The sequence below is a fragment of the Sorex fumeus genome, unplaced genomic scaffold, assembly GCF_029834395.1.
Source record: "Sorex fumeus unplaced genomic scaffold, SorFum_2.1 ptg000029l, whole genome shotgun sequence".
NCBI lineage: Eukaryota > Metazoa > Chordata > Mammalia > Eulipotyphla > Soricidae > Sorex > Sorex fumeus.
The window spans coordinates 16,487,262-16,627,591 of record NW_026606086.1 but is presented as its reverse complement, the minus strand read 5'-3'; the positions used below and the strand labels follow the sequence as shown (position 1 = coordinate 16,627,591).

At 54.5% G+C, this 140,330-nt stretch overlaps 3 protein-coding genes and 1 pseudogene across 4 annotated transcripts; 2 read left to right on the top strand and 2 right to left on the bottom strand.

The window, feature by feature from the left end:
* Positions 1 to 898: 898 nt before the first annotated feature.
* On the bottom strand, positions 899 to 10,210 carry TMC8 (transmembrane channel like 8). Its single transcript, XM_056115361.1, has 17 exons — positions 10,074 to 10,210; positions 9,530 to 9,696; positions 8,217 to 8,346; positions 7,967 to 8,115; positions 7,575 to 7,724; positions 7,336 to 7,415; positions 6,288 to 6,424; positions 5,832 to 5,979; positions 5,086 to 5,256; positions 4,864 to 5,003; positions 3,441 to 3,564; positions 2,933 to 3,030; positions 2,641 to 2,824; positions 2,390 to 2,520; positions 2,146 to 2,304; positions 1,850 to 1,928; positions 899 to 1,212 (listed from the first exon to the last, which is right to left on the bottom strand). The coding sequence occupies exons 1-17, from the start codon at positions 10,208 to 10,210 to the stop codon at positions 937 to 939; spliced, it is 2,460 nt and encodes an 819-aa protein (XP_055971336.1). The 3' UTR covers positions 899 to 936.
* On the top strand, positions 9,904 to 16,944 carry TMC6 (transmembrane channel like 6). The gene is made up of 21 exons (XM_056115751.1): positions 9,904 to 9,967; positions 10,881 to 10,967; positions 11,120 to 11,238; positions 11,875 to 11,970; positions 12,065 to 12,217; positions 12,345 to 12,450; positions 12,548 to 12,641; positions 12,731 to 12,988; positions 13,084 to 13,244; positions 13,334 to 13,478; positions 13,640 to 13,798; positions 13,960 to 14,111; positions 14,184 to 14,265; positions 14,549 to 14,646; positions 14,947 to 15,042; positions 15,112 to 15,187; positions 15,292 to 15,425; positions 15,519 to 15,695; positions 15,767 to 15,845; positions 16,436 to 16,503; positions 16,776 to 16,944. Exons 2-21 carry the CDS (start codon positions 10,918 to 10,920, stop codon positions 16,840 to 16,842), a joined length of 2,370 nt encoding a protein of 789 aa, XP_055971726.1. The 5' UTR covers positions 9,904 to 9,967; positions 10,881 to 10,917; the 3' UTR covers positions 16,843 to 16,944.
* Positions 16,945 to 18,675: 1,731 nt separating this feature from the next.
* Positions 18,676 to 117,772, bottom strand: TNRC6C (trinucleotide repeat containing adaptor 6C). 2 transcript variants are annotated; one of them, XM_056115749.1, is made up of 23 exons: positions 117,673 to 117,772; positions 83,997 to 84,096; positions 83,099 to 83,120; positions 67,206 to 67,547; positions 53,452 to 56,019; positions 45,909 to 46,124; positions 44,041 to 44,207; positions 42,528 to 42,608; positions 41,325 to 41,382; positions 39,651 to 39,793; positions 38,910 to 39,059; positions 37,516 to 37,662; positions 35,841 to 35,960; positions 31,571 to 31,654; positions 31,234 to 31,462; positions 29,424 to 29,588; positions 28,029 to 28,220; positions 27,390 to 27,533; positions 26,198 to 26,314; positions 25,601 to 25,792; positions 25,103 to 25,173; positions 24,288 to 24,427; positions 18,676 to 21,179 (listed from the first exon to the last, which is right to left on the bottom strand). In XM_056115749.1, the coding sequence occupies exons 2-23, from the start codon at positions 84,057 to 84,059 to the stop codon at positions 20,819 to 20,821; spliced, it is 5,772 nt and encodes a 1,923-aa protein (XP_055971724.1). In that variant the 5' UTR covers positions 84,060 to 84,096; positions 117,673 to 117,772; the 3' UTR covers positions 18,676 to 20,818. The 2 variants fall into 2 exon arrangements, with proteins under 2 accessions (XP_055971724.1, XP_055971725.1); XM_056115750.1 differs by lacking the exon at positions 117,673 to 117,772 and adding an exon at positions 90,657 to 90,772.
* Positions 35,459 to 35,582, top strand: LOC130024991 (uncharacterized; annotated as a pseudogene).
* Positions 117,773 to 140,330: the final 22,558 nt, after the last annotated feature.

The following is a 140,330-nucleotide window of genomic DNA, read 5'->3' as shown; positions in this document are numbered from 1 at the left end:
CTTGTGTGGCCCGACCCAAGCCCCCAATACACTGGGAGTCCTGGGTCTCTAGAGCAGTGTACCCTGCATCTTAGAGCCGTTCAGGAAGGCGGGGAAACAGCACAGTGGGCGAGGCTGACTCAGGTCGGACCCCCAGCACCAGGCATGTTCCCGAGGCTGATCGGGTGGGGGTGGGGGGAAACCCTGAGCGCAGAGCCAGGAGTGACCACTGGGTTTGGCACCAAAGCAACAACAATAAACAAAAATTTCTTCTTCTTCTTCTTCTTCTTCTTCTTCTTCTTCTTCTTCTTCTTCTTCTTCTTCTTCTTCTTCTTCTTCTTCTTCTTCTCCTTCTTCCTCTTCTTCTTCTCCTCCTCCTCCTCCTCCTCCTTCTTCTGAAACACCCTGCCTTTTTTTTATGCAAGAAGACCAGGGGCTCTAGAGATAGTATAGGGGGTAAGGTGTTTGCCTTGCATGCAGCCGATCCAGGCTTGCTCTCTGGCACCCCTGAACCCAGAGTGACCCCTGGAGAAAAAAATCCGGATTAAGACCTGAGCACTGTCAGGTGCAACCCCATTAAAGAGCAATGAAATAAAAATAAAAATAGACCTTCCCAGGGACCGGAGCCATAGTACAGCGGGGAGGGTGTTTGCCTCGCACGCGGCTGTCCCAGGTTCGAACTCCGGTATCCTATAGGGTCCTCTGAGCAAAGCCAGGAGTAATTCCTGAGTGCAGAGACAGGAGTAACCCCTGAACAACACTGGGTGTGACTTAACCAACCCCCAAAAGACCTTCCCATATTTTCTCCCTGTATGCCCTCGGTTGTACCCCCTTCTGGGTACCTGGATTGGGGGGCCACTGAGAGGGTCAATGGGGGGTCCTCAGGGGAGGGGGCAGAAGTGCAGGGCAAAGGGATGCTGGCTTTGGTCTCAAGCAGGGCGTGACCACAGGGTGGACCTAGAGCTCTGAGCCACTGGGGAATCGGAATCGACAAGCTGGACCCGGGTCATGGCGATGCAGGCCGGGGCTGCCCGACGCTGCGGGATCCATGTCGGAGGGTCCTGGCTGCGGAGGCCTGGGGCCCGGAGAGCCTGGGCATGGGAACCCCGGGCAGAAGGATCGTGGGCGCGAAGCTGTGGACAGTGGAGACTCGGGGCCCTCAGTGCCGCCGGGACACGAATCATCCATCAGGCGCGACAGGTCATCCACCAGGTGCCACTTCTCCTGCACCTGCTGTGGGGCGGGGCACGGAGGTGGAGCCATGTCGGGAGGCCCCGCCCACCACACAATCCCGTGTCCCCGTCCATGGAGGCCCCGCCCACAGGCCCGCCCCACCAGTCCCCTCCCAGCCTGATCCCAGGACTTAGACCAGGGCTGGACACACCACACCACCATGGCCGATCCTCAGGGGCCTCCCCCAGCTTGGCGCTGCAGGTTGTTCAGGGGATCTGGAATCCGACTCCCACGTGCCAAGTTTGAGCTCTCTCCAGGGCCACCCCAAACTCTCAGAGTTTAGGTCCCTGTCCCCACGTCTAACCATATTCCCTTGGCTCTGACCCAGCTTGAGGCTGTGCTCTATACGCGGCCCTTTCTTTTGCTGTCGTTATTGTCCTTGTTTGGGGCCACACCCTGTGGTGTACAGGGTTTACTCCTGGGTCGGCACCAGGAATCACTCCTGGTGGTGCTTAGGGGACCACATGGGATGCTGGGGATCGAACCTGGGTTAGCTGTGTGCAAGGCAAACGCCCTCCCGACCCGACCATGTCTCTGACCCCAGACTGTTCTCTTTCTCCATGTTCTCTGCCTGGGCACCCGGTGACAGCCTCAGTATGGGGACAGCACGGTCTCCAGCACGGCGACCCACACTCACCCACACCAGCTGCTTCCGGAGCTCCTGGATGGCCCGGGCATTGGCCTGGGACTGGGAGATGCACACGGTCAGGACCAAGCTGTGGACAGCCAGATCGCAGGTTAGTCCCTCCTGGACAGCAGAGGCCCTCCTTCTGCACCCCAATGTTCTCAGAATGTGTCAGATTCTCAGCCTGCCGGCGGCCACCACCCATGCCCACTTTACAGGGAGGCCCTTCCTGGAGGTCTGCCCAGGGCACAGGGGAACCCCTGGGACCCCCGTCTCATGCTCTGTACCCTGGGCCCCTTGACGAGCACCTGAGCAGGACAAGAAGGGGGAAACTGAAGGCGCGGGAGCCCAGGTAGTGGAGGACCAGCTGGCCAGCAGGAGGAAGCCGCAGCGCCACCAGCTCGGGGACCACCTGCCAGGGCGCTGAGTAGTTGCCGAAGAGGCCGCAGTCCCGGGAGGAGTGGACACTGGGGAGAGAGGACCCATGGGAGTGGGGGTGTCAGGGCCTTGCGGGAGCAGCCCCTGCGGCCCCGCCTCAGCTCCGTCCCTCACCTGCTGACCACGTAGCCCAGCGGCACTGCGGCCAGGAGCAGGCCCAGCAGGAGAACCAGCTGGAAGAAGAAGGTGGTGCTGGAGGCCCGGAAGCGCCGAGCAGACGCCCTGGAGTTCCGCAGCAAGGTGTACTGGGGGAAGACAACCACAAGGCGGCGCTCGTTCAGCGGGCAGCCACCGAGGGGTGGAGGTCAGGGAAGGGGGTGGGGGACGCGCAGAGCGGTCAGCCATCCCGAGGTCTTGACCCTCACCTTCTTGAGGTAGAAGGTGAGGAAGATGAAGACGCTGTTGAGCAAAGGCAGCAGCGGACAGTAGAAGAGGCCCATCCAGGTGACCGTCTGCCCTGCCACGATGTCCAGCACGTTCTTGGGTACCAGAAACTCCTCCCGGTCCAGCCAGACCCAGAAGCGGCCCGAGCAGCGCTCCACCAGCAGCCTGGGGGGAGGGTCCGGCATTCCCCATGGTGAGGCGCACGCATGGGCCCCCACAGGTGTGTATAAGCCTAGGGTGCCCCCCAGTCCCGCCACTGCACCCCAGACTCACCTCCTCGGCAGCGTGACCAGGAAGGTGAAGGCCACGGTGAGGAGGAAGTTGAAGGTGCTCAGCTTGTACAGCTCCTCGCCCACCGCGTTCTCCCAGCACTGCAGCAGAAGGACTGTCACCCCGCGCCGCCCAGGCTGGCTGCTGCGGCAGGAGGACCCCTGGACTCGCTAGGACTGTGAATTAACCAGGGCCTGGGGGGCAGGGTCGGAGCAGGGAGCCCTGCACCCCCACCCCAACCCGGGTGTCAGGTGTAAGCCGGGTCCGAGAGAGCTCAGAGGGCTGAGCACAAGTTTGATCCCCAGGCATGGCCCTGCCAGGAGCGAAACCCGAGCACAGAGTGGGGAGCAACCCCTGTGCGCCCCCAAACCGAAGCAACGAACAAGGACAAGAAGGCAGCTCCCAGGCTCGTGGGGTCCGACCCAGAGGGACATGTGAAGGGGCGCTACAGGGCTTGAGGGGGCGCTTCGCGGAGGGCAGCGGGACAGGAGCTGCGGGGGTCCCCAGCCACCTGGTAGTCACAGACGTTGTAGCCATAGGACTCGCAGCTGGTCTTGTCCCTGCCAATGCACAGCATAGTCTGGCCCAGCGACAGCAGGAACATCCCCAGGCTGGCCAGCTTGAGTACCACGCACCTGGGGGCGGGGCTGAGTCAGAGCCCCGCCCCGGATCTATCCCATTGGTCCAGTCCGCCCTTGGCCCACCCACCACCGGCCTCTCACCCCGCCCTAGCTCCGCCTATTGGTCACGTTCCGCTATGAACACGCCCCCACCCCGCCCCGCCCCCTCACCCCCAGCTTCCCGGCTGTATTCCCCAGAACCCCGCCTCCAAATGACTCCTGGGGAAGGGTGCCAGGGTTCGGCTTTTAAGTCGCGCTGGACGTGGCGGCAGAAGCGTTGCCCACAGCCAAGGGGCCTCCCCTCCGCAGCCCTGCAGGCATGGTGCGGCGGACCCCCTCGCAGACCGGTAGGAGTTTTGTTTTGTGCGCCCCCCGGGGCATTCTGACGCGCACTGCCTTGCAGACCACAGCAGCCCCGGGAATCCTGCTGGCCTGGGCCATGCTTTCGACTGCCCGCCCTGCTGGGCCGAGCCAAGAGGCCCGCAGGGGCGCGGCCGGGCTCAGGATGGTCAGGACTGGTGCTGGTGCTGGTTTGAGGCCACACCCCACGGCCAGTGGAGCTGGTGCTGGGGGCCGCTCCGGGGTTATAGGGATTGAACGTGGCTCCCCGGCCAAAGCAAGGTTTGGGCCTGTACCCAGCGGATGAGGAGCTGCTTGATATTGGCCGAGGCATTTAGCCACGCAGATCTCTTTCTCTCTCTGTTTTTTTTTTTTTGGTCACACCCTGCGGTGCTCAGGGTTACTCCTGGCTCTCCACTCAGGAATCACTCCTTGTGGGCTCAGGGGACCATTATGGGATGCCGGGGATTGAACCACAGTGGGCTTTGTACCAGGCAAACACCCTTCCCGCAGCACTATTGCTCCAGGCCCGCTTTCTTCAGCTTTCCACTGGGAATCAGGAAGACCATGTGGGGACTATCAGAGTAACCGGTGTGAATCGGGGTGCCCATGGCAGCAGTTGGCCATAGCAACAGGATAGCGGGGGGGGGACATCTGTGTAGCCCATGGCAACCGGGTGCAATCTCTAACACCCCATACCACTGAGCCCTGTCAGGAGTGACCCCTGAGCACAGAGCCAGGAGTCAACCCTGAGCACTGCTGGGTGCACCCCGACAAGAAAAGAAACAGAAAGAAAAGCCGGTTCCCAGCGCCCCTGACCCCACAGCCCCCACCTGACCCAAGTGCCCACACACGGGCGCAGGCTCCTGGCTTGCTCTGGTGGGAGCGAGGGGACCAGAGGGCCGGGATGGAGTGTTGGGGGGCTGCCTTGCTGGGGAGCCCCCATGCCCGCCATCACCCCTCCCAGCCGCTCACCAGACAAGGGTGAGGTTGACCTCGGTGTTTGGGGGGTAGTTCTCCAGCTGGACCAGGAACAGAAACAGCAGGGGACCCAGGAAGTTGGCCAGGGCTATGATGCCGGGGGACAGGTACTGGAGCAGCATGAATGAGGGGTCCTGCAGGAAAAGCCGCTGAAGGCACCCGCGTGGCTCCTGGCCACTCGCTGCCACCAGGCCCCAGGGCTCCTGGGCCCCTCACCTCCTTGTTGTCTTGCGAGTACTTGGTGGCCCAGAAGATGGCGCTGATGGCCCCGGCCACCAGAAGCAGGATGAGAAGGTTGGTCCGTAGGAAGCTGAGCAGGCGGCAGGCGCGCTGGGCCCGGGACAGCTGCTGGGCAAGCTGGAACCGTCGCCCCTCCTCCAGTGCCACCTGGGGTGAAGGCACCCTCGGGTGATGGCCATGCTGGGGCATGCTGGTGTGGGCAGAGGGGCTGTCCTTTCCTTTCTTTTTTTTTCTTTTTGGGTCACACCGGCGATGCACAGGGGTTACTCCTGGCTCTTCACTCAGGAATTACTCCTGGTGGTGCTCGGGGGACCATATAGGATGCTGGGAATCAAACCTGGGTCGGCCGGGTGCAAGGCAAACGCCCTATCCACTGTGCTATTGCTCCAGCCCCCGGGGCTGTCCTTTACATTTTGGGGGTCACACCTGGTGTGCTCAGGGCTGACTCTTGGCTCAGTACTCAGCGATCGCTCCTGGTGGGGCCTGGGAGACCCTCTGGGGTGCCGGCATTGAACCCGGGTTGGCTGCATACAAGGCAAATGCCCTCCCCGCTGTGTTATATGGCTCTACCTGTTTCCTCAGCTTATTTGGGGGCCCCCCTTCCGGGGGGCTGCCCCCCTTGTTGATGGGGGGATCATGTGATGCTTGGGGTGAAAGCTGAGTGTGCTGCGGCCCCCCCACCACACACACACACACACACACACACACACACACACACACACCTTGAACTCATTGCTGATCTCATGCTTCTTGATGGTGGCCGCCTCCCGCCCGCGGATGCAGAAGTCCCACGATGAGAAGACCTTGGCGCTGAGCGGAGACCTGTAGTCCTGGCTCAGGTAGAGCTGCTGCGGCAGGCCTGCCACCATCCTGGGCAAGAGTAGCCAGGCTCAGGGTGTACGCGTGCCGTGAGCGTGCATGCGCATGTCATGTGTGCGTGCATGTACACGTGTGTGTGTGTGCATTTGGTGGGAGCTCTGCTGTGAGTGTACGCGAGCATATCACACATGTGTGTGCACGTGTGCTCACGTGGGGCCCTGGCCCACCCACCAGCATCAACAGGGGCTTCGCGTCTGGGGTGGGAGGCCTCCCGCAGTTGTGTGCAGGCTTTGGCCACGGCCTGGGTGGTTGGGAGGGGCTGCGGGTGGGGCAGGGGAGGGGGCAGGGCTCACACCCACCGCCACAGGGTCCCCCAGAAGCAGAGCAGCAGACAGGCCAGTGGGCTGAGTAGGTAGGCCAGGCGGATGCTGTAGGCTGAGGCGTGCTCGGGCCCTGCCCGGTACGCTCCGTAGAAGAGGTAGGTGTTGTTGAAGGCCTGGGGGGCAGAGGGACAGCTGAGGGCCAGGCCCGCTGTGCCAAAGGCCCTCAGCTGTTGACCACCTGCTGACCGGCCGTGGGGACTGTCCCTCTCCCCATTGTGCTTTGGGGTTTGGTTTCGGGGCTCTGCACTCAGGGGTCACTCCTGGAGGGGCTCAGGGTGCTGGGTGAAGAGCACAGGTCAGCTACATGGAAGGCAAGCACCCTCCCCGTTGTCCTATGGCTCTGGTCCCTCGGGGTCCCGCTTATGTGCTGGACGGAGTCCTGGTTGGCCCTGTGCAAGGTAAACGCCTGCTCTGGCCCCCCATACTGTCCCTCTCTGGGAGAGCCAGAGTGCAGCCCACCACCACCACCGCCCATGGGCCTGGGCCATTTAAGGGCTGCTGGGTTTGGTCACTAGGACACACTCACAGGCCTGGAGCGATAGCACAGCGGGTAGGGCATTTGCCTTACACGCTGCCAACCCGGGTTCGATTCTCAGCGTCCCATATGGTCCCCCAGTACCGCCAGGAGTAATTCCTCAGTGCAGAGCCAGGAATAACCCCTGTGCATCGCTGGGTGTGACCCAAAAAGCAAAAAACAAAAAAACCCAAAAAACAGAAAAAACTTGGACACACGCACATGCGGACACACACACGCACACACACACACACACACACATACACAAACATGCGCATGCGTGCCAGGGCTGGAGTGTGGCCCCCAAACCAAACCACACAAAGGCAGAGCGGCTTAGCGGGCTGAGTGCAGGCTCTGTATGGGGCAGGCGCAGGGCTGGCACCACATCATCCCCTGAGCCCTGCTGTGGGCTCCCCCAAAGAGGTGAAAAAACCCAACCCCGTCCAGAAGAGCTGAACTATCCTGGAAAGGGTGAAAGGGTGGGGGCCCCGGAGAGGCGGAATCACTCACCCTGCCCGTCAGAACGTCCCAGAGTCGGTTCTGGAACCTGGGGACACTGGCCTGGGGCTGGTCTTGGGGGCACTGGAGGGCTGTGGAGGGCGGGGCTGTCAGGGGGCCCCAGACCCCACCCTGGGGCTGCCCCCTCCTCACCCTGTCAGGGAGCCTCCTGGGGAGGGGTCACATTGACCGAAACCAGACCCCAGGCTCTGCCCACCTCACGCTGTCCCCACGGGGTGCCGGTCACTCACTGGTGTTGAGGGCAGGTCCAGGGTCAGGGGAATGCAGCCAGGCCAGGGGCAGCAGGACCAAGCTGGCGGTCAGCAGCAGGGTCAGCAGGTTGAGCAGCAGCAGGAAGCGAAGGAAGGTGAAGTAAGACTGGATTCCGGTGCCAAAGAGCCCTGCGTGGACACAGCGTGCAGGCCAGGAAGGGTGACCGAGCCGGCTGGTGGGGGGGGGGGGGGGCGGGTGGCAATCCCCAGCCTTCAGGCCGCCCTGCACTACCGCCGCCTGCCACCAGGGGCGCTGCCGCCCGCGCATCCAGGGGTGAGTTGTAGGGCTGGGGCCGGGGGTCACCAGCCCAGGGACCCAGGACCCTCTCCCTATGGAAGCCGGTGGGCAGGGTCGAGAGGGGCGCGCCTACCCCCGATCTCGTAGAGCGCCCCCTCCCAGAGGCCGCAGCCCCGGGCCAGCCGCCGTCCAGCGTCCCGCAGCCGCCGTCCAGCCTCGTGCCGTCCGCGCTGCCACTGCCGCGGCCACGAGCGGCCGCGCCCCGCGGGCTCCCGCAGCTGCCTGCGACCGACCGACCGGGGTTGACGCGTCCCCGAGTGTCCCCCGGCCGGGAAGCCTGCGCCCCGCCACCCGCCCCGCCCGCTCCGCCCGTGGGCACGCACCGGATGAAGCGCCTGTCCACCAAGGCGTAGGGCAGCGCGCGCAGGGGCGTCCGGCAGGCGCGCACGCGGTCCAGCTCATCCTCCCGCAGCTCCTCGGGGCTGCCCTCCGGCTCCGCGCGCATCGCTGCGGCTGGGGGACGGACGTGGGAGCCTGGAGGCGCTCAAAGCCACTCCCGGCCTCAGTTTCCCCTAGCTGTCAAACGTGGGTGGGGCGCGGGGAGTGCCAGGACCTGGCCGGGCACCAGCTCCACCTGCGCAGTTCGCATGCACGCGGAGACCCATCTGAGCACGGAGCCAGGAGTAGACCCTGGGCACTCCCCGGGCGAGTCCCCCAAACAGACAGACAGAAGCTGAGGTAGCTCCGTCCTCCTCTGGGGTCACCGCTCTGGCCTGTGTCGTCCTCCCCCCGCCCCGGGACACAGTTCCCGCGCAGTCTTGCCTGCTGCACCCCGAGTCTGGCCTGCTGGTAGCCCCTCGCTTCTCTCCTGCCTCGCGGCCCTCGGGACTGGCTCTTCCCCCGGCCCCCCATGGGCTCCGGATGAGGAGGTGTGGCCACGCCCCCCATCCCTCCTTCCTCCCCTCCCCCACCCGCTCTGCACCCCTTCTCCCGGGTCCCCAGACCCCGCCCTGGGGCTGCCCCCTCCTCACCCTGTCGGGGAGCCTCCTGGGGAGGGGTCACATGACGGAAACCGGCACCCCAACACCCTGTCAGTTTGCTGCGCTCTCCCCACCAACCACTGCACTTCCGGTGGGGCCCAGGGGCGCAGAGGTGCAGGTGAGGGGGAGGGGAGTGGGTGCAGAGCTCGGCAGGGTGTGGGAGGGTCGCTCCTGGGGCTCCTGGGGCGGCCTGGGCGGGCAGGGCTGGGCTGGGGATGGGCCGAGGCCCCTTATCGGCCGGGCCAGCTGGTCTGGGCGGTAGTGAGGAGGGCGGACCCCAACAACGGTCCCCTCAACTTCCCGCCTCCGCCTGTGGCCCCGGGCCCGGGAGGCACCGGCCAATGGAAAGCAGCGGGGTGGGGAAGCCCCTCGGGGGTCTCCTGCGGCGGCCCCCTGCCCACCCCTCCAGGGCTCCCTGCCTCTGGGCCTTGCTCCGCCCCCCTGGCTTCCGTGACGCCCACTGGTGCCAGTCCCTTGCTGGTGCTGGGCATGACAGTTGGGGTCAGAGAGGACAATGCGCATGTCGGGGAGGAAGGACGGGTGCCCCACCAGGGCTCAATCAGGAGGGCTCCCCAGAGGAAGCGCCTTTGCTCACGCTGCTGCTCCCGGGGTCCCACGGCACAAGGAGCCTAGGGCATGGGGGCGCTGGGCGTCACTTGCGGGCCCCTCTGGTGTCTGAACTCGGGCGCCCTTGTCGCCCACCGCCTCCAGCCCCCCGGCCTGACTGCCCACCCCCAGCCCCGCCTCCAGGCTGTCATCCCCCAGCCCCGCCTCCCGCCGCCAGCCCGAGTTGGCTTTTCGGGCCGCGGTTTCCCGAAGGGCGCTTGAGGGGTCGCAGGCAGCAAGGGGGACAGCCTGACCCTCGCTACTGGGCCGCCAGGAGGTCGCGGAGCCGCGGTGAACGGAGGCCGAGGCCCGGGGCGCGGGGGCTGCGCCTGGGCCGGCACCGACGCTGGCCCGGCCGGTCACGTGACGCCGCCCGTGGGCAGCGCGGGGCGATCGGTCCCTCGGCGCCGGCCGTCGCGGCCGCGGGAGGTTCTCGGGGCGCCGCCGCCTCCTCGCTGGCTGCCGGGGTGCCCCGACCTCGGGGTCAGGTGAGCACCCCCTCCTCCTCCTCTCGAGACAGCAGCCCGGCGGGCGCCGGGCCGGGGAGGCCGGTCCACCCGCCGCGTCCACCGGGGCTGGGGGCGCGGGACTCACCGGCCCGTGGCCGCGCGGGGCGCTCGCGGGGCCCCGGGATGGGCCGGGCCGGGAAGGCGCGCCCGGAACTCCGCCGGGCGGAAGTGCCCGGAGGCCAGGCGAGGCCAGGTGAGGCCAGGTGAGGCCAGGTGGGCCATTGAGGCCCGGGGGCCGCTTGGTGTGACCGGGGCCGGGGTGCCCGGCCCGCGCCCCGGCCCTGCCTCTCGCCTCGCGCTCTGCAGGGGGCCCGGGAGGGCCTCCCCGCCCCCAACACCCTCTGCGAAGCCTCTTTGGGGGCCGCTGGGGCCCAGCTTGGGGGGAGCCGGGGGTCTGAGCCCCCAGGAGAGCCCCGGAGCAGATCTGACGTCCTGGAGGCGGCTGGTGGGGGATTTCACCCCGCCCCTCTCCCCCGAGGGTGCGCCCCAGACAGGGTCCCCGGCGCAGCGAGACAAAGGCCACTTGTCCGGCGGCTCGGTCCCGCCCCCTCGGGGCTTGGGAACGTGGGACGGAACCGGGACTGCGTGGGGGGAAGGTTCACGGGCTCCGGGGGGCCGGGCAGGGGCATTTCCTGGCAGCGCCGCCCCCAGGTCACTTGCGGGCATGGGGAGGGGCTCGCCTGGACCTTTCTCGCCGCTGGGCAGCGGCCTGGAACCCCGAGGGCCGACCCGCTCCCGCCTCCGCGTCCCGGCTAGGGACAGCAGGAAGGCGGCGCGCCCAGCCCCCACCCTTCCTTCCTCGCCGCCTCCTCCTCCTCCCGCCGCCCGGCCACCTGTGTGTGCGGGGGAGGGGCGGCCTGGTCAGACCCCGTCACAGGTCCTGTGTCTGCAGATGGGCCCCAGCCCGGAGCTGCCCTAGGACAGTGGACATGGCCCAGCAGTTTATCCTGGATGTCCCCGCGACCCCAGGGGATCAGGGGTGAGAGCTGTGGGCGTGGCGCTCCCCCCTTCTGAAGGGGGCTGTGGGGGCGGGGTCTGGGGGCTGTGGGGGCGGGGCTGTGGGAGGGACGGGGCGGGGCCTGTGTGCCTCCTTTGCCCACCTCTGCCCCCTTCTGTGCCCACTGTCCCCAGCTTGGAGCTCAGCCCGGACGATGAGGATGAGGTGCACGACTCCTTCCGGCAGCTCCTTCAGGAGCACGGCCAGTGGGGGACAGAGGAGGACCTGGAGCTGCAGCCCAGGAGGGCCTCGGGTGAGGGGTGTTGGGGGCCCCCGTCTGAGCCCCTCCACACCTGCGCAGCTGAAATGGGGCTCAGCCCCCTGCGGGCCGTGGGCAATCTTAGAAATTAATTTAAGGGGCTGAGACGTGGTGCAGGGGTTCAGATGCTTCTCCAGCAGGTGGCAACCCAGATTTGCTCTCCAGCCCTGCTAGGAGTCAGCCCTGAACACAGAGCTGGGAGTCAGCCCTAAGCACAGAACTGGGAGTCTGCCCTGAGCTCAGAGCTGGGAGTCAGCCCTGAGCAGAGCCAGGAGTGAGCCCTGAACACAGAGTCGTGAGTGAGCCCTGAGCACAGAGCCAGGAGTCAGCCCTGAGCCCAGCGCCAGGAGTCAGCCCCCAGCACAGCCAGGAGTGAGCCCTGAGTGCTAAGAGGGCCCCAAAACCTAAACCCAAATGTTTGCTGTAGGTGCCGAGAGGGCCTGGAGGGTGTCTGCAGGTGTGCAGACGGGGGCGGGGGTGGCTCCCCAAACCGAACAAAAACCGTTTCCAAAGTATTTTCTTTCCGATCTGGTGAGCATGTCATCCCGGGCTGTGGGGATCCTGATTGCTTCGGGCTGAAGGGTCGCGGGTAGGGGGCCGCCCCACTCTGAACTGACCTCTGTTTCCCAGGTAGGGACCAGGAAACCCTCCTGGGTCCGGAGGTGGGCCCCGAGTTCAGCGCGGCCACGCTCCGCATTCTGTCCTGCATGCCCAGCCGGACCATTGGTGAGCCCCCTCCCCTCCCCCGCTCCCAGGGAGAGAAACTGGGGGCCTGGGCACTGGGGCTGGGGGTGAGTGCTGACGGGCCCCCCACCCGCAGGCCGCAGCCGTGGGGCCGTGATCTCGCAGTACTACAACCGCACGGTCCGGCTGCGGGCCAGCCGACCCAGACTCCGTGCCTTGGGGCGCTCGGCCCGGCCCAGCCTCCGCACCTACGACCTGGAGCTGGACCCCGTGGCGCGTGAGGAGCAGGGTGAGTGAGGGAGGGAAGGAGGGGTGCTGCCTGCTGTGGGGGTCTCCCCTGCTGAGTGGGGAGGAGAGGCAGCTGGGGGGGCGGGGGTGGGGGTGGGAGACCCACAGATACCCCCCTCCGTCCACAGAGAAGCGTCGCCTGCTGGCCAGGGAGCTGCAGGGCCTGGCGCCGGCCCAGCGCGTGCAGATGCTGCGGTCCATGCCCCTGAGCCTGGCCGAGAAGCGGCGCCTGCGGTCAGTGCCCGGGCGGGCGGGTGGGCGAGCAGGGAGGGGGGGGCCGGGACCCATCCCCGTCCTGACCCGCCCCCTCGCTGCCTCGCCTCTGCCGCAGGAAGGAGAGCCTGTCCCCCGGGGCGAAGCAGCGGGCCCGGCAGGGTCCCCGGGGCCTGTCCTGCTGCGGCTGGCTGCTGGACGCCTGTGCCCTGGTAGGCCCCTCCCGAGCCCACCCCCGCGCCCGCCCCGCGTTCTGGGCCTGGGCCAGGACCCCTACGTCAACGCCCCGCTGTCCCCGCAGGCCTCGCACGAGCTGGCCCTGGCGCTGCCGTCTGGCTGGCGGGCGCGGGCGCCCTGGCGCTACGCGCTGAAGCGCATCGGCGCCCAGTTCGGCTCGAGCGCGCTCTGCTACTTCGTCTTCCTCAAGATGCTGCTGCGATTCAACGCGCTCCTGCTGCTGCCGCTGCTGGCCTTCGTGGTGGGCGTGCAGGCCGCCTGCCCGCCGCGCGCCCCCGGGCCCCCGCCCGCCTTCACCGGCCTGGAGCTGCTCACAGGCGGGGTGAGGCCCTGGCAGCGCGTGGGCGCGGGACTGGGGGTGGGGGCGGGGAGCGGCGCTGACCACTGACCCCTGACCCCTGGCTGTCCTCCGCGCAGGGCCGCTTCACCCAGTCCGTCATGTACTACGGCTACTACAGCAACGCCACGCTGGGCCCGTGCGCAGCGGGGGCCGGACGCCTGGCCTACAATATGCCCCTGGCCTACCTGCTCACCACGGGGGCCGCCTTCTTCCTCACCTGCATCACGCTCGTGTACAGGTGGGCCTGCGCCCCCCCACCCCCCGCGCCCCCGCGCCCCTCGCCGCCGCCCACCCGGCCGTTGGTGTGAGCCCTGCTCTGCCCTGCAGCATGGCCCGCTCCTTCGGCGAGAGCTACCGTGTGGGCAGCACGCTGGGCGCGCACGCCCTCACCGCCTTCTGCACCTGGGACCACAAGGTCACCCAGAAGTGGGCCTGCCGCCTGCAGCAGGACCACATCCGGACGCACCTGAAGGTCGGCGCCCCGCGAGCTGTGCCTCCTTCCCGCCCCACTTCCTTTCCCCATGCCCTGGGGAGGTCCCCTGGGGAGGTCCCCTGGGGCTGCTGATGGGCGGGGCTGGACGCTGAGAGAGGGAGGGCGCGTGACCGTGACCGTGGCCGTGGCCCTACCTGCAGGAGCTGCTGGCGGCTGAGCGGCGGCTGCGCCAGGGTCCCCGCGGCGTGTGCGGGAGGCTGCAGCGGGCCGCGCTGCGGGGCGTGGCGTGGCTGCTGTGTGCGGGGCTGGCGCTGGGCTGCGCCGTGGCCGTTTACTTCTTCTCTGAGCTCATGCTCAAGGTGGGTGCCCTGCCCTACCCGGGCTCCGCCCCGGCCCCCTTTCCGCCCTGCGTGCGCGGAGGTGGGGGGGCCCCGCTGCGGGAGGGGTGCTGCTTGGCGCCGCCCCTCCCCCACGGGACGCCCCACCCCCCAGAAACCCTCTGACTCCCCTCCCCTGGCAGAGCCCCGTGTCGGTGGAGCAGGAGGGGGCGCTGCTGGCCCTGCCCCTGATAGTCTGTCTTATCAACCTGGTGGTCCCCTACCTGTTCCGCGGCCTGGCCGCCCTGGAGCAGCGGGAGTCCCCAGGGCTGGAGGTATACGTGGCCATCTGCAGGTGCGTGTGGCAGGCCGGCCCCGGGGCGCCCCCCACCCGGAAGCCCCGCCTCAGGCTCCATTCCCCCCCCAGGAACCTCCTCCTGAAGATGGTCACCCTGGGCGTCCTGTGCTACCACTGGCTGGGCCGCAGAGTGGCCACCCTGAGCGACCAGGTGAGGGTGTGGGAGGGGCGGGGCCCAGCCCAGGCGGGGTCATGTGTCCACTGAGCGTCCCCTCTTGCAGGGCTGCTGGGCTAGTGCGATAGCACAGCGGGGAGGGCGTTTGCCTTGCATGTAGCCAATCGGGGGTTCGAGTCCCAGCATACCATATGGTCCCCCGAGTACCGCCAGGAGTGATTCCTGAGTGCAGAGCCAGGAGTAACCCCTGAGCATCGTGGGGTGTGACCCAAAAACCAAAAAAAAAAAAAAAAAACCTCAAAAGAGTGCCCTCTTGCAGTGCTGGGAGGACTTCGTAGGCCAGGAGCTGTACCGGCTGACGGTGCTGGACTTCATCTTTACACTGCTGGACACGCTCCTGGGGGAGCTGGTGTGGAGGTGAGGGGGGGCGGGGGGCCGCTGACCTCTCCCACGCCAGCCTCTGTGCCTGTTGGGACTGGCTGGAAGGGGGGGCCGTGGGGGGCCCTCACGCCTCCAAGGACTTCTGGGTGCATGATCACCCCGGCAGGGAGGAAGCAGGAAAGGGGAACCAGCCACGTGGGTTTCAGCCCGTAGGAAAACTCTGCCCTGGGGAGCGTCTGGGTGGGGAGCGTTGCATGGAGCCAGGGAGGGGTGGAGGAGTAGGCAGTGCGGGGGGTGGAGACCAGGGTCACCTTAGGGACCGTCTTCTGGACCCAGACTCGTGTACGAGAAGCAGCTGAAGAAGAGAGGGAAGCCGGAGTTCGACGTTGCTCGGAATGTTCTGGAACTCATTTACGGGCAGACCCTGATCTGGTGAGCGCCTCCCTCCTGTGGGTGGGGTGGGGGGCGGGTGGGCCAGTGTCTGATGACCCCCACCCGCAGGCTGGGGGTCCTCTTCTCGCCGCTGCTCCCTGCCCTGCAGGTCCTCAAGCTGCTGTTCCTCTTCTACGTCAAGAAGGTGAGACGCGTGGGCGGGGGGTCCCTGGGCCTCCGTGTCCCCTCGAAGCCAGGGCACTGCTCCAGCCGCCTGCAGCAGTGGCCGAGTGTGACCTCTGTCCCCAGGCCAGCCTTATGGCCAACTGCCAGGCGCCGCGCAGGCCCTGGCTTGCCTCGCACATGAGCACCGTGTTCGTCTCGCTGCTCTGCTTCCCCGCCTTCCTGGGCGCCGCCCTCTTCCTCTGCTTCGCAGTCTGGCAGTGAGTGTCCTCTGGGGGTAGGGGGCGGGGTCGGGGGCGGGGATCCGTGGGGGCGTGGCTCCCAGGCAGAGCGGTCCCGCCTCCTCTCCCCAGGGTGAGGCCCTCGAGCACCTGCGGCCCCTTCCGGACCCTGGACAGCATGTACGAGGCGTGCCGGACCTGGGTGCGTCACCTGGAGGCGGCGAACCCCGGTGTGTCCTGGGTGCCCTGGGTGCACCGCCACCTAGTCGAGGACCCCTTTCCCACCTTCATGGCGTCAGCCCTGCTCATGTGAGTGCGGGAGGCGGTGCCCCCCCACCCCGCCAGGCCCAGTGGCCCCCCCTCACACCACTGTCCCGCAGGGCCGTCATCTACCTCAACATCCAGGTGGTGCGGGGCCAGCGCACAGTCATTGCCCTCCTCAAGGAGCAGATCAGCAATGTGAGTCCTGCTGTTGGCAAGGCTCCGTCCAGCAGTGCCGGGCGTTGGCCTTGCCGGGGGCGAGGGGCGCCTCTGTGCCAGGGCGGGGGCGGGGGAGATGGGGGACCCAGTGGCAGGCCAGGATTCCAACTGTGCCGTGTGGTTCTGGCCGACCTGGGGCCTCCAGCCAGCAGGGGCGTCTGCCGCCTAAGAGCTGTCCCTGGCCTCAGCGTGTTTGTTATGGGGGGACATTTAGAATCAGAGGCCCTGCACCTAGTCACCAGTGAGGGCACTGTGGCTGGGAGGTGGCAGCTGCCCGCCTGGGCAGCCCAGCAGAGCCAGTGTGGGCCGTGGGGGCCTCTGCTGAGCGCATGGCTGGGGTGTTGGCACGGTCTGGCCTGATTACTGCTCCCAGTGCCCGTGTCCCTGCCATACTAGTGAGGGTCACGGAAGCAGGGGGCTTGGGCCTCTTTGCTCTCCTGCCTTTGAGAGACCCTTTCGCCTGCTCGGAGGATCCGGTCCCGCACTTCTAGCTCTGTGATGTCCGTGTCGTGGGGGCCGGGCCGGGCCGGGCGACTTGGGCCTCTGACGGTCCCTTCTGGCCCTTTCAGGAGGGCGAGGACAAAATCTTCCTGATCAACAAGATTCATTCTGTCTATGAGAAGAAGGAGAGGAGCAGGTGAGGCTTGGCCGGCCTGGGAGCGCGCGGGTTTCCCCGGGGATCTGGGGTGGGTGAGAGTGAACTGGGGCAAGGAGGAAACATAAGTGAAGGGCCGCCTGCGGGGGTCCAGCCTGGCCCATGCTCCTGGTCTCGCCACGCCTGTCCTCAGATCTCCTGCCCTCCCCCTCCCCCGTGCCCTGCACATGTCCCCGTCAGCTGCCTCTCTGGGGTCTGTGCGGGCCCTTGGGCTTCAGGCTTCTCATCTCCCGCGGTGACCCGCTGTGCTGCAGGGCTGGTAGGACGGAGGCTGCGGAGATGCCACCGGCTGTGCACGCCGAGGACCTGGATGCCTGGTAGTGGAGCCGGGCCTGGTGCTGCGTGGTCCCCCACTCCTCGTGGGCACCCGCTGGGTCCTGGGGCCACTATGCTGAGCTCACCCCTTCCCCTCTCCACGCTGTGGCCCCGCCTCAGTTACTATTTATTCTGATTAAACATTTTTCTTTTGCAAAGTGGCCTTGTTTCCTGGGAGCTGGCTGACGGGCGTCTGCAGCCTCTTCTCATGCCAGGCACAGGAAGCGACTGCAGAGTCCCTGGTGCCCACCACAGGCCTGGCCTGGGGTCTTTGTGGCTCCCCGTGCAGTCGGATGGGCCGGGTGCCACCTAGGGGCTGGTCTCTCAGAGGGCCTGGCAGTGGAGCCTGTGGGCCTGGACGCTGCTGGACTGAGGTGGTCAAGGCTCAGTATCCAAAGCCAGGACCTGTGGTAGGTCCTGGCAGGGGAAGGGGTCAGTGCTGGATGTGGGCAGCTGGGCTGCCTGTCCTTCACCCCCAAAATCAGCCCCAGATTTGCTCCTGTATTGGGCACCCCCTCTGGGTCAGAGGTCACATGGCACCAGGGGCTGAGTAGGACCCCCGGTGACACTGGCCAGCGCAGGGTGGCTGCTTGGGAAAGGCTGAGACTGACCTTGCTTTTGGCCAGATGAGTCTGGTCTCCTCAGTGGTCCAGACACCCTGACCTGGTTTCCCCCTTGGTCCCTGTCACAGGGCCCGTTCACCAGCTTCTGACATAGGGATGAGGCACCGAGGTGCAGTGACGGGCGTGGCCAGGGCCTGTCCCCCTTCAGTCACTGCCCCTGGTCTGCCTGTAGGCTGCCCTGCTGAAAGAGGCCCTCCTGGGCTTCCTGGGCCACCCTGTCTCTGCTGGATGGAAGCTGCGGCTCTGGTGGCCACATCCTCCCCAGTGCCCTCGGGGAGGATTGATGGGAGGGTGGGGCGCAGCCATGGGCCGGGTGTGCCAGGCTGGCCAGCAGCCTAAGACGCAAACGAGAGCCTCGCTTCTGCCACTCCAGCTGCTGCCAGGTCCCAGCAAAGGGCGCGGCATGCGGCCTAAGCCCCGACCCACCTACTTACCGGGGCCCCTGCCCCGGGTCCTGGGCTCTGGGATATACTTTCCATCTGTGGTGACAAGACTGAGGCAGTGCTGGTCCCTCCGGGGCATCTTCAATGTGCTGTGGCCAGTCCCGGGGCTCAGCAGTGTCTGTGCCCTGCTGGGGGATGGGCTGTCCCACCCCCCTCGGTGTGCCCATTCCCCTGGCATCTTTCCTGTTGGGACTCCAGCCCATGCCGTGGCTCCCGGGCTGCTGGTGGGAAGCGCACGCTCCCTCGAAGCACGTGGCCAGAGGACATGCCATAAGCTCAATGTTCTGGGGCCAGAGTCATAGTCCAGCGGGGAGGGCATTTGCCTTGCAAGCGGTCGACCTGGGTTCAATTCCTTCGCCCCTCTCGGAGAGCCCGGCAAGCTACTGAGAGTATCTCGCCTTCATGGCAAAGCCTGGCAAGCTCCCCGTGAGGTATTCGATATGCCAAAAACAGTTAACAAGTTAACAACGTTGTGAGACATTACTGGTGCCCACTTAAGCAAATCAGCAAATCGATGGAACAACGGGAGGACAGTGCTACAGTGCTAAGGTCCCTGGCGCCTGCCGCGGGTGATCCTTGAACTCAGCCAGATGCAAGCCCCGATGGGTGTGCCAATAGCCAAAAGCACCCCCAGGGCCCTGCACAACTCAGGCAGGAAAATGCCCAGATCTCCTGGAGGGGAAGGGCACAGACAGTGGAGAGAAAAATGAATGAGATCATTGAAAAATTAAAAAAAGAAGCAAACAAAATCCCAAAATCCAAAAACCAACCCATTTATTTGAACAGTCAAGAAAAAAATTGCAATTTATTAAGATTCAACAAAGCGTTGTACTTGTGGAAGCAACTTTCGGTGCATGTTCTTCAACAATCACATTCTATGAGGAGAAACATTAAGAGCCACAAACTTGCTTTTTTAATCTCAGAGTTACAGACATCTTTAATTCAAAATAAACGGTCAAAAAAAAAAAGCCACCCCCCAAAACTCCCTCCCCAACCCAACAAAAAAACAAAACCAGATTCTTCCACCCCCAATTTTAAAGTCTCAGGAGTTTTTCTACCACTCGGTGCTCAGTGGCAGCAGAGAGCTGCCACCTGGGCGCCCGTTGGCACAGGTGCCCGGGGGTGGTGATGAGATGCGACTCTGAGGGGTGTCTAGCTACGTACACTACTCACTCAGGAACAGAAGCCTGGAACCCAGTTTGTGCATAGTTCATGATCCTCTAGAAAACCAGCTTTTGTTGATCTGCAAAACCTTGCAGGACCTTTTTTTAAAACTTTTTATATTTTTTTCTTTTTTTTTCTTTTGATAAAACCATTAAAAAGCTAATTAAAAAAAATGTAATGCACAAATTTCCTGATCAGGCAGGCAGGGAGCACAATGTTCATATATTTTTTTTTTAAACATACTTGAGGGTATGTTACTCCATTGTCTTTCTTTCTTGCAAAACAAAACATTGATCATTTTTTTAAAACATAAAGCAATTTTTAATATATAAAGCACTCTTCAAACATCTATTTCTTTTGAGTCCATTATTTGGTAAATATGTAACTGCTACACATTAGAGATTAGGGATTTTTCTTCTTTGTGTGTTTTTTTTTTCCTCTTTTTTCGTTTTTTTTCTTTTTCTTTTTTTGTTGTTTTTTTTTTAAATAACATCTTCAGTGCTAGGAGTCGGGTTTAAAAATACATGAATGGTCGGGGCTGCCCTCGGGAACCGGCCTCCCGGGGGCAGTCGCCTGTGCAACAGCGACGCGGCATCCGGCCCGACGGGGCCACAGTTCTCGGCGGTGGGGACAACACTGCCCGTCCAGAGCTCCGGAGTAGCGCATCTGCTTTCTGAAAATAGGCTCTTTACCACGGAAGTCTTTTTTTTTTAATTTTAATTCCTTTAAAAAACATTTTTTAAATCTTAAAGTCTGAAGGAGAAAAAAAGGTCTGTAAACAGGTGGGCGCCCACGGCGCGGCCTGAGCGCCACCACCAGTCCAAGTGCTCGTTCCCGTCCCGCCGCGGGACATGCGTGTCCACCAGTATCTATGGCCACAGTCCAGCGGCCGCTTTTCCTCTGCCTCTGCTCCCCGCGGCGCCCGGAGCCGCTACCGGCGGGGCCCCTGACCGGCCGCCCAGTGTCCACGCGGGCAGGGTCCTGGAGTAAACATCGACACGGGTCTCCGCCAGCCCCAGCCTGCGTGGGTCCTGTCGCGAGTCCTGGTGAGTGCGGAGCGGCTGGAGGGCGGGCGGACACTCAGTGCAAAGGAAGACGCCGAGAGGACCAAACGTCCGAACGATGCGCCGGAGAAGCATATACTGCATCACGGGAAACCCCGTCCCGCCTGCCCACGCCACGTGTGCCCGCGCACACGCACACACGCACACACACGCGCACACACGCACACAGGCTCCGCGCCAGGCCGCCCTCGAGCTGTCTACGCCGACGCCCGGTGGGCAGACGGAAGGTGTTCACATTTCATTATTGGCCTGCTGGGTTCAAGTATTTGCATGTTTGATATGTCTTTTTCTTTAACTTTTAAAAAATATTTTTTTTTTTGGGATAAAAAATGACATGAAGAAGTAATGAAACAAGGGACATGTGCACGGGCGGCTCTGTGGGGACCCAGGGCTCGGCGCGCCCTCGGCGAGGGGCACCCGGCGCGGGGCCCTGGAAATGTGCATGACCGTCACCGGCGCCCGCCTGACCCCACAGAACCCCCTTTCCAGCCCACGATCTGAAAAGTGCCCTTCATGATAGAACTATTCTAAGCAGCTTTTATACTTAAAAAAAAAAAATCAAAAATGACACACACCAGACAAACATAAGACAACACAAAATGAAAAGCTGTGAGAGGTCCTGGCATCACGCAGTCCACGCCGTCGGGAAGCTCGCCTTCATTCCGAACAGAGGTATCGGGGTGCCGCCCTACATGGACTCCCCGCTGAGCAGGTCGCCGGGGAGCAGCGTATTCAGGGGGGTGGGGCTTCCGATCACTCTGCCATCGTCCGTGCTGGGAGGCCCCCACAGGCTGCTCGAGTACTGGGGGACGCCGCCCCACAGCAGGTCGCTACTCCCTTTGCCGGCCAGGCACGGGGCGTTCCAGTGGCCGGCGTCGCTCCGTACCAGGCCGTGGGAGCTGCCCGAGGTGCCCAGCCGCGTCTGGCCGGTGCCACTGCTGGCCTGCCAGCTGGAGGTGGGAGGCAGGGCCTGCCCCTGGGCCAGGAAACGGTTCACTTCTTCCTCACCAGCGAACTCCGCCAGGATGGTGGTGTTCCCCAGGACACACCTAGAAGAGCAGGGCACTGGTCAGACACCTGTTCTCTAGAACGCGGACGCGGGGCACCTTTGCGGGGAGTTGGGAGGGGATAAGAGAGGGACAGCTGACACCTCAGCGGCCGTGGCTAGGGCTGGCTCTGGACAGCCCGGCAGAGGGACGAAGCCCTAGACATTTACAAGCTACTAAGGTCGCAGCAATGGCCACCCCAGCAGCACGGGGGCTGGATCAGCCCTCGGAAAGCGGCCAGCACGGGGGGTGGGGGTGGCACACTCGAGGAACTGATGTCACCCTCCTCCAGAGATGGGCATGGAGGGGACGCTCCCTGACGCACTGCTGAGGCCAGCATCATGCTGCAGGCAAGCCCAATGAAGACGAGGAAAGGAAACGACAGACAGATCACAATTCACCAGCTGAGACCAGCCGCTCATTAGAAAGAAATACGCGTCATGATCCCGAGGCCAGAGGACAACACAGCGGGGAGGGAGTTTGCCTTGACCGTGACCAACCTGGGTTCGATCCCCGGCACCCCAAATCCTGAGTCCTGTCAGAAATAATAGCTGAGTGCAGAGCCAGGAGACCCATGAGCATCGCTGGGTGTGACCCCAAAAGAAAAAATATGTATACACCACAACTGAACTGACTTTTTAGGGGGGCGATTTAAGGAGGAGGCACATCCAGTTGTGCACAGGTCTTAACTCCTGTCTGCACTCAGGGGTTCAAGGGGAGCGGGGGAAGGAACCCGGGTTGGCTTTGTGCATGACAAGCGCTTGTGCTGCCCACCCCCCACCCCCCCGTCTCCAGCCCTGCAAGGAGACTTGACCACTGAACAGCACGGGTGACCTGACCCACGCACCGCACAATGCCCACGTTAAGGAGAGAAGGGATCGCATGAACGCCTCGTGCAGGGCACATCCAGCCGGCCAGATGGCCTTTCACAGGGACCGCTCCCAACAAAGAGGGGACGGCGCACACAGCAGACCGCCTAGTGACAAACCTGAGCTGAGACCCTGAGAACGGCACAGGTGTGACCGCTCTGGCGGAGAGCCCAGCAACCAGACAAGACAAATGAAAATTGGGCCGGAGGAACAGCACAGTGCAGAGGGTGTTGGCACTGCTGCAGCCATCCCCGGTTCAATCCCCAGCACCCCCCATGGTTCCCTGTGCAACAGAGGGTATGGCCCAAAAAATAAAGCCTGGGACCAGAGAGTACTGCTGGTAGGGCGCTTGTCTTGCATAACGCCCAGCCTGGTTTGATCCCCGGCATCCTAAATGGTCCTTCAAGCCCCGCCAGGAGTGATCCCTGAGCACAGAGCATCGCCCAAAAATAAAAAATACAAAAACAAAGACGAAAAACTAGGACCAGAGCGATAGCACAGCAGGCAGCGCACTTGCCTTGCTCGCAGTCGACCTGGGTTCCACACAGGATCCCCTGAGCCCCACCAGGACTGACCCCTGAGTGCAGTCAGGAGTGACCTAGGCCAGGTGTGGCCCCCAAGTCCGAACCAAAACAAACAAAAAATTGGAGTCAGGAACTCTTACCACTCAGTAACTACAATACGGAAACCCCAGAGGATCTGAAGGGCCATTTCCCCAAGACGGCCTAGGGACGGCAACAGCCACATGCACAGGCGCAACCGAGAAGCCTCCAGGCCCCTGAGCGGAACCCCGGGGGCCTCAGCCACCCCCTTGGCCCTGCGCCACGGTGGCCACCACAGGCCCGGGATGCAGATGGTGGGAGGGGACCCTGCGTTGTGCCGGGGTGGATGCCATGGCAGTGACTACGGCAAACAGGACGGAGGGGCCTCAGGAGGGCTGGGGCCTCTGTACATGCCCACCTGGGTCAGACTCCCCAGCTCCACAGTCCCCGAGCCCAGAGCCTGGAAGAAGCCCTGGTGGGCAGGAGGGGCCCGCATCAAGGGCAGCGCGGCTCACGACGGCAGGGCAGAAGCACAGAGAGGCAAACAACCAAATAGCACGCCCCCCGCGCGGCTGCGGACGCACAGCAGGAGTCATGGAGAGACCCCGTGTGGCCACACCGAGGCGTCATGGCAGCGGGACAGGGAAGGACAGTTCTGGGCTTCCGGCTCGGTGGGGGAGGCGGGAGACGAGGAGCGAGCCCTGGAGGCAGCTGCCCAGCAGGTCCAGCAGCAACAGGAGTGGCCTTGGCTGCCTCGCCCCCGGCCCAGTGAGTGGGTGCCAGCCAGGGGTGCCCTTTCTGAATGGGGAGGGCCCAAGGTCACACTGCTGGGCGCTCAGAAACTCGCCCTGGGTCTCAGGAGTGACCCCTGGTGGGGACAGTGCTCAAGGCTGCCCCCTCCCCCGCCACTGACTCTCCAGCCCCCAAAGAGCCTGAAGCTGAATCCAGAGGAGCAGGGGACACAAGGCAGGGTAGGCGCTGGCTGCGTGCTTCACCAGGGTCTGGTACCAAAGCGCCACCAGGAGTGACCCGAGTGGTCACGTGCAAACCCCCAAAACAAACTCGTCACGCGCAGAGCAGCTCCGAGCTCCCGGCCCAGCTCGCTGGGCTCCTGTGCGCAGCCCCAGCCGGGCAGCACCGAAGCCCGCTCGCTCCTCAGCCTCCACCGGAGCAGCTGTGCTGCTGCCGGGCCACGGTGTGGTGCTGTGAGCCGTGGACGGTGTGGATGCTGTGGGTGCTGTGGATGCTATGGGAGCTGCGGGTGCCGGCTACGTGTGGTGGCCCAGTGTGCAGCAGTGTAGTACTCTGACTGTGGAGAGCAGGACTGCCGGGAGGGGACGCCCAGGGTGGAGGGGCGCGGTCCCACAACCCCTGCCAGAGAGCGGCCCTCCCCTCTCGCGGGCACTGCCGGCTGTGCTGGCCCCGGCCCCACCGCCCCAGGATGTGCCCGCTCTGGGCTTTAGGAGCCCTTGAAAGAGAGGCTCAGTTGAAGCACCATGAGGCCCCGGAAGCAGCCTCCGATCCAGGCTGTCCTCAGAGGGGAGGGGCCTGGCAGAGTGTGGGGCGAAGGCCTCCCAGGAGGGGCCCCTGGGCCCAGAGCCAGGAGTCAGTTGAGGAGGAAGGGAGGCCACAGGCAGACCCCGCCGGGCAGATGCGGGTGGGGACGCTAGGCCATCTGCATGGCCGAGGCGGGCACATACATGTGCAGGGACTTCTGGGCCTTGGCGGCCTCCTCCTTGGAGCTGTAGCGGACCACGGCGTTGCCCTGCGTCAGGTTCAGGTGGAATGTGATGAGGGGCCCATGCTGCAGGCACAGCGTGCGCAGTGTGGAGCCGTCGATCTGCAGAGGAAGCAGAGTGCGGGCTTCAGGGGGGCTCCGAGCCGTGACGCTGACCCCTGCAGCCCCCGGGTCAGTCTGTCAGGGGCAGGAAGCCCGCCTGTGGTCTGCACCCCCTGCCCAGCCTCCCAGCCCCGAGAGCCATTTCCAGGCCTTTGGTGGGAACGGCCCAGCTCTGGGGAAGCGCACCACGGGCCGGAAGCGGGTCTGCAGCAAAGGCAGAACTATTTGTTTTCGTCTCCGGCTGTTGCACCTTCATCATTCAAACATGTTGGGGCCCTGTGACCTGTGATTGGGTGTCTGACAGGGGGTCATGTCCCCCATCTGACACGGGGACAGCCGCATGACGCATTTTATTTATTTTTTTTGCTTTTTGGGTCACACCCAGCAATGCACAGGGGTTACTCCTGACTCTGCACTCAGGAATGACTCCTGGCGGTGCTCGGGGGACCATATGGGATGCTGGGAATCGAACCCGGGTTGGCTGCGTGCAAGGAAACCGCCCTACCTGCTGTGCTATTGCTCCAGCCCCACATGACGCATTTTAAACCCTAGAGGGCAGGAAGTTCACAATTCACAGGACCGGGCGGGCCTGCTCGCCACTTCCCAGCTCACCTCTGCTCAGACACACATGTGTGCGAAACCCTGCACCACCCCCCCCCCCCCCACGGCGGGTACCTGGGGTGTGAGGTTGCGGAGAACGAGCCAGCTGCTTGCTCTGCCTGAGGTGTCGGTGCTCCAGGCGGAACCTGCGGTGGCCGGGAGAGGGTCACGTCATCACGACCCCTGCAGCCCGGGCTCTGGGCGTCTGTCTAGACTGAGGGGAGTCGGGTTGGGCCGCACCCCTGGTCCCGGGAAGGCCCAGAATCAGATCAGCGCCTGCTGACAGCGCCAGACCCTTGCAGGCCCTCAGCTTTTCTCCCCTTCGGGGGGAGGGGTGCGGCGATGCTACACTGGCTGTGCTTGGGGAATCACACGGGGGGTCGGGAATTGAACCCGGGTCAGCTGCACACAAGGCCGCCCCCCTGCCCGCTGTGCCCACTCTCGCTCCAGATGTCTGTTTCTTAGGCTGCAGGGACTGCTCCTGACGGTGGGGTAGGCAGGAGGGGACCCGGCGAGGGGAGCCTGGAGTGCAGGGGCGGCCTCGGGACCCGCAGCACCGGGACTGTCACGCACCCGAGGAGTAGGAGCTGGTCCAGCCGAGGGGGCTGGCTCCCCAGGTGGAGGAAGGCTTGGGGTTGGTCAGCCCGGGGGGAGGCCGCGTGGGCGCCGAGTTCCTGGGCACCTTCCACAGCTCGTGCGACAGCGAGGCTGGTGTGTGGGAGGCGGGGCTGGAGGGCCACGTGGACTTGCTGTCTGACAGTTTCCCTGGAGAGGCAGAGGGAGGGGCACGCGGTCACCATCCCTGGGCTGCCCACTAGCACCCTGAGACGAGGCTTCTGCTCAGGGAGTCTGCGGGGAGCGGGACGGAGCCTCAGGCAGAGGCAGAGGAACGCTGGAGGGCTCGGTGGTCTGGCCCCAAGTGCGTCGGGCCACTCTGGGACAAGCAGGCCCCAGCCGTGCTCCCCCATCCTCTGGGAACCCCCACTTCTCCCAGGAAGGCAGGGCCCTGGCTGGCACCAAGCGGGGCGGCGGAGAGAAGGCCTCCCACGGTCTCTCTCCTGCTCAGGTCGGGAGCCCCCGGGCTCGGCTGGGTGTGCCGCTCCCCTGGGGCCACTGCACGGGGCTCTGGGCCTAGCCGAGCAGCGAGAGCACTGGGCGTGGCGCCGGTACCTGCAGTGCTGGGTGCTGGCGCCAGGCTGCTGAACGGGCGACCGTAGGCGGGGGCGCTGAGCGGCCAGGCACTGGAGGAAGGCAGCGCGGCGCTCGGACACGACGGCGGGGACGAGCCTGCGGGGACAAGCGGGGCTTGGGCATCCACCCACAAACGCGGGTCAAGGCAGGAGAGCCGGGAGCCCAGAGCTCTGGGGCCACGGGGGGCGGGGGCGGTGCTGGGAATCCCCCGGGTGTCCCACCCACGAGGTGGGCTCCAGCCTGGTGTGTTTTGGTCCCGGCGGCCTGGCACACCGAGCACTGTTCCCTTGGCACTGTCAGCTTGACTTCTCTCTGTCCCAGCCCCCCTGGCCACCTGACTGGGCTGTGCCGGCCTCAGCAGTCCGCGTTTGTGCCTGGGAGAGTGCGGGCCCTGCTCTGTCTCTGCTGTGCACTGTAAGCCAAACTCTGCGGTGCTCGGGGCCACATGGGGTTCAGTGTCATACCTGGGGACCAGGTGGCGCTGGAAAGGTGACCCCGGCCCCACCCACCCAGCTGCCTTCCCTGCCTGGGTTTCAGGCTGTAACTAAAAAGATTTTTTTTCTTTTTGGGTCACACCCAGCGATGCTCAGGGGTCACTCCTGGCTCTGCACTCAGGAATCACTTCCAAGGGTGCTCAGGGGACCATATGAGATGCTGGGAATCAAACCTGGGTTGGCCGCGTGCAAGGCAAATGCCCTACCCGCTGTGCTATTGCTCCAGCCCCCCATTTTTTTTTTTTGGGGTCATACCCAGATGTGCTCAGGGCTCACTCCTGGCTCTGAACTCAGAGGCTGCTCCTGGTGGGCCTTTGGGAAACATGTGTGGTGTCAGGGGTCAAACCCATGTTTGGACATGTACTATGGCTCCAGCCCTGGTTTCATTTTTTTGCCAGACTGTTCGGTGGGAAGGAAAGCTAAGCTGAGATGAACGAGCACACTTCACTTCTGGGCTCGGGTAAAGAGGTTTCAAGCAGAACCCTCTTCACTGCAAAGCGTAATGGTGAGAACACAATTTCATGAGCTACTGCTTATGAGCAAGCTGCCTGGGCGAGTCCAGGGAAAGCAGTTTGCTGACCCGCCACCCCCTCGCCCCTGCCGCCGGACTCCCGGCTCCCGCTCACACCCACGACAAGGGAAGGCCCTGGAGGTGGCCCGCCCGCGCCCGGCCTCACCTCCACTCTTGAGGAGGTAGCGGTTGACATCTTGGATGGTGGTATTGATGGTGGGCCCGGTGGGGACACTTCCAGGAGTGACGTCGGGGTCATTCTCGGGATCTATATTCTGAAGTCCTTTCCACGGAACTCCAGGATGGAATTCTGAAATATTCCAAATGAAAACTAAAATGAGTTCATGGGGCTAGAAGTCAGCTCACGGGGCTGGAACACGGGCTTGCCTCGCAGAGCCCCAGGGTTTGCTCCGGGGCTTGCAGGGCATGGTGAGGGTGGTCCCTGAGCACCGCTGGGTGTGATCCCCCAGCAGAGAGAGCATGAGGCTGGTGGCGTCACTTCACAGTAATTTACAAATTTCTTCAGTCTGGGGCCTGGAATGCGGTGCCGGGGATGGACCCAGAGGCCTGTGCTCGGACCCACCACTCTCCCCAGCCTGACTGACGGAAACTCGGGCCTGCAAGTGACATGCTGGGGCCCATCTCTGCTGCAGACTCCCCTGAGCCATCTATTTCCGGGCACAGACGCACCGGCTGCAGGAGGGGACGTCGGTGGTGCAGCATCACCCCCCCGCCCCCCACTCCCCATCATCATCCACTGGAAGTGGGGTCCAATGGAAGGGCCAAGCGTGTCTGCTCCTCTCACCTGGGGGCCAGCTGACGCTGGAGCCATTGGAGATCTTGTCGCTGTCGGATTTGGCACGGGACCAGCTGTGGGGGACGGCCCCTGGAGGGCTGGCTGGTGACTCACTGCTCTGGATTAAGTCGTACCGGCTATAGGAGTCTTCCATGGAGGACTTAGATGGAGGCCCGATGCTCAGACCTCCGGGGATAGCACCTGGGGGGAAGCGGACCCCACGAGACTGAACGGCCAGCCCGGGGAGCACCCGCGAGTCTCTGAGAAGGGACTGTCGAGCTTTGGAGACTAGGATCTCTGACACCCCCTTTCGGTCCTGAGCTGCCCAGTCACCAACCGGCTTGGCTGCCTCGGTCACTCGTGCAGGTGTTTGGCTCAGGCCCTGCCCGTGGGTCCAGAGGCCCTGACGCAGACAGATGGGACCGAACGACCAGCAGCCCCTTAGCGCCTCCCTGCTGGAATGCTTTTCCTGTACAAGTGACCACTCAGCATTTTCCTGCTGGGACCCTCCGTTCCAGGAAACGCTTCATAGTTCCTCCAATATGACACTGTCTGCTGGTAATATCTCTTCAGGAGACTCCTCCCATAAACTCGGCGCTTCCCTGCCTTCTTTCCCTTCCTTTTTATTTGTGGCCCACACCCAGTGATGCTCAGGGCTTACTCCTGGCTCTGCACTCAGGAATCACTTGGGGTGCTTGGGGGACCACATGGGGTGCCAGGGATCGAACCTGGATCGGCCAGGTGTAAGAGAGACAAACATCCTACCCTCTGTTCTAGAACTCTGGTCCCTCCTTTCCCTTTCCTTTAATGGAGTTTTTTTCTGAATTCAACCGAAATAAATCAATAAACTGCTGTTGTTGGTTTAGAGTATCGGGAAGTTCACGACAGAAATCGATGCTTCAGGGCTGGCGAGATCGTTGAGTCTACCAGCAGGCAGGGCAGGGCGTTTGCCTTCCAAGTGGCCGACCTGGGTTCAATCTGCAGCAACCCAAGTGGTCTCCTGGGCACCATCAGGAAAGAATCCCTAGGTGCAGAGCCAGGAGTCGGCTCTGGAGGAAGCAAAACTAACTGCGACTGCCACGCCCAACAGTGTGATGACCGTGGCCACCAGCATCGCTCCCTTCCTTTCTGCGTGACCGTCACGCTATCAAAGACAATCTCTTTCCAGGACAACCCCCCCACCCCCACCTCACGGCGCAACAGCGGGCCATTCTCGGGGGCCATGCAGTGCTGGGGACAGGCCCGGGCAGCCAGGCTCCTGAAGTTCGCCCTCCACAGCTGGGGTCTCAGGCCCCCCATCCTGAGATCTTTCGGTTCCACTTTGGCGTCGGGAGGTCACGAAGCGCCAGGAACCAAGCCCAGGGCCCTACGCGGGGCCAGCACTCGGCCGCGGGCAGGACGTACCATGCTTGCTGGGGTTCTGGTCGAGAGGTGCAGCACCGGTTAGGTTATCCATTGGACTGGGGTGTGTCCACTGAGGGAGGCGCGACTGGGACTGAGGCGGGTCCTTCACCGACAGCCCCCCGCTCATGTCCATGCTGCTGACATTCACGTTTGGGTTGAGTCCAGCTGTGGAGAGAGACGGCTCAGGCTACTGAGGTCCCAGGGTCCACGGCCAGGATCCAGGGGAACTTCCTGTGCCGCCCCGAACACCAGAGTGTTCTGCAAGTTTGGAAGCTCCTGAGATGCGGCAGGTCTGGGACAAAGGGCCAGGGAGCCAGGGAGACCAGTGACTCCAATCTCAGAGCTCACATGGTCCTGAAGTTCCTCCGAGCCACAGAAAAACGGCCCAACAGGAGAAATCCCTCCCAACCTCAGGAAAGAAACTGAGCAGATCACGACAGTACAGCCAGTGGGGCGCTTGCCTTACATGCAGCTGGCAAGAGCCTGATCCCTGGAACCCTGAGCCCGCCAGGAGTGATCCTTGAGCACAGAGCCAGGAGTCCTGAGAACTGCAGGGTGTGGCCCAAAGCACCAAACCAAAGAATCTTACGGACCAAACCCTGTCCCAGAGTTCCACAGAGCCACGGCATGGGTTGGGGAGGGCTGTCTCCCCTGGGGGAGGGCAGAACACACACAGCTGGCCAGGCGGGGAGCTGTGTGTGGGGGCGGGAGCACCCACCCCATGTTCTCTGGAGGGAACTGCCCAATGCCCCTCCCCTCTGTTGGGGGATGTGAGGCCGGCTTTCTCAGGGGTCATGCCCAGAATGGTCCCATGCCAGGGATGGGCCCGGGCTGGCCGCACACACAGCAACTGCCTCGCGTGCTGCACTGGCCAGGTCCCGCGGCCCATTTCTGAGGGCGGCTTGCCCTGCACCCGGGTCAGCTCAAGGACGGGGCTCCCGCCAGGACCTACTGCAAACATCAGACCAGTCTTGGTGCCCTGGCCCGTTGGCGAGCTGGGGTGCTGCTGTGTGCCCCTCGCTGATCCCGGAGGGGTCTGACAAGCGCTGACTCTGAGCTCTGGCTGCGGGGGGCGGGCAGCTCTGTGGGACAGGACGAGCAGTGAGCGACGCTGGGCTCAGATCCTCTCCTCACTTTGTTTTTGTCCATTGGGCCACACCTGGCGAAGCTCAGGGGTGACTTCTGGTGGGCAGTGGCTAGGGGACCCTACGGGATGCTGGGGATCTAACCCCAGCTGGCTGCGTGCAAGGCCAACGCCTTCCCACCGCGCTCTTGCACTGATGCAATGTTCTTCCATAGACTGTGCCCACAGGGCCAGAGTGATAGCACAGTGGGTAGGGCGTTGGCCTTGCACTGGCCGACCCAGGTTCGATTCCCGGCTTCCCATGTGGTCCCCCAAGGACCGCCAGGAGTAATTCCCGAGTGCAGAGCCAGGAGTGATCTCTGAGCATCGATGGGTATGACCCAAAACAAAACAAAACAAAAACCATAGACTGCGCCCACGGTGCTTTCCTTCAGCTGGCCCAGGGGATCCGGCCTGGGGCTCAACACGGAGCCTGTGTTGCTGGGGCTTCGGGCCGGATTCCCCCCACTCACCGGGCCTTGGCCTTGCCCTGCCCTTCGGGTGAGCAGCTGATGAACCAAGAGCCCCAAGTGCTGCCTGCACCTGTCCCGTCAGTTCACGGTGGCTTCCTGCACTCAGGGTGAACACACCCTCCCGGTGACTTGGGGTTTTCCTGTCCCCAGGCTGCTCCGGCCCGGTCTGCGGCAGCAACAGAGGGCAGGGGCCACCTGAGCGGGAGCGACTCACCTAGCGGGTAAGGAGCGAAGGTGTTGGGCGGAGACGGCTGCTCTTTGGTCTGCAGGTCCGGGAGGCCGGGGGCCGAGGGGTGTGGGGGGAAGCCGTCGGTGGCCGGCTTGCCTGCAGAGGGGTGCAGAGACAGGTGCGGCGGGGGCGGCGGCTTCACGAGCAGGGCCTGGGCCAGCTGGCGCTGGTGCTGCTGGATCTGCTGCTGCAGGTTAGTGATTGTGCGCGCGACCTGGGGGAGGACACGGCTGCTGCAGCCACGACGGGGCCAGGCCCTCCCGCAGCCGGGAACCCCGGCCGCCAGACCGGGACACCGCTGCGAGCCCCCGGGGAGACCTACTTGCTGCTCCTGCTGTCTCATGGGTCCGGAAACATTCCGCTGGGCCTGTAGCATCTGCTGCTGGATTTGTAAACGTTGGTACGCCTGTGGACGGAGGGACAGGAGCATCGGAGAAGGCACCGGCTCCCCTTCGGAACAGCTGGGAGAAGAGGGCCAGCCCTGCCTCGAGGCTTCCTGTTCCTCTGTCACGTTTACCGTGAACAAGAAGTACTCGAAAGGAGAAATGTCTCACTGGAACCTCAGTGCCTGGGTCTGGCTTCTGGGAGTGAGGTCACGTGGGAGGCGGCTGCTGGGCTGGAGTGAGTCACACGTCCAGACCGGGGGGGGGGGGGGGGGGGGGGGCGGCGGGGGGGCTCAAGTTTGGTTCGGTTTTCTGGCCACACTGAAGGTGCTCTGGGCCACTCCAGGTTGTGCTCAGGAGGGTCCCCTGGTGGTGCTAGGGCCACCACAGGCAGTTCTGGGGATTCAAACTGGGGGTGGCAGCACACAAGGCAAGTGCCTGAATGAACACCCCTGGGGAAGCAGGGGCCTGTGATGATCTTGGTCATGGGGCGCAGAGTGGTACCTCCCCTCCGCCCCCCGCAGAACTGGCTAAAATGACCATGGGGTTTTCTGCACAGGGATGCAGGAACTTTGCCCACTGGACAGGTTAAAAATGTTCCTTGTGACTATGCGTTAATCCAGGCAATCATTTCTGCCCAGAGGGGAAAGGGTGTTGCTCCCTTCCGCCCTCCTCCCTCTGGAAAGAAAGATGGCGGCCACATGGGAGCCTGGTGGACAGCAGGTATGAGCCGGGGGAGTGGGGGCGACTAAAACCTCATGGGTCGGGGGGCGTTCCAGTCCGTCCTTCACGCCCTACCGAGGTCACCGGTCGCCCCCCGCGAGCGGCTCTCCAGCACAGCCATGGCCCCAGAAGCACAAGGACTTAATGCAGAACCCAGCAGCTTGGAGCAGAAAAGTGAACGGACTATGCATTGATCCAGGCCATCAAGTCTGCCGGAGGGGAAAGGGTGTTGCCCCATTCGCCCTCTCCTCTCTGGAAAGAAAGATGGCGGCCACATGGGAGCCTTGTGGACAGCAGGTATGAGCCGGGAGTGTGGGGGCGACTAAAACCTCATGGGAAGGGGGGCGTTTCGCTCCGCCCTTCACGCCCTACCGAGGCCACCAGTTGCCCCCACGAGCGGCTCTCCAGCACGGCCACAGCCCCAGAAGCACAAGGACCTAATGCAGAACCCAGCAGCTTGGAGCAGAAAAGTAAAAGGACTATGCGTTAATCCAGGCAATCATTTCTGCCCAGAGGGGAAAGGGTGTTGCTCCCTTCCGCCCTTCTCCCTCTGGAAAGAAAGATGGCGGACACATGGGAGCCTGGTGGACAGCAGGTATGAGCCGGGGGAGTGGGGGCGACTAAAACCTCATGGGTCGGGGGGCGTTCCGGTCCGTCCTTCACGCCCTACCGAGGTCACCAGTCGCCCCCCCGCGAGCGGCTCTCCAGCACAGCCACGGCCCCAGAAGCACAAGGACTTAATGCAGAACCCAGCAGCTTGGAGCAGAAAAGTGAACGGACTATGCATTGATCCAGGCCATCAAGTCTGCCGGAGGGGAAAGGGTGTTGCCCCATTCACCCTCTCCTCTCTGGAAAGAAAGATGGCGGCCACATGGGAGCCTTGTGGACAGCAGGTATGAGCCGGGAGTGTGGGGGCGACTAAAACCTCATGGGAAGGGGGGCGTTTCGCTCCGCCCTTCACGCCCTACCGAGGCCACCAGTTGCCCCCCGCGAGCGGCTCTCCAGCACGGCCACGACTCCAGAACACAGAAACCAATTTCTTAACTATCTGACTTTCAGTAGAAATACTTCCAGGGTCAATAGGTAAAATAGCAGAAATCCAAAACCAACATTTAATTCTTGAACCCAGCTGTAGAAAGCAAATCACTTCACAATGCTTTTTCAGCATGTCTGATTTTGGGGGGGGTAAACTCTAAATAATAGTGGTGAATCTTTTATTGAAACAATGAATCTAACCAAAGCAGATAGAGTGTTAACTAGAATTCATCTGCCTCACAGGGACGGGGAGGGGTGGGGGGTGGGCTTTTATTGGGGTTCTTCATGGTAAAAAATAAGTATTGGTAAAGGGAAATGTGTTTGATATTTGCATGACTGAGACATAAACCTGAAAGCTTTGTAACCTTTCCCACAGTGATTCAATAAATAAAACAAAAAAAATGTTCCTTGTACAGTGGGAATCCTTGCATGCAGCTGACCCGGGCTGGATCCCACATACTCCAGGGTCCCTGCCCAGAGTGAGCAGGAAGCCCTGCACACCGCTGGGAGGAAACCAAACCTGAGGCCGGAGACACAGTACAGCGGTAAGACACTTGCCGTGCACGAGGGTTTGACTCGGGTTTACCCCGGCATCCCATTCGGTCCCCTGAGCACTGCCAAGAGTAATTCCTGAGAGAAAAGTCAGGAGTAATCCCTGAGCACTGCCGACTGTGGCCCCAAAACAAAACAAAAACCCTAAAACCAAGGTTATGAAAATTTTAATTTGGGGAAATAGTTTTGGCAAGAGAATTTGCTAAAATAGAATCCAAATAAAGAAAAACTTCACGAATCTTTAAATTATGGAGAAATGAAATACTTAAGTGAATCCTTACTAGCCCTGAAACCTTAGCAACAAAACTTGATTTTACCAATATTTCTGAGTAAGAACAAATAGTCTGTTTCAAAAACAGAGCAAACATCATTCATTGTTTTCTCAGTCTTTACGGGGCAATAAAAGGTACAGATAAAAGAAGTTTCTAGGGGAGGGGGTATAGCGGACAGGGTGCGTGCCTTGCAAGTGACCAACCAATGGCTTTGATCACTGACACCCACAGGGTCCCCTGAGGCCTGCCAGGAGTGATCCCTGAGAGTCACGAACAAACGAAAAAAATCCCCCATCCCTGAAACACCACCGGGTGTGACTCTAAGATGAACACAACCGTAACTGGCGCTTTAAAGCCTAGTGTCTGAAACTGGACTGGGACCCCCACAGGGAGCCACCGGAGTGAATGTGAGGGCTGGTCATGTAAAACCACTCAAAAATTAACGTTCGCTGTCAGCAAATGTTGGACTGAACACCTACTTCATATACTCACAACCCCAGGGGCATGGAAAGTTTCTCAGGTAGAAGGGGTTGCGACAGGAAGTCCCACGTGGTACCGGGACAGGCTCTTTTATGGAAAGGGAGTAAGAATCTTGAAAATTTTAAGACTTGTTAAATTAAAAGAACATCAAAATTATTATTTTTAGGGGGAGGGCCATACCTGGCAATGCTCAGGGATCACTCCTCACCCTACTCATTATACTATCTCTCTGCCCCCTCCCCCAAATATTAAAAACTAATTACATTATGCTGCTCTAGAAATTCAGAGAGAAGTTTTGGGGTTTTGTTTGTTTTTAGGTCACACTTGGTGATGCTCAGGGCTTAGTCCTGGCTCTGCACTCAGGAATTACTCCTGGTGGTGCTGGGGGACCATATGGGATGCTGGGGATTGAACCCAGGTTGGCTGCGTGCAAGGTGGATGCCCTACTCGCTGTCTTATTGCTCCGACCCCCAGAGAGAGAAGTTTGAACGCTGAATGAAAGTTAACAAACTTCTCTCTCTCTCTCTCTCTCTCTCTCTCTCTCTCTCTCATGTGGAGCCCTTCAGGGGATTCTGAAAATCACCCTGGGCAACAGCTCGGAAGCCAGATGAGGAATGCAAGGAGAGCTCAAGTGAAAAGCCCAGTGATCCCCGGTGTCCCCCTATGTCCCCCAAACACGCCAGGAGAAACCCTGAGATTGCTGGGTGTGGCACCCCTGAACCCCTCCCGATTCCTCCCAATTCTTTCCGCTGAAACTGTCTTCGTCCGCAAACATCCCTGTTACCGTGACTTTGTAAGAATAAGCTCAGGCTAAACATCCACTCTAATAAGACCATGCACAAGTCCCAGACCTAGGTCTTCATCCATCTTAGAAATGCTGGTGATGAATCAAAACCAACCCCCAACAAAACAAAACAATAAAATGTCTGAAGTTCTGGAGGCACGCACATCCAGTGGCGTTCAGGGGCTATCCTGACTCAGTGCTCTGGGGCTGCTCCCAGAGATGCCTGAAGGACCACACGGTGCTGGGGACTGACCCCGGAGCTCCTGGAAAGAGGCCACGGCTGGTGGCGGGGACCACCCTGAGCCGAGTGCCCAGCTGCGCGTTCCGGGGCTGCTGGGGCGAGAGCGAGGGCGCGTGACTCACCAGCTGCAGCTGATAGAGCTGGTTCAACATCGTCATATGCTGAGGGTTAATTGGCGAGGTTAATAGTGCAGGGTTCAGACCAATGTTTTTTGCTGCAAACTGCAAAAGCTGTGCTTGAACCTGTCGGACACAAAGGGAACCGTCAGGGTCTCTTGGGAAGATTAAACGGCATACACAGCCTCATGGGGTCCAGAATCACTGCACGCTCCCAGACCTCTGAGCATGAGGGAGGGAGGGGAAAGGAAGACGCAAAACTGGTTTCCTCCCGGATCATGGCGACAAATGGCCACTTTTCTAAGCTCCTGGTGAGTGAGTAAGAGGGCCCCGTAGGGCCCAGGGGGCAGGTCCCCCACTCTGGCCTTATCCCTGCTTCGGGCCTCCCAGCTGCAGGGGGCATCCCGGACCCAATTCCGGGGCCGCAATAACCCCAAGTCTAGTTTCCAAGCTGGTGGGAACAGCCACGGCTGTTGGAGCAAGCACAGCTGCAGCTCTGGGCAAATTCAGACCTTCCCTGCCAGGGCTTTCAGTCTGGGTACTCTTCCAGAATATTCTGTCTATGCTTCTCGTAGTGCTTATCCAACATAGTTTTATTCATTGTGGGTCCTGGGCCACACCTGGCAGTGCTCAGGGCTTACTGCTGGCTCTATGCTCAGGGGTCACTCCCAACAGGTCTGGGGGACGATATGGGGTGCCAGGGATCAAACTTGGGTTGGCCGTGTGCAAGGCCAGCACCCTCCGACTGTACTACTGCTACAGTCCCAAGATAGTTTGCTTTATCTTTTTTTTTTTTTTGCCACACATGGAGGTATTCAGGGACCATATATGGTGCTGGGGATTCTTTTTTTTGGGTGGGGGGCACACCTGGCAATGCTTAGGGCTTATTTCTGGCTCTGTACTCAGGATTCCTCCTGGAGGTGCTTAGGTGACCCTATGGGATGCTGGGGATAAACTCAGGTAGGCCGCATGCAAGGCAAAAGTCTTCCCAGCTGCACTATCACTCCGGCCCTGAGTATCAGTATTTCTACACAAGGGTAAGAACTGAAACACTAATTTAAAAACCTCGGACAAGAGTCTACAATCATGGGCTGTTCAAACATCAACATAAACAAACTGACATGCTTTAGAGGCACAAAAACAACATCCTGATCTCTGTCCTAAGCCCAATCTGGGACAGAGGGCAGCAGCAGATCTTGTCTTGCATGTGTGAGGCCCCTGGTTCAATCCTGGCAGCACATACGAAACACCAAGTATCTGGAAGGGGTTGGGACCCGGGGGCTTCTCCCCGTTTGGGAGTCTGGGCTCGGTCGCCCACAATGTGGTATAGAGAAGGTCCTTACTCTGCTGGGCAATGCCCACCCCCCCATCTCTACAGCAAAAGTGAGCTGTGACAAATGTTTCGGGGGTCACTCAAGAAGAGCTCAAGGATCCATGGCTGCTCCTGGAACTGTTTGCCACAGGGGGACTGGCGTCAGCAGCTCGGAGGCCAGGGCATGCACCAGCGCCAAGTCTCTCCCGGGATCTGGTGGAACAATTCCAAGACCAGGACCGAGACCACCATAAGGTGTGAGTTGCGGTGTCCTTTGAGCTTGCCCCCGGGCACCACCACAGACTGTTCCTGGAGCGGGTTGTCCCCTCTAGGCGGTGGCCCTCTGTGGAAGGGGAACCCAGGGCTGACCTGAGGGGTTAGAAACGGAGGCACTTGAGCGCGGAGGCTGGGCTGGGAGGAGTTCAGAGGCGGCGCGGGGGGCTGCGGAGGCTGCTGCATGGTCCTGGCTGCTGGCGCTCCGCTGCTGCCAAACACGCCCAGATTGCCACTCGGGAGCTGCGGGACGGAGTGCTGGCTGCAGAGTGCGCAGGGAAGGTGCACCCCTCCACCCTGAACGGGGGCGCCCGCTCTCCTGAGCCCGCCCCTCCACCCCTGCACGGGGGCGCCCACTCTCCTGAGCCTGCCTCTCCACCCCTGCATGGACAGATGGTGGGCACGGGGTGCGAGGAATGGGCACCGGCTCTACCGAGCCTGTCCCTTCACCCCTGCTGGCACTGCACTGTCTGTATATGACGCTCACTCTGGTCGGGGTGGGGAGGGACCTGAATAGAGCTCAGGGGACAGGGCCACCCCCGGTGAGTCCTGGAATTCAAACCCAGGGCCTCCCACGTACCAGGTGCGTGCTACCACCAGAGCCACACACCGGCGCCAGACACAATCTGGCCATCACGGTCAGAATAATGGTGCCAGCGTCTGCACAAATGTAACGGGCAGGCTAGTTGGCTCCAAGCCCATTTCCGCGAGGCCTCTAAGAGGAGCAAGGCGCAGGCCTGAGGGAACGGCAATTCTCGGCAGGAACCCCAGGAAGTTCCAGCAAGCGGGGACCGAGGGGCGTGGCAAACCCAAGCAGCCAGTCGAGTGCTGCCAAGAATGCAGAGTCTCGATGAGCTCTGACAGGCCCTGGCTTCCTGGAGCGGCCTCCAGCGGGCCCCGAGCCTCTCCGTCTCTCAGGGGTGGCAGTGTGAGGTGCCAGAGAGCTAGCTGGGATGCCGCTGGGGCAGGGGCACCCCCAAAATCAGCATCCATGGAGAGATGCCTCCCCCGAGACCAGGGGGAAAAGCAGGGCCCAGTACCCAACCCCTCGGGCCCTCTTTCCTCTGCAGAGCATGTTCCGAGAGGAAAGGCCTGGCAGGGCTGTTGAGCTCACAGACGCTTCTTGGCTTTGGCTTGAAATGAAAATAATACTCGTTGGGACCTCTCGAGCAGTGCTCGGGGGCACTGCGGGGTGCTCTGGGCCAGGCTGCACAGCTTGAAGCTGGGGCCTGAGGACGAGACGCTGCCCCTGAGGTGCAGGAACCAGAGGGCTCGGGGCAGTGCCTCAGATGGGCTCTCGCCTGACATTCTGGGGCTTCTCCTCTGAACAACTGAGTTCGACTGGATGGTGGGGAGACCCCGAGGGTCCCGGCCCAGCCCCTCTCCAGCTGCCCTTAGGAACCCAGACTCATCCACCGGAGGCCAGCTCCTGTCCCAACTGCTCCGTGATGGGCACGGGGGACACAGGCCGCACTCCCCTGAAACCTTACCTGTCGAGAAGAATTCAAGTTTTGCATGCCCAGCCCTGAGGCAACCCCACCCAGGGCCTGATTAGGGAGTGCACTGTTTGAAAGGGGGAGCTTCAGGCTTGGCGAAGGCAAAAACGGTGAAGTCGCGGGCTCTTCCACTAGGCCGCCGTCCTGACGGGAGAAAGCAAGGGTGAGCTGCGCGGGGGTTGCCAGCAGGCAGGGGAAGTAGAGGGGATAGCTGAATAAGGAACCAAAAGACCGAAAACGGTGAGGAATGGGAATAGAGGACAGGGGCAAAGGGAAGAGAGGAAAGGGGAAAAGGGAAACAGGATGAAGATGCTGTTTGCACTCAAGAAATGATGGGCTGGAGCGATAGCACAGCAGGCAGGGTGTTTGCCTTGCACGCGGCTGACCCAGGTTCTATTCTCAGCATCCCATATGGTCCCCTGAGCACCACCAGATGTAATCCTTGAGTGCAAAGCCAGGAGTAACCCCTGAGCATTGTCGGGTGTGACTCCCCCCCCCCAAAAGAAATGACTTAACAGATATCAGTTAGCCTGACAGTCCCAGTCACCCCCAGCCAGGAAGACAGCAGAGCCGAAGGCGCCTTGAGCCCCTGCCATGCCTGGTTCAGGAGCTCCCCAACCAGAGGAGGAAAGCGGGGCGACAGAGCCACAAGGCTCTAAGCTGGCCAGCATGGAGGACGCACGTGGGATGGCTGCGGCCTCTGGCGAGAACCAGCGACCCGCCCGCGACGCCTACCTTGTCAAGAAAGGTGGGGCGGTCCACGGGAGACTCTTTGGAGATTGGGGGGCGGCAGCCGAGAGGTTTGGTGACCATCCCATTGTAGTCGGTCACTCCCAGGCCACGCTTGTCCATGTCCACCTTCTTTTCCAGCAGAGCACCTGGAGCAGAGTAAACAGGACCCGCTGAGGGCAGGTGCGCGGCGTGGGGGCCCGGGTCAGCTTCCCGGGCCTCCCTGACCCCTCAGGGACCCTTTTCCCGACGTCCTGCTTCACACCCTTAACTCTCCATTTGGCCGCCGTCAGGTGAGCTGGGCTCGCCCGCGTCCTGCCATTCTCAGCCCGGACAGCTGCCACTGGCGGCTGCATGTCTGCGCGTGGGTGGCTCACAGCCGCGTTGGTCCTTGTGTGTCTGGGAACCCCACGCAATCCTGTGGCCGACAGCCTCGGGAGACACCTCCCGAGCTGAGCATGAAAAGCCTCCTGTGGCCTATCCTGGCATTTGGTGCCCCCGTGAGATGCCCCCATGCCCAGGCTGCTGAGTGCTCGGCAGCGCTGGTGGCGGGAGGCTGGGAGGTGCTTTGCAGAGGAAACTTGTCTGACAAGCAGGCACCATGAGCCCGGGTGCTGTCCAGGGCTCAGAGCCGGCAAAGCAGCACAGCGCTTCTACCAGAGGGCAGAGTCCTGGACGTGCAAGAGGCCGCCCTGGCCTTGACTGTCTTCACACTCAGCGACTCTCAGTGTGATCTCAGGGTTCATGGGAAGGTGGTATAACCAGCGAGCTAGCGCAAACACAGAAACACGCACACACGTGTGCACATGCACGTACACAGAGCGAGTGCCATTTGCCAGGCGGTGATCCAGATTTCACAGGACATGAGCCTGGGACAGCCGGACGTGGGGCGCACACACCAAGCCTGGCTCTTACTCTTCTGTTTTGGGGCCACACCTGGCTGTCTCCAGAGATCACTTCTGGCCCGGGGCTCAGGGGATCTGACGGCAGGCTGGGAATACACTTCACCTTGTGCACACCTTGTGCAAGCAAGTGCCCTGCTCACTCTGCAATCTCTCCAGTCCGTCCCATCTTATGGTCAGTTTTTCTTTTGTTTCGTTTCTGGGCCAGCGATGCCCAGGGCTTACTCCTGGCGGGATGTTGTTCTTTAAAGCACCTCCAGCAAGGCCTCGGGCTCCTTGGCAGGAAGCCTCACATCTGGCCAGAATAAGCCCCAGGGAGCCGGAGAGAGCAGAGTAGGGAGGGCGTTTGCCTTGCATGCAGCTCACCTGGGTTCAATCCACGGCATCCCATATGGGCTCCCCGTCACCCCAAGAACCACTAGGAGTGAGTCCTGAGAGCAGAGCCAGGAGAGCACTGGCAGGTGTGACCCCAAGCCCCCAAAGAAACAACAGAAGCAGCCGGTCCCAGCTCAGGGAGTGAGCCGCACCATGCGGTCCCAGTGTCTTTTCCGCAGGGCTGTCCCTGCCCCCGACGAGATGGGAGTCCCGCACTGACTGGCTGAAGTGCCGGGAAAGGTGACCAAAGCAAACCCACGTCCACGTGGTGCTGGCATGTGTCCCCAGCGACCAGGTGGCCAAGGCGTGCAGCGTGGCCTGTTCACCTGCTCCTCATCCCTGCAGCAGGCAGCCCCCCCACCCTGTGTGACCAGACCCCCCGGAAACATGTCCCATGACTCACTCATGGCCTGATCCAGATTCATGCCATTGCTCTTCAAGGCCTCTTCAGCTGGCTCTCTCTAGGGGGAGGAATCCTTGTTAGCATCGGGGGAGCAACAGGAAACATGTGGGGGTCCTATGGCTGCCGGGTCAGGTGGGGCGCAGGCTTTGCAGGGAGGGGGCCTGGGTTCCATTCCCAGCACGGAGCTGGGGTGGCCGGAGAACACTGCTGCATATGGTCCAAGGACCAATGAGCAAACAAACCCCCCAAACAGGAGTTCTGTCACTGTCTCCACTTGGAGAAATGCTTATCGTAATATTGTGAAGGTTCTTTTTTGGGGGGCTTTTTGGGTCATACCTGGCGATCCACAGGGGTTACTCCTGGCTCTGCACTCAGGAATTACTCCTGGAGGTCCTCGGGGGACCATATGGGATGCTGGGAATTGAGCCCGGGCTGGCCGCGTGCAAGGCAAACGCCCTCCCCACTGTACTATTGCTCTAGTCCCTATTGTTAGGTTTTGAAACAGGGAAGTTTTCCCCTTGTTTAGAATGAGATGTTTTCTAAACTAATAAAAATACTTGCAGTTAGAAAACGTTGTGAGTTGTTTTAGGAGTAAAGAACTTACACTGACACTCAAATATAAAATGGAGGTACCACAGAGACCTTACTGTTTCGGTACACATGGCCGTGGGCTGCTGGTGTAGCAAGGTTCCACACACTGCCAGCTACAGATGGACCCTCACAAGCTGTGACCCGGAAGAGGTGGGGGGACGTTCTCAGGGGAGCACTCTGGGCTAAGGCCTGGGAACACTTACTATTTGTTCAGGGATCACTCCTGGCAGTGATGGGGGGGCTTTATGGGGGCTGGGGATCCGACCCATGTCAGCCACACACAAGGCGGGATCTGAACCCTGTACGGTCTGTCTGGCCCCAAGCAGGGCTGTTTTACTGAACACGAAGCTTGACTGTCTACACCCCGTATTCTCCTGTCCCCTCTGTCAACCTTTGCTTCAGTGAAGGAAGCCAATCTGCCCAGCTCAGCCCGGAGAGCCAGGAAAAGGCCCTCATGCCTTCCTGGTGGAGACAGGCGTCTCCACGGGGAGCCCCCAGGGCTGTCAGGTCAAAGCGGGGGATCTGTGGGGTAGGTACAGTGGCAGCCGTCTGCTCCTGCAAGTGTCCCCTCCTTGTCCCCCCACCCGGGCAGGCCAGGCAGGCGGCAGTCACCGGGAAGCCCATGTCCGTGAGCTGTTTGCTGAGCCGGCTCAGGATCCAGGCCTCGTCCTGCTTGCCGGGCGCTTTCATGCCCTGGAAGGGAGAGGCGGGGGGAGAGAGCGAGTCACGCACGGGCTGGAGAGTGTGGCGCCCGGGAACGCTGACGGGGTGTGTATTAGGGGGGCTTCAGACCAAGACCCCTCCTGCCAGGCTCCCCCATGTGCCCCCTCCGCTCCCTTGAGTTTCTGCCAGCACAGAGGCCAGAAGCCATGGAGCGGCCGGAAGCCATGAACTTCATTCTGACAGGCGCCAGGATCCAACGGGATGGAAAGCTGGGAACGTGGCAAACGGCTCACTGCTCGCAGCCCCGAGGGGAGAGGGGCGGGGGCAGGGTCCCTAGTGCCGCACCCCAAACCCCTGCGATCACAAATCACATTGAGAGCCCTGCACATTGAGTCTCTGCACTGCGTGCTGTGAGCAGAACGCTGCCAACGGCCCTCTCCATTTTTGGGGTCTCTGGGCCAAAACCATGCCTGGTGGTGCTCAGGGTTTACTCCTGGCTCCCTCCTACATTTTGTTTTAGCAGACAATACAGTTAATGATGTGACAACAGGGGAAAGGGACACCTACAGGAAGGCCAGCACCCTCGCCCGTCGCTTAGTACGGCTCTCTGCACCACAGCCCCCCCCAGGTCAGAGATGTGGCTTCATTCACTGCTGAGGTCTGTGCAGGAAACTGCCCGCACCATCGGCTCCCCGACAAGCAGTGGCAGCCAAACTGCCGGTGCATACCAGCTTCCCTGCCTGTGTGCTGCCGGCGCCTCTCCTGCTCCTGTGCCATCTGGTTATGGTTCTTCCGTGTACCCCACCAAGCTGATTCCAACCCCCAGCACCGCGCAGTCCTGAGCAGAGTGCCAGGAAGAGCTCTTACTGTCACCAGAGCACAACACCCCCCCAAAGCACACTCAAAAACCCAAACCCACCAGTAATGAAAAACACCCTCTAAAGCAAAATACTCCGAGTTTGGTTGGGCATGCTTGTAGCTCGTTCAACTCAGCTGTCGGCCTCTGCCCGCACTGTGCCACTGTGCCACAGCACCAAGCCGCCAAAGCAGGCATGGGGCGTGGGGAGACAAGCCTGAGTGAGCACCAGAAGAAGAGCGTGACCTCCTGGACCCCTGAAAGGACCTCGGGGGCCTGGTAACTTCTCAAAGCACTGGCAGAGCTGTGAGGCCCTTTGCCATTCATCAGAAACACTCCCCCACCCCCCAGGAACCGAGCACAGTTTGGGGAACACCTCCAGGGTCAGCATCTGCGGGATGGGAAACACCCCCAGGGTCAGGGTCACGTCTTTGGGATGGAGAACACCCCCAGCGTAAGTGTCTGAGGGATGGGAAACACCCCCAGGGTCAGGGTCAGTGTCTGCAGGATGAAGAATACCCCCAGGGTCAGCATCTGTGGGATGGGAAACACCCCCAGGGTCAGCGTCTGCAGGGATGAGAAACGTGACTGGAGTGTCACACGCACCTTTTGGAGTCCTTTCTTGGGGGCGTTCCCCCAGGAGCTGCAGGAGGAGGTGCTTTCCTGGGAGGCCGCGCTGTTCCACATGCCGCTATCTTCATCCTCCCACTGGCCGGTCCCGAGGGCCATGTCGTCCCCACCACTGCCCCAGCCCTCTTGCATAGATTTGGAAGCTGGAGAGAGGGGAGAGCGAGGGGACAGGGATGGGTCAAGTTCCTTTTCCATTTGTGCTGTAACCTCATTTTTGGGTGCCAGTCAGGGGATATCCTGCAATCCAACCTTTCACTACTTCTCCTAAAAATGCAGTTCTTGGGGTAGGAGGGGGGGCACAGAGTGATAGTACAGCAGGAAGGGTGCTAGCTTGCACGTGGCTGACCTGAGTTTGATTTGCGGCACCTCATATGGTCCTCTGAGCACTACCAGGACTGACTCCTTAGTGCAGAACCAGAAATAACTCTTGAGCAACTCTGGGTGTGGCCCCCAAACCAGAAACAAAAAAGGAACAATTCTTAAGATCTAAGAACTGACTTTTCCCCTTGATAGGCCAGATAATGTGGAGATGTGGATCTACTTTTCCTGCAGACTCCAGGGGGTAGAGAGAGAGTACAGTGAATAGGATGCTTGCCTTGCATGCAGTGACCCAGGTTAGATCCCTGTCATCCTTAGTCCTGAGCACTGCCAGGAGTGTTCTGAGTGCAGAGCCAGGAGTGAGCCCTGAGTATTCTGGGTGTGGCCTCCAAACACAATGAAACAAAAAATGCACACTAGAGTAAGCCCTGAGTCAGAGCAAGCCCTGAGCTGCTCATACTGCCAGATATGGTCCAAGCCCCTTCCCTGCCCTCAATAAAACAATGGGGGAAAAAAAAAGCCAGGGCTGGAGTGATAGTACATGTTTTGCATGCAGCTGACTCGGGTCTGATCCCCAGCATTCCATATAGACCCCCGAGCACTGGCAGGAGTAATTCCTGAGTGCAGAGCCAGGAGAAAACCCTGTACATCACTGGGTGTGACCCAAAGAGAAAAAAAAAAGGGCCCACTGACTTGCAGGTCACATCAAAACACGGCTGCGTTCTGGGAAGTACCGCAGGGCCCCGGAAGAAAATGGAGAAAGCTTACTCTCTAATGATGGTCAGTGACACTGAGTCAGATTTAAACCTCAGAAGGGCTCCCCCTGCACGGGCTACCTGTGGGGGTCACCAAAGAGGTGCTAGGCTGTAGTGGGCCCTGCCAGCTCCCACAGAGACGCCGGACCTTGGGCGGGCGAAAGCTGAACACCGACAGTTCATCTCTCTTTTCTTTTCTTTTTTTTTTTTTTTAAAAAAAAGCATTTTGGGGGTGGGAGGGACAATACAATGGGGAGGGTGTCTGCCCTTGCATGCGGCTGACCCAGGTTCAATCCCAGGCATCCCTTATGGTCCCATGAAATGAGCCAGGAGTAACCCCTGGTCACTGACCTGGGAGTAGACCCACTCCCAAAATAAAAAAATAAACATTTAAGTGTACGTGGTGTTATATAATTTCATAGCATTAAAGTATAAGTAAGTGTCCTAGAGTTCATCCTTGGGCCAGGGAGGCAGTTCGAAGTGCCGGAGCACTGGCTGTGCATGCGGGGATCTGGGTTCACTCCTGTGCATTGCACAGACCAGAGCAGTAAGCTGGGAACAGGCCCCTCACCATCACTGAATGTGGCCCCCAAACAAACAATCCTTGATCTTTAAGATCCATTAAGAATGAATGAATTTTCTGGGGGCTGGAGAGAGTACAGCGGGGAGGGTGCTTGCCTTGCATGTGGCTGACCTGGGTTCAATCCCCAACATCCCACGGAGTCCCCCAGCTCCGCCACGGTCCCCAAACAGGAGAATCTACACGCTCACCTGGTTTGCACAGGGCTGGGGCAGCAGCTGGGCCACCAGCTCGTCCGAAGGTCACCACTGGCTCGGGGGGCTGGTCCCCCCATCCGCTGCCACTGCCGGGTGGCTTGCCCCATGCTGCAGTGCCGTTATCCACCAGGGCCGAAGGCGAGGATGGGTCCCCCCAGGAGTTTTCGGCCTTTGAGTGCACATTAGGCATTTCTCCCCAGCCTGAGGAAACTGCAGAGGCACCGGGGGTGGGGGGGTGGGGGGGGTGAGAGAGAAACGTCCAAGGTCATTCTCTGAGAGTCCAGGACAGCTGGGTGAGAAGATAACCGTGTCACTTCATCACATCTGTTTTGCTTTAAAGTTGCCATTTTCCCCACCTAGGACAAGCCGAAATTTACTCTGCACTAATGCTGACTGAGTTCACAGTACTTACAATTAGTAAGGTTTAAAAGAACAGATTGAAACCTGTACTTAAGCAGTAGCATTTTTGGGACTGGAGCGACAGCACAGCGGGTAGGGTGTTTGCCTTGCACGTGGCCGAGCCGGGTTCAATTCCCAGCATCCTATATGGTCTCCTGAGCACTGCCAGGAGTAACTCCTGAGTGCAGAGCCAGGAGTAACCCGTGTATTGCCGTGTGTAACCCAAAAAGCAAAAAAAAAAAAAAAGTAGCATTTTTGCTTCTGGGATATTTTTGCTTTTGTAGTGATCAAAAAGTCATCTCAGGCTACCTCCAACTCGCAAGGAAATGCGGGAAAAACCCTTCTTCCTTATCTCTGACCATCAGAAACAAAGACGGGCAGAGAAATGAAAGGCGGGCAGGGGTGGCAGGCATGTAGGGCAGGAGGTGGCGGCAGCTGCACAGGCCGTGGGCAGCCTCCCGGGCAGTGTCCTGACTGCAATCAGAATGTTCCAGCATTCCTACCAACAGGAACACCAAGGGGGGGCACAGGGGCCCACCACTCTTTACACTTACTTCAGTGAGGAAAACATTTCAAGCTGAAGAGATGGACCAGGAGGCAGGTAAGGCCTTGCCTTGCATGCCGGTTCGCACCTCCGGTGCTGCATATGGTACCCGGGGAGTGACCCCGAGCACAGAGCCAGGAGTGAGCTCTGAGCACCAGCCAGTGTGGCTCTAAAAACCTAAGCAACTTAAGATTCTTGGACAAAAAATTCACTTCTCAAAATCCTGCTCCAGAGATCTGCACAAATGTAGTGGGAGCTTTCTCCTTATTTCCCTTCCATTTACCCTCTGAAAATGCAAACCGTTGGCCACAAAGTTTAAAATCCTTGGCCTCAACATCTCATTTAAGAAATATTCTGATTTTGAGGGCCTGAGCGATAGCACAGTGGGGAGGGCATTTTTCCTTGCACGTGGCTGACCTGGGTTTGATCCCTGGCATCCCATATGGTTCCCTGCGTACCGCCAGGAGTGATTCCTGAGTACAAAGCCAGGAGGAACCCCTGAGCATCACCGGGTGTGGCCCCAAAACAAAAACAAATAGAAATATTTTAATTTTTGACTAAAACATCAGGAAATCTGCTCCCGTGATGTTCTTCATTCTAATAAAATGCAATAATACTGATGAATGAGAAAAGGACATAGAAACTAACAACCATTCCGAATTTTAAGTTCTGCGCTGAGTAATATGTTATGTAAATTACTGCCAATAATTTGCGGGACCCGGGCCGTAGATCTCCAAGCCTGCTCGGATTGGGACTGGGGCCTCCTCCTCTACCCAGATCCCCCATCTTCCAGTATGTAAGCGTTACACCCACCAACTGCCCCCCGTGCCATGTAATCCCACCAACGGCCAAGACCCAGAGACTATAAAACCCAGCTCCCGGAAGAGAACAGTGCAGAGTCTCCTGCCTCTGCGCCTGGCTGTCCTCACTGGGGCCCCTTGGAGGAGGGTGGGTTGAGTTTCCCTCCCCACCCCGAGCAGAGCCCCGGCATCTGAAGACCTCCGGTTCCAGCCATAGCCATGCTAAAAACCACTCTCCACACGTTCGGACAAGCCGCACGCATGAAGGAATCGGCAGAGGAACCCAGGTGTGCAGGACCCGGGGCATAGAGGATTGGGACTGGGGCTTCCTCCACCCAGATCCCCCATCTTCCAGTATGTAGGCGTTACACCCACCAACTCCCCCCCCCCCCCCCCCCCGTGCCATGTAATCCCATCAACGGCCAAGACCCAGAGACTATAAAACCCTGCTCCTGGAAGAGACATCTTATTATCTAGTTCTTACTCTGGAGAACCTGGCAGGCTTCCAAAAGTATCCTGCCCACACGGCAGAGTCTGGCAAACTCCCGGTGGCGTATTCAATATGCCAAAACCCAGTAACAATGATGGGTGTCATTCTCCTGACCTTGAAAGAGCCTCGAATGTGGCACTTTGTAAAATCTCAGGGCTAGGACGAAGGAGATATTACTGGCGCCTGCTCGAGGCAATTGATGAACAACAGGATGACAGTGATACAATGATACTGCCAATAACAGCGTAGTAGCAAACCAGCAAACCACTGAAAATACTGAAATTACACAGAAATACTGTATATTTGAACACCTTTACAAATAGAGGGGACAAAATTAAATCAGGAAAATGGAACTGATAAAAATCACGGATGTATTGGGACAAAAATAATTTCAGTGTGACTAAAGACTCTGAGGCCCCAAGTTTCCGTTTCAGGTGCTGAAGCGACAAGTCCTCCAGGTTTGCGACCCTTCAACTTTCAACTCTTCGGAAGACAACACTAGCAGAAATGACTGAAGTCCAAGCTTTTAAGACCACGGTAATAACATTTAATTGATTTTTCCAAGTTTCTGGGCCACACCTGGCGCTCTATAGGGGCTACTCCCACTGCTGCTTCCTAGGCACTGAGTGGCAGATTCACGGAGTCGGGTGAGGGTGACAGGTAGGGCCCTGGGCTGAACAGCAGCCCCTACTTGGGGGAGGGGCAGGGGGTGGCTGCCTGGGCATGAGGGCAGAGACCCTTACTGCAGCATGCATCTTCAGACAGATGTCACGCTTCGGGTGTGGGGTCACCCGTTTACCCTGGGACTTGCACTGAGCATGGGCACTGAGCCCCTTTTAGGCATTTCCAAGTCCCAGTTTCTCCTCCATCTTCAGCGCCTCAAACCCAGGCCTAAGGAAAGCCCCAGTTTCACCAAAAGGCTGGCTGGCTGGGGCATCTCTACTTTTGCAACTACGCGCGGGGCTTAAAATAGCGCAGGGGAGGTCAGGGAGATCTATTTCTGCCACCTCGTGGGAACAAAGGCGCTCCAGGGGTTTGCTGACTCACTCCCTCCGCAGGTGACCACTGTCCGCTCAGCTGGACCGCAGGACAGGCTTCCCAGACTCACTTTCTTCCAAGTCGGAGTTTAGCCCGTGGCGATCTGCCCCTCCCAGGGCCTCTGCCTCTCCATAGGCGCTAAGTTATGGGGCAAACAGATACCCCGTCAGGTCCCCACGTGCAGAAAAAGCCATTAGCCCTTTCCCCGCCTGCTCCTGTTAGCCTCATGTCCAGGGCCACGCTGGCCTCCCCCAGCTGGGGCACACTCTGCTTTCTGGATGGCCACAGGAAAGTCACTGGGCCAGCAGGGATGGGATCTGGGCCAGCCTCAGCATCAGACTCCAAACCAACTGCGCTGTCTACCCTTGTCCCCAAACCCTCCCAATGATCCAAAGTTCCGGTGAAAGCAATGAGTTCAGAGACAAAAGGAGCCCTCGGTGTCGCTGTGAAGGCGCCATCACCTGCCCCAGTCCTGGGGAATGGGCCCAAGGGCTCATGGGGGTGGGGTGGGGGGCCACATACATGCACTCTACACCGACACAGCCCTGGCCCCTCTGAATAAGAGTTTCTAAGTGGACTGCATGGTCAGGCAAACCCCCTTCTGGCACCTCTCCTAGGGTAAGCGTCCCTGGGGGCTGCACTGGGCCAGCTCAGACAGTTGGACACTTGGGTTAAGCCTGCAGTGTCCAGCCCAGGGAGCTGATCAGCCCAACCAAAGATGGACATGGGGCATTTTCGAAGTTATTTCTGGGTCCCTTCACCAGAAAGGTCTGGATCATACCCAAATAATCCAGTTTATAAGCCTTGCAGCATTTCTCAAAGACTCTCCTCAGCCTCGTGGGAAAGTCATCTCTGCCTCACAAGAACAGGGTAAAAACGAGCCTCTGCAACATTTACCTGGAAAACTGAAGGCACACACACACAAAAAAACCCCCCCAAAACGTCATTTTGTAAGACAGAGCAACACAGCTGGGGGACAACAACGCACCGGTCAAAACTGATGGTGCAAGTTGGCAGAACTGGCACCGGGCAGGGGCAAAGTTGCAGAACACGTGCAAAATACCAAATGGATAAACATTGCAACGTGGCAGCCACTTGGTGCGTGACAGTGCTGTGGGGGGGACTTGCTCCTTCCATGGGCAGTGCTCTGAGCACTGACGCACGCCCGAGTGACCAAGCCTGCTCACACCACAGTCCTCTGCTGGGGGTCCCAAGCTGGTGCTCCCGATGACCAACGGTCAGGATCACAGGACACCCATGCCTTGTCACTGCCAGGCAGGAAACAGAAGGGAGGATGCTGAGGTGACACTTCAGGCCACCCCTGACAGTGACCAGGCCTGTTCTCACCGAGATGGATGCCGGCTCTCCACTGGGCCCTGGACACCTGGGGAAGGAAGGGCGGAAAGCCCGGGAGAGGCAGGGACTCGAGTACAGGGAACAGAAGCCAAACTGTCCCTGTGAGTTCTGCCCCGGGGCCGCCTGCCTGGGAAGAGCTTGTGAGCTCTGGACCCGTCCACTCACGGTCAAGTCCACGCTGTGACCCAGCAGGGGCACAGGAGGACAGGAAGGCCTGGATCATGCTTTCCTTCTTTTGCATTTAGGAAAACAATGCAAGTTGTTAAAAAATACCACACCAGGCTAATTTTCACGCCAGAGAATGATTTTGACCCCAGCAAGAATGAATGTCTCGGGCAAAGCTCACATTCCAGGTCCACTAAGTCAGCCAGGGCCATGACCCTGTCATCAGTGTGAGAACACACTTCCCGGGAAGCAGCAGAGGCAGCCAAAGAAACGGACCAGCCGCAGCGGCCAAGTGAGCCTGAGGCCACAGGCACGGAGAAGGGGCCGCGACAGGACAGTGGGGAGGCGTTTGCCTTGCACGTGGCCAACCCAGGTTCGATCCCTGAGCACAGAGCCATGAATCAGTCCTGAGAGCACTGCCGGGCATGACCTAAAAATCGAATTCAACATTCCCCACGCCCTTAGAAAGAGGCTGTGAGGGTCCCCAGGGCCCGCTCCCCTAGACCGTGCACATTCCCAGGGTACAGCCCTTCATTTCTGGCAGTCCCCTCTCACCCTTTGACCTCCCCATTCCTTCAAGCACTTGGGAAGATCTCAGCGCCCAGAAACGTCAGTGCTGTAAAGGCAGGACTCACAGGTTCCCTCACCCCCACGGACCTGCCTGTTGTAACCCAACAAGCGCACGAGTTGGCTGGACCCTGGGCTAGCTGAGCTGAGGGTCTGTGGCGATACCACGGGGCTCTGAGGGTGGGCAGTGATCGGGGCAGGGCAGGTGGCCACGAAGCCAGGCTGGTCCAGCAGCTTCGTTCCAGCCGGGCCCTCCAGGCCTACCCCAGGCTGGGCAATCTGTCCACTGCTTCCAGCAGCCCTCTGGGGCTAGGGCAGACGCCGCCCACCTGATCTTGCCTACTCCCTCCATTTTCAGAAAATGAAATCACCCTGTCTGCCCAGCCCCCTGCCTGAAATCTACCAAACAGAAACGCCTTCCAGTTGCACCTGCGGTGACAGCCAGCCCGGCTGAGGCTGCCCCCTGCCATCTTCTTGGCTCCAGGACACCCTCCTCTCCTGCCTGCTTTCCCGGAACCACTCCCAACGCGACTCCTGTCTCCTGAGTTCTCCTCCAGCCGGCCCTGGCCACCAGGCCTGTGCGGCCACCCTGGCTTCTTCACGCAGTCCCCACAATCTCGCCCTGCTTTGCGAGGGGCCCGTGCACATGGCAGCACCAGGCCTGACTCTGGAGCGCCAGGACCAAGGCTCTGAGCGGAGTGTCAGGGCAGACACGAATTGTGGGGCACCGTCTATGGGGGGGCTGGAGGCAATGAACCCCCTAGCAAGGAACCTTCTGGCACCAGGCATCGGCGGTGGGGGGGGAAGATCCCTAGGGCCTCGTTGCTTAAACGGTGACTCACAATCCCTCCAGGGTCACATTACTACAAATAACTTTCTGACTTGTCAGCTGGTGTGTGACGGAGTTTACGGCCCTGCTATGGAACCGTCTCAGTGACAAACCCAGATTCCCTCACAGGTAGTGGGTAGATTTGAAATCTGTCCTATCTGCCAGACAGCTGAGTGGGTGACAGAGGAAGATGCTACCCTTGGTTTTGTATTTGTGACAGGTTCTGGTAATGCAGGCACTACACATGGTGCCCAGGGAAGTCCCAGAGCCCGGGAAGGCCACTAAACACCCCCCCCCCCAAAAAAAACAACAACAACCCCCCCCCTGGGTTGACATCTAGAAGGAATACCTAACTTTCTGACTACAGTATCAGTTCAAAATGGTTTCAAAAGATGAATCCATGTTTATCAGAGGCAAATGCAAATGTAGTCCCGAATGAGAGAAGGCTTTACAGCAGTAACCTAACAGACAGACTTTGCATTTTAATTCGTTTGAGGATCAAATGGGTTTCTTCGTGGCTCAAAAAAGCCAAGGCTAACTAAAACTCAGGATGCTGTGTCGGTGCATGTTTTCAGGGAAAAGGAAGAAGGCGAGGACCCCACTAACCCTGAGGCAGCTGTGCTCAGAGCAGTGACCTTGGCTGCGGTGTGACTTAAGAGGCAGAGCACGGCAACACAAAGGATTCTCTTTTTATTCAGTGGTGCATAAGGCTTACTCCTGGCTCTGTGAGCGAGTCACTCCTGAAGGTGCGGGATCAAACTAGGGCCACTGCAAGCAAGGCAAAAAGCCTCTGTACTATCTCTCTGCTCTCAATAAGAAGGACTGAAGCCATATTATGAGAAAAAGCTGCAAGAAGCTGGACTATTCCTGGAAAAGGGGTCGCCGGGCCATAACCGCAAGCAACTGTTCAAAATCCTACCACAGAAGAAGTGAAACTGGGCCTCTCCTGTACCCTCCCAAGGGTGAAAGCCCTGTGCAGAGGTGTCTCGGTAACAGGGGTGCTGCCTGAAGCGCAGCTACCTGGGAGACCTGCACCCTCCCACAGGCCATCGGTAACGCGAGGCTGCCCTGAGCAGGAGCCTGGCAGACTGCTACCGCCAAGCAGAAACTCAACACTTGCTTTAACCTAACCAGGGTTTCTTCCCACTGAAACACTGACAGAATATGCTGCTACTGGCCAACAAGCCACAGCTGTCCCTATGTAACCCTTCCCGACCCCCCTCCTACCAGAAGCCCTTGGGTGACACTGAGACCAGTCCCACAGCGAGGGCCAGGGAGCCAGGCCCACGGTGCGCATGTGCAGAAAGTGTAAGGCTGGCCCTGGGGAATCATGCACATCTCTCTCCTACCTGGGCCGAGCAGTGGCGACCGAGCCAGCTGGGTGCTGGCCGGGTGTGCTGGCGGTGCCTCGCCTGCGTTCGTGCTGTTACTGGTGGTGGCGGTGGTGTTGGCGGTGGTACTGCTCTGGAGGCCGGGGTTGTTCCTGTCCCACATGTTCACACTTTTATTGTTGTAGTGGCTCGGGTCACCCCAAGCTGAGGTACCATCATCGATTTCCATTTTGCGTCGGATGGACGGTGGCGAAGGCTCCTCCCAGCCCGTGGCCTCCCTGGTGTCCTTCGATTTGACCCAGCCCGGTCCTGTCTGTTTCACAGAGGCGGCCCCTCCCCAGTTGCTCACGCTGCTGTCCGGGCCCTTGCTGGCCCAGCCCTGCTGGGGCCCGGCCTTCAGAGACTCCCCCCAGTTTGGACCTGGATTCACCTTGGCGTTTGCACCACTGCCCCAGCCGCCAGGCCCGGCCCCTGCAGTCTCTGTCCACCCAGCCCCGGAGCGGCCGTCAGCATCCCACCCGGAGCTGGCTTTCTTCCCCTCCCCCAAGTGTCCGAGGACAGAGGCTGACTCTGCCCAGTCTCCCCCGGTTGCGCTCCAGGCCGGGCTTGACTTGGGCCCGTCCCCCCAGTTCTGAGATTTGGGTTTTGGAGGCTCCCCCCAGGCGGGCGGCTTGTCCTCCTGGCTCGCGGCCCCCGGCCAGGCGTGGCCCCCCTTGGCAGCAGCAGCATTGACAGCAGTAGAGCCCACCGAGTCCCCCCACGCCCCGGGGCCGCTTGGGGCCTTGTTGCTGCCGTCTCCCCAGCCCGTGGGGGCTGGCCCGGCGGCCGGCGGGGCGCTGGCCCACCCCGATACTGAAGAGGTATTTGGACTGTCCCCGAGGGACCCACTGTTCTTCCCGCCCGCGCCGGACGGCTGAGGGGCACACGCCCAGGCCTCGGTGCCGTTGTCGTTCTTCCTCTCGGCCCGGGGGGACTCTTCGAACTCCCAGGCAGTGTTCTGCTGTACTGGGACCTGCCCCCAGCCCGTGTTGGAAAGCACGCGCGGGTCGAGGTCGTTCCTGGGCAGCTGGATGTGCCCTGGGTCCAGGATCCCTTTCTCCCGCCTGCGGCCCTCCACGGCCTCCCGCCCGGCGCCCCCTTCGCCGAGCCCCCCGGAACCTTCGCTGCTGCCTTCGCTGGCGGTGGCGCCGGAGGACGCGGCTTTGGCCCAGGAGCTTGTGTGCTCACCGCCCAGCGGCACGCCGGGGCTCTGGCCGTTCCCGCTAGGCCCGTCCCACCCTGTCGCTCCTTTCCCATTGATGTCACTAGTGGAATGCTGGTTTGGGGGCTTCCCCCACTCCCCGTTCACACCGTTCGAGGGGCTCCGGCTGGGGTGGCCCCAGGCTCCTGAATGGATGTTCCCGACGCTACTGCCCCCACCGCTGCCCCTGCCCCACGGGAGCACGCCGGGGGCAGTGGGAGGCCCCGAGTCCCAGGCACCCCCGCCACTCCCTTCCTTCTGCACAGCACTGCTGGATCCGTTTTGTTTAGCACTTAATGCTGAGTTCACAGTGTCTCCACTCCCCTGACTGAACCCAGAGCTGCTGCTTCCGGTGGCGGGGTTCCCCGGGGACAGCCCCCACACCGAACTGCCCATTCCTTCCCCGCTGCCCCCGCCCACTTGAGAAACGGATGCTCCGTTAGCACCAGGAAGGCCTTGCAGGTGGGGCGGGATGATGGCCCCCATGCCAACAGCCATGCCCCAGTCTGGCAGTCCGTTGGTCTGCATTGCACTGAGAGGGTTTGGGGACGAGTTCACGGGGTTAGTGTTGTTTGGTCCGTCAGTGTTAAGGTTCTGAGGTTGGACGCTGAAGGACACATTCTGAGACGTGGACGGTGCCTGCGGCTCCGTGCTCTCTGGCGGCAGCAGGTTCCCCCAGGCACCGGCCGTGCCTGCTGGGCTCCCGTTCTGGCCGCCCATGCTCTGGCCTATGGCACTGACTGGACTGCAAATACTGGAAGGGTTGCCCGTCGCCACAGTTCCTTCGTGTCCGAGCACGGGCCAGGCAGCTGGGTTGGCATTTGGGTTAAGGTTGAGACTGATGCCAGCGTTGGCGTTGGCAGCCCCCCAGCAGCTCTGGCTTCTCCCTTCCCCCATCACGTTGTCCATCTTGCCATCCCCCCCGCCCAGGGGGCAGTGGGCGAGGCCTGCGCTGGAGCCCGCGACTACGCCCCAAACTCGGGCCGCGCTCCCGCCCCCGCCCGCTCCCCCCGTCCCAAGGGCACTCTGATTAGAAGGGCTTTGGACGAGTGCGCCATTGGTGCCATTATTGCCGTTCGTCTTCTTGGCGTGTCCAGTGAAGGTGCCCTGGGCACTCCCTGTCGCCATGCTCCTGCTCTCGGAGCCACAGCTGGAGACAGAGTCAGTGTCTGCGGCACATTCCGAGGCCGCTTCTGGCTCAGGCCCCGGGGTGGAAGGCCACGCCTCCTTTTCCGTCCTGTCCCTGGTCACTTCACCCCAGCCACAGCTGGCTTCGTTTCGGTAAGCGGGCTGCTGGCCCCAGGGGGAATTTTCATAGTGATCTGCCAATCCACTGTGACTGAGATCTGAAAAAGAGGAAAGAAAGAATGAATCACCTGGTCGGGAGGCCCAGAGGACGCTCTCTACCGCGGCTTTTCGATTATGAACACCACACGAGAAAGGGACTTGAGGGAACAGGCATTCGTCTTCTCGATGGGTCCTGCTGAAAGCAAGAGTCAATGTTTCGGAAATGACATGGATTCTTATTACTGCACACAAGATGATTTCCCCCGAGGAGAGACACCAGGCACATTCGCCTCTAGAAGCGTCTACCGTAGGGAAAGACAATGATCAGGATCATCCTATTGTTCGTCGATTGCCTCGAGCAGGCACCAGTAACGTCTCCTTCTCCTTCGTCCTAGCCCTGAGATTATAAAAAGTGCCACATTCAAGGCTCTTTCAGGGTTAGGAGAAACAAACCCATCATTGTAAGATGTTGGACTCAATGCTCTAGAACTAGGCGGATGCACAACATCGACACTCAGGCTCAATGACGCTAAATGACATCAAGTTCACACTTGGAGTTTCCCATTGGGGGGGAGCGGGGTTTGGGCCACACCTGATGGTGCTCAAGGCTTATTCCTGCCTCTGTGCTCAGAAGTCACTCCTGGCGAGGCTGCATGGGGAGCTGGGGCCCAAAGCCGGGTTGAGTAGGTAGAAGACCAGCACCCTAACCACTGTACTCTCTCCAGTCCCAAACAGGGCCTTGAATATGATTTAGTTGCCACCGATATCCCGGGAGCGGCAGCTCAACACAGGCCACACAGTGAGGAAGTTCCAGATCCGAGTTCCCAATACGGATGCTGTGGCAGTGACAGGGGAGGACGTGGTGCATGGCCTGTGGGTCGAGTCCAGGATGTGGAAACCAGCACCACTGTGTTCAGATAAAACACCCTCAGCCATCCACCAGTATCTTCTGCGACCCAATTTATCAGCCAGTTTCTTGTTCTGTTCTGAGGAATCAGAAGAGCTGCCATCTGGCACCTGCCATCGTCCTTCAGTCCTCGTATCATCTCACTCCTGGGATTCTTTTTGGCAGGGGGAGTCACACACAGCACTCCTTGGGGCTGACTCCTGGAGGAGCTCAGGGATCGGGTGAGGTTCCAGGGATCAAACCCAGGTCGGCAGCAAGTAAGGCGAGCCCCTGCCTCCAGCCCTAAACTAGGATTCTATTTTTAAAAAACTGACGACCAAGAATTACACAACAAAGTTATTCGCGATTGCATTTCAGACGTACAGTGGTCCAACACCAGGCCCACTTCCCTCCACAGTTTCCTTCCTGACCCCAGGCTGCCTCTGTGGCAGCCCCCCACCCCCCACCCCACACCCCCTGAGCACTGTCCCAGCCTTCCTTCCCTGTCTTCCCACCTGTGGCAGCTTCCTACTGAAGGCCAGTTCTACTCTTGTCTCTACTGCTCGTGAGCACTTGTTAATGATGTTTCTTTATGTTCTAGACATGAGACTATTCTGTGTCCGTTCCTCTCCCTCTCTCTAACTTGACTCCACATGATTTTCTTCAGATCCGTCCATGCAGCAGCAGACAGAATGATTTCATCTTTTCTTACGGCTGAGTAGTATTCCACTGTGCAATGTTCCACAGATTCTTTACCCAATCAACTGGCTTGTTTCCAGATTTTGGCTATTACGAATACCGAATCCCAATGAATTTTCCTTTTCTTAATTTGCATATTTTATTATTTTGTATGAAGTTATTCATGATATTACATTCAATAACCCAATACTAATCCCACCACCACTGCACCTTCCCACTACCATTATTTCCAACTAACCGCCCCTCTAGCCTGCCTCTACAGCAGACCTTGAATAATTTATTTTATATTGCTTGTTATAAATAATTCACTAAAAATGTGTATTCTTAGAAGAAAGCGTGTGAAGATTATACCTCACCATGGAGTCACTGAGTCCTTGTATAGGAGATTACTAACACGTTGTTACAGGTTAAGCCTTGTGCGTTTATATTTTGTTAATCGAAATTAGTTGTCTTCTACTTTACCTCCCATTCAATGTGCTGCTCCTGGTTTATCAGTGATGAAAAGTTTCAGATGTCACATGCCCCAGAGACTGTGTTCCAAATTTCAAAATATTGATTGGGATGATACAACTGAATTTTTTTTTTTGGCTTTTTTGGGTCATACCCAACTATGCTCAGGGGTTACTCCTGGCTTTGTACTCAGGAATTACTTCTGGCAGTGCTGCTCGGGGGACCATATGGGATGCTGGGAATCAAAACCAGGTCGGCCATGTGCAAGACAAACGCCCTACCCGCTATGCTACCGCTCCAGCCCCCTGAAGTTAAATTTTTAACTGACTAGTAACTTTGGGTGCCCCAAACCACTCAGCCTGGCATGGGGTTGGAAGCATTTCTGCAACTTGTTTATTCTCTTTTGAGATTTATTTATGAGTCTCAGTATCATGGCTGGTTAATGGGCTTACTTGGTGTCAGAGGTGGTTCATGCGGTTCATGGGTGGGACTGCTGAGGCTCCCAGGAGTACAGGGAGATGCACGGAGGTAGTCCATCCCCAACTCCACGAAAGCCTGGAGATTTCATCATAAAACATGCACACCTGAGTTTTTCAACAGATTCATTTCTGGATGAGACTTGTCCCGAGCAGTTGAGTCCGGGCATAAGTATCGTGGCGACTGTAGAGTGTCTGAATTTTCTAGAAGATTTTATTCACTATAATTATCTTTTAAAAATAAAGTAAAAAGAGGGGTGGAGTGGCAGCACAGCAGGTAGATAGCTTGCCTTGGATGCAGCAGACCTGGATTCGATCCCTGACACCCGTATGGTCCTTCGAGCACTGCCAGGATTAAGCCTTGAGCACAGAGCCTGGAGTAAACTCTGAGCACAGCTGGGTGTGGACTAAAAATAAAAAAACTGAAAAGGAAATATAATTTGGAATTACGGATTTTAAAGGGGTTAACTCCTGGTGAAACTATAAAAAAAATGAAGACAGACAACAAAAAATCAGTATCTAAGTTATTATCAGTAAAGTTTGTTGTTTTGGGCCACACCGGTGGTGTTCAGGGGACCCTGTAGGGGGGGCGGGGATCAAACTCAGGTCACTCACATGCAGGCCTTACCTGTTGTACTAGCACTCTCTCCAGCACATCAAATAAATTTTGTGTTGACAAAAATGAGGGGCTGCTTTGCAATCTCGGACTCTACACTCTACCCTGGGGTGCTTCAGGGTGTCGGTCCTCAGACAACGCTTCCTCCCGGGGGGACCCTCCCTGCTCTGCTGTGGCCATGACCCCGGTCAGGCATGGAGGAATATCAGTCAGGAAACCACAAGGGCTTCCCTTGCTGTTGCAGCTGGACCACGCCCAGTGTTGTGCACGGTTCACTCCCGGCTCAGGAATCATTTTCTGGTGGTCTGGGGGAGATTGTATGAGGTGCTGGATCAGTGCTTTCCTTGCCATGCTATCTCTCCGGGTCTGAGAATTCCTTTCTAATCTGTACAGAAAGCTAAGTGTGACTGCAGCCTCCCCCCTCTCCCCCCGAGGCCACACTCCAGGAGGGGGCCATGCATGGGAGGATGGGGATAGGGGAGTCCACAGAGGTCCAGATTTGGGGTGGGGGTGGGACGGCAGAGCCGCCTGGGAGTACTGGAATGAGGGCAGGTCCAAGCAGAGGGGAAAACGGTTCAGATTCCGGCATCCCAAGACATCCCAGAGTATCTGCCCCCAGCCTCGCTGGGTAGGTCCCTTGTCCCGTCAACAGGGAACAGGTTTCCGACATGTACTTCCTGGCTCACACGGCCCCTTCCTTGGCCGTCCAAGTAGGCCCGGCCCACAAGGCCTGGAGAAACCCTGCTTGCCATTTCACCTACTGGACAGAGGCCAAAAAACAACCCACATTTGAGGGCTGGAGCTATGGTACAGAGGTTAAGGCTCTGTATTATAGCTTGACTGCATGCAGCCAACCTGGGTTCAATCTCTGCATCCCATCTGGTCCCCTGAGTCCGGTAGGAATGATCCCTGAGTGCAGAGGCAGGAGTAAGCCCTGAGCACTGTTGGGTGTGGTCCCCCCAATAAAAAAAAAAAACCCTGAAACTAAAACATATCTGAGTGACATGCACCTCATAAACCAAAGTCTCCTGACTGTGCTACTGATTCATGAATCATGAGTCTAAAAGATAAACTATGTGGGGGAAAAAATGTGTAAAATAATTGAATTACAGGAGGACAAAAGCTGCCCTTGGTTACAAGGACATTCTGAAGCAAATGAACAGAACTGTCAAATGAGCCAATGCAGGTAATTTGGACTTCCCTGTGCAGCTCAGGACTTGACAGAAAGGCAGAAGTCATGCATCTGGCGTGGCATAAGCCAGAGTTTGAGTCCCCATATCAGCAAACTACCACATACTTTATATTTCATATGACCAAGAAGCTCCAAGCATTTCCATATACAATCAACTTAACTGACCCTTACAAACTGAGGATACAGAGCGCAGAGATGGCAGACTTGGGAATTGTGTTTGAATAATGGGACAAAGACATTTTTCAGAATGGACTTCTACTGCTCTTTTCACTGTATCATTCTAATATAACTTCCCTTTAAAAAGGTTTAGATTTTAGGGGCCAGAGCAATAGTACTACGGGTAGGGCACTTGCCTTGCTGATCCAGATTCGATCCCCGGCATCCCCTAGGGTCCCCCAAGTACCTCCAGGAGTGATTCCTGAGTGTGGAGCCAGGGGTAACCCCTGAGAAGAGCTGGGTATGGCCAGGGAAAAAGAACATGGGAGGCTACTCTCCCCCAGCCTTGTGTTACAAAGCTACGGTAACTGGAACAGTGTGTTACTGGAATAAAGACACTCTCCAACCAACAGGACAGCTCGGAGAGCACAGAGACAAATCCTGCTGATCTCTGACAAAGGAGCTAAGAGCATGAGGCAGAGGAAGGAAAGTCTCTTCAACAAATGGCGCTGGAGAATCGATCAGTCACATGTAAAGTAATGAACTCAGACCCCTCTCATACCAGGCACAGAAGTCAATCAGAAATGGATTAAAGACCTCAAGATCAGACTTGAATCTACAAATTCTAAGGAGAGAAACCAGATCCCTTCAGGACATAAAATCTACTGAAGAGGATCCTCAATGGATTCAGTGCCACTGGCTGAGCAAATGGAAGCAGAGAAAAACAATCAGGACAACATCAAATTAAGAGGCTTCTGCGCCACAGAAGCAGCTGTGACCAGAATAGACTGACCCACAGACTAGAAGGAACTACTGGCACACCACCCATCTGACAAAGGGTCAGTCTTCAATGTATATGAAGCACTGGTGGAACGTCACCGGAACAAAACAACCAGCCATGGAAAAACAGGGAGAAGAGATAAACCGAAGCTTCCTCTAAAGAGACGTACAGACGAGGAAGAAGCCTCTGTGTCCCTGCTCATCACCTCACAGGGATGAGCCTGGCACACTCCAGAGTGAAATCAATCTTGGAGGGGATATGGTGGGAAGGAACCACATCCACTGCTGGGGGGATGGCTAAGCTGTTCACAGCGGTGACAACATAGGGACTTGGAGGACTACTACTCGGTCACGAGCAAAGAGTAAGTCACGCGCTTTGCTGGTGCACGCTGTCGCTGGAGGGGATCACACAGGGCGCAGCTGGCCAGCAGAGAGACGCCTGCAGAGTGAGCTCTCACGGTGGCGCGGCCAGAAGCCCCCACACTTGGATACAACAACGGTACAGGGCAAGGGAATCTGAGAACTGGTGTACGGGACAGAGAGGGACCCCGCGACAAGGGCACAGGGACACGGGCTCTGGCGGCAGGGCTGGGCTGGAATGTAGATGCAGGAAATCCTACCACTGGCAGTTCTGCAAAACTGTAAATCACAGTGTCTTTAAAAAAGAGAAGCCTTACAAAGAAAAGTGGTTCGCATATATTATTCTTTTTTTCCCTCTTAAAATGTTTACACATTCTAAAAATAGGTGTCCATGAAATTCAGAGTAACGTAAGTGATGAAATTTAAAAGGATTATGTAATAGCATGGTTTAAAGAGAAAAGCTTTCTTCATATTTAATTTTAAAATGGTACTGTATCATGATAGGTTTTTTTCAAGTGAAGTATTTAACAAAGAGCTTACAAAAGCTACAGTAAGCACAATTTTGATAGGTACCAAGTAAATCAGAAAAGTGTGGACAAGATTTTCTTGGAAGGGTAAAAAATGCTAATTTAGTACCAAGCCTACTAAATATACAATTCCTCCTTCAAAACCCCGATCCTTTGATCTGAAATGACAAAATCACAAACTACACATTAGAAGACGTCATTCCAGAGGTGTTCTGGAGTTAAAAATAGCTGTTTACTAATACTTCCTTATAAGAAATTCCTTGTTCTTGGTTTTCCAGGATGAACGTGACAACTATTCTCAGCTTCTGAGACAGAGATGACAGCCTGACACGCCATTCACTGGAGAGGAAGAACTCTGAATTCAAAATTCCACTGCTGGACCGATTCCTAATAAACATTTCATCTGTCACTGTCTGAAATGCAGAACCAAGAAACACAGGATGGGGTAAAAGGCGGACTGAACACAGTTCTGAGAATGTCGCCCAGAATCAGCCTCGTGCCCTGTGTGTCTCCTCTGGGGGTAGGAGACAGTGGTGCCCAGGCTGGCGGGGGTGGGGGCGGGGGGGAGTGCCCGTGGCAGCTCATGGCCAGGTTGCCATTTTAGCAGGTCTGGACAGTGGCCAGACGCTAGGCGCCAAGCTGCCCGCTGCCCGCCCCGTGTCAGCCCCCAAACACATCTTCCTGGGGGGATGCCTGCCAGGCTACCAGACGTGCAGAAAGGGGCTGCCACCCCCCGCCGGAGATGCTACTTTGTCAGAGGCCGCCCAGCTGCCGCCCACGTCCCAGGGGATCTAGGCTCCCAGCATTACCACGTCAGTCAACCCGGTGACTGCCTCGGCCTACAGTGCTGCCTGGGGAGGCCAGGCGTGGGCACCAGTGGGGCAGGAGTTGGCCCTGTCCGCTCCAGGTGTCCGGTTCACCCCCTTCCACCCGCGGCGGGCAGGATCCGAATGCTTGGACTATCTGTAGCCGACACCAGACCCATCTTCCCTCCTCTTCGCATTCTGTCAATTGGCACCAACATTCTCACTCTGGGACCCGTTCCCTCTGCTGGGTTTCTGAAAGTCAGTCAGGAAGCAGTGCGGCACAGGGCCTTCCGGCTTTCCCTAAACACCCCGCACAGGCGGGCGGCGAGACCTGCCCAGCTAGAAGCTAAATGTCCCGCTCCCATATGCAAACTGGCAAACTGGCAGGCTTCCAGCTTCTTAATGACTTTCTCCCTCCAAAGATCTGAAAAGGGTCTGAGCAGCCAACACCGCTGAGATTTAATCAGAGCCTCTGTTTATACACGTTTTTGAGAAGCAGCCACCAAAATAATACATTGTTCTGCTTTTAGAACAAAACAAGAGTTAAAAAAAAGAAGAAAGAAGTTAAAAAAAAGAAGTTAAAAAAAAAAAAGAAACTTTCAAACGTTTCAGTGGAACTGACTGCAAAGACAGAATCTGAATCCAGTCATGATAATATGACATTTTTCTGAAACTCTTAACTGGCGATGCTATATTTAAATACTAACACTTATCTTACCCGCTAACGTTTTTGTACTCAATTGGCTAAATGAATTCTCCACATCAAGACATGAGCTTAAGAACCCACTTTCCCCTGTTCCATTTTATTTAGAAAGTCAACGGCTCATGTTCTGGTACCAGACAAATGGTTGTTAGCTGGAGAGAGAACGTGGCCTCAGGGTGGGCTGACACTCTGCCTTCGCCCCAGTCAATGTGTCTCCTGCAAGTTGCCTAGATGCAGGGCCCAGAGGGCATATCCCCTCTGACGCTGAGCCCCATCTGACTCAGTGCTTCTGCCCACTGCTCTCCCTGTGCCCTAGGTTTTGGGGACACATGTGCTCCTAGCTCTGCACTCAGGGATCATTCCTGGCGGTACATGGGGGACCACATGGGGTGCCGGGGATTGAACCCAGGTCGGCAGTGTGCAAGGCAAGTGCCCTCCATGCTGGAGAATGGCTCCGGCCCTGCCTTTGCCTGGCTTTCGCATCAGCCTTTCCATAACGGACATGTTCCTGGCTGATCCCCTGCCCGAGTCCTCCCAGGTCACCTGTAGGCTGCTCTCCCACGGGGGCTCTAGCACCAGCCAGGACAGGGAACCGTATCTCCCCTCAGTGGAAATGAGCCCACAATCAGAACAGGGCCACAGTACAGCGGGGGGTGGGGGGCCTCCTCACAGGCTACTGCTGGAGGGTCCTGTGACCTCCGAGCAGAGCCAGTACTCGACATGGGGAGGAAATGGCCCTCAACCCAGAGGGCTGGCCACCAGGCATCCCACATGGAGCTGGACCCAGGAAGGTGGAGGCTCCCTGCAAGCTCAACTCTTCCAAAAAGACAACAGCCACCTCCTCTGTCCCTGGTGTCCTTTCAACGCAACCATCACCACCAATTTATGCCAGGGGGTGCGAACGAGCTGAGGGGAAGAGATGAAACTGGCATTATATTGAAGACTTCTGTCTGAGAGCCAATTATTTCTTATTTTTCTGAATGCTATTATATGGATGGGCTCAGTTTTTCTGGGATCTTTTTATATATAAAACGATCATTTAAGGGGCTGGAGAGACCACAGCGGGTAGGGCGTTTGCCTTACACGCAGCTGACCCAAGTTCGATTCCCAACATCCCTTATGGTCCCCTGAGCACCGCCAGGGGTAATTCCTGAGCACAGAGCCAGGAGTAACCCCTGTGCATCACCAGGTGTGACCCAAAAAGAAAAAAAAAAGATCATTTAGGGGCTGGAGCCATAGCACAGTGGGTAGGGTGTTTGCCTTGCATGCAGTCAACCCAGCTTTGATTCCCAGCATCCCATATGGTCCCTTGAGCACCGCCAGGAGTAACTCCTGAGTGCAGAGCCAGGAGTAACCCCTGTGCATTGCTGGGTGGAAAAAAAAATCATTTAATTCGGGAGGGGCGAACTGCCAAGAGATGCCCAGGGGGACCGGGGTTACTGTGGTGAAACCCAGTGAAGCTGGCCAGTGGTTTGATGGAGGGCTGAGAATGCAGCGCCTCATCACTGGGCCCTCCCCAGAAGTGCTTGGAGACACTGAAGGATGCTCAGAGCCTCTAGGGCTCACCTGGCAGTGCTTGGGAGGCCACGTGGTGTTGGGGATCACACCTGTGTCAGGCACATGAGAGCCCCTCCCCACCAGGCCACTGTACTGCCTCCTTGTCCCTGTAAAAGAATCATTTAGTCTTCAACGGATATATTAGAAAAGTACAATGGAACAGAAACAGATTTCCGGAGTAAGATTCTCTATTTACAGAGATAAAGGTTTTATTTATCTTCGTATCAAAATGTTATTGAATTTCTTGATTCCCTAGGAAGACACGAGTAGCTTTTTGCACCTATGGCATTTGTGGAGTTATTTATGCAGTATAAATCAGGTAACAGTGATAAGCCGAGGGGAAAAAAGCAGTTATATTTCAATTTTTAGTTTTCCAAAATAAGCATCTTGAGGCACTCAGGGCTTACACCTGGCAGGTCTCAGGGGACCATATGCAACACCAGGGATTGAACCCAGGTCAGCTGCGTGCAAGTCAAGCACCCTACTTGCTGTATTGTACCTCGGGCCACTAAAATATACATCTTGGGGTAGGAGAGACAGTACAGGGGTAGGGTGCCTGCCTTCTATGCGGCTGACCCGAGTTTGATCCCTGTCATTCCATATGGTGCCTCGAGCACCACCTGTAGTGATTCCTGAGTGCAGAGCCAGGAGTAAGCCCTGAGCACACTGGGTATGACCCAAAACAACAACAACAAAAAGCATCTTTAATACACCAAGCTACTTAGGTAGGATCTTCGTCTGCACTGAGGTTTTTGTGAGGAAAATGTTTTAGTGAAGAAAGTTTGCTTAGAAACTGCTAACAGCGGGGGCTGGAGTGATAGCACAGCGGGTAGGGCGTTTGCCTTGTACGTGGCCAACCTGGGTTCGACTCCCAGCATCCCATATAGCCCCCTGAGCACCGCCAGGAGTCATTCCTGAGTGCAGAACCAGGAGTAAACCCTGCGCATCACCGGGTGTGACCCAAAAAAAAATAAATAAATAAAAAGAAACTGCTAACAGTTCAGTGACTGTGGTCAAACCGTCGGTCAGTGGGTAGATGTAATCTTTTCCTGCTTGCCTTCAGTGACGATCACTGCGCTCCATCCACTGTACCAGAAACTTAGCGGATGAGAGCCAAGTCTACTGGAAGAGACGTGAAGCTGTCTAAAGTTATTTGTTCTGAATGCACCACTAAGTCACAGTCTGAAAAACACCACTATAAATACTTTTAGGTCCTGTTAGAATAATTCCCATATTGAATGGGAATGAGAGAAAAACTTCATATGACCTGGCATGTTTCTTTCAGACTAATCCAATCCAAGACTCCTCCTTGCTTCTCTCATTACAAACCTGAATTTCACAAGCATCAGTGAAAGTGGTTTCAGGCTGGGTCAGCAACAATCAGCAGTGAACAAAGATTCGGTAACAGACCGGTCCGAACACATGCTCTCTGTACACTGCTAAACGTTTTTCTCAAACCACAGTGAAGAAATATTTTGAGAACAAATCTAAATGGCCACGAAGATGGGGACAGGAGAGTCTGGGGGAGAGAGAGGCCAACAAGCTGCGAACAGAGAAGAGAAAGCCAGTCTCTGAGGCAGCAAGGACGGCCAGGAAAGGGGACCGGGAGCCAGCTGCCACAGGGCCGGGCCAGGCGAGTGTTGGGAACATCCGCTCCCCACACATGCTGCCTCTTCACTGCAAAGCGCCAAGGCACACGAGGCTCCAGAGGTAAAGGGTTCATGAGAAACCTTCTCTGTAGGATTCTGCAGGGACAGATTTTCACTTGCTGAAGTGCAGACCATTAGTTACCAGTAAATAACACAATTAGCTGGGCTGGCGAATACATTTGAACACAGACGAGAAATAACTACGGAGGAAGAGACAGAGCTAAATGATCAATTCAGCTGCCACAGGCGGACCCGCCAGCGAAGCCAGCACCACTTCACAGATACAGTGAGCCAGGGGCAAAGCACCATCCATTTCCTTGGGGAAGCGGCCAAGTGCAGCTGACGCGCCCGTTCTCAGAGAATAGGCGGCCGAGCTCTGTGCTTTTACCTGGTGGGAGCGTACTGGGCTGCGGCTGCGTTCCAGCTCCAGGGAGGGGAGGGGGACTGGCCCTGGTGGGCCCAGCACTCTGGTTTGGGCTCACACTGGCCAGAGCCCCGGCAGGCAGTGGCTGACCTCGCTTTAACAGCTGCTTCTGTTCTTGCTGGCGGAAGCGTGGAGGCACCTCCCGAGGCAGGTAACGGGATGCAGCTGGCTGCTGGCCACTGGCCGCCGCACGCTTGCCATTGCTGCTGCTGCTGCTGCTGCTGCTGGAGAGAGTGCTGGTGGAAGTACTGGCACCGGTACCGGCAGGTTGGGGCTGGCTTGAGCAGGTCTTAGTAGGTTCTGGCACTACAAGAAACAAAATAAAAAAGAACCCAAAACTTTAGTAAGGCCACCTGAACAGCCGACCAAGAAACAGCCGAAACTGGCAAGGCCACGTCGGGGCGTGCTTTTCCTACGGCGGATGGCGCCCTCCAGCAGCGGCTCCCGCGGCGGCATCAGAGTGCTCGCACGGCCAGAGTCCAGAAAGGTCTCCATGCATCAGCGCAGTGCTGACTGGGCCAGTCTGACAAGTCCCCGAAGTGCACTGTGAGGACCTGTCTCGGTTCTCCAGACATCCACTCTCACATATTGTTATTTTCACGCTGGCGACAATGCACCGAAGCACGGGTGGGGTGAGCTGTCTGTGGCGGCGGCTCCTACGCTCCCCCCAGACGCTTGGGCAAGCATGCAGGGCCCCTGAGCCACTGCACACACAATGGGTTCAAGGCAGTTTGAAGAGAGAAAAGGAGCCCAAAGCGGACAGGATGTGCGCAGCAACCCTGCAGGCAGAGGGCAGAGGGCGGGAGGTGCCCAGTCTCCACCTGTCATCTGGTGCCTGGAGCGGGATCTTGGAGATGGCAGTGATAGTGCCGGGAAACTTACTTCCCCAACGTTTCCAAATACCCTGGGTTTGAGAGTTGAGCGAGGGCCACTCAGTTTAAGAGAAAGAAAGAAACCGGGGTCCGAGCAAACAGGAGCAGACCAGGACCCCTTCCACAGGAGCGCTGGGGCCTGGTCGAGGGATTCAGCGCCAGGCTCAGTCTGCCACCTGGAGAAGGACGGCCGGACCACCTCATCCTCTGTGGCACCGGACAGGACAGATACGGGACACAGCTTTCCATTCTGTGGGGCCACTTTACCTCAGCCCCCTGGGATGCTCTCCCTGGATGTCCAATGTCCTTGGTCTTGGTAGAGATGGGAAATTGTTTTTGTACTTACTTTCTTGGTTTGTTACTCCCGGCAGTGCTTGAGGACCATATGGGATTCGGGGGATCAAACCCAGGCCAACTGCATGCAATGCAAGGCCTTAAGCCCTCCAATGAGTAATCTCTTGCCCTACCCTTCACTTTAAGGTTCTCTATCTTAAGCGCAGCAGCACTGAGTTTATCTTTCTTCTGTTGTGTGTGTTGGGTGAGGCCCTCCCAGGTAGTGCTCAGGAGGTCAGGGGGGCCTAATGGCGACTCTCAACCTGGCCGGCATTTCACTGCTCAGGTCCCGTGGCCCTGGGGATATCCAGGCGCCCCTGGGGATGCTGTGGGCCTCCAGCCAAACCCCGTGGCACTCCAGGATCAAACCTGGGTCTACCACATGTCTGAACAGCTGTACTATCTTCCAGGCTCAAGCCATTATGTCTTTTTAATTTAAAGAAGAAAGTTATGCTAAAAGTAATCTATAGACCAAACATGATTGCCACTCAATGCCTCTCTTGCAAAACACAGTACCCAAAAGAAGAGAGAGAGAACAAGGCGGAATACCCTGCCACAGAGGCAGGGTGGGATGGGGGGGATGGGGGGTGGGGGGAATGCTGGGACCCGTGGTGGTGGAGGATGGGCACTGGTGGAGGGATGGGTACTTGATCATTGTATAACTGAAACCCAAGCACAAAAATTTATAAGTCTATAACTGTACCTCATGGTGTTTCACTAATAAAAAATTTAAAAAAATAAAGAAGAAAGTTATACAAGTTAGTCTAGATCCTTTTGGGATGTATAAGGAACTTTATATATATATGTAAATATATGGAGAGATATATTTTTAAACCTAAATTAACAGAAATTCTTAAATACCCAAATGATCTAAAAACATAAGCAAAAAATGCATAGCAGTATTTGCTGAAACTTTATTATTTTTTGTTTTGTTTTGGGGTCATAAATAAAACTCCAGCAGTACTTAGGAGTTCCTCCTGGCTCTGTGACTAGGGATCACTCCTGGTAACCTCAGGGAACCACATGGGGTGCTGTGCATCGAACCAAGGCTGGCTATGTGCAAAGCAAGTGCCCTACCTGCTGTACCATCTCTCCAGCTCCTGAAACTTTATTCTTAATTACCCAAATTGGACTGGATCGACAGCACAGTGAGTAGGGCATTTGCCTTGCACGCAGCCGACCTGGGTTTGATTCCTCCATCCCTCTCGGAGAACCCGGCAAGCTACCGAGAGTATCCCGTCTGCACGGCAGAGCCTGGCAAGCTCCCCGTGGTGTATTCGATATGCCAAACACAGTAACAACAAGTCTCACAATAGAGACGTTACTGGTGCCCGCTTGAGCAAATTGATAAACAACGGGAGGACAGTGCTACAGTGCTACCCAAACTGGAAGTAAACAGATCTTCTGTAGGTGAAAAACAATCTGGTGTGCCCAGAAACACGGGGCAGACATCAGAGGGCAGGGAAGGAATAGGCAATACATGAAACTACATTAGCTGCTAGGGTGAAGATGCCACAGACTTTATGATCACACCTATAGAACATCCTGGAAAAGACAAAACTATAGAGACAGCAAAAAAATAACCAGGAGCTACCAAGGGCTTGGGGGAGGGAAGGATGAACAGGTGGAGCACAGAGGACTTTTAGGGGCAGAAGTGTGGGGCACTGTAACAGTAGACACTACACATTGTGTATCCGTCAAAAGCTATTATACAATACAAAGAACAGACAAATGCCAAGTCTGAACTTAGTAATCAGGCATCAGCACTGTCCCAGCCACTGTACCAGGAGAAACGAAGGCGACGGCAGGGTGGGGAGGAACAGACAGGAAGCAGCGTTTGCTGCTCAATCTTTCTGGAAACCCACAACTGCTGAGAGTCTGCTGGCGTGGCTTTGCACGTGGTCCATACATGGTCCCGAGCACCATCAGGAGTGCCCCTGAGCACAGAGCCAGTTTGCAGGCTCTGAGCACCACGAGTATGCCCCCCAAGAACCGATAAGCGGTTTATTAATAAAAACCTGCAACCAACCATGCTGCCCAGGTGACGGCAGCACCGAGAGGCCCTTCCCTGCAGCTCTGCATGTGGCCGAGAGCAGGGAAAGCTGAACTAGAGCAGAACACACAAAACTGCTGCAGTTTACTGACACTGGGCCACCGGCATGCCGGCAGCCCAGGACGTCACACACGGGGGTGCAGCTGGTTCTCGGGGGTTACTCCTGACTCTGTGAGTTACTTCTTAGGAAACTCGGCTTATGAATTCAATTACTACAACATCCAAAAGCCGCGGAGGCAGAAGGAAAGGAGTGCGGGAAGGAGGGAGGGTGGGGTGGGGAGGAAGGACTGTCATCAGGGAGCTTTGGAGCTGTGCCCGCCCATTCTCTTCTGTCACCAGTGACACTGGGCAGCATGTGATCAGAGACAGGAAGCGCCTTTCACCTGTCATCCTGATTTCAAAGGAAACATGCCTGCACTCAGATCTCAAGGTAATGACGAGCAAGAACTCAGACAGTGGCAGCAAGCTGGCAGGCCCCTCTGGGAGACAGAACCCCAGCCCTGGGAGCTACCCAGTGCCCACCCCATGGCTCGTCTAAGGCAGCCCACTCCCTCCCATGCACCGCTGGTCTCTCTCTGGGGCACATTCACCGCTGCTTTTCTTCCAAACATCTGGTGGAGATGGAAGCATGCAAACATGAACGCATGTACATGGGCCCCCGGTTTCGAGCCTAATTCCAAGACATCTGCATACGTCTCTGTCACTGTATTGATGGCCTGTCGCAGTGCAGGCAGTCAGCTTTATAGCTAGCACTGCCTCACCAGAGAGTCAAAGGATTCCTTTTTCCTTTGCTTTTCGATTTTTGGGTCACACCCAGAGATGCTCAGAGATCATTCCTGGCTCTGCATTCAGGAATCACTCCTGGTGGTGCTCAGGCAACTGTGGTGCAAGGCAAGTGTCCTCCCCGCTGTACGATCTCACCAGCCTTAGAGTCAAAGTATTCTTTTTTTTTTTGCTTTTTGGGTCACACCCAGCGATGCTCAGGGATTATTCCTGGCAGTGCTTGGGGGACCATATGGGATGCCGGGGATTGAAACCCAGGTCGGCTGCATGCAAGGTAAACGCCCTCCCAGCTGTACTGTCGCTCCGGCCCGAGTCAAAGTATTCTAAATCCGCCTTCCCATTCCCCCGTTCAGAACCAGGGCTGAGCAGCCAGGAGACCTGGAGAGGGCGGACAGGACTGAGGACTGTCTCTCGGAGAACGCACAGGGCCTGCAGTCTATCCTCTGTAGGACAGGGGGTAACTCCTGGGGTGGAGACGAGAGGAGCTCTCTGTAATATCACACAGGGCATTAGACATGGAGCTCTGAGAGGGAACAGGAAACCTCAGTACTCTATCTCAAAGTTTTATAGGTTGTGGGCTACAGCAGTGGTGCTCAGTGCTCGCACTCCTGGCTCTGTGCTTCATGTGGTTCAAACCTCTGTGTGTGTGTGTGTGTGTGTGTGTGTGTGTGTGTGTGTGTATGTGTGTGTATGGGGGGTGGAGAGAGAGAGAAAGACAGAGAGAGGGAGAATGAAATACAGTAGGGTTAGTTGCCTGCTACAATGCTACCACACATACAGTCACAAGAGACCAAGGACTCTGTGGACAAAGCAGGCGCTCTGCCCTTGGCTTACCCACCTGTCCATTTCTTTGAAAATGTGGATGCTTCTGGAGAGGGCATTTGCCTTGCACATGGCCAACGTGAATTTTATTTCCAGCACATATATGGTGCCCTGCCAGGAGTGATCCTTGAGCATAGCTGGGTGTGGTCCCCAAACCCAAACCCAAACCCAAATCAACCAACCAACCAAAATACCCTTATTCTGGACCACAGTGACAGCACAGCAGGTAAGGGCATTTGTCTTGCATGTGGCCGACCCACAGGGTCAATTCCCAGCACGGCATAAGGTCCCTGAGCTGCACTAGGAATGTTCCCTGAGTGCACAGTCAGGAGTAAACCCTGAGCACCACTGGGTACACCACTGGGTGCAGAACCTCCCCAAAAGACAAATGAAAGTAGGTAAACCGTGGATGCACTCCGTTCCCGTTGTCACTACAATGATGGGGGCGGGCGGCTCCCATGTCACAGGGCTTACACATGGATTGCAACCATGTACAGTGTCAGGGATCCAACTCCGAGGCCTCACGCCTGCAAGGGGCCAACCCACGGTCACCCATACTCATTTCCAGTCAGCTGAGTTGCCGGGACTCCGCAGGGAAGGGAAGGTTAGCCGCGGTCATCAATGAGGGACAGACACAAAGCGGCCTCTGTTATGGCAATGACAATGATGATCACTGGAATAAGGTGGCATCTATCAGATCTTTGGGACTTGCTGCAACCGAGAGAAGTGGAGCAACGTGGCGTCTGAACCCAGAGGGCAGTCCGGACAGGCTGGCTGTGTAGCGCAGAGCCACTTCCCAGGAGGCCAGTCCAGGGGACAGCAGCCCTGCCCTGCCCTGCCGCCCCATCTAACACTGCAGGGATGCATTTACTTGCTTCCTGTCCACAGAATATTTGCTTGTTGTTTTTGGGAGGTGGGGGGGCACACCCAGAAGTGCTCAGAGGCTACTCCTGATTCAGTGTTCGGGAGTCACTCCTGGCACTGCTCCGCCCTCAGACCCTGAGCCATTTTTATTAAAAACAGACAAAACAGCATGTTGACAGTATATCCAACAGATACCTGCAGCAGGGGCCACCTTTTGTTCCTCAACCTCTCTCTGCCAGACAAGCGTTTCGTTTCCCCTTCAGGTGAGGGCGACACCTGCTGGCCACAGGAGAGAGCAGCAGCGGCGAGCTCAGCCCTTTGGTCAACAGCAGATGGGAGCTTCCCTTAAGGACATGCACGGCCACAGAACTGACACACACTTTCTTGACCAGAATCTCATAGCCACAGCCATTAGCCCGGCTTTACCGGCAAGCAGGCAGGTGGCATATTTTAAAGGCAACATTTTCATATGTCCCTTTAAAGTATGTGGGCATTTAACACCCATCTTTAATACACTGTACTTCTGAAATCTTGATGCATTGTTCAACTGGTGTGTAAATGTGATCCAGTTTCCTCATTCACTTCCTGGCAGTAGAAGATTATTAACTCAACGATAAGTCTGATACTTAATAAAATCTGAGACGAGAGCTGACAGAAGTTTTTTTTTTCTTTTTTTTCTTTCTGGATCACACCCAGCGATGCCCAGGGGTTACTCCTGGCTCTGCACTCAGGAATCACCCCAACGGTGCTCAGGGGACCATATGGGATGCTGGGAATCGAACCTGGGTCGGCTGCGTGCAAGGCAAACACCTTACCGGCTGTGCTATTTCTCCAGCCCCCAGACAGAAGTTTTTTTAATGAAAAGTGCAGAGTCTCTTAGGCAGAAACAGCACACAATAGAGAAAGATGAAAAAATTAGGCATTAATTGGAGTTGTTTCAGAATACTCAGATTCCATTTCTTAAAAATGTAAGTTTCGAACTGGAGCGATAATACAGCAGGTAGGGTGTTAGCCTTGCATGCGGCCGACCCAGGTTTGATTCCCCATCATCCCATATGGTCCCCTGAGCACCACCACAGGTAATTCCTGAGTGCAGAGCCAGGAGTAACCCCTGTGCCTCGCCAGGTGTGACCCCCCCCAAAAATTTAAGTTTACACATATATATTTATACACACACACATATAATTGTTGATAAAATGATTGAGAAAGAACTCTGGAGCCAGGGCTGGAGCTCAGAAGACGGAGCACATACCTTGGTGTGTGAGGTCCTGGGTTCAGTCCCTGGCCCCACGCACAGGAACAGGGAAAGCAGGAAGATGACTCACACTTGCTCTGTATATGGGAGGCCTAGGGTGATGGCCAGCACTGTTGGGAGTAACCCCAGGGCATCGCTGGGTGGAGGCCCCACCCACTTGAAAAATAAAGGGAAAAAAAGAGTATCTTTCTCTTCTCTTAGTTATCAGTGATTCCAAGGACCATATCCATTACTAAAATTTAATTCTTAAAAAAAATAAATAAAATTTTATTTCCCCCATCCCTGGGCTGGAGCAATAGTACAGCGGGTAGGGTGTTTGCCTTGCGCGTAGCCAGCCCAGCTGAGCCGGGTTCAATTCCTCTGCCCCTCTCAGAAAGCCCGGCAAGCTACCGAGAGTATCCGCCCACATGGCAAAGCCTGGCAAGCTGCCAAACGCAGTAACAACAAGGAGACTTTACTGGGCCAGCTCGAGCAAACTGATGAACAACGGGAGGACAGTGAGAGTGACAGTATCCCCCCATCCCCATGATTACAGTATCTTGTGCAACTCTATGGTGACCAATGCAGAGGCGAGACCCTCAGAACAATGAGCAGCACGCGGAAGATGGCTGGGAGCAACGGGGATCATCTGCTGGCTGTGGTGACTGGCAGTCCCCGGGGCACCTCTTGGTGGCTCCTGTTGGCATTGATGGCAGTGGCTGGCCGATCGGTCACCGTGGAAACTGAGGAAGCTCAACTCCAAAGTACACAGTCATTTACCACAACTACAGTAACTTTGTCTACTATTACTGAGAACTGCTGTTTAGAGATATTTTCTATCCTCATGTCTTATAGTAACCTCTCTAAAAAGAATTCAATTGAACACTAAACTCACATTAAAGTAAAATCATTCTAAGAGAGGTCTCTCAAAAGGTGAAAGGTCACCTAAAAGGTCACTCTGACACTGAGGAAGCTCAACTCCAAAGTAACATAGTCATTAACCACAACTACAGTAACTTTGTCTACTATTACTGAGAACTGCTGTTTAGAGATATTTTCTATCCTCATGTCTTATAGTTACCTCTCTAAAAAGAATTCAATTAGGGGCTGGAGCGATAGCACAGCGGGTAGGGCGTTTGCCTTGCACGTGGCCGACCTGGGTTCGATTCCCAGCATCCCATATGGTCCCCTGAGCACCGCCAGGAGTAATTCCTGAGCGCAGAGCCAGGAGTAACCCCTGTGCATTGCCGGGTGTGACCTAAAAAGAAAAAAAAATTCAATTAACACTAAACTCACGTTAAAGTAAAATCATTCTAAGAGAGGTCTCTGAAAAGGTGAAAGGTCATCTGAAAGGTCATGCTGCTTTTAACCTGGGGTTCTTCTAAGAAAACGCAGCATTTGCTCCATGCAAGTATTCCTACACTCCTGTAAATACAGTGGGCAGAAAGAAGATTCAAACAGGAGGCTCTAATAACAGCCCGTGCTGAGGCTGACTGACGCAGCGTCAGTACCTACTGGCTTTTCTGTCATCTTCAAAAGGCAGTCACCAACCGTGTCCCCGGAGACCACATGGCAGGCGGACAGGCAGGGTGAGGGTAGGGGCCAGCAGCTCAGCGCTTTCCATACCTCCACTGGGTCGTGTCTGTCCTCTTCACTAGGAACTGTCCTGCACGCAACAAGCTCGTGGAGCAAACTGCAAATCCTAAGTCTCCCGAAGCACAGAAGGTTAAGGAAATGCTGCCTCCAGTGTCACCAGGACAAGTACATTACCCTCCCTGGGAGTGTGTGGACGTGGGTTTCTTCCATGAAGATGCGAGGCAGCCAGAGGTGGGATGGCTTTGCTCCCACCTGCCAGGAGGGGGAGCCCGTGTCCGGGACGCCAGCACGGATGCTGGGGCAGGTCTGCAAACAGTCTGAGAAGCCTCACTGACTAAGGCAGACACTAAAGTGGTATCTACGATAGTTCCTATTACAAAACCGTCAACACCGTCCTCCCGTTGTACATGGATTTGCTCGAGCGGGCCCAGTAACGTCTCCATTTTGAGACTTGTTGTTACTGTGCTTGGCATATTGAATATATGCGGGCGAGATACTCTCGGTAGCTTGCCGGGCTCTCTGAGAGGGGCAGAGGAATCAAACCCGGCTCGGCTGGGCCGGTTGCTCGCAAGGCAAATGCCCTGCTGCTGTGCTATCGCTCCAGCCCCCGTGTTCCTATTATAAAACTCATATTCCCTTTCTTAGAGTAAAACACTACCTGCACTTTAATAGGCCTTTTATATTTTTTATAAACACTAGTAAAACACTACCTGCACTTTTATATTTTTTACTTTCAAATTTTCTTAATTCTCTTCACTCTTACTAAATTTTACATTGGTAGGTTTTGCCTATTTCATGGAAACTCTAACATATATTAACACAGAATTAAAATAAAAATGTTTTATGACAGGGAAGTTAAGATGATTACCATAACAGGATCCAAATACAAAATAAATTTTAATGCAGTAAGGGGCCCGAGAGATAGTACAAAGGGGAAGACACTTGCCTTATATGCAGCCTTCCTGGGTTCAATCCCCAACATCCTATATGGTCCCCCCCAAACTCTGCCAGGAATGATTCCTGAGTGTAGAGTCGGAGTAATACCTGAGCATTGCCAGATATGGCCCCCAAACCCCAGAGTAAATAAAATTAAACGCAATATAGTTTAGATGCCCAAGTTGAAAACTTAGTTGTGTAAATAAGAATAGGCAGTATACCATGTTGTCCAAAGTAATTCTAATTTCTTCATTTACATAATAGGTAAAAATCATACAGTAATCACCACAAAGTGACTTTTATGATTTTCTGATAATTCCATTTGCTATCCCTTTAAGTTCTGTTGGAGCAAGTAACATGAAATGAACTGGTTACAAGCCTGCCGAGGGGCAGGCTAGAGTGTGGGGAGAGGACCCGAGGACAATGGTGGGACACAGAGGCCAGAAAGAACTCGACCCCTGGCACATGGCCCCCTCAGCCCCAGCGCCAGGCATTGCTGTGTGGCTTTTAAGAGTAACCGGTGCCCCCGCACTGCTGGGTGTGCCCCTGTGATGCACGGAGAGAGCCTGCCCTGGCAGCTCAGGGGCAGAGGCTGGGACAGGCGGGTGCAGGGAGCGGCTGAGCTTGACTGGGGCTCCCAGACCCCACAGCCGTCCTGTCGCAGACCAGGTCTGGGGGTATCTTCGTCTGAACATGAACAACAGTTCTTTCTTAGGGTTTCTTGCGGTACCAAGGACTGAACCCAGGGCTCAGACACATAAGATGAATGCTCTACCATGGAGCCACACTCCTGCCCTGGATCTTTTTTTTTTTCCTCCTTTGAGTCACACCTGGCAGCAATGCTCAAGGCTTACGCCTGACTTTATGCTCAGGAGCCGGGAGACCAAACTCAGGTCGGGCCACATTCAAGGCGAGTGTCTTAACCCCCGTACTATTCTCTGGCCCCTTTGGGGTTTGTTGTTGCTGCTGTTCCAGCCCTGGCTTTAATATTTTTTGTTGTAGGATTCAGTCTAAGAAGACTCATGCGCATGAAATGAACCCGATTTACTGGTTTTAGCCAGAATTTCTAGGGTTTATAAAATATTTTCATCCTGAATGCTGTTAGGCATATCATGGATGAGAGCAAGTATCTTGACCGAGATAGCACAAAAGCCCTGTGATGAATGATTTATGGCTTTGAATCATATACCTTTATAGTAGTATCAATCATATATTTGCATTGTTCTACTTTTGCTTGAAAGGACTAAGTTTGCAGTCAGGGATGGAACCTTGCCATGCAGTTTGTAATGCTGACTTAAGACAATCCTGGGGCTGGGGACAGCTCAGCAGTGAAGGGGACGTGCTTTGCAGGCACCGGGACCTGTGTTCAAACTCGGCACCACAAGGCCCCTCACACGCTGCCCGCGTGGCCCTGATGGTCCCTGCCAGCACCAAGCCTAAACACAGCATCACATCACCCTCCACCCACCATCACTCTCAGCCTCACCCTCGCCTGACCCTCTCGCTGCCTGGCACCCTCTCCTCACTCTCCCCTTACCATCACCCTCCCTCAACCTTGCCCTCACCAAGAGACCCTCAGGGAGCACAGAGGACAGAGGACGGGGCAGCAGGAAGGGCCGAGTGAAGTCACCGAAATGTCTTATAGTAACCAGAGAAAGCAGAGAAAGCTCGGCTTCCACCTGACCGGGGAACAAACATCCTCACCGGGCTGGAATCTCAGAAAAAATGAGTCAACAAAGAGCTCCAAGTCAGAATTTGAAAGAATTGCAAGAAAAGAAATTTCATTTTAATTTTCTCAACACCTCATTTTCAGTTAGAGGAAGAAACAAACCATATGTTAGACTGTGTTGATCAGAAAGATTTCTAATTGAGAGTTCTGAATCTATCTTTCACCTTTAAATGCGGGGGGGGGGGGGGGGGGGGGTTGGACCTGGCAGTGCTCAGGGAACCACACAGCACTGGGGATCAGACCCAAGGCCTTACAAATGCTTTACTACTGGAGTCACATGCTAGCCCTGCACTAGTGTCTTAACTTAGACTATAGTCATACTTCAATGTTTATGTCCAGATATAAAAATCTTATAAACCTTAATAGCATGAATAGAATAGGCTACTCTGCAGGAGAAAGAAAAAGGTAAGTGTAACACACGCACACACACACACACACAAATGTTCCACAAAGTTCTCTAAAAATATTTAAAAGAGAGTTGGGATATAGCTCAACAAGAGGGTCTTTGCCTTGCAAGTGTGGGGCCCTGGGCTCCATCCTAGGCACTGCAAACTCTCTATTTAAAAATGTTAAAAATAAATCCAAATATGAAGAGGGCAAGTTTTCATTACTGAGTGATCAGGTCACCTCCGTGCAGTGCTCAGTAACGGACGCGCTGCTGATCCACGCCGGTGCTGAGCATACGGCAGCAGCAGTACAGAAAATCACCGAGGGCCTGGGTCGACTGTGAACTCAAACTCATCAACAAAATCCAGTCAATCCAAACCTCCTCCATGGGAACTGGCACAGTCATCATACAGTCTGATGCACTTGCAGCCTCTCTCTTAAGGATGTCATCCTTGGATCCAGAGGCCTAGAGCTGGAGTCCCGGCACCACTGCACACACCGAGTGCAATCCCAGTGACACTGCCATTTCAATCCAGCAAACTATGACCTCTGGTACATGGCAGTCAAGTGTCCCTGAGCATCGCAGAGGCGTGTGTGTGTGTGTGTGTGTGTGCGTGTGTGTGTGTGTGTGTGTGTGTGTGTGTGTGTGTGTTCCCATCCATCCGTCCTCCCCAGACACCACAACAAGAATGGGTAAGGGGGGGGAAGTATCCAGTTCGTGCATTCCCTCAGACAGCTAGTTCTTTTTTTTTTTTTTATAATTTATTTATTTATTGAATCACTGTGGGAAAAGTTACAGAGCTTTCGGGTTTAGTTCTCAGTCATGTAGATACCAAACACATTTCCCTTTACCAATACTCATTTTTAGCCCCGAACCCCAATAGACCCCCACCTCCCACCCCTCCCAATTCTTGTGAGGCAGATGAGTTCTAGTTAATACTCTATATACTTTGACTAGATAGATTATTTCGATAGAAGATGCACAATTATTGTTTAGAGTTTACGACCCACCCCCCACAATCAGACATGCTGAAACAGCGTTGTGAAATGATTTGCTTTCTACAACTTGGTTTAAGAATAAAATGAGGTCGCTATCGCGGCCGCGCGGTTTTGAATTTCTGCTATTTTACTTATTGACCCTGGAAGAATTTCTATTAAAAGTTAGCTAGTTAAGAGATTGGTTTCTGTGCCCTGGAGTCGTGGCCGTGCCGGAGAGCCGCTCGTGGGGGGCAGCTGGCGACCTCGGTGGGGCGTGGGGGACGGCCCACAAAGCCCCCCTTCCCATGAGGTCTCCGCCGCTCCCCCGAGCCCGGCTCAAACCTGCTTTCCACAAGGCTCCCGTGCGGCCGCCATCTTTCTTTCCAGAGAGGAGCGGGCGGGCCGGTCAACGCCCCTTCCCCTCCGGGCAGGCTTGGTGGTGCGTTTTAACACAAGTCCATTTGCTTTTCTGCTCCAAGCGGCAGACAGCTAGTTCTTAACCACAGCGCCCTGGCCCCTGTGCCATCTGGCCAGGACACAGCTGGCTCTGGAGTCAGAGCAGCTTCAGCCTCTCCGTGGCCTTGTCTGAGTGACTCCACCTCCCTCAACAGCCCGCTTCGAGCAAAGGACTGTTTGGAAGCACACAGCTGAACACTGAGACATGGAAGTGACTAAGTGTGGGTTGCCGCCTTTTCTGGATGCTGTCAGTCCAGGAATTCTGGACCCATGTTAGATCTATAACTTGTTTCCTGGCAAGTCATGTTTACGCGTGGGCACTTGAGACCATGCCAACATGGACCGGCTGTCAGTACATTAGAGGGTCTGGCAGGAAGGCAGATACCCTGAGACCTGCTGGCTGCACCCCGTGTGGAACCGGAGCACGGGATCTGACTGGCCTGCAGCTTGCCCTTGCGACCACACTGATGTGCAGAAAGGCAGTCTGGGCTCTGCAGAAGCCGGGAGGGTCCCCAACCTGCACTTCATGGTCCAGTCAGGCTCCATTTGGAAAACACATGTCCAGCCTGAAACTCAGAACTTCCATCATGACGGCGCTTAAGCTTGATTTGGGTAATGAAGAGTCTGAAATGCTGATAGGTAAAGGTAAAGGTAAAGGCCCTCCCGTTGATCGTCGATTTGCTCGAGAGGGCCCAGTAACGTCTCCATTGGAGACTTTGTTGTTACTGTGTTTGGCATATCGAATACTCTTGGTAGCTTGCCGGGCTCTCCGAGAGGGGCAGAGAAATCGAACTCGGGTCGGCCATATTGGCCGCTTGTAAGGCGAACGCCCTACCACTGTGCTATCGCTCCATTTGGGTAATGAAGAGTCTGAAATGCTGATAATGTTAAGGAATTTTCAATCAGGCATCATGAGATTATTTACAATTCAAAAAGCATTAAAAAATAAAAGAGGGTTTCTCCCAAAGTGGCAGATCCTGCCCTCCCGGGGGTATTGGCATGTTGGAGAGGGTGGTGGTAGCCTCCAGTACAACGGGGATGCTTTCTGTCTGTTCATTTGAAGTGGGCTTCCAGGGGCGTAGGCCAAGGAAGTCTGGGAGCCTCTGGTGTAGGAGGGCATCGATCATGCCGGGGTGCTGCTCCCGGGCAGTTATTGTTAGCACAGTTGCTGACAAACTGCACCCAACGGAGCCGTGTTTTAGAGAAGATAAAAAGAGAAAGATAAAAACCCAGCAGAGTTTAGAGTCAGCGATGAAAATACTTATCAGGATAGTAATAGAAAATAATAACTGCTGAAGGTGGCAGGACAATGTAACTCACTGTCACTATAAATCACAAGCAATTTGCTACCATTTGAAGGGAAAACAATTACAGAAACAATGACAACAGAACACAGCTGATACTAAATTAGGTGGTAAAAACTCAAAATGTGTGTGTTTTTTTTTTAAAGAAAACGGCTGATTCAGAACAATAATTCTGTACTTTTAGATGACAACCATAAGAAAGCACTGCTACTTATTCAAAATTATACACTGAAATACTACAGGCCTCTGAACCCTTCTGAAAAGCATGATGCAAATTCATGCAGTTCCCGGAGGAGACTGCAGGTTTCCGAGAGGGCGCTTCTACTCACTGCCAATGCCCAAGAACCCACCTCTCTTCGAGACTCAGGTGGGCACTCTTAAGGGTGCCCTCAAGCCCCACCCTCAGCACTTGGACTGCGCAAGAGCAAAGCCCTGCCTGGCTCTCCTCATTGTGAGGAGCTGCTGTCCTGTCCAACCAGAAGGTGAAAGGAGCGACTGTCTTCAGAGAGCCTATGTCCATGCACACAGCGCAGAAACACAAACTACTGCCAATGGGAGCCAGAGAGACCGGAAAGCCAGGAAGGTGTCTGCCTTGCATGCGACTGACCTGGGTTCGATACCCAGTACCACATATGGTCCTGCCAAGCTCACCAGGAGTAATCCCTGAGCACAGAGCCGGGAGTAAGTCCTGCGCACAGCTGGGGTTGGCCCCAAGCCATCAAAGAAACAAGCCTAACAATGAATCGTCGCTGGCGAACCTCTCCTGAGTGCCAACGATCCACCAGGTGCCAAGTCCTTCCTTTCTTTCTTGGTGAGCGCTGAAGACACTGTAAGGCACGCCACCTCTCATGCTGAAGTGAGACAGGAGGCGTGAAGAAGTGTCCAACCAAGCAGCTGTGCCAGCGGCTCCAGTGTGTGTCCTGCACACTCTGTGGAACACCCCGAAACACAGCCAGTCCACACAGAGACCTACAGGCCTGGCCTTCATCCTGCTCCTTCTAAGCAATCGTGACACTCCCAGCAATGCTCACCAGGCAACACTCCGCAGATTTTGAATGCGGAAAATAAAAAAGGGAACTTTTTGCAACATAAAAAAGAAAGGCAGGAACACAGGAAAAACATAGTTTTTTGTTTCTACTATAGTTAGCAAGGGGAAATTGGAAATTTAAAATATTTAATTGTTCTTCAAATTGGATTGACTTCAACATTTTAAAGTACATGCCTGGTGGTCATCAAACCAAGGGAAACGACAAGGCATCATTTAGAAAACTTGGGTAAAATTCTTTAGGCATTTTAGATTAAGCAAATGCCAATGAGATGCAGATGTAAAACCAGTGATAAATTAGGAATTTCACAGTGAATAATAAAAAATAGAACCAAGGATTCAAGGGTAGGCTTAGAGTCTTTGTGTTTAAACCATTAAAATTTTTTAAAGTCATTTTAATTATAAAAACATGATACTAATACTACGTTTAGAAGTAACCCCTGCCCCCAAATAAAATAAACTTACCTTTGGTTTTTTGATCAGCAGCCTAAAAAAAAAAAAAAACCAGAAACTCCTTAGAAAAAAATAATGTGTAGAATGTACACACCTATGAACATTTATAAGCAAACGTTAAAACCACGTTTTGTCCAGTTAATTTCTTAAAATTTATAATCGGAAAAATGTATAGTTGTCTACATATTATGGTTACATACCAATAATGACCTAAAGGCTATATACATACATGTACGCTCATATGTTTAATCCATGTAGACTCCTCTCTTTAATATAATCAGAATGTATGTTTAAGTTTTTTTTGTTTAGTTTAGTTTTTTTTGCTTTTTGTGTCACACCCAGCGACACATAGGGGTCATTCCTGGCTCTGCACTCAGGAATTACCCCTGGTAGTGCTCAGGGGATGCTGGGAATTGAACCTGGGTCGGCTGCGTGCAAGGCAAACGCCCTACCCGCTGTGCTATTGCTCCAGCCCCGTATGTTTAAAGTTTTAACTATACAAAATACTAAACTAGGCAGGAATCAAAATGAATAGCATGACTTGGTTAAACACCATCAAACTAAAGCCGGATGAGAAGATTAATCGGAGGATATTATATGTTTAATAGAATTTATAATTTAATAAAATTTATAACTTGCCAAAGCTATAAAAACATTATTTCTAGCTTTTCTAATAAAATCAGCAAATATTCTTTACTGTGAATGAATATTCTTTATCACCAACTAAAATTAAACTTAAAATACAACTCAAGTATTTCTAGTCTCACCTGTATTCATTTCACTAGTCACCTTTTTTTTTGTTTTTGCTAATTTTAGACTTAGGGAGTAGCACGGGGGCAGCGAAGTAGAGGCTCGATAATGCAAAGGAGATGGGGCAGACAGAGGTGGGGGACTCTGAAGACCTGTTTACCTTTTTCTGAGCACCTTCCTTCTTTTTCTTTTCTTCCTGCTTTTTCTTTTTCTTTTCTTCCATCAAACGTTCCTCTTTTTGTGTTTCTTGTTCTTTCTCCCTATCAAAGAGAGAGATAAGTGGTGTTAGCATGATGATCTGCCACCAACACAGGGCATCAGCTGCAGCTGTTAAGTTGGAGTCTCACGGAAGGAACCCGTGAAGAGCACTCTGAGAAGAGCCGTCAGAGGCCCGGCTGCCGCCTCCCCCCAGGCACACGTGCCCCACCACTACCACAAGCCACCCTAATCTCTTGAGCCACTTAGCTGGTCGCGCCTGAATTCTTCCCACACTGGGTGTGGCAGCTGCTCACTCAGGCAGGGGCCACCCGGCCAGGTGGGTGCAGTGCCTCTGTGTCCAGCCCGACCAATGACCCTCAGTGTTGCTGTATGGCATCACTTTCACGACCACAGGGGAGAGTGTCTTTTTTTTTTTTTTATTAGTGAAACACCATGAGGTACAGTTGTAGACTGACAAATTTTTGTGCTTGGGTTTCAGTTATACAATGATCGAGTACCCATCCCTCCACCAGTGCCCATTCTCCACCACCACGGATCCCAGTATCCCTCCCACCCCCCTCTCCCCCACATCCCATTCTGCCTCTGTGGCAGGGCATTCCCTTCTGTTCTTGCTCTCATTTTGGGTATTGTGGTTTGCAAAAGAGGCATTGAGTGGCAATCATGTTCAGCCTATAGTCTACTTTCAGCATGCGTTTCCCATCCTGGGCAGATCTTCCCAACACCCTTTATTTGGTGCTCCCTTCTCTATCTGAGCTGCCTTTACCCCTAGAGTGTGCGGCTGGCATCCAAGCCATGGAGTAAACCTCCTGGTACTTATCTCGGCTATTCTTGGGTGTAGGTCTCCTATTTTGTTACTTTATGTAGGGGAGAGTGTCTTGGTGAAAAATGGACATTTCTGGGTTCTACCTTGGCTCAACAAATCAGAATCTGCGGAGGAGCCACTGCAGTGCACTGAGTCTGGAATCATAAGCGTGTGTAAGTGTAGTGGGAAAGGGCCACCCATGCGCAAGGCCAGTGCTCTATGCTGAGTTCCAGCCCCAGGCCCTGGCTTTATTCATTTGTTTTTAAGTTTTCAATTTGGGGACCACCCTTGTCGATGCTCAGGGGCCCCTGGCCTTCGCTCCGGACTGCTGGGCATTCTTGGTCAGAGATTTGGTGCAGCCTGCTAAGTGCCTCCTGACCAGAAGCCAGAGCACAGAGCCCGGTGGGGAAAGCCACGGAGCCTCGGGCAGGGAAGACAATGCCCAAGCATGTAGCTGGTACTGTGTAGGGGCCAGGTACCCACTCGCCTTCTCCTGCACCACATGGTCCCTGGCGACGGGCTGGGAGCCTACTCGGGAGAGGACGCTGGAGGGGCACAGCCCAAGGCAGCAGGTGCTGCAGCTCCGACGTGGGGGTCTCCCTACCTTCCCACAGCTGTGTGTCCTGCCCCCTGGCTGACAAGACCATTATTCTTCCCTTTCTCTACTGGCAAGAGGTCACGCAAACCACAATAAAAACTTACAGACACAAAACATTTTCTCACTCGGTCTTGGGATCTCATGAAAATGACCATGCTACACTTGCCCCGCCAAGGCAGGAGGTAGGCATTTCTGAAAGGGGTCCAGGAACGGAAGGCGCCACCAGCAGCTGAGTGCTCTGCTCAGAAAGGCCTGTCCCTCCAGTGCGCTCGGGGACAGTCTCTGTTCAGCACCCGAGAGGCCACTTCCCAGGAATGTTCATGGTAAAGGTGCAGAGTTCCAGGGCAAGAGGACAGAGAACCCTGGGGCCACTGCTGTCACCTCCTGTCAGCATAATGGAAGCTGCAAATCATCATCAAACCACCTGAATGTGGTTACAGAGTCAAAGGACAGCACCAGACCACGGAAGAATTTTGGCCGATTCCCTGTGGGAAAGGGAGAGTCTGCTTAGCAGCAGCTCAGAGCAATGGGGACTGGTCAGTAGGGCCCAGGGAGGCACGGGTGGGAATCCCTTTCCTGCCTGGGCTGCTGTGTCCAGCCCCACATGCCACTCAAACAGGGGCTTCCCATCAAGTGCTAGCAGAGCTCTTCCTCGGTGACGGCGGCTTCTCCCGCCTCCGGGGCTCAGTGTATAGTTTCTGCCACTTTCAATCACGATCACGATCACGACCACCCTGTTGTTCGTCGATTGCTTCGAGCAGGTGCCAGTAATGTCTTCTTCATCCTAGCCCTGAGATTTTTTTTTTTTTAAAGTGCCATATTCAAGGCTTTTTCAGGGTTATGAGAATGAGACCCATCATTGTTACTGGTATTTGGCATATTGGGTATACCACGGGGAGTTTGCCAGACTCTGCCGTGTGGGCATGTTACATTTGGTAGCCTGCCAGTTTGACCAAATTAGGAATGAGATGATAAGATGTCACGTGGCCGCGAATGCGGCCGCGCGCTTCTGGGAGCTGAGTGTGATGATCTCTGGATCCTGGCCGTTGTTGGAGTTACACGGCAGTTGGTGGGTGTAACTGTCTAGTTACTGGCAGGTCCAGTCCCAAACTGTGCAGGCTTGGAGATCTCAGCCCCGGGTCCCACACACCTGGGTTCCTCTGTCAGTTCTTTTATGCATGAGGCTCATCCAAGTGTGTGGAGAGTGGTCCCAGCAAGGCCTTGGCTGGGCCTCGGTGGTCTTTAGCTGTTGGGCCCTGGTGGAGACAGTCAGGCATAGGGTAGGAGACTCTGTCTTGTTCTCTCCCAGGAGCTGAGTGTGATGATCTCTGGATCCTGGCCGTTGTTGGAGTTACACGGCAGTTGGTGGGTGTAACTGTCTAGTTACTGGCAGGTCCAGTCCCAAACTGTGCAGGCTTGGAGATCTCAGCCCCGGGTCATTGAAAAAATAAGTGGCTCAGAGGTGCTTCTCGATTAGTGCCATGAGCTAGTCTGTAAGTGACCACTGTGCTAACAGCCCTATTTCGCCCCTCTGACTGGGCTGTCCTGTTACAAACGGCTACACTGACTGCAGTAGACACCCACTCTAACAGCCACCCTTGGCACCAGCACCTTCTGGTGCTTTAAGGACTTGGTGGCAGGGCTGCTGCTGTCTTCTGCCCGCGGACACCAGGAAAACACTGTCTCTACTCAGGGCATTTGTGGTTCAAGATTTCAGTTAAAATGAGCCAGGAGTGCCCCGGAGGCACAAGGACTTAGCACAGAGAGCCACCCGCTTGGAGCAGAAAAGCAAATGGACTATGTGTTAAACCGCGCCAGCATGCCTGCCCGGAGGGGAAAGGGTGTTGACCCGTTCGCCCGCTCCTGTCTGGAAAGAAAGATGGCGGCCGCACGGGAGCCTTGTGGACAGCAGGTTTGAGCCGGGGGTGGTGGGAGCGGCAGGGACCTCATGGGAAGGGGGGCGTAATGGGCCGTCCTTCACGCCCGACTGAGGTCGCCAGCTGCCCCCCACGAGCGGCTCTCCGGCACGGCCACGGCCCCAGAGCACAGAAACCAATCTCTTAACTATCTAACTTTTAATAGAAATTCTTCCAGGGGTAATAAGTAAAATAGCAGAAATCCAAAACCGCGCAGCCGCGACATCATTTTATTCTTAAACCAAGTTGTAGAAAGCAAATCATTTGACAACGCTGTTTCAGCATGTCTGATTGGGGGGGGGGGGGGTCCTAAACTCTAAACAATAATTGTGCATCTTCTATCGAAACAATGTATCTAGCCAAAGTAGATAGAGTATTAACTAGAACTAATCTGCCTCACAGGAATTGGGAGGGGTGGGAGGTGGGGTTCTATTGGGGTTCGCGGTTAAAAATAAGTATTGGTAAAGGGAAATGTGTTTGATATTTACATGACTGAAACCTAAACCCGAAAGCTCTGTAACTTTTCCCACAGTGATTCAATAAAGAAATAAATTATTAAAAAAAAATGAGCCAGGAGTAACCCTTAGCACCATCGGGTGTAGCCTAAAAAACAGAACCCAAACCCAAGGCAACAACCAAAAGACACACTGCAGGGGCCAGAGAGATAGTAGAGGGGTAGGGTGCTTGCCTCGCATGCTTCCATCCTGGGTTTGATCCCCAGCATCTCATGTGGTCCCCTGAGCCCACCAGGAGTGATCCCTGAGCACCTTCAGGTGTGCCCAGCCCCTCATCCCTCCCCCCAAAACAAAAACAAAACAAAACAAAAAACATACATTGCAGAAAATCTTCTGTAAGTAAACTCTCCAAAGGAAATTCTGTTGTCTGGTATGATCATGTCATTGTAAGCCTGTATAACACAAACTAGGTATAATACAACTATAAACTTTGATTTCAGGTTTCTCGATCCATTAAAAGAGGGTAAAGAGAAGTTATCAACTATAAAGAGAGACATTTAGCGCCTTTTCTTTGTAGGAAGACTGTGAGCTGGACTCAAAGCCAAGCTGCAGGAGAGATGGGAGGAATAATCAGGAGGTTTTAACATTTTCATTTTAAATCTCATCTTTTAAAAAATCACACTTGAGTACACAAGGTTTGATAAGCTTGGGTAAGCACACATGGTTTGATATGCCTGGGTAAATACAACCTGCGTTGAATCGCACTCAGCCTGATTCACCTCCCCGCGACGCTGGTCGGCGCACCCCAGGCCAGGCGTGTGCTGCTGCTTGCCCGCCCGCCTGGCCCCCAGGCTCATCTTTGCTTCCCCTGGTTTTCATTTGCTTGGCAGCTTCTTGCCCCTTCTCCCAGCTCCCTCCAAACATCAGGGGTCTACTTCACCCCCCACTCCCGTTATACTTAACTCACAGCTTTCCATCTTTCTCCTTGGGGCTGGAGCGGTAGTACAGCAGGTAGGGTGTTGGCTTTGCACACGGCCGACCTGGGTTTGATTCCCGGCAGGTCCCCCGAGCACCGCCAGGAGTAATCCCTGTGCATCGCCGGGTGCGACCCAAAAATAAAAAAAATTATAAAAATAAAGATAAAATCCAAAATTACTGGGAGAGCTAGAAAAGCTGAACCAGTTAGCACAGAAGACAAGCGCTGCTCTGCTCAGGTCCCAGCCCTGGCCACCAGCAGCACCAAACGCTTCAACTGTGGCTGCCACCATATGGGACACCTTTGTATTTTGAAATTTTTATTATTGTTTGTTTGAGGGCTAGGGATCACTGCTGGTCAGGGGACCATATGAGGTACCAGGGACCGAACCCAGGTCAGTTGCGTGTAAAGCAAGTGTCCTAACTGGGGCTGGAGCAATAGCACAGCGGGTAGGGTGTTTGCATTGCACGCGGCCGACCCGGGTTCTATTCCCAGCATCCCATACGGTCTCCCGAGCACTGCCAGGAGTGATTCCTGAGTGCATGAACCAAGAGTAACTCCTGTGCATTGCTGGGTGTGACCCCCCCAAAAAAAAGAAAAAAAATTAAAAAAAAAAAAAAGCAAGCGTCCTACCTTCTGTACTAGCTCTCTGACCCCTGGGCTAAGTTTTTAAAAATGGACAGGGGGGTGCTTAAGTGATAGCACAGCGGGTAGAGCGTTTGCCTTGCACACGGCCGACCCGGGTTCGATTCCCAGCATCCCATATGGTCCCCTGAGCACCGCCAGGAGTAATTCCTGAGTGCAAAGCCAGGAGTAACCCCTGTGCATCACCGGGTGTGGCCCAAAAAGCAAAAAAAAAGGGGGGGCCATGGGTGGATGCCCCCCCAAAATATTAAAGACTTGAGTCAGCAAGAATTTTGATTTGTTTCAAAAACTGGTCAGGTTCAGTAAACATTTTTAACTGCTATAACACTTTAGTATTATATACTAGCATGTCAATGTACAAGTATAGACACAAGTAAAGACATTATAAGCAACATTTGAAAACTTTTATTTCTGATTTATAGCATCCCCAAATTAAATCAGAAACCGATGCTATAATTTTTTTATGGAGCTCTATTTTCAGTCTATTAATATTTGGTTTGGTGCTTCCCAGCAAGACCAGGGGCTCCTATTCTGCTCCGAGGCCGCCCCTGATGGCGCTCACAGCCCCAGCAGTGCCAGGCATGGATCCAGGCTGCCTGTGCAGTCTGTCAGATACAGGCCAGTCTGCCAGCTACAAAGTGGCCATTGCGATGATCCATGTTTCACTGTCTGCTACAGAAATTACAAAGATGTACAGTGTAACCAGGGTAAGTGTCCATTCCCGAGTGTCTTCTCCCATTGCCAAGGGGTTGGTGGGGGCTGTGCTGGAACTGAGCCTCCCAGCCCCACTCTGGGTGCTGGACCTGACACAGCGCCAGCCCTTCTCACAGATGCGATTCACTCAGAGCAGGAGGGCCGCCCTGCAGCCAGCACCTGTCTTGCCTAGCAGTTTCCCTCACCCTGGCTCACTAGCTTCCCTGCCACCCCGTGAGCAGAGCTGTGCCCTCTCCAATAAGCGCGCGGGCACCCGCCCCAACATGCAGACTCAGCCCCGAGGGAGAGCGCACACCTCACTGCTCCTTATACCTGAAAGGTGTTCTTCACGCTGACAGCCTGACACTGCCATCTCTGGTCAGTGACTGGTCCTTCACACTAAATTGTCTCCGTTACGGACTCAGAACCAGTAAGGTACTTGCTTTGCATGTGGCTGAGCCAGGTCTGATACACAGCCCCCCCATAGGGAACCCCCAACACCACCGGGAGTGATACCCGAGCAGAGAGACAGAAGTAAGTTCTGAGCTCCATCAGGTGTGGCCAAAAAAATTTTTTCCCCTGTTCCCATTACTGCAAGGCTCTCTCCTGACTCAGTAGGGTCTACTGGATCCCACCAATGCACGGTCTTCCTCGCAGTAACCATAGCAGTCACAGAAGCATCCTAAGTGATATGGGCATGTCATCAGGAGAACTCAAAGTTAAATCTGAGCAGCAGCATTCTGAAACATCAATGAGAGAAAACTGCCTGGATTGGGGTAGTATGATCTGCCCACTACTTGGTTTTTTTGGCTACACCTGGAGATGTTCAGAGGTTACTCCCGATTCTGCACTCCTGGCAGGGATCGTGCCAGGCACACCCCCAGAATTTTTTAAACTCCAAAATATTTCTGTGCTCTACAACTTGTGAGACATTGGAGGCAAACTGAGAAATGGCTCCTTTTATGACCATGAGAAAGGAAGAACATAGCTGGCAAGCTCGGGGCTCCGGGCCAGCACTGTGGGGACTGAGGCTCAGGCCAGCCAAGCAGATGACCTGGGGCAGCTCCGCACACTGACCTTCTGCAATTCGGAGAAGCAAAGACTGACTGCTGCCTGGGGCAGTCAGGGAGCAACGAGGATGAAATCGGCCAGTGTCCTCCAGCAACCCATGCTCGGCAGAGAAATGCTGCTGCAGTGTCCCCCCAGAAACACCGGAGTCGGGTTTGGACGTGAGAGCGTGAAGTCCAGAGTGATAAAGATCGCAAATGCTTCTTGAGGTTCCATAATCTAAAACCAAGGTAGGGAGGAGGGAGACGCTGAGGAGCCAGAGAAAACAGACTGTTTCTGCTCTGACTCTGGGCTGAGGGTGACGGTCTTCAGCCAACAACTCAAAGAAGGCAGTGTATAAACCTGGATGAAATGTGTACTTAATATGATGTTCTGAATCAATTTTACTCTTTTCCTAGAGCATAAATGAAAACAACAATGTGACAGCATATATCACTCCAAGGCAAATGCTTCCCATCATTCTTACAGGGTCAACTTTCTGCTAATGGGCTGTCATTCTGGTTTTCTCATTTATTTTTAAAAAGAGAATAGAGGGCCAGAGAGACAGTACAGCTGACCCCGTTTCAATTCCAGGCACCACATATGGTCCCCTGAGCAACGCCTGTCCAGGTTTGGCCCAAGCCCACACATCCCCAAAAATAAATATTAAAGAGAAAAAAAGAAAAGGAAATCTGGGCATTACCTCCTTCAAAAAACTTTAACGGAACCACAGCTGGCAATGAATTAATATGGGTACTCAGATCCAACCGACTATTTGTCTGATTGTGAGAGTAATTAGAAATTTACCAAGTTATGCTACTTTATTTATTCAGTTTCTCTCTGCTCTTTATGACTTCTCATTAACTGTGAGAACCACTAAAAGTAGAAAAAGTCTCTGGAATGCTCAGGTCCAAACTAAGTTTCCTGGGGACCCTCACACAAGGCCAGGGCCAGGCTTCATAATGGGCAGGCATTAGTAAACCATCTCCCACAGCCTCCTGAGGCTCAGAGAAACCCAGCTAACTTCTTTGGTGCCAAGAGGAAAAACACAGCTACGAGAAAACCCAGTGATTCCCAGGGGGACTCAGGCAACACGCCCCACCAGGAGACCAATAGCCGCTGGCACTGACAGAGGTAAGAGCCTGGGAACTTGAGACAAGGGTATGACGCATCTAACACAGGGGAGCGGTATGACCCACTGGTGCTCTTGCTTTCGGACATCTGTGTGCATACCCCAGGCCCACCCCGGAGCCAGTGCAGTCAGGAACGGGACTTGGTGAAAGACTGCACAGAGGCACACGAGGGGGTGTTGGCCCGAGACCCTGCACTGTAGGCAGAGGGGCTGCGGCAGTACACTGGAAGGGAGTGTACACAGCAGCTGTGGGATTTTGAACTCAGAGTCAAGATTCAGGCTGGGGAGAAGTTCCAGAGGCTGTGAACGGAGCCTGGAGTAGGAGACTAGCATAGCTGTCATCAGCAGCACAGAAGGGGCCAGGACAGCCCCTCCAACGTCCAACCATCAACCATTCACAGGCCACTGATCGCCAATGCGCCAACTCTCTTTTAGGTTGTAAGGAGTCCTGGTGAACCAAAGACACAAGGTCCCCATTTCTAAGGAGCTTATTATTCAGTGGGTAAACAAATAGAAAAACAAACAACAGTAATTTCAGTTTGTGCTAAGTGCTATGAATGGCACTAGTAATCAGGAGAATTTTCCAAAATAATAAGTAACTACCGAAAAAGTTCTAGACAAACTGAATCTTCCCTTGTGGCCGGAGCATCAATAGATTTTATTCTTAGTACATAAGCATTTCCCCAAATCTACTTTTTAAAATTTTTGTTTTGTTTCAGGGCCATATCAGTGGCGCTCAGGGCTTATCCCTGGCTCTGTGCTCAGGGCTAACTTCTGGTGGGGCTCAGGGGACCATACAGGGTACTGGGGATCAAACCGGGGTGGCTGCGAGCAAAGGCAGGTGCTTTCCCACTCTACTACTGCTCTGCCCCAAGTCTACCATTTTTATGTGTACTTTTAACATAGATGCTGCTTTAAAACGTATCTGTGTCCTCCCCGTCCCAACAAGACCCCAAGTCATCGCCCACGAACGGCCTCTCTGGCTCCTGATCAAGCTGCTTAATGGCCATGATCCCAGAGACTCGGAAACCAATCTCGAAACCCAGCGGCTTTTAGCAGAAATGCGTCCGGACCACGCAGTAGGTTACTGTCGCCAGGCCACCCCAGGGGGGAAAGGGTGTTGTCCCTCCGCCTGCTCCCCCTTGGTGGCTTGGTGGCCGTTATCCTCCAGAGGCCATTGAACAGTCAGGTCTGGGCCCGCAGTGATGAAACTTGTTGGGCTCACAGGATGGGGGTGGAGCTGGTCCTGGTCTCCCCGTCCCAACGAGACCCCAAGTCATCGCACACGAACTGCCTCTCTGGCTCCTGATCAAGCTGCTCAACGGCCATGATCCCAGAGACTCAGGAGCAAATCTCGAAACCCAGTGGCTTTTGGCAGAAATCCCTCCAGATTTAAGTGTTAAAATTTCAAAATTTCAAAATCACATGGCCCCATGCAGCCATGCAACATCATATGTTATTCATAACCAGCAATAGAACACAAATTGTCTACTGTTGCCTTTTCAGCAGATGTGAGTGTTGGGGTAAAATCTCAAATAATAATGGTGGGTCTGATGTCGAAATATTGAATGTGATCAAAGTAGAGAGAGTAATGTGAAAATCATCTGCCTCACAGGTAGGGGGAGGGTGTGGGATGGGGGTATGTATACTGGGGTTTTTGGTGGTGGAGAATGGGTACTGGTGAAGGGACGGGTGTTTTATTGTATGACCGAGACTTAGACCCGAAAGCTTTGTAACTGCTCTCATGGTGATTCAATAAATAAAATTATAAAAAATGAAAAAAAAAAAGTAAGGTGGAGTTCATGCACAATTCAATCAGCTAATCAGTGGCTGAATAAATAGCAGTACTCCTACATTAAAAAAAAAGTATTTGTCCAGGGGTACAATATACAACTAGCAAGCAGGTCAACCTGTACCCATGGGGTAAGTGCCTTCGGGCTTCCTGATACCCCAAAATTGCCACCGTGCCTCTGGCTCAACAACATGGAACCAAATTTCCCAAGAAATTAAATGGCCAAAAATTAGGTTGTGGGAGCCACACCCACAAAAACCTCCGGTTCAGCTATACAAGATCATTTATCGGCCTTGCTTCAGAGATCCATAAATAAATCTCCAAGAGATCAAGAGCAGCATAGTTAATCTCAGACCAAGCAAGGCTGAACAGACCTGGGTAAATTGGAAGGGGGAGGGTTATCCTGGTGTCTGCCCAAGCAGAGCCCCCGGCAGCTGCTTGCTTCCACAATCCAAAAGTACCACCATGCCCCAGCCTGACTTCACCTTCTCAGAATAGGCCTCATGAAGATATAATCTGCTGAAAATTTGGGTATTCAGGTTTTGTGACTAAAACCTCCAGGATTTCTCAGGCTGGGGATGGGCTACTTCCTTCCACCTCCCTGTACTTCTGGGAAGCCTTGGCAGTCATGCATGTCACACCCCAAAGCTACCATAGAGTTAAAAAGCTACTCCAGACTTACCATCCTGATGAAAATACCGAATGCCCTGCAAAAACACGATGACCTCTCAGTACCTGTATTGCAAACCATAACGCACAAAAGGAAAAGGAGGAAGAGAAAGAAGAAAAGTGCCTGCCATCGAGGTAGACTGGAGGTGTGTGTATGTAGGGGGGGTGTTGGGGGATAGTGGGAGGGAAAAGGGGTCGTGGGAAATGTACACACTGGTAGAGAAATGAGTGTTGAATCATTGCATGACTGAATCCCAATCATGAGCAGCCTTGTAATGGTTCATCTCACGGGTATTCAAAAATAATTTTTTGAAATAAGAAATAGAATGTATTTGTCTTGTAGGACTTTTCCTTCCTTTTTTTGGGGGGGGGGATCTCACAAGCAGAAATCAGAGAGCTCAGGGATCACTCCTGGTGATATCTGGTGAGCCAGGCCAGCAGCTCAGTGCAGTGCCAGGGACCACCAGGGCTTCCCCACAGGGCTCCAGGGCCATACCTGGTAGTGCTGGAGGCCTCCCATGTGGGAATGCCATCAAGGCAGGACATAACTACATAGAAAGAATCACCTTTGGCCCAGTGCTAGTTCCCTGCCTCCCCATTTTTAATGTTAAGAGGGAAGGAGCTGGAGCAATAGCACAGCAGGTAGGACATTTGCCTTGCACGCAGCTGACCGGGTTCGAGTCCCAGCATCCCATATGGTCCCCCAAGCACCGCCAGGGGTAATTCCCGAGTGCAGAGCCAAGAGTAACCCCTGTGTAACACCGGGTGTTACCCAAAAAGCAAATAAATAAATGATAAAGTTAAGAGGGGAGCGAATGGTCCCAGGACCAAGCCTGGGGCTCAGATTATGCGCAGCATGCTGTGCTCGACCATCTGAGCATTCTCCCAGCTCTTGCGTGCTTCCATAAAACTTAAGTAGCAACCAGAATGGGTGGCACTTAGATAGTATCCCAGGCCTAAATGAGCTTCCCCTCACTACAGATGTGTGACACTGGCTCTTCATATATCAAAGTCACATGTAATAAGAGGGTCTGAAGACCATTCTGCACCATGAATAACTACTGTCTGCCAAGATCACAAGCTGGTTCAATTATGCCAGTTTCATAACATTTTGGTTATCTGCTACCATTTACTTCCTCATTATTTCCTCATTACTCTTTTTGAAAGAATTATTTTACTGCAAGCAGGTGGCAGCCCCCACAGGCAGGTGTGTGTGACTCTGGTCACAATAGCTGCCACAGGCAATGGATAAAGACACAGAACCCCTCACCTAGGTTTTCATCCTTCCAGATGAAACGTGTATTTTGTCATGTTTTAAAACAAATGTTAAAGGGCTGGAGACACAGTACAGCAGTAAGGCGCGTGCTTTGCACACAGCTGACCTGGGTTCAGTCTCTGTACCATATATGGTGGCTCAAGCTCCACCAGAAGTGATCCCTGAGTGCAGAGCCAAGCTGGGTATGGCCCTGAAACCTCTGTAGGATTCAGTTTTCCTATTTGAGAAAATTTATTTTTGAGAAATTTATTTTTCTCCTTTTTTGTCTTGCCTTAACGTACCCCCTTCAGTTCTTCTTTCACAATTAGTTTTAAGTCTGTGAAATTACTGAACTGTTTTTTTTTTAATCTGTGAAGTTGTGTATCATTCCTTCATATCTGATTGACAGAGTCTGGTTGGGTAGTGTATTCTTGATGAGGCCTTCATTTCATTACTTTTTTTTCACCATATCTCACCTTTGACGTTGTGCCCAGAGGGTCTCATTTGATAGGCCTGCTGTTAATCTAACCGGCTGGAGCGTTTGCTTTGCACGAGGCCGACCCAGGTTTGATTCCTCCGGCCCTCTCGGAGAGCCCGGCAAGCTATCTAGAGTATCCCACCCACGTGGCAAAGCCTGGCAAGCTACCATGACATACTTGATATGCCAAAAACAGTAACAAGTCTCACAATGGAGACTTTACTGGGCCCGCTCTAGCAAAGCGATGAACAACGGGAGGACAGTGCTACAGTGCTCCTTTTACAGGAACCTATCATTTTCATCTTATTTATTGCCTATATATATTCTCATTTCTAGGTATTTCTGGTTTTGTTGGTGGTGGTGGTATTATTATTATATATTAAGATAAAATATTATGTTTGGTAAAAATAGTAATGGCAAGTAAAAAAATGGCAAGTTACGCTATTAATATGTCTACTTTGCATCAAGTAACTTTCCAGCTGACGATCTTGGGTATTCTAAATATTAAACAATCATCATTTTCACCTCCTGATTTATTCATTCTCTTTTAGACTACAGTGGACAGGATTCTCAGATTTCCCACCACCATCAACACTTGTTCTGTTCTGAGTTTGTTTGGCCCCTGTTTGTTTTGTACTGGGGATACCCCCGGCTGTGCTCGGGTCTTACTCCTAGCTCTGCACTCAGGGATCACTCTTGGAGGGACTTGGGGGATCATACGAGGTGTTGGGGATCAAACCTAGGTCAACTGCGTGCAAGGTAGGTGCCCTACCTGCACGCTATACTATAGCTCTAGCCCCTATCCCACCAAAACTTCTGATCCCTGTTATATACATACCTTCACTCAGCTATTCAAGCAAGCAATAAGTATTGTGAAGTAGTTTTGCAGATATGTCAAAGTCAAATCCCAAATCAGATAGATCTTAAAATAGAGGGATTACCCATGTGGTCCGACCACATCACTGGATCTGGTACAGAGGTCAGAGATGGGAAGTCAAAAGTTCAAGGATTTCAGAAAGGACTCAACACAGAGCTGCTGGTTTAAAGATGAATGGAGGGTACACAGCACCCCAGGAGTGGTGAGAAACCCCCTCACCACCCCTGGCAGCTGGGAAGAAAGTAAGGGTCTCAGTCCTACAATCACGAGACAGTTCTGCCACTCAGGCTGGAAGCCCATCATTCCTTTCCCAGGAATACTCAGCCTGACACCTGGGTTCAGTCCATGCAACCCTGAACAGAGACTCCAGTCCCACTATACCAGACCCTGACCTGCAAAACCATAAACTAACAACCTATTATTTTAATTTCATTTTTTTTTGCTTTTTGGGTCACACCTGGCAATGCACAGGGGTTACTCCTGGCTCTACACTCAGGAATTACTCCTGATGGTGCTCAAGGGAACCATATGGGATGCTGGGAATCGAACCTGGGTTGGCTGCGTGCAAGGCAAATGCCCTACCTGCTGTGCTATCGCTCCAGCCCCCAACCTATTTCTTTAAACTAGTGCTTCTCAACCTTTCTCAGGCTGTGGCCCTTTCAACCTAGTTTCCTTTCTGTTCCCCCAACCCCCCCATCCTGGTCCTATTAACTTCCTAGTTTCATGCCATGCCCGCCACCCCCCCTTATGTAATCTTCATCTGTGATCTCCTTGGAATATCCTGAGGACCCAAAGGGGGCCAGAGAGCTCCTGGCTGAGAACTATTGCATTTGTTGTGACAGTTATAGAGCAATGAAAGCTAGCATATCTGTCTTAGTTGGCAGTGTTACAGTGGAAGTGAGGGAAGAAGGCATTTGAGTGCATGTTACAGCCAATCTGATCGGTCATTTTGAATGGCCAATCAGATCAAAAAGTTTCCAAATCCTCACTCTATTGGGCATAACCAATCAGACAACAGGGGCAGGGATGAAGTATAAATGCTCAGGCCATTTGGAACTGCTGGCATTGTAGTGTAGAGAAAGAAGCCCCGGTGGTCCAGGGAGCTAGGGGGTTCATGTTGAACAGAGGTCGCTGCTGACCTCTGACGGGCTGTAAAGAGCTGTGACACTGACAGCATCCAGTCAAGTGCTCTTCTTACTCACCATCCCCAAGAACCCGGAGGCTAGCCATTTTAGTTGTTTGTGCAGGAACAGCAGGACTGATATTAAGGGAATTTAGTAATGATGAAATGAGAAAGGTCCCTGCTGTTAGGAACCACAGAAGTCATTTGAGCTGGGTGAATTTTATAAAGGGTGAGTTAACTGGTAGATGAGAGACCGCAATCTAGCCAAGGTCATTAAGGGGTCCAGAGGGAGCAAATGCCGATGTCAGCCCTTCTCTATGCTGAGGATGTGGCCACCAGAGGGACTCGCAAGTCAGCGACAGAGACTTAAAGGCAGCTCCAGGTCAGAGTTGGTTCATACAGGGGGTCATACAGGATTTCCTGCGGTGTGGGCAGCCCAAAGTCTGTGCTACTAGTGGGGAGCAAACAAGATTCCCAGACCCAATCTGCTGCCTGCTACACCCAGCCCACGCTGACAAAAAGCCCCCCTGCCCCAACCCATCCTCCAAGGTGCCTCCAGTGCCCAGTGCCAGCACCAGAAGGATCTGGGTTTGTGAAGTTGGAAGAAGACAGTTAACAACGGCAACAGCTGTTCCTTGCCCACTCGACTTCCACATGTGTCTGCTACACACACACTTGAACTGCTGTGTTCATGCACCACACTGCTGCCCCCTCAAACCAAGTGCCTCTCTCCCCCGAAACGAAGATGCTCTCACTTCCTCCCTGCCAACAGTCACTTATTCGTACCCCCCAGCAGCTCTTAATTCAGTACAGCCCCATTAAACCATCTGTTCTCAAAAGCGGGCCTTAGACTTCTTCCATTCACAACCCCTCCTCGCCCCAAGAGCATAGCGGCATATAAAATAGGTAGACAGGGGCTGGAGCAATAGCACAGTGGGTAGGGTGTTTGCCTTGCACGCGGCCAACCCGGGTTCGATTCCCAGCATCCTATATGGTCCCCCAAGTACCGCCAGGAGTGATTTCTGAGTGCAGAGCCAGGAATAACCCCTGAGCATTGGCTGGGTGTGACCCAAAAAGCAAAAAAAAAAAAAAACCATAAAATAGGTAGACATATTCCATATTCAGTTTTTACTGGTTTCAAAAATTAATCTAAAACGAAGTTTTAAACTTTTCACAACCCCCACATTCAGTTTTGCTGCCATGCCATGGGGTCTTGCCCCATACCTTAAAAAGCCAGGCTACATCACTTCCAAGAAATTGCATATGAAGAGTAAGAAGAAGAAACCATACAGATGTAACAAAGAAAAAATACCTTGGGGCTAGACAGAGAGTACAGGGGGTAGGATACCTGCCTCAGAAGCGGGCAAACCTGGGCTCAATCCCCAGCATCCCAGAGGGTCCCCCGAGCCCCACCAGGTGCGATCCCTGAGAGCAGAGCCAGGAGCAGAGGCAGCTGCACCTGAGCATCTCCAGACACGGCCCAAAACCCAAAAAGAAAAGAAATAAAGGCCCTAAGTTATTGCAGTTTTTGCACCTGGCATGAGGTCACAGATGGCGCCTGTGACATTTTTGTTCCCCTTTCCTCCCTCCACCAGAAGACCCAAGTCAGGCTTGTCTGCAGCTGCTGCCAGCTCTATTCCTCTGGGTGACTGCGGCCATGGGCTGACGGCTGCTGACCCATCTCTGGCACTAAGTGATTCTCTGCCAAAACAGCACTGGGAAGGGGAACCCAGATATTACATCACATCCCAGATTCATGAGTCTTTTACAGAGAAATGATGAGGATCTCAAGCACATCTACTCTTTTCTTACTTTCTGGGCTGCTGATGTCCACTTTCACTGTTTCCTGCGGTTAGTGTTACTCTGGATTCCACGCCCTCCGCCCTCCACCGCATTTCATTCTTCCTGCCTCTCCAAGTTTTCATCCAGGATCATTTCCCAAATCTTGGAAGTAGTATGGACCTGCTGGTGATGAATTCTAACCAGTTTTTGTCTGTCTGAAAAAAATATATGCCCCAAGTTTTGCCTAATACAAAATTCTAGTTGGCTATTATTTTCTTGACAAACTGTGAAGATAGCATTTCTTATGATTTTCATTTCTTTTGCAAAGTCAATTGTAAGGAGTTTTATGTTTTTTTCCCTCCTTTAGCTTATTTAGGACTTTCTTTCATTTCCAACAATTTTTCCCTTTACTTTCTTCTGGGTGTATTGTGCTGGGCATCATAGGAACGCTCCAATCTGGGTCAGAGTCAGTTTTGAAAGACTCACAGTCACCATCTCATGCTCATGATTTTTTCTCTCTCGCTTTGTGGCCTTGCCAGTGCTCCCTTGTCTTGTTTATTCTTTCCATTTCCTTTGGCCTTTCTATATCTCAGCAAAGTCTTTTAATTTTCCCTCCAGGTTTCTAGTGCTTGTTCCAGGTGTGACCGTTCATATAGGAAATCAGACTTCTTGATTCAGAATTTCTATTAAATATGTATCAGGAGCTTTGAAGTTTTCCATAGACGTTCTCTATTTTTCATTTAATTGCCAAGCATCTTAGAGTTTCAGTCTGAGAACCCTAATGCCTGGCTCTCATGGCGTCCTTACTGCTTTTCTTTTCAGATCCCTGTTCTTGATGGAGCGCTAGCCTCTGATGTGAACAATTCTCAGACCACTGAGGCTGTGGTGATAATACTGTCCTCTAAGAAGAATAATAGAAGCAAACTTGAAAGTCGAGGCAAATCATTTAAGTCAAGAGGCAAATCATTTAAGTCAATTCAAAAATCAGGTTTCAGTCTGTGTGAGGGCAGAATTCAGGATCATTTGGTCACTACCATTTTGTGGGCAGTTTAGGGAGGTGGGGGCACCAACCAGAACACTGGCCTGTTCACAGGGGACCATCTTCTTCTGTCGGCTCTGAACTCCAGGGCTTCCCTTCTGGGCTTCCCTTCTCCGAAGTCTCTCAAGTCGCCTGACACTTTACTCCATGTCCCTTTTCTGCTTTTGCATTCTCCAGACAAACCTCACTTGTGCTCTTCCACTTCTAGAGGTTTCAGAGAAATACCACTATAGTACCGATAAAGTATGCTTTCTTGTTAAGTTCTCAGATATTTACATGATAAAAATCTTTTGTGGCTGTCATTTTCATGTTTTTAGTATCATTATACAAGCTTTATAAATAAATTTAATAACCTACCTCTTATAAGTTCTGAGATAATTTACACAGTAAATACTAAAAAGCATGAAAGAATTATTAGCATTATCTAGAAAGAAGAAACCCTGGGAAATGATTCTTTCATAATCAAATTTTCTTCCATGTGTTTTAGGCTTTCTAGGTTTTCAAAGGATTCCGTACAGGGGATAAGGCAGTTGCCCTGTAAATGGTCCTGGGTACTGCAAGGGATTACCTCTGCACACTGCCAGTGTAGCCCGCAAACCTCAAACCTACCTGCCCTCCCCACCCACTAAAAAATGCAACAAAGCAGATAGGGTGCTTGCCTTGCATGCAGTTGATCAGAATTTAACCCCCAAGTATTCCATATGAGCACTGCCAGGAGTGATTCCTGAGTGTAGAGCCAGGTGGAACCTCTGAGCATGGCTAGGCGTGCCCCATGCCCCACCCCCTACCCCCCCCCAAAAAAAAAAAAACAACCCACAGAGTAAAGACCTGACCTTACACAGAACCAGAGCTCTATGACAGTAAACATCTTTTGTTTTAGACCAGGCCAGAAATATCTACTATTTCTGAGTCAGGGAACTGCTTTTTATTACCCAAAGCTAAAGAATTACTTGGGCTCTAGGAAAGACTGGAACAGGGTAATTACTGCTCCTCTACTTTCCCCATCACTAGGAATCTGATCAAACTTCAGAGCGGGTACCAACAGAAATCAGTAATCTGACGCATATGAAGACTGGACTATCAAATCAAGCAAGCAGTACCGAGTGCCAACTGTATGTCAAACCACTAAGTCAAGCTTTATGAAAGATGGGAATAACTAAATGCAAATTCTGCCTTCAAGGAGTTTACAATTGAAGAGAGAGAGAAATGTGCAAAAGGTAGCAACTCAGAGGTCGAAGCAACACAGCGGCCAAAGCACTTACCTTGCATGTGCCTTACTGGGCCTGATCCCTAGCACCCCCGAGCCCTGCCAGGCATGGCCCTCAAACTTAAAAGGCAGCCAAGCACACCTGCTTGTGCAAGTGTACAACTGTTGGGCACTAACTGGACAGTCTGGGCATCAGGCAGTGAGGAGTTAAACACTTTGTTTTCTCTCTTTTTAGGTGCCAGGAATTGCACACGTGCATGACAAGCATTCTACTGCTAAGAGACATCCCTGGCCCTTAATTTACCTCTAACCTACCTCTAAAATGAAAACATTTGTAAAAGTTTTATACATAAAGTGACTATTTGATCATTTTCTTTTTGGTTGGTTCTGGGTCACATCCGGCAGTCCTCAGGGCTTACTCCTGGCAGTACTAGGAGGACCACATGAGGTACTGCGGGCCTAACAGGGCTGGCTGCGTGCAAACTAAGTTCCTTCACCCCTGTGACAGTTCTCCGGCCCAGAGATATCCAATGTCTCAGCAGACCTTGGTGTTGTTGTCCCACACCCAGATGCTAGAGGCAACTTCCTGTGTGGGGCCTGGGGTGCTCAACAGGACAATTTTTATTTACTCTGGAACCCTTGGCGGTAACAGTGAGGAACACAGGATGTTAAACTGACAGCATGACTGTCACTAACACACCCTAGCAGTCTGCAAAGAAAGAATTCAATTCCTATCCCATCTTTTGCTCATTCAATAATCTTATATGCCAGCACTTGTAGATGTTGTCAGGGTAAAACAAGCTCTCTTCCCACACTTTCTAAATCATATCAAAGTGATTACCACAGTCATGTGTGTGGTAGGATTAATATAAAGCCACTCTTGAGACTTGAACCACTCCTTTGAAATTACAGACACGGAAACAGATGACACCGCAAATGTGAGCTATAGAGAAATAGATTTTGCAGCTGAATAAAGGCTGAAGAACTGTGCCTACAAAGTGTTAGTTGCATGCACGGGTGTGGGTGGGCAGAGAGAAAGAACGGGGCTTTGCACTTGCCTTGCACCAGCCAACCCCAGTTCAAATCCCTGGCACCACATTTGGTTCCCCAAGGACCGTCAGAAGTGGAAATCCCTGATCACAAATGTATGCATTATCTCACCGAGTCCATACAATTGCCCTACTGCAGACTTAACTGTCCACATCTTCCAGGTGGCAAATAAAGGATCAGAGAAACTGAAATAAACAAAAAACTCAGTCACCAAGGAGTAAGGGTAACTAGAAATTTAGCCAAGAACCAACTCCCCAGACGAGGATAAAACTGGTGGTTATCAGCAGATGAGAAAGTTGACATGATGCCACATTAAAATAACCTTCTCAGAAGGCTGCATTTGCTCAGCTTATAGGATCCAACTCTAAATGTGCTTTCTACTTCTTGACATGGGGCTACCTTTTATTTTATACAGCAGTAAGTGGGTGGTAAGGTAAAGGTAAAAGGTAAAGGCCCTCCCGTTGATCGTCGATTTGCTCGAGCGGGCCCAGTAACGTCTCCATTGGAGACTTTGTTGTTACTGTGTCTGGCATATCGAATACTCTCGGTAGCTTGCCGGGCTCTCCGAGAGGGGCGGAGGAATCGAACTCGGGTCGGCCATGTTGGCCGCTTGTAAGGCGAACACCCTACCGCTGTGCTAGTGGGTGGTGGTAGATTTTATTCACGTCTTATGTGAAGATGTTCCCACTGTTATCAAAGCTTGACTTAAAGTCCTGAAGTCTCATAACCACAACAGCCTTTTCCAAAGGACCAGATTTTTTCCAAAGGACCAGATTTCCCCCAAAGAGAAATATATGTGTAAGTCATATTTAAGAGACAATTACTTTCCTAGAATGCAGAATATTTTAAACTGTTACGTGTAGTAACCTTCATAGGCAGAACTCTAGGGAGGAACGCCTCCTGCTTCCCTCTCCACCACGTTTACAGTAGTTACTGGGGGGCACATGCTTTGCATTTGGGAAGTTCAAGTTTGATCCCCAGCATGGTCCCTTGACCACCACTGGGAATGATTCCCAAGCACCAAGCACAAGTATCCATTGCTGGTTGAGGTCTAAAACCCAAAATAAATAATAAACAGAGCCATAGAGATTGCACAGTGGCTAGGGCACTTGCCTTACATGCTACCAACCTAGGTGAGATCCCTGGCATCACATATGGTCCCCTGAACACCACCAAGAGTCATACCCGAGCATGGAGCCCAAATCAAGCCCTGAGTACCACGAAGTATGGTACTAAAAAAAACCAAATAAACAAAGCTATACCTTTCCCTCTCTGTAAAGTTTAGCTGTACCACTAAATTCTGATGTTTTCTCTCAAGTCAAAGCACTTTCCCATTTTCCCTTATGATCTCCCCTCTGATCCACAGGCTATTTCAAATTTCATTGATTTTCTGATACGTGGCACAAGGAGAGAGGAGGGGAGTCAGCGGCATCCAGTCCATGGTTCCTGGCTGCAGCAAGAGGAGGGAAAGGTGCTTAAGGAAGGAGAGCACAGCCGTGAGCCCAGGAAGCGGGAGCGTTACTCTGCAGTCGCCTGCAAGTCAAATGTGAGCACTGCATCTGGGGAGTGTCCAGACTGGGGTAGAAAACCTCAATGTCTTCAGGGGAGGTATGGTACTTCCAGGTCACAGCAAATTAAGGCAGAGGCAGGAGTGTACACAGAGAACTCAAAATGACAAACGAGAAGATGGTTTGGTGAAGGGCACCAGCTTTGTGGGGACATTCAGAATTTGATTTAATGTAGAAGTCAATTCAATTACTCGATGAGCTGTAGATGTAAAATAAACGTTATCATATGATAGATCGCATGTCGCGCCTGTGGCTGAAGGAGCATTAATAACAGGAGACGCAGGTCTCAAGATAGATGTTTTATGAAATAGGCATATTAAGTTTGATGTATGTTTAATACAATGCTAACATCTTTAAATTATCCAAGTAACTAAATGATATCTTCCCCACACCCATTTCCCCCCCACCTCTAACCATCTGCTTCTCCATCAGTGGATTTTAGCGTTTACTCTTCTTGAAAGGTGTGATAGCAAAGTAAGGAGCTAGACTGTTCCTCTAAGGACAGTCTGTTATTCCAAAGCAGGTGCTAAGCCCCCTTCCTCAAATATCGCTAAGGGTTTATCCTACTCCAGTCCATCAAACTGCAGCATGGAAGGACCAAAAGACAGAACATGAAAGAAAAACGGGTCAAGTGAAGGAAATTGCTTTCCAACTGAGATCTGAGATTGAATAGGAAGTCACTGAATTAGAAAGAAGAAAGACAGTGATTGCTCTTCATACGCTGCTCTTACATATCAAAGGCAGCTTACTTCTGGCTTACCTCATTTAGGTAAAGCATCCTGGTTTCAAGGTGACACAGATTTTTTACAGAAATATCTCCTGCTTTTAATAATTTGATTCAAAGCTAGAATCCTTTAAGTAGGTTTAAATTCTTCAGTAATGTTAATTTTCAAATAATGCTTCAAAGAAAAACCTGCTGTGACAAGAAAAAAAAAATCCCTGAGATCTGTCTCAGACATGCTCCTGGTCTACACTGCATTCCAGATGCCAGAGTGAGAAATCAAGGGGAAAATTTTGTCATCCAGGGTCCGGAGCAATAGTACAGTGAGTAAGGCGCTAGCCTTGCACATGGCCGACCTAGGTTAGATCTCTGGCATCCCATATGGTCCCCTGAGTACTGTCAAGAGTAATTCCTGAGTGCAGAGTCAGGAGTCACCCTTGAGCATCACCAGGTTTGAGCCCAAAACCCCAAGCAAATAATTGGCCATCCAGTTTATCACACAGAAATAACATACATTCTCAACACATCTAAATTAGTTTTCTCTTAACATAGAACATTTTCAGAGCTCAAATAATAGTTTTGAGCTGTGAACCAATTATACACAGGCTATTTATGCAATATCTGACATTTCTCTTAGTCAGATGCTACAGATCAAATCTGGGTTTTCTTTGGTCTTTAAAGATAACAAAAATTGGGGTGTGGCTAAGGTGCTTGCCTTGCACACAGACAACCTGGGTTTGACCAGTTAACCTGGCTGAGATTGATCCCTGGCACTGAATAAGGTCCCCCGGACCTTATCAAAACTGATTCCTGAGCACAGCAGAGCCAAGAGTAAGCCCTGAGCACAGCCCCAAGTGGCACCCCCTAAACAAACAAAAACCACTCAATTCCCCCAAGAGATGGAGGGGAATAGTCAGGAGCACGGTTGCCATGATCAAGAATCCATGATAGCTCCAAGGTGCCTCAGGCTATGGTTGAGAATAAAGTAGGTATCTCCTTCTCCGTACTTGGCAATGACAATCACTAGGAATACTGGGACTATTCCGAAGCCTGGAACCATTTCCACAGCTTTGAATGTGTCTTCAAAGCATACAGGCTTAGCACTGTACCACCCCCAAAAGTTAAGAGAAGCTGCCTGGTCACCATGCCTCAAGTTGGGCTTCTTCTCCCATCTCTGGTGCACACGGTTCAGGAGAAGGGTTGATGAAAAACACTGGAAAACATGAAAAGAACAGAGGGGTGGGGAAGTCTATGAGAAAGACAAGAGGCAGAGAATTTTTTGAGGGACCCTAAAAATAGAACTCTGAAATAGATGTCCATTAATGTGAGATTCAGTTGGAAAATCATGAGATAAAAAGAAAGACCTCTTAGGCCATGGGGTCTACATCTTCCAAATTCTGCATCAAAGGTATTATATAAGATTTTTTTTTTTTGGTCTTAGTTGCAGTTTATTCCAATCCTCTCTCCATTCACTCCTGTCTCTCCTCTGCCTAAGATCTTTAAATAACCATGTCTAATAATTTTGCTAAAGGAATACATTGTGAGTTGATAAAAATTGATTTCAGGAAAAAAAAGCCCTGATAAGATTCTTTAAAAATACGATCTGATTTCCACTGAGTCCCTCTACAGGAGAACACAGTAATATGTTTAATATTAAGTTAATATATGCTAACCCAGACAGAGTGTCTGGATGGTCCGGAATGATCCATTAGTTATAGAGTTCCTTTTTCCAATGATCTAGTATCTGAAGATGTCCCAAGGCCTCTGAAAGGCAAACCAGGACTTACTCTGTGATATGTGCACAGACATGCAATTCAAACGCCTGTGAGAAACGGCTTCTTTGCAGTCACCAGCAGGCCCCAGCAGCACAGGGAGGGGAGCTGTGTTCCTGGCTCACACACGCTAGCCTGGGCCAGGGTCCTGCTGAGACCTGCTGGGAGGAGGACTCCTACTGTGCTCTCCTCACACCTGGAGTTCCTCCCTCCACACTGCGTGGACTCATGGAAATAAGGCCGCTCGCTTAGCAGAAGCAAAATCTTCATCGACCAATCCTCTTCCCTCCCCCACTTATGTGTAAATAACATCTCTGAAGACACAGATGATTCAAAATCAAAACCAAAAAGTGTGTATCTCAGTAGCTGTGAAATATTGCAGACATTATAAAGACACAAGTTGTTAGGCCTGCTGGGAAATAAAAAAAAAACTCACAGAGAAATGATACAGTGAAGGAGTAGATAGTAGGTCCGCCTAAGCCGCACTGGGATTAGCGCTAGGCCAAGCACGCATCGACAAACCCAGAGCCCTAAGGTACACAAAGGTGCAATGGTGGTCAACATTCATATCACCTGACAGTGGCAAATTAATATAATTTGCCTATTTTAAAATCTTCCCAATTCACTCACAGAAATCTGAAAAGGGCAAGATGGGGTATGTTATAAATGTTTCTCTGTTAAGGAGAATGTATTGTCACTTATGTTTAAGGAGTTTATTAAATGTATCTAGCCTTTAAAAAGCTCTTTTAACTTAACAAGATCACTTTAACACTGGTATATATTTGCAACCTGACATTTCAGATCCTGGAAGTATTGAAGATTGTTTTTCTCTTTTCTGTCAATATTATAGATTCAGAAAGTTTACAAATATCTAGGTCTGTTATATAAATTCCAAGTTGAAAATTATTTTAAGGATATAGTACTAAAAAAAATCGATTTTGTTGAGAGCATTCTCCGTAATTAACAGCAGAACCCTATTATTACATGGCTCATTACATACCAGAATTTATGTTGTGAGTCAAATAGCTACCCCGGGATCTCACGCAACAAAGTCTCCTAAAACTGCTATCTTATGTGTCAGTTTTCCCCATCAGCATTTTCAAAGGACACACTGTATTTAAACAAACATTTTAACATTTTTATCTGCAATGAATTAATCTGAAGCTTCTCCAGTATATGGCAGGAGCAGAGTACTAAGAAACTAAGTTAGAACTTGTCAGTTCCAACAGCTGGCAGAGACCACTCTCCAGTGTTCAGTCCTAATTGTCCCTAACACCTTTTCAGTTGGACCCTACCATTCTATGTGTCCAAGCTCGCATTATCTTACAAATACAAAGGTCTGTATCTACCAACAAAAAAAAATTTGCCACAAAAATGACTTTCATGCTTCTGATTTTCCCTCCATTTATCCAGTATATATTGATTCAAGGAAAGTTTCTACTGTCCCCCTGGGTTCCTGATGGGCCCGCCAACAACCTCAATAGTTCTGAATGGAGGGGCTATGTCAGAGGCCTGCTAAATCTTACTGCCAACACAACTTCAGTTGTAACTAGAGCCGTTTCCCTGAGTAGCAAAAAGACTGATTCGAACCTTAAGGTAGGCCCTTACTAGTCCCAACCACTTACTGCCTACTTGGCTCCTTGAAGAAACGTTCCTTCCATCTAGCTGAACCCTGTCAACCGTCCAGGACCTGTTCCAGTGAAGCCCGAGCCCACACCCAGTCCTCTGGCTCTCCACACTCCTGAAGTTCACTCTGCTGAATAAAAAGGCAGCATGGAAGAAAAACTATGACCAGAGGTCACACAAGATTTGGAAAGATTCAGCTAATAAACGTACACATTATTTCTTTAGCAGCCAGACCTCTCTAAGAATCCAGGTATGTTTGAAATCACCTTCAAGGCGCTGGAGTGATAGTACAGTGGGTAGGGCGTTTGCCTCGCATGCGGCCGACCCGGGTTCGATTCCCAGCATCCCATATGGTCCCCTGAGTACCGCCAGGAGTAATTCCTGAGCACATGAGCCAGGAGTAACCCTGTGCATTGCCAGGTGTGACCCAAAAAGAAAAAAAAAAAAGAAATCACCTTCAAGAGGAGAAATAAGATCTAGAGCTCTCTAGTTTCACAGACACCACAGACTACTGTCGATCTAAGAAGCTCCCCAACATTAAATTGCTCTCAGTTTGGTTTGGTATGGGGATTTGAAATTTTTACTTGTTTGGTACCTGTCTCCTCACTGGCAGTCTGACCAGGAGTGCGAGGGCACGACCAGTTCCCTGTCACAGAGGCATTCCCTTTTCTGGAGTAAATGAAGAAGTGACCATGCTTGGGCCTATTTGCCACACAGGAGGCGAATAAAGAGTTCACCTCCCACATCAGAGGGTTTGGACACACTTATTAAAAGCTCTGGCTTTAGACAAACTAAGGAACCCCCTCACCTTCTCAATCCAGAAAATGACACAGAAACAGCACTGACCTTACAAATTGCCTTTGAGGGATCATTAATACGTAAAAAGTGTTCAGAAAACAAAGCATTCTATGAGCCTTACCAGGATGAGCAGGACACAGATTAAAAAATTTAAGAAAAGATTCATCATCTTGAGTATAAATTCTGGTTTCCTCTTCTATAGAGGATCTTACAGAAACAACTACTTTTGAGGAGAGAAGTGTTAGTACAGCAGGCTGGGCATCTGCCTTGCACGTGATCTCCTCACATCCCATATGGTCCCCAGAGTACCACCAGGAATAATGCCTAAGTGCAGAGACTGGAGTAACTCCTGGGCACCACCATGTATAGCCCCCAAAAACAAACAAAAAACTTTTTTTCTTTGTCTATCCTTTCTTCATCTATAAAATAGAAGTCACAGACACATCCTTAGGAGTGGGGGAGGGAGGGCAAGGGAGCATGATGAGGATTAAATAAGGTAAAATTCATGTATGTCTTCAGTATGCTATTACAGAATAAATCTTAAGGGGTCAGAAAGATAGTACAGGAGTAATTTCAAGCATCACGTAACATTTCCTGAGCATCACCAGGAGTGAACCTTGAGCACAAAGCCAGGAATAACCAAGCACAGCCAGGGTGTGGCTCCCTACAAATTAGAACCTGGATGGGGCCAGAGAGATACTACAGTGGGTAGGGTGCTTATCTTGCAAGCTGGGGGACCCAGGTTCAATCCCTGGCATTCCATATGGTCCTCCCAAGCACCTCCAGGAGTAATACCTGAGTGCAAAATCAAGAGTAAGCACTGAGCATTGATGGGTGTGGCCCCAAACCCAAAGCAAACAAACAAAATTAAACAGATTGTATAGCAGGTAAGGTATTTTCCTAACATACAGCCTACCCAGGTTTGATTCCCAGCACCCCAGATAGTCCCCCAAGTCCCAGAGCCCTACTAGGAGTAAGCCCTGAGCATCATCAGGTGTGGTTCCAAAACAAAACAACAACAACAAAAATCCCAAAATAAATATTCTAGTCTTAGTAGCAACTCGAAGAACAGCAGGAGAACAGTGACAGTGACAGTACCAACGCACAGATTAGTTTTATTCTATTTTTTAAATTATTTCTTATTTTTGGTGGTCTAGTCCTTACTTCAGGTTCTATGCTCAGGGGTCACTCCCAGCAGTGCTTAGAGGATAGCATGTGGTGTCATGAGTCAGGCAGATGAAAGGCAAGCACCTTAACCCTAATATCTCTCCAGCCCCGTTTATGGAGGACTCGGTCGTACTCAGTGGTATTCAAGAGGTTACTGCCAGCTCAGTTACCATGGGATTATGTGGTAACAGGGATTAATCTGGGGCCTTCTGCATGTAAAGCATGTGCTCCAGTCCTTTGAGCCATCTCCCCAGACCTGAAGATTTTTTTCATGAACTCTGGTTACCTGGGAGAGAGCTTTCTAACTACCGCCCCAAACTTCCCCCTCCTCAACTGCTCTAATGTGCTAGCACACAGCACCACCTTCCTCCCTTGCCCCTCTCCTCTCCCAACCCAAGTAAACCTTTAAAGCATCATGCTCCTGAAGAACAAAGCCTATTAAATCCCTTTCCATTTGCTCCTGCCCCTCCCCCTTGGTATTTCATGTTCCAGATAGAGCGTGAGAAAACAGGATGCAATCAAAGGAATCATTCTTCACCCCTGTAATTTCTACACAGCTCTGCCGTGAACATCTTTTCAGTGTGCATGGCTGGAAAGGTGAGAGCATGTACCCATGTGGCCAGTTCCCAACTTTAGGTCTGACTTCTATTTCCAAATGCTATTTCACATCTTCTCTGCTTCTTCAAAGAGTAATTAAAAAGAAATTATCTTGGGGCAAGGAGGAGATAGCCCCAGAGTTAAGGTGCTTGCCTTGCACGTGGCCGACCCAGTTCAAATCCCCAGCACATGTGGTCCCCAAGCAGTGCTCTTGAGAACAGAGCCAGGACTGGCCCCTGAGCACCACTAGGTATGGCTCACCGCACACGACCCCTCTCTACTCCCTCCCTCCCATCTTACTTGAAGGAAACTATCTTTGGGAATAAAAAGTAAACAACATCTTTGCCAGGCTCAACTGAAACAACTGATTTGAGTTGTGATCTTATTTGGGATGTCAGGATGCTAGGGATCAAACCTGGCCTCACACAAGAAAGGCATGAACCCAAGGGCTAAGACTCAGCCCAAGGAAGGTCAGCAGGGCCATACACAGAAGGAACCAACAGCACACAGTCCCAGTCTCCACCTCAGCACTGACTCGCCCACCCACGCTGAAACTAACTGGACTTCTGGAGGTTTGTAGTTGATGGCATTATGAAGAGCATTATGAAGACGCAAGAGACTACTAGTTTCTAAGATGTTCCAAAGAAAGAAGCCAGAGGTCTCTGAAAAAAAAAAAAAGAATTCTAGAGCTAGGGTGGGAGGCTTGGCAGCAGTCTGAGAAATGAGGCTGCCTCACACTGGGCTGTTGGGTAAAGGGGCTGAAAACCACAGTTCTGGGCCAAGCTAAATTAACAGGGTGTCTACTGTGAATAACATAAAATATTTGTATACCAAAAAAAATAAAATAAATTTACAGGGTGTGTGTTCGTGTGTGTGTGTGTGAGAGAGAGAGAGAGAGAGAGAGAGAGAGAGAGAGAGAGAGAGAGAGAGAGAGAGAGAGATGGCCCTCCATGGGCCCCAATATATCTGAAGATATTAAAGGCAAAAATTGCATAAATGCAGGATGTGGCATAGCACTAGACCAGAGGGTCCATCAGAAGGACGGGGGAGCAACGGTGGGAAACAGCTGAGACTGTTCCGGAGGAGCCCCATCACAGGGGTCCTTTGGATTTAATCAAACAGATGCTGGTTACAGAAAATGGTGCAACTTTGATAATGATGTGAGCTGACACTTGTACACTGCTTCACTTTTTTGGGAGGGGACACACCTGGCAGTGCTCAGGGCTTACTCCTGGTTCTGCACTTAGGGGTCCTCCTGGAGGCTCAAGGACCATGCGGGATGCTAGGATCAAACCCGGGTTGACCATATTTGTAAGGCACAACCTGCTGTACTGTTGCTCTGGCCCCTCATTTTCACATGAAAAGTTTTAAGTCTGTTGTGTTTCAAAAAACATTCATAAGGAACTAAAGCTGGGACCAGTGACATCACACCAATCCTGTGGACGCTGGGGAAGGGACCCCAGAGAACACCTGTTTCAGGAAGGTCCTTCAGCAGCAGGAATGACGAGCTGAGACAAACGAGGAGAGGGATAAAGTGGAGCAGACACCCCAATAGCTGTTCATTCCAAGCCAGGTATTTAAACCCATTCCTCCTGCTGTCAGAATCCAGCCTGGTCCATCTATAGTCATCACTATGCAAAAACTAAAGCCACGAAGCACAGCTGAAATGCAGAGACTGCATGGAATAACGAGTCCACCACACAGCAGCAAAGCCAGCTTTCCCAAGCCCTTAGCTCTGGGGTGGTTCACACCTACAGAAGGGGGTTCATAATGCTGAGAACAACTAGGGGTGTCACAGGAGGGAGGCTTCACAGCCAGGTGCCCAACGGTCTAGCTCTGCACCCAGCTCTCCTGTCTCCCAGGGTTACAGAGCAGCGAACCCGTCCAGATGCTCTCCACACTGCAATACTCCTTTCTTTGAAAGATCCACAGCCCCAGTGAATTCATTTTCAGTAAATCTTTAAAAGCAAAAGTCTCACTTTCACCATGCTACACATCCAAAACTTCCTTACATCCCAGGTGGAGAACTGAAAAAACTTGTCTCTTTATTTACTTGTGAAATAAGTTACAGTTCAGGTGCATAACTTGTATAGCAGAAATCTTAGAGGTTCACACACTTCTTCAGCACAAACTTCATGTGTACAATCTTTAAACAAGGTCATATATTTATTTCTGACAAGCAAACTTTATATTATGAAGTAATCACATTCCTGGATAGTTGTATATAAAGTTGAATATTCAAAGAGCATCTTCATACTCTAAAGTTGATTGAAAAAAAGCTTAGTGTGTATTTTTTTGCAAAGCCAAAGAGTGGGCCGACCAACCTGGGTTCAATCTCTGGCACCCATGCGGTACCCTGAGAACTTGCCCACCACTAGGTACAGCCCCCAATAACCCCCCAAATAGTCTCATGACTGCATAATTAGATTATCTTAAAATAAGATTACCTATAAAATCTATTTGGAAAATAATGGCTAGCTCTCACTATTCTGCTCTCCTTTCTGAGAACTATTATATCTTCAGACAAAACCAGGGAGATGGAGTGGAGAAGAAGGTTCACAGGGCTGGAGCAATTTTGCATGCTGGAGTCCCACATGGTCCCTGGGAGCACCTTCCTCGGAGTAGTCCCTGAATATACTGCCAGAATAGTCCAACAACAAAAACAAACCATATTAAAAGAACATTAAGATGATGTTTTTATTTTTGGGCTTTTTTGGGTCACAACTGGCACTGCACAGGGGTTACTCCTGGCTCTGCACTCAGGAATTAACTCCTGGTGGTGCTCAGCGGACCATATGGGATACTGGGGGATCGAACTTGGGTTGGCTGCATGCAAGGCAAACACCCTCCCCACTGAACTATCACTCCAGCCCCCAAAATGATAAGTTTAATTAAGTAACTAAAATCCACTCAGTCAACTTCACTGTGAAACCAGTTACCATAAGAAAAGAAAAAGAAAAAAGAAAAAAAAAACAAGTTAATCTCTGAATAACTGAAACAAATTCAATTTAAGAAAACAAGAACAGGGGCCAAGGCAAAGTACAGTGGGCAAGCTGATCCAGGTTCGATCCCCGCTACTACATATGGTCCCACCACCCCCACCAGGACTGATCCCTAGAGCGAGCCAGGAGTAAGCCCTGAACACAGTTGGGTGGAACCCCAAATCAAACAAACAAACAAGAACAAAAGTTACCTGGCTTTTCCTCACTCAGAATCTTCCACAAACTGGCACCCAGGGGTCCACCTTCTGCTCCAACACTATCCTCCTCCTGGTTCCAATCATCCCATGAACCTGTCCCTCTTCTCTCTCAGGCTTTCTGGAACCAGGGGCTTCAGTTGCTCTGGCTAAGTAATCTTTATCTTCGCTGTACTCTGAGATCTTAATCCTCTCAAAAGCTATTCTGATAAGTGGAAAGCCTCAAAATCAACTGCTGATCTATTTCCTTTTTTACAAATCTTCTTGAACATCACCTCTACACAATAAACTGATCAATACATAGTCATCTACATCACATGCATGAAATCTCACGGATACAATTTCCTACTGGGGAGGGTTAAAAAGACCAGTAGTCTTACACTTCAAAATGTTAGAACACTACATGATGCCAAATACATTCTAGTCAAATGATATTTTGAATTAAGTCATTTCCACTAATTTTTTAAGAGATTAAAAAAATCATCTTTTTTTAAACTTGAAATAGGGGTCATAAAGACCACGTGTGCTTTCCATGCAGGAGACCTGAGTTTTAATCCCTGGGAACCTCACAGTTCCCAGAACACTGCTGGGTGTGACCTCACATGAAATTAAAGCAAAACAACTTGATATTGAAATTTTTTAATTGCATCTTTCTGAGTTCAGCAGGAGTGTGTTTACATTCAGGATTTTAAGGCTCTTACTTAGAGATGGGGAAACAATACAACATGCAAACACCTTTTCTCATACTACAGGAATTTTATCTTCACTCCTTTACAATTGAAAGGTGTCTTCACCAGGGAAAAAAGGTTGTCCAACTGCCGCCCCGACCTCCTCCCTCTAGTTCGTTTTTGGGAGTGAAGGCCAATTTGGAAAAGCACAAATTTATTTCAGTAAAGGCATCTGTTTTTAAAAATGTGACAGTGGAGAGAAATACTTTAATATTTCCTCTATTCCTCCACCCCTCCCCATGATGTAGTAAGTTTTAAGTTACTGTGAGTCAAATGAAATCGTTTACCCACTTTCCCTCATTAGCACTCCAGTATAGTTGCTTGCCCGAAAATACCCAGGCCCTGTAAATACAAACCTGTCACATTATAATCTTTAGGTGTTAAAGCAAAGGTGACTTTGAAAAGAATAAACGTTGGAAGACAATCTAAAGCCACATTTGCACGTATTCAAGGTTACTTCCAGATACCTGGTTCCAATCTCCAAAATGAATCACTGAGATGAAGCCTTTCCTGTCAGTGTCGACGACCTTATTCAATTTCATACCTCAGTAGTAAAACAAATGTTTGGACACACAGAGACTCATGTGTGTATTATATATCAGAGTATATTATGTATCTGGGATTTTAAAAGATTCGTTCTATTGCCACAAGAAGCGTTAGCTGGAGAAATCATCTGTCACCATCATCTAACGTCATGAATTTCCCCTTTTCTGGATTTTCGATTTCTCAGGACCCAATCGGAAAGAAAAACAGATTCTAAGAAACCTCTAGTCTTTCCAGAATAGAAATATCAATTTAATAACTTTCCGTAGAGAAAAGTAACCTTCCAGCAGAGGTAAACAAAGTAACAAGGACTCCAGCACTATTGTCTTCTGTAAACACCAACAAAAACATGCGGGTCAGACAGTCATTTTAGAAACCTCATTTCGCATCAGTTTTCCCCCAGCAAAGCGTCCTGCGGGGAGCCACAAAGAACGGGGCTCCGAGCCCTCCCGCACCCCGCGACTCTGAAGGGATGCGCCTCGATTTCTCCAAGGTGCCCTCTCTGGGGAGGCTAACCAGGTCCGACCGGCGCGCTGAGCTGCTCCGGAGCCCACGGACGCCCGGGATCCCCGGCGGCTGGTGGTCAGCGGCCCCTGCACGTTTCCAACTGGCCGTACGTCGTCACACTGGCGTTCTGCCTGCAGCCCGCGACCCCTCCGCTCCCAAGCAGACGCGCACCGCCGCGGCCTCCCGCGGGTCGGGTCGGGTGGGCTCCGCGCCGCGCCCGCGGCGGGGGAAGACGCGGCCCGCGCGCGGCCACACAATGGACGGGGGCAGCGGCCACTCGCGGCCACCCGCAGCCCCTCCGGGACGCGCGGGCGGGCGGGCGCCCCGAGAGCCCCGTTTGGACGCGCCGCCCGCGCCTGCCAACGGCGGAGGTGCGAGCCGGGGAGGGGCGCGGCGGGGGGCGCGGGAGGGGGCGCGGCGGGCGCGCGTCCGCGGCTCCTCCCGCCGCTCGCCCTGCCCCTCCCGCGGCGCGGCGGGCACCGATCGGCGACGCTCCGCCACCAGGTAAAGGCGCGCCGGGCGCCGCTGACAGCACGGGGAGGCGCGGCGGGCCGGTGACAGGGCCGCCTCCCGCCTCGGGGGTCCCGGCGCGCCCCCCGCCAGGCAGGTCCCGAGCGCCCGGGGCCGAGCCGCGCGCCCGCTTCGCCGCACACACGCACACACGCACGCGCGCCGCTCCCGCACCCCGACGGCCGCAGCCCGGCCCGGCCCGGCGCGCCGCACGCCCCCCGCCGCCGCCGCGGCCCTTCCCGCCCGAGGGGGGTCGCCGGCGCCCCCCGCGCTCCGGGCCCGGCCGAACAAAGACGCCGCGACGGGCGGCCGAGCGGCGCGGCTCGGCCCCGAGCGGCCCGCGCTCACCTGGGCTCCGTGTCCGGCGGCGGCGGCGGCGGCGGCTCCTCGGCGGGGCTCCGGCGGCGCGGGGCGGGCGGCGGCGCCCACGGCGAGCGCGACCCCCCGGGCGGCCGGCGCGGGGCCTGCGGCGCGCTCGGGCGGCGGGGGCCCCCTCGGCGCCGGCGCGGCGGCGCGGCCCGGCAGGTCCAGTCCGGCCCCGGCGACGCCGCGACGCGCCCTCGGCCTCGCGCCCGCGGGCGGGACGGCGGCTCCGGCGCGGCCCGGGACCGAGGCGGCAGCGGCGGCGGCGGCGGCGGCGGCGGCGCTCGGCCGGCTCCGCTCCCTCCGCGTCCGGCTCGGGCGGGCCGGCGGCGGCAGCGGCGGCGGGGGGCGCGGGGACGACCCTGTCGCGGAGGGCGGCGCGGCCGGGGCGCCTCTCAGGGCTGCGGGCCGGCGGCGCGGGCGGCGGCGGCTGCGGCTCCCGGGGCCGGCGCGCTGAGGTGCGAGGCTGCCACCGCGGCCATCTTGTTGCTCTAACTGACAAGAACCCCCCTCCCCCCGCTCCAGCCGGACGGGGCGCTCGCGCCCCCTGCCCCGCCCCGCGCGGGCCTCCAACAGGAAGTCGTCCCGGCCCCTGGCACGTGACTCCCCGGCCTCCGCAGCCCCGGAGGGCCCGCTGGCCAATGGGAGCGCGGCGCCCCAGCTCCGCCCCCGCGCGCCTCCGGAGCCCATTGGCTCGCCTGGAGCCAGCCACGCCCCCTCCAGCGCCCTTAATACCCGCTCTCGCGGCGCTCCTGCGGGCTGCGCGGGGCGCGCGCGGTTTTCCCCGCGCCCTCCTGGCGTCCGCGTGGGCTGCTCCCGGGGAGCGGGGAGACCCGCGCGGCGCCCTCTGTGCTCTGCGGCTGCGGCGGCTTGGCGGGCGCCCACGCGCCGGACGGTGCGACGCGCCCCGGGCCCCGCGCGGACGCCGGGATCTGCGCGGCGTCTTCGCCCCGCGGCGCTGGCTTTCTCTGCCCCGCGCCCGCACAGGCGCACGTCCCGCCCGTGCCGTGCACACGCCTGGCACCTCCCCGCCGCGCACACGGGCGTGCACGCGCCGGGCCGGGCCCCTCCTGCTCGCCCGCCCGCCCCTGCGCGCCGTGGCTCCCGGGAGAGCGCCCTGCTGGGAGCCAAACAAGCCTCGCTGAGAAACGGCTCCCCGGGGAGCCCTCCCTCCTCCCCCTTGCTGCTCCCCGCCACCCCGGAGTGCGAACACCCCGCCCCCGCCGAATCAGCCGCTGGGCCGGACCGAACCTCGGCCCAGCGCCTCCTGCCCGGCGCCCAGCGCCCGCTCGGGCTCCTCGTTCCCTGCTCCTGACCACGCGCGCTGGTCGCTGAGAGCCGAAGCGAGGCGCGGTTTGCGAGGTCTGGGTCAAGTTTTGGGGCCAGGGTCCTCTGGGCTTTCGCCGGCGTTCCTCCCGCCCAGCCGGCCCCTAGAAAGTCGTCGATATTGCAGGAGGCCGTTCCTGCCGGCGCGGCTCCATCTTATGCAGATCATGCCACGCGCGCTCGCCAGGCAGTTTGGCCAAGGCAAGTGCTGAGCTGCGCTCAGGATTGGTGGAAACATCTGGACCAAAGAGACGCGCCAGCCCCCCACCCTCGCTTGCTCCCGGGTCCGCCGGCGGGTGCGCTTTCTTTCCTGCTGCCCTGTTTCAAGTCGACCAACCTCGCCCCAAAGCCCTTTCCTAAAGCCAGGGATGTGCATTTCCCCTCTGCAAAGGCACATCACTCTGAAGCCAGATGCAGCTAGCTGACTTAGAGGTTTCGGCCTTTTAGCTTCAAGATCAGATCGGAGACTTGGGGCCAGAACCATAGTCCAGTGAGGAAGGCCTTGCTTTGCATGCAGGCGACCCAGGCTCGATCCCCGGCACCCCATAGGGTCTCCCGAGCACTGCCAGGAGTGATTTGTGAGTACAGAGCCATGAGGAACCCCTAAGCACCCCCGCGTGACCCCAAAAAATACCCCACACAAACCAAACAAAAAAAACACCCAGAACCCCTGTGGTGGAGAAACCTGCTTGGTACATTTCAGAGGCCAGGGTGTGTGGCTGCCCTGGGGTGTGCAAAAGAGTCTTTAGAACACGCAGATGATGTGACAAATCAAACTTCACTTCGGGAACTTAAGGCCGCTTTACATTTGTTTTGTGTTGGTGCTGGATGTGGAATTTGTGACTGACTTCTCAATTTGAACCCTTTACTGCCCAACCTTCCTTGGCTTACCCCCTGCAAAATAACCCTCTCTCATTATCTCAGAGAGCAAACACCGGGAAGGGGGAAAAAAAAAAGCTTCCATGTTGATAAGGTTTTATAAACTCCAAATTAGACTCATGAGTGTGCCCGCAGAGAGAATATTGGAGCCACCCCAAAATACTGAGGCAACGCATGGGTATGCAGAATACAGGGTCAGTTACTGGTGGCTGTTGGACTGAATTAAAAATGACTACTGGGGCAGGAAGATAGCACCGAGGGTTAGGCACCTGCCTCGCAAGCAACTGACCTGGGTTGGATCCTCAGCACTACATATGGTCCACCTGCCAGCGCCAGGAGTGACCCCTGAGTACAGAGCTACGAGTAAGCTCTGAGCACAGCTCAGTGGTCTGGACCCCCCAATTAATAAATAAGGAGAAAATAAGATCTCAGGCAAAGCCACCAAATGGCTAAGTTTATATGTGGGGTCTGTCACCCTCGTTAGCCCTGTCACTCCCCACCCCTAAGCCCACAGCTAAGGTCTGAGCTAATCTATGAAAAAAGGGGAACGGAGCAGAATTCCATTTAAAAGGATTACAGCTAAATGTGACTCTCCAGGTTAGGAATGTGGCTAATGTGGCAGAGCACAGCGACCGGGGGCTGGACCACCAGCTGCCTGCTCCCTGCCAGCAAGCTAGGGATGGCCCTGGGGCCCCCCACAATTCTGAAAAAGGTCTTGCTTTGGTTAAAATGTACCAAGCAAGGACAGCTGGAGAGGTTGTGGCTACCGCACATGTGAAAAACCCAGACAATAGACAGTAGGGAGTGCGCCCAGCACATATGTCCCCTGAGCCCCCAAGGAGTGATCTCGGTACAGAGCCAAGAGTGACCCCTGAGCACCATCAGGTGTGGCCCAAAACCAAAAAAGTTGTTTTGTTTCAGTCTTGAACGACCATTGTGTTTCACAGGACTACACCCTCTGTAGCAGTAACACAACGGGAGGGCACTTGCTTTGCGGTGGGGTCAGCCTGCTTTGATCCCCAGTACCCCACGTGGTTCCCTAAGTCCACCAGGAGTGACTCCTAGAGTACAGAGCCAGGAGAAGCCCCTGAGCACTGCCAGGTGTGGTCCCAAGCTTCCCCAAATGAAAGCATGTCAACAAAAAGTGCCGCTTGTGCATGCAGGCTGTGTCCCGTGCTAGGGCTAGTCCCAGACACTTCTGGTCCCAGCTGGAGCCTGAAGACCGGCCGTGGACAATTTAGTAAGGAAAATTGGCAAACTCAGGCGTTCTGCAGAGAGCCAGCTGCGCAGTGTGTGAAGGGCCGGGGGAGGCTGGCGCGGGCCACAGAGGCGGGGGGATCAGTGGCACCCCACACCTTTAGACAGACTCTCCCATCCAAGCTGGCAAGAGTCTGTGGGAGCTGCGGGTGCCCACTGGGCTGTGCATGGGGGATTTGGAGGTTAATTTTGTTCACATTCAAGGGAGAACGAGAAGCATCAGCCACAGCAGGCGACTCCAGCTCTACAGACACGTGGCTGCATCCCTTCCTCAGGGACTGGAGGAGCCCATGAGGCCCGAACCCCACAGTGGAACGGGCGCAGAGACTCAGTGCCATCGGGGCATCCACCGCCTGCAAGCGTGCTGGCAACGTGGCTTCTAGACCCACAGCCCGGATCTGCTGACTCAGAAGCCCCTGCTGGGGCAGCGAGGGTGGGTGGGAGCACACCTGTGTTTTCTTCTTATTTTTTTTTAAATTTTTTTATTAGTGAATACTATGCAGCTGCTATTTTTCTTAATGCAGGAGTACTGCTCTTTATTCAGTCACTGATTAAGCTGATTGAACTGGGCATGAACTCCCACATTACCTTTTTTATTATTATTTTTTTAATTGGATATCCGTGAGATAGACCATTACAGAGCTGTTCATAATTGGGTTTCAGTCATACAGTAATCCAGCACCTATGCCTCCACCAGTGTACATTTCCCACCATGAATGTCTCCTCACCTCCATCCCCCAACCCCTCACCCCCTACCCCCAGCCTCCCTCTATGGGAGGCACTTCTCTCTCTCTCTCTCTCTCTCTCTCTCTCTCTCTCTCTCTCTCTCTCTCTCTCTCTCTCTCTCTCTCTCTCTCCTTTTCCTTTTATGCATTCTTAAGTCCTTAAGTCCTGCTGGTGGTTGGAAATCAAACTCTCCCTCTCCCTCCCCTCCCCTCTCCCGCCCCCTCCTCTCCCCTCCTCTCCCCTCCCCTCTCCTTCCCTCATCTCCTGTCCACCGCTTCCATCACACGGAGCTGCTTTACTGAGCCCAGGCCTTTCCCTCCCTTCCCTCCCTCTCCTCTTTCTGCAGGTGTTATTTGCATCCTAATGGTGATCTGCCATGACAGGGATGGGGGAAGCTTCTGGATTTGAAGGCTTGCTTTTCAAGTAAAAAACAAACTGGAAAAGAAAACGGGCTGGAACTGGGTGCCTCATCCCGCTTGCACCCCAGGTATATAGCAGTGTACTTGGCCCTCAGCCAGGGTCTACCCCTGAGGGGCTTTCCCAGCGGAGAATGCTGCTTCTCACACTGGTCAGGGGACTCAGGCTGTTCACAATACCAAGGCCTGGTAAGACTCCGGGTGCAGCAACCACGGATGAATGAATAAATGAATGAATGAATGAAACCCAGGGCCCCTCAGTCCAGGGGGTCTGTGATGCTGCACTTTGACCTGCAGGGGTTCTAAGGCCACTCCTGTCAGCGGGGGTTGAGGCAGGGGGTAAAGAACTGAAGAGGGACTGGGGGCAGCTCAGCCACCAGCAGGCGCGGCACAGCTGGGAGGCCCTGGGACCCATCCCCAGCACCCAGAAAGAAGGGGAAAAAGAGAACCAAATCAGAGCAAGGCTGATTCCCACACGGATTCATCACCGCTGGGCTGACAGTTTCTCTCCGAGTCATGGAGGGTCACTGAACCTATCTATGGTTTGTGGCAGCCAGAATAAGGGGGAAGGAGACCCGAGAGCCGGGCAGAGGGTCCGGTCACAAGGAGCATATCCGGTCTCATAGGGGAGTTGGAAATTTTTTGGCAGAAATGATGAGAAGCCCATACAGGGTTGTTAATGGGTGATTCAAGGCTATCTGGGCACATTGCGGGATGACACCTGGAAGACAACGGGTGGGGGATAGATAGGAGGCCCCAGAGACATCAGAACCTCTGGAGGGACGAAAGGGGCCAAGAGCTGTTGGACAGGTGCCCTTGGAGAAAAAACTCTAGCTCCTGGGCGGATCGGGCCAGACTTGGGGCCTGACGCTCTGGGCTCCAGTGAGAGAGCGGGCAGCCAGGCAGCGGGTGCTGAAGGCCAAAGGTAGGACTTGGGGAGAAGAGTTGAGCCTGGCCAGGCAAGGGGCAGGGGTACAGTGAGGGGTGAGAAGTCAGGAGCGATGACTGGGCGGGAGGACAAACGGGAGGATGGAGCTGGGCCAGGAAAGCAGTGTCCGCCCAGGTCACCATCCAGGGCCAGAGGCTGGCAGCATATTGGGGATCACACATGTGTAGCTGTGGCCATTGTTCCTGCTGAATTGTGGGGGTACACACCTCACCCCCCCTCCCCCCAGTGCCTCAGAGTGGGACTTTCCCTGGGGAGATGCTTTTGCAGGTCCAGTCAGGTTAGGTGAGGTGGCCGGGGCAGGGAGCCATGGGGAGGTGGGGTGCAGGCTCCCCAGAGGTGGTCAGCAAACCACCAGAGGCAGGAGAGAGCCCAGGGGTGGTTCCCACTGGCCTTGACCTCAGGTCCTGCTGGTGCTGGAGCCGGGTGAAAGGAGCTTGGTTTTGGGGAGGGGCCTGTTCCGGGGACCCCGGCACCCCACACTGTCCCCAGAAAGGTGATTCAAGGGATGTAAGGCACAGAGAGGGGTGCCTGGCTCCCTTCTTTTTGCTGCTGGAGTTGGGGGCACCTCTGCTCATGGGGTGGAGCACACATTCCTTGTGCTGCTCGCTGGAGAGTGCTCCTGTGTCCTGTCGCCAACCTGCAGGACATGGAGGTGTTACCCTCGCAAGGCACCCCCATCCATTGCCCAGATGCCTGGCCCGGGTCTGCATTTCCTAAGGGAGAACCTGCGTGTTCTCATGTGCTGAGCAGAACAGCCATGAGCAAGGGTCAGGAGTCCTGATGGGTTGGGGGGAGGGGTGTCTGCAGCCAGAGGATGGGAGTGGGGCTGCTGCAGACGCTGTGAGATCTGTGGACATGCATGTGTGTGTGTGTTCAAGCGCACGTGTTTTTTTCGGGGTCTACATAAATGGAGCACGTTGCCATCTCTGCCACTTGTTATATTGGGAGGAAATTGAAATGGCCTCTGACTCCTTCTCGGGCTCAAACTCTGAAGGGATGATGAGGATGTGGCTCAGCGGGGGCAAGCGCTTGGCTGGGGTCAGGTCCTGGGTCCTGCCAGCACCACAGGAAATAAGAACAGATAAAGAGCCAGAGAGAGAGATAGTGCTGGGGTTACGACTCTCCCTGCAGTACAGTGGGTAGGGGGCTTGCACGAGGCCGACTCAGGTTCAAGCACGAATGGCCCCTGAGCCCACCAGGAATCATCCCTGAGCACGGAGCCAGGAGTAACCCCTAAGCACTGCCAGGTGTGTCCCCACCCCCACCCCCACCATTCCCCCCAAAATGCCCTCTTACCTTTCAGGCAATTGACCCTGTTTTGATTCCTGCACATGGTTCCCCAAGCTCCACCAGGAATGACCCCTGAGCACAGAGCCAGGAATAAACCCTGAGCACTGCTGGGTATGACCCGACCACCCCCCACACACACACACACACACATACAAATTCATAAATAAAGCAAAGTCCTGTTTCTAGATCATTTGGAGCTCAGTCACTATTTAGATTCCAGTTGTTGCTTTCTTTTGCATGAATAGAATTGCATTTGAATGTATTATCTGGGTGAGGCTGGAGGATAGCACAACGGTAGGGTGTTTGCGTTGTGTGCAGCCAGCCCTGCTGAGTCAGGTTCGATTCCTCCACCCCTCTCGGAGAGTATCTCGCCCGCAGGGCAAAGCCTGGCAAGCTCCCCGTGACGTATTCAATATGCCAAACACAGTAACAAGTCTCAAAATGGAGATGTTACTGGGCCCGCTTGAGCAAATCAATGAACAACGGGAGGACAGTAACAGTGACAGTATTGTCTGGGATGTGTGAGACCTAATAGGTAAACACATAGTTTCTTGCCTGCCTGCCTAATATACAGCAAATTCCACCGCCAGACTGGAGGGGAACCAGGTATCTAACGGGGGGTGGGGTGGTCATGGGGTGCCACCCATCTGCTTTTGCTCCATGGGGCCTAAATTGTGGTGTGACAGCCCTGAGTCTTGAAGGTGCTGAGGGACTTTACGGTCTGTCATTCTATGTGGCTGGAGCGATAGCACAGCAGTAGGGCGTTTGCCTTGCATGCAGCCAACATGGCCGACCCGAGTTCGGTTCCTCCGCCCCTCTCGGAGAGCCCGGCAAGCTACCCGCACGGCGGGGCCTGGCAAGCTCCCCCGTGACGTATTCGATATGCCAGACACAGTAACAACAAAGTCTCCAATGGAGATGTTACTGGGCCTGCTCGAGCAAATCGATGATCAATGGGAGGGCCTTTACTTACTTACTTTACAATCTATGCGGACACTGGCATCTGCACAAGGTCAATTGAGGCCGGGAGATTGAGGGCCCTGGGAGCCGTCTCAGGGCTCCTCTTTCCCAAGCTGCTCTGGGCTGCAGACTGGCCCCCTGCTGGGGCGGGACTGGGGTTCAACAGCCGAGGTTCACTGCGCACGCAGCCTCCCTGCGGCCCGGCTTCTCAGCGGCTGGCACTGCAGATGGGCTGATGCCGCCTTTATGAGGTCGCTGATGGCTGGGATCTGCTGGCTGAGCGGGCTCAGTCCAGGATTAGCTCCCTGAGCCTGTATTAATTAAGCAAATATTTGGCAGCCTGGCCCTGCAGACCCGGTGGCTACCCCCAGCGCCCAGGCCATCGTCCTCCCCCAGGGGGATGAAGACCCCAGCAATGTCACCCCCCGCGTGCTGCCTGCTCTCCTGTCCCGACCATCGCTAGCCGGGCTGTGATTTGTCCTTGTTGCAGCGAGGGAGCTGGGGGAAGGGGTTGGTTGTTCACTGAGGTGTGGCGGGCGCCCAGAGCCGCACTGGCTCCAGTGCCCTGCGAGCATTTCTCTGCAGGGCTGAGTGGGGGTGAGCCGGGGTGAATGCCCGAGGAAGTTCACATCCAGGGGCTGTAGGGTCACAGCGGGGCATTCAGGTGTGAGGGGCAGCTGGCCAGGAAGTGGCAAAGTGCCTCCTCTCTCCGCCCTCCTCTCCCTCCCTTCCTCCCTTCCTCTTCTCTCCTCCCTCCTCTCTCCTTCCCTCTCTCCCTTCCTCTCTTCCTCCCTCTTCCTTTCCATTCCTCCTTCCCTCCCTCCCTCTTTCCTCCCTCCTTCCCATTCTTCCTTCCCTCTCCCTCCCTCTTTCCTTCCTCTTTCCCTCCTCTTCCCTTTTTTCCTTCTTTCCTCCCTCCCTCCCTCCCCTGCTTCTTTCTTCCCTCCCTCCTTCTCCCTCTCTCTTTCCTAGTAGCATGCTGGTTATTGGCGGATTTAGGACAACGCATGGAAAATACCAGAACACTTGACATTTACGACAGACATTTCCTTAGGCCATTGTGGAGAGCAAATAAAAAGAAAGCTAATAATGATATGGTTTTCCATTTTCTCCCCCTCCCGAGTCCACCAGGATTATGAAGAGAGGAGGGAAGGGACTGTGAATCATCGCCTGCTGGGTAACAAACCACCCCCCCCACCCCTCCCAAATCTGGCAACTTGGCACGGCCGGTGTTCTGTGCCGGAGTCTGGGAGTACGGGATCTGGGCTCAGCTTGGCTGGACGCAGGCTCAGGGGCTCACAGGAAGTCTGTGATCATTGGGGTGGCAGGCGGTGGGGGCTTCAGCTCTGCACCTCACTCATCTCAGGGGTGGCTGGTGGGGGGGCTTTGGTATCTGCCCTGGGCTTCCCACACACGAGTGTCACTAGGATCTGGGAGAACTACACCCCAGAACTGTTCTTACGCCCTGTGTTGGGAGTTCCCCTTGTGTTAATATTGTGCCGGGCCTGATTTATAAATCGATTTGGTTGTAGACGTGTGTATGGAGAAAGACAATCAGGGGCTGGGGAGATGGCTCACATACAAGCTCCAGGTGTGGTACCTGGTTCCCAAAGTACCATGGCGCCCATGTGGGGGTCTTCAGTACCATAGACCCTGTATGGAGGACTGTAGTGCCATGGTCCCCCAGCTTCACACCAGTTTCACACCGGGAGACCCTGAGCACCGCAGGTTGAGACCATCAAACAAAACAATCACTCCCGAGTCTATACAAACCACAGGGTCTTGGAGTGGACCCTGGCATGTGAGGGTTTTATTTCTTGGTTTTTTTTTTTTTTTGCATCACACGGGTGGTACTCAGTGCTTACTCCTGACTGTGCTCAGGAAGCATCCTGGAGGGTTTGGGGGACCATGTGGTGCCAGGGGCTGAACCCGGGCTGGGTCCCTGCAAGGCAAAGTGTCGTCCCCTCTGTCCTATCTGTGCGGTCCCAGAATGGGGGTTTGGACGCTACGGTCCCGTGCACAGTCTCATGTGCAGGGGCCCCCAGGCCATGCCATCAGGACAAGGTTGGGACATTGATGGAGATCAACTCAGATTCCTGGCTTAGAGAAATTCAGGTCCTGACCTCCTGTGGCCCTTGACATGCCGGCCGCGAGGTCGTGTGTGTCACGCCCCGGCTTTTTCCTCTCCCTTCTCTGTGCCGGGCTGACTGCACCGTGCCGCTCAGACCGCATCTGCTCAGTGCCTCGGAAGCTCCGCGCTCCTGGTGCAGTCAGCGACAGCTTCAAAGAGGAGGTGGCCTTGGCATGTGAAAACTCCCACTGTCATTAGAAGGAGGGGAGCGATGGTGGCAAGAGCTGGGATCCTTGAAGGTTCCTGCCCGGAGGTAGGAACCAAACCGTGGGTTGATTCTAGCTTTTGCACGTGGCAGAGATGCCTTGCTCTAATCCATCCCACCTCGCCGCCAAACCAAGGACTACATTTCCCAGAACGCCCCTCTCAGCAGTGGGCCCACGTGACTACTTCTGCCCAATGGGATGTGAGCTGAGGAGCCCTTCCACACCGAGACCAGGTGGACGCTATGGAGCCACCCCCAGACCAGGTGCTGGCAGGGCTAGGACACCTGGGCGGAAAAGGGGCTTCTGTTCCTCAACCAGCAGGAGGAAAATGTACCCTGCAAGCCGAGGAGGCCGGATCAGGGAACAAGCGTCTGACTGTGGGCTTGGCTTGCTCGGGAGGCGGCCTCGTCCCCAGGCACAGGAGGAACCGGTTGTCAAGTCCTCGAGTGGACGCCAGGGAAAGGGCAGAGGGATCGGCACCTGCGAGAGTAACGGTACACCCTGGGAGGAGAACGCAGCGGGCCAAGGAACCCTCCCGAGGCTGTGCCTGCTGTGCGCTCAGAGACTGGGCCGGAATCGGAGAATCCGAGAACAAGAGAATCTCCCCAGCCCAGCCCAGTACCAGAGAATCTCCCCGGCCCTACAGACAGTTTTAAAGGGCCGGATGGGCAGGGCGGGGGTGTGTCGCAGTAGTAGAGCACTTACTTGCCTTGCATATGTGAGGCCTTGAGTTTGATTCCCAGCACCACGCTCTCCCCCGAGACTGTCGGTAGCAACCCCTGAGCACCAAGCTGTGAGCAGCTTCTGAGCACCTCTGGGGACGGCCCAAAAATGAAACCCAAAACCAAAACCCCCAAACCCCAAGTAAACACCAAAAAAGAAAGCACTTGAAAAAATTATGGTTTATACAAATAGTTGTTGTTGTTTAAGTCAATTGGGTTGCAGAGATTGTACAGTGGGTAGGGTGTTTGCCTTGCACATAGCTACCTTGGGTTCAATCCCCAGCAATTCCACAGGGTCCCCCAAGTACCGCCAGGAGTGATCCCTGAGTGCAGAGCTAGGAGTAACCCTTGAGCATGACCAGGTGTGGCCCCCCCCATTTTTTTTAAATTAAAACAAAAAAGTCAATTGCATGTTATTAGTCTTAAAATCAAACACAACCCCTCCCCCTTTTGCTGCAGTCCCAGTCTCACACCCTGGTTCCTCTTTATGCACCCAGAACCATCTTCAAATCCTTCAGACTACTAAAACACACGTGTTCTTCCTTCGTGAGTTTTCTACTTTGATGTGACAGCTTCCTCCTCTAGAAGACAGAAATTGAACTGTTGGGACAGCAAACCCCATTGCCCTGCACATTTTTTCCTCTCTTAGAAGCATTTCAGCAGCAGAATTGGGCATAATTTTTCTAGATGGGGAACCAAACACAACAGGGGTTTGAATGTATGCAGGCTAGTCAGAGGGTTAACCGGAAAACTAGAAAGGTAGGTCAAAACCAAGCACAGAGTTCCACCAGGCTAGACGATTAGACTTCCTGGGAAACAGCAGGAAGCCACTGAAATTTTTAGGCTGGGAGTGAATGGAGCAAAACCCAGGTGACGCCATACTAGGATGGATGCAGAAAAGTATCACCTGACATCCTGAGCTATTGGCCATCTACCCGTCCATCTATCTCTACATCTGTCCATATATCTATTTGTCCACTCATCTAACCACCCATCCATCTACCCACCCACCCATCCGTATACCCACCCAACCATCTGTCCGTTCACCCAGCCCATCTATTCACCACCTACCCACCCATCTGCACACCAACCATCCATCTACCTGTTCACCCATCCATCTACCTGTCCACCCATCCATCTACCACCCACCCATCTAGTTGGCTGTGTATCCATCCAACCACCCATCCATCCAACTACCCACCCGCCCATCCATCTACCCCCACATATTTATCCTCCCACCCATCCATCCATTCATACATTCATCAGTCCATCTGTCTGCCCATCCATCAAGCCACAGACCCATCTATCACCTATCCACCAACTCATCTGTCTGTCCACCCACCCACCTATCTAATCAGATTTCTCATTGACATATGGCTTTGCATGAGTGTCCACCTCGGCCTCTACGTTGTCCTTTGCAGAGCAGTGGAGAGTCTTCATTCCCCCACTTGTGCTCTATCCCCGCCCCTGACAGTACCCCAACACTGTAGGTGTGTAAGAAAAGTTTGTTGAAGGAAGAAAAGACGGACATCAGTAAGACGGAGACCAATCGGATGGTGGCCAAGATAAAAGATGTGAGAGCGTTTCACGGAGGCTTAAATTTGGTCACTTATTGGAGGGCAGGAAGTGAGGGGAGTCACAGTGACTCATAGGGGGGTTGGCTGATTGGAAGAGGTGGTAGGAGTAGGAGGACTTGGGGGTCTCAGTCCCCACCCACGGGTTAGTTTCTCCTTAATGATATTGGAATAAGCAAATCACCATTTTCAGTTTGTTATTAAGGCCAACTCCAGAGAGTTTCAGAGAAGAAGAAGATGCTCCCTCCGTGTTGCCCGTGCAGATGCCCGTGGTGAGTGCAGAAGCCTCGTGGCCGACTCCCAACGGTTTCCTCTTGGTCTCTTTATGTAGCTCCTGACATTACTAAGCACACACAATCAGCATGCAGCACACAAGAGGTGCTTATGGAATATTTGTTGGATGAACTATCTGGGGGGGGAAGGGGAGAGAGAGGCTCAGAAGTTCATGCAAGGGATCCAAGCCACCGATTGCAATGGGGGTGCAGTGAAAATGAGTCAACTGTGCCCCTTCTTCTGGGACCCAAGCGTGTTCCTTGCTTGGGCATTGGGGCTGTGCTGCCCCAGAACCCAGGAAGTTGGGGGTTGCCCTGTGTTGATTCTCAAGTTTCTATCCATGAAACTGTCCCATCCCGGCTGGGCTGCAGGACAGGTTCCTCAGGAGGAGGAGACGAAAAGCCCCTTGTCCTTCGAGGCTGGTCTTTCTGCCCAGAGAACCTGCTTTCTGCAGGGGTCGCTACATTGAATCCCACACACTCCATTTGCATGAATGCGTGTATGCGTGTGAATGTCATGCATGTGATCACATGAAACCCTCACACCTGGGAAGTCCAGAGGTTGCCACGTTTCTACATTTGGCATCTCATGATCTAGATGTGCTAGTGACCTGGGCAGACTGGGGGCATCAGGCAACGTTGGCCAAGGGAGAAAGCTGGTAAGGAAGTCCCCCTCACCCCCACTGTAGCAAGGGATAGTTGTTTACTTCTGTTTGTTTTATCCTTTCTCCCCATCCAATAGCAGATGCTCTGTATGAAAATATAGAAAAAAAAGAAAACCATCACGGTCCGCTCCCCTGAGGCGTGGGCACTTCATGGTGCCACTCAGAGCACTGGGAACAATACAGATCTCCATGCTCTGCTGATCCCAACTACTCGCCAGTGAACAGAGACTTGTCTTTTTCTTCTCTTTATTTATAGATTTTTATTTTTTTTTCTTTTTGGGTCACACCCGGCGATGCTCAGGGTTTACTCCTGGCTCTGCACTCAGGAATTACTCCTGGTGGAGCTCAGGGGACCATATGGGATGCTGGGGATCAAACCCAGGTCCGCCGCATGCAAGGCAAACGCCCTACTCGCTGTGCCATCTCTCCAGCCCCGTTTCCTCCCTTTATTTTTATTTATTTTTATTTATTTATTTTTTGCTTTTTGGGTTCCACCTGGCGATGTTCAAGGGTTACTCCTGGCTCTGTACTCAGGAGTCACTCCTGGCAGGGCTCAGGGGTCCATATGGGATGCTGGGAATCAAACCCGGGTCAGCGGCATGCAACGCAGACGCCCTACCCGTTGTGCTATCGCTCCAGCCCCTCCTCCCTTTATTTAAACACAGTGACTTACAAAGCTGTCCAGGATACACGTGTTACAGGCATTCAATATTCCAATCCCAATCCCACCACCAGTATCACCTTCCCTCCACTATTGTCCATTTCCCCAGTCAACCCCCAAGTCTGCCTCCTTAGCAGGCACAAAATAATTGTTTACATTGCTTGTTACAACTAAAAGCTGATAAAATTATCAAAAAAATACTTCAATAAAAGAAAATTTGTAACAATTGTCCTATCTCACCATGGAGACATTAAGTCCTTGTCTGAGGTTTGCTAAACTGTTGCTAGTTGAACCTTTTGTGTTAATATTTTTGTCTATTGAGCTCAGTTGGCTTCAATGTTGCTTTGCCGTATAAATGGTGTGCTGGGGGGGGGGGATGTCAGTATTGCAGAATTGGGAGGCATCCCATTCACCGCAGCATGCTCCAAAAACTACAGAATATGGGGCTGGAGCAATAGCACAGCGGATAGGGTGTTTGCCTTGCACGCGGCCGACCCGGGTTCAATTCCCAGCATCCCATATGGTCCCCTGAACACCGCCAGGGGTGGTAAAGGCTTGAGTGGGGGCCGCCTGCCTGTTCACTTTTCTCTTGCTGTCAATGGTGGGCGCGTCCCACAGCCTGACACGAAGAATGTCTACACTGCTTCTGGGCAACCCTCGTCCCTCTAGTCTTCCTCCCTTCCCATGGCCGCCAAGGAAGAAACATGTTATCACCATGTTGGCGCCAGGGCACTGGGGGTCACCCTTGGCAGTGCCAGGATGCCACTTGGAAGTGCTGGGATTGAACTCGAGGCTGTAACTGGCAAGGCAGGTGCTCACACCCCAGTGCCTGTCTTCGTTTTTACAGCTCACCAAGCAAAAGAGACTACTTCCTTGAGAAACCAAACTGAGCAGTTTGCCCTGACTCTGAGCTCCAGGCAACCCAGGTGGCTAAGCCCAGACTAGTGCTGGACCCGGGCCGGGTGTGGCCAGCAATCCTCAGCTAGGCCTGCACCTCAGACAATCTGGGGCTACCTGGAGCCTCCTCCAAGCCCATTTCCTTCACCAGCTCTGCAGGCAGCAGAAGTCCAAGGCAAGGCTGCTTCCGGGTACGGGACCTGATGATGACTCCTACCCTGGTTCTCTGCCCCAACAGCGGTGTCTAAAGACGTAAGAAACTTCCCCCAGCTGCCTGGGCACAACCGGCCTTTGTGCATCAGGGTCAGGCACAACTCCTAACTAGCAGTGTGGACAATGCACCTCTGTGTTTGTGCCCAGAGAACAACAGTGATCTGGAGCTAGACACGTGTTTTAGTGCCTAAAAAATGGGCGCAGAGCCCGACCTTCCAGCCGTGTCTCTCTGGAGAATTGGACCTGGTTTTACATCGTCCCCATGATGTGCCTAAGGGGGGTATCTCTGAGCGCTCTGCAAGGCTTGGAGAGGCTTCATGGAAGGACCTTGCTGGTCTCAAAGTCCCTCTGTTACAGCACATATGGCTGAAAATGGCCAGTTTCTGGATTCCTGGGGCCGGGGAGAACAGCACAGCTGCTCCACTACCATGGCTTCTCTCCAAGGGAAGAACCAATCTGTTCCGGGACAGCAGAAGCGATCTGCCCCCGAACCTGTGCTTATATAGTTCACATGTCCCCACCCTTATCTTCTCATTGGCTATGCCCGATAATAACAGAGGTGTAAAAACAAAGCAATCTGACTTGTTATACAAAACAACCAATCAGAGCACCTAGCTAAAGACCAATCAGGTTGCTCCGATAAAGACCAATCAGATCGGCTCTTCCTCGCACCACCCAGATGGTATATATAGAGGTGCTGCAGCTCCCAGGTTTCTGGGTTTCTTTAGCATCGCTCATTCCAGGTCTTCCCGTTCCAGGGGAGAGCTCTGTCGCGTGTCCCCCTCCCTGGAAACCACCTCCTTTTGCATCCTGATGCTGGTAGCTGGGAGACTGGAGTGAGGTGGCAGATGGCAGAGCCATGCTCTTGGGCACAGTCAGGAGAGAAACTCTCCCCCGCCTAGGATGGGGAAAGAGTGCGTGTTCACAGGCAGAGGTGGGCAAACACTCTGCGTGTCTGTTCTGTGTGTCCGTGTAATACGGAGAGCTGCCTTGCTGGGGGAGGAGGTGGCAGGCAGGTAAGACAAGCAAAGGGAGGGCCCTCACTCCCAGAACTGAGTCTGGACACAGGGCCCCGTCTTCCTCAGGTGTCTTTTGGGGGAGGCTCACCCAGCAGTGCTCAGGGATCAATACAGTGCCCTGGGAACCAATACAGTGCTGGGGATTAAATCCAGGTCAATTGCATGCAAGACCAGCATCTAACCTGCCATACTAAGCTGGCTCCAAGACCTCAAATGTCTTGAAAAAGACCTTTGCAGGGGCTGGAAGAATTAGTATAGCGGGAAGGGCATTTGCCTTGCATGTGGCCAAACCAGGTTCGATCTGTGGCATCCCATATGGTGCAATGAGCATGGCCAGGAGTAACCCCTGAGCATCACTGGGTGTGACCCAAAAAAGTCAAAAAAGAAAAAGACATTTGCAGGGGGCTGGAGCAATAGCACAGTGGGTAGGGCGTTTGCCTTGCACCTGGCTGACCAGGGTTCGATTCCCAGCATCCCATATGGTCCCCTGAGCACTGCCAGGGATAATTCCTGAGTGCAGACCAGAAGTAACCCCCGTGCATCGCCAGGTGTGACCCAAAATGAAAAAAAAAAAAAGACATTTGCAGCCACAGCTAAGAGAATGTCTCGCCAAGCAACCAGGTTTGGCTCAGGGCATCGGATATAGGAAATGAGCCACCACGCTATCTCTGTGCCCATGGTGTGGGGGCCTGCCAGTTGGACCAGGGCTGGCTGCACCTGACCCTGCTTCTTCCTGCCCACATGAGGGAAAGGAATCCCCTATCCAGAGCCATGCGGGGGAAGGGCCATGTGCATTCCGTGGCTCCACCCCCATTACTCAAGCGGCACACATGGCCAGTGGGACACCCCCTGCACACACCCCCACCCCGCCAGGGCTGCGACAGACTCTTCCCCAGCACCTCTCGGCCTTCTCGGTCAGGCGGAGAGCCAGGGTTATTCTGCCAGATTTATGGGCTTTTCACTGCCCCATCGTGGCATGTGATGGTGATGGGAGGCGTCAGGCCGTCACTCTGGGGGATGAGGAGTGTCACAAAGGTGGGACCCCTGGCGCCCTGGTCCCCGGGAGCATCATTCATCATTGCTGCTGGCTGCAGGCTCAGGCAAGAGGCTTGTCAACTACGTCTCAGAAAAATCGCTCCCCAGAGGGGATCTGGGAGGCAGCCGCATCCCCGGCTCTTCCTGAGCACTTAGCACCAGGTGCATCAAGCGTTTAGCTAAATGTTACGTGATGCGTTTAGCACCAGAGACAAGAGGGTTTTCTGGGGGAAAGCAGGGAGTGTCTGGGAGTCCCCAAATCTGACCATAGTGCTGGGGGACACAAGACCCCCAAAGCCTTCCCGAGGGCTCATCACCCCACCTTTCAAAGAATGCCCTCTGAGGCTCAACCTGATAATTTGAAAATGCTTCCGGTTGCAGGCCCCAGGGAGTCACTCAAAGGGTCAGCCCATGCACCGTCCACACAGGCGTCCAGGGCTGTGGCCCACCTGGACACAGGGCACAGCTGAATGTGGCCCTAAGAAAGGAGTATTTGCATTGCATTCTTTTTTTTTTTCTTTTTGGGTCACACCGGCGATACACGGGTGTTACTCCCGGCTCTGCACTCAGGAATTACCCCCTGGCGGTGCTCAGAGGACCATATGGAATGCTGGAATTGAACCCGGGTCGGCCTGCCGCATGCAAAGCAAATGCCCTACCCGCTGTGCTATTGCTCCAGCCCCTGCTTTGCATTCTTAACTTGTCTTTTGATATAGGAGGTCTAGCTATTTACCTGTATTAAGTTTTGACTAGCCTTCCTTGCTAATTAAATCTAAAGTGAACATATGCTATGGGGAAAGCCTTCCTAAAGTTACTTGAGGCAGGGTTGCCAAAAAGTCATCCCTATTTGTGAAGCTTGATAAAGCAGAGTATAATTTAAAAAAAGGGCTGGAGCGATAGCACAGTATTCGATATGCCAGACACAGTAACAACCAAGTCTCCAATGGAGACGTTACTGGGCCCGCTCGAGCAAATCGATGATCAACGGGAGGGCCTTTACTTTTAATTAAAAAAAAAAAAGTTTGCCTGTACATCCTAAGATTCCTAGTCTTGGAACCGTGGAAAGTATTGCACCTTGTAGAGACTACGTATAGAGAGAAACTCGAGGTCAGATAATTTTGAGGCTATACTGTAAAACTTGTATGTATGTGGTCTCTCTCTCTCAGAATTGGGTCAGTACCTTTGCACTGTGGTTGAACACAGATAACTGATATCATGCAAAGTGAAACTGCGGATATTGAAGATTAAAAAAAAAAGACAAAATTAGATTTGGTTTTGGGTTTAGAGGGAAGAAGAAAATTTAAAGTTTTTTTTCCCCTGAACCACACTAGGTTTAATCTCTGAACACTGAGCCAGGAGTAAGTGTGGCCCAAAACCAGGAATAAAGGTTAAATTAAAAGTAAAATCTGAGCCTTCTTCCAGATATTGTTTACATTTTGTCTACTTTGTTAGTAACTTTATTTTTTGTAGTGGGCATTCCATACTAGAAATTCCTTGCACATTTTGGCATCAGTCAATATGTGGAAGAGCTTTGCAAAAATATGCTTCCTAATAAGTTTGTTAACAAATAAAAAATTTAAAAAATTATGTTTATTTGTTAAGAAGCCATAGCACAGCGGGTGGGGCGTTTGCCTTGTATGCGGCTGACCGGGTTCGATTCCTCTGTCCCTCTCGGAGAGTCTGGCAAGTTGCCAAGAGTATCTCGCCCTCACGGCAGAGCCTGGCAAGCTCTCCGTGGTGTATTCGATATGCCAAAAACAGTAACAGTAAGTCTCACAATGGAGATGTTACTGGTGCCCGCTCGAGCAAATCGATGAACAACGAGAGGACAGTGCTACAGAGCTACACAAGTGTCGGCACGTGAGTGATGAACTAGCTCAGTGTTCATCAATCCAGTCTGGCACCATGCAGCTGTGCAGTGCTCACAAACGCTGTGGGTGGGGAGGGGAGGAGGGCGCTGGGCGGGGGCATCCATCATACTAACCCATCACAGAGCCCAGCGGCAAGAAGGGCTAGGAGGAAAAAGACCCTCGCGATGGCAGCAGCCTCTGTCTGTGGGGTAGGTGCTTGGCCCCGCTTCTGTTTTGTAAGGTTTCCTGTCTGCGAGGCCAGAGAGAGGGCAGCGGCTATGGCATTTGCTTTGCCTGCCGTCAACCCCGGTTTGATGCCTGGCACGGTCCCCTTCCCTCGAACCACCAGGAATGACCCCCAAACACAGAGATTGGAATGGTCCAAACCTCTCCCCCAACACCCTCCCAAAAAATGGAGAACAGATTCAGCTGTAAACACCTCAAAGAATAGTGCTACTCTATTCCTGGCAGAGGGCTGGAGCCATAGTATAGTGGGTTGGGCATTTGCCTTGCATGCGGCCGACCTGGCCGACCTGAGTTCGATTCCTCCTCCCCTCTCGGAGAGCCTGGCAGGCTACCGAGAGTATCTCGCCCGCACGGCAAAGCCTGGCAAGCTCCCTGTGACGTATTCGATATGCCAAACACAGTAACAACAAGTCTCGCAATGGAGACGTTACTGGGCCCGCTCCAGCAAATGGATGAACAATGAGAGGACAGTGCTACAGTGCTACAGATTCCTGGCAGAGAGGACCAGTGCGAGGAAGAAACCCAGCTCTGGCAGCACATTGGCACTCCCTCAGCAGGAGTGATCTAGCCCCCTGACCTGGAGGAGGCTCTGGGCTTCCAGAATCTTCCAGACAGATCCCAGACACCCAGAGAAGCAGAGGCGGCTGCTCTCTGCTCTGTTCAGCCCGGGCAGCCCCCACCCAGACCCTCCTCCCCTCACCATGGGCCCCTCATCTGGCGAGCCTCCCTGGGTGTGGCTGGAGCTGGCTGAGGAGACACGTGGGCCCACAGAGCCAGCGCCCAAATGTAAAGGGACTTTTCCAACCAGCATCTGCATTTCCTGCGTCCAACGCAAGGAAGAGATAGGAAGGGCAGGGATGGGTGCCTGTAGTCCCCAGCTGGAGGCACAAAGAAAGAACTTAGGGATCAGAAACCCCGGGGCGGGGGGCTGGGCAGGGATATGGGGAGTCGGTTGTCTGGGGTGCACAAAGCCATACCTGCATTGCAGAGTTAGGCGGGGGCTGAGTTTTCTTCCTGCCGCTGGAAGGCAAACAGATTTGCAATAGCAACGCGGTTTGATAAATAAGTAAGGAAATCATGAATAAACCATCAAATGCCATCAGGGTTGCCGGTGACAGTCACAGAAGGAGAAAGAAGTTCAAGCAGATCATCAAAAATAATGACCGGGACCAAGGAGGAAGGGACCTGTGCCACAACCGACAATACACAGAGCTCGAGTGGGGGTGGGTGGGGGTGGGTGGGGGAAGCGGAGTCCTGGGCCAGAAGGGGGGGGGGGAAGTCACTGGCTTGTTATGCAGATCAGAAGAGATAGTGCTCCCTGCACACTGTCCTTCCTGGGAAGGTGGGAGGATTATGTGCTCCCAGGAGATTGCTCAAAGGCCTGGCTTTATTGAAAATTGGACCAGTGTAAAGCAGGGGCCAGTGAGGGGAAGGGGCCTTCTCTTTGTGGTCCCCTTGGGGGCTTCTGCTCTGATCACTGGGATCATAGCCAGACTCGTCCCGGAGGGAAGCAGGACACACGATGCTTGACGAGACAGACGGGGAGCGAGCAAGGTCCCGGCCTCCAGACCTCGTCCTTCAGATTCAGGGTGGCTAGAATATGGGTCGCGTCAATAGCCAAGCACTTCTGCTGACCAGCTGAGCCCCGCGGCCCCGCGACCGCCTCACCCAAGTCTAGGTTGGCCCATAATTCTCCCGCTTCCTTAGGGGGGCTTCAGCTTGTTGCTTTGTTTGGGGGGCCAAACACAGAGATGCTCAGGGCTGACTCGTAGCTCTGCACTCAGGGATCATTCGTTCCTGGAGGGGCCTGGGAGCCATCTGGGGTGCCGGGGATCGAACCCTGGTTGGCTGTAGACATCAGACATGCAGATGGAGGTCTGAGAAACTGGGAGGAAGGGGTGTGCGGAGTGAGCTTCGGGGCCCTGCAGGAGAAGCCAGCGGTGGGCCATGTCCCCCAACTCCCTCCTGGGGGTGAGAAGGATAAGCAGAACCAGGCCCTGAGGGCGGGGGCGGGGGAGCACACCATCAGGGTGTAGGAGGAGGCTGGGCAGAGGGGGAGGGGGAGCCAAGGGGAGCGGAGACGTGCTGGGGGGAAGCCGGGAGCTCTGGGGTCAGCAGAGACAGAGCGAAGTGGACACAGCAGCCACGGGAGGTCAGCCAGCTCCATGCAGCTGCCCTGTGGCCTTTGTGGCGTGTCTGGGGACACCCAGAGTGGGTCTTTGCACTGTGGCTGGGGCCGAGCAGAATGCCAGGGGCGGAGCGGACACATGGGGCAGCCTGGGGGGATGGCTGGGCCTAGAGGAGCCCTCCTGTGGTCACTGGCTTAGTTTTGGGGGAGCCTCCCCATGGACACTGGCTTAGCCCTGGGGGAGCCTCCCCATGGACACTGGCTTAGTCTGAGAGAGTCTCCCCATGGACACTGGCTTAGCCCACAGGAACCCTTTCCTTGGACACTGGCTTAGCCCGCGGGAGCCCTTCCCATGGACACTAGCTTAGCGTGGGTGAGCCCTTACCGTGGACACTGGCTTAGCCCGCGGGAGCCCTTCCCGTGGACACTAACTTAGCCTGGGTGAGCCCTCACCGTGGACACTGGCTTAGCCCGCGGGAGCCCTCCCCATGGACACTAGCTTAGCCCGCTGGAGCCCTTCCCGTGGACACTGGCTTAGCCTGGGGGAGCCCTTCCCATGGACACTAGCTTAGCCTGGGTGAGCCCTCACCGTGGACACTGGCTTAGCCCGCGGGAACCCTTCCCGTGGACACTAGCTTAGCCTGGGGGAGCCCTCCCCATGGACACTAGCTTAGCCCGCTGGAGCCCTGCCCGTGGACACTAGCTTAGCCCACTGGAGCCCTTCCCGTGGACACTGGTTCAACCCTGGGACAGCCCTCCTGTGGATGCTGCCTTCGCGAGGAGCTGGTCCTGACTGGGCAGGAAACCTTCGGGCAGCTCGTAGGAGGAGCAGGCACTTGAGGCAGGTTCTGTGGGAAGCGGGTTTCTTTCTGGCTGCCACAGAACATTCCAGAGACGGTTCTGTCACTTTTTCCTCGCCCCCCCCCCCCCCCCCCCCCGCCGTCAGGCTCCGGAGTCTGGCCCTTCCCCTTCTTCTCAGGCTCTGCTCCATGAGGGCTGGAGAGGGGGCAGAGACTGAGAGGGGGATGCAGCTGTGTCTGCAGGCCGCCCCCCAGCGGGGCCCCACAGACCAGCCTGGGTGTTCCGGAAAGAGACTGCGCACGGGGTGGAGGAGGGGGTTCCACCCTGCAGGCAATTGGGGCTGGGATGGTGGTTTGGGGGTATCTGAAGATGCTTGAGCTCCCTCAGCCTGTGTGAACATTTCAGGCGTGTACGTGTGTG

Bases quoted from the DNA above. Each gene is read 5' to 3' on its own strand.
- TNRC6C (XM_056115749.1), bottom strand. From the start codon at position 84,059: ATGGAAGAAAAGAAAAAGAAAAAGCAGGAAGAAAAGAAAAAGAAGGAA. The intron at 44,208-45,908 runs GTGAGCGTGTAG...CCCTCTCTCCAG, and splicing joins CCCAGCCCTGTGCAAACCAG to CTTCCAAATCTATGCAAGAG. The intron at 31,463-31,570 runs GTAGGTCTCCCC...GTCCTCCCCCAG, and splicing joins TGAGACAGCAGGAGCAGCAA to GTCGCGCGCACAATCACTAA.
- TMC8 (XM_056115361.1), bottom strand. From the start codon at position 10,210: ATGGCCCACCTGGCCTCACCTGGCCTCACCTGGCCTCGCCTGGCCTCC. The intron at 8,347-9,529 runs GTGACGCCCAGC...TCCGTCCCCCAG, and splicing joins GACACCAGAGGGGCCCGCAA to CCGCAGCGATGCGCGCGGAG. The intron at 7,725-7,966 runs GTAGGCGCGCCC...GTGTCCACGCAG, and splicing joins GGCGCTCTACGAGATCGGGG to GGCTCTTTGGCACCGGAATC.
- TMC6 (XM_056115751.1), top strand. From the start codon at position 10,918: ATGGCCCAGCAGTTTATCCTGGATGTCCCCGCGACCCCAGGGGATCAG. The intron at 13,479-13,639 runs GTCGGCGCCCCG...CCCTACCTGCAG, and splicing joins ACATCCGGACGCACCTGAAG to GAGCTGCTGGCGGCTGAGCG. The intron at 15,188-15,291 runs GTGAGACGCGTG...CTCTGTCCCCAG, and splicing joins TCCTCTTCTACGTCAAGAAG to GCCAGCCTTATGGCCAACTG.